This window comes from Myotis daubentonii, chromosome 14 (assembly GCF_963259705.1).
Source record: "Myotis daubentonii chromosome 14, mMyoDau2.1, whole genome shotgun sequence".
NCBI classification, from domain to species: domain Eukaryota; kingdom Metazoa; phylum Chordata; class Mammalia; order Chiroptera; family Vespertilionidae; genus Myotis; species Myotis daubentonii.
The window spans coordinates 52620157-52763490 of record NC_081853.1 but is presented as its reverse complement, the minus strand read 5'-3'; the positions used below and the strand labels follow the sequence as shown (position 1 = coordinate 52763490).

At 44.6% G+C, this 143334-nt stretch overlaps 5 protein-coding genes and 2 non-coding genes across 16 annotated transcripts; all 7 read right to left on the bottom strand.

Moving 5' to 3' along the window:
* Positions 1-32800: 32800 nt before the first annotated feature.
* Positions 32801-61694, bottom strand: MOBP (myelin associated oligodendrocyte basic protein). 3 transcript variants are annotated; one of them, XR_009448599.1, is made up of 6 exons: positions 60853-61694; positions 50730-50939; positions 50107-50421; positions 42852-43059; positions 35073-35152; positions 32801-34954 (listed from the first exon to the last, which is right to left on the bottom strand). XR_009448599.1 is itself a non-coding variant. In XM_059664460.1 (4 exons), the coding sequence occupies exons 2-3, from the start codon at positions 50933-50935 to the stop codon at positions 50142-50144; spliced, it is 486 nt and encodes a 161-aa protein (XP_059520443.1). In that variant the 5' UTR covers positions 50936-50939; positions 60853-61694; the 3' UTR covers positions 42851-43059; positions 50107-50141. The 3 variants fall into 3 exon arrangements, 1 of the variants encoding a protein (XP_059520443.1); XR_009448600.1 differs by lacking the exon at positions 50107-50421 and having other exon boundaries at positions 60853-61672; XM_059664460.1 differs by lacking the exons at positions 32801-34954; positions 35073-35152 and having other exon boundaries at positions 42851-43059.
* Positions 61695-74025: 12331 nt separating this feature from the next.
* On the bottom strand, positions 74026-80512 carry RPSA (ribosomal protein SA). 3 transcript variants are annotated; one of them, XM_059664457.1, is made up of 7 exons: positions 80356-80512; positions 79352-79517; positions 78386-78504; positions 76558-76803; positions 75402-75530; positions 75115-75280; positions 74026-74192 (listed from the first exon to the last, which is right to left on the bottom strand). In XM_059664457.1, exons 2-7 carry the CDS (start codon positions 79482-79484, stop codon positions 74098-74100), a joined length of 888 nt encoding a protein of 295 aa, XP_059520440.1. In that variant the 5' UTR covers positions 79485-79517; positions 80356-80512; the 3' UTR covers positions 74026-74097. The 3 variants fall into 3 exon arrangements, with proteins under 3 accessions (XP_059520440.1, XP_059520441.1, XP_059520442.1); XM_059664458.1 differs by having other exon boundaries at positions 74026-74189; XM_059664459.1 differs by lacking the exon at positions 75402-75530.
* On the bottom strand, positions 76346-76497 carry LOC132215992 (small nucleolar RNA SNORA62/SNORA6 family). Its single transcript, XR_009448678.1, has one exon. It is a non-coding gene; the product is annotated as a small nucleolar RNA SNORA62/SNORA6 family (small nucleolar RNA).
* On the bottom strand, positions 78569-78718 carry LOC132215991 (small nucleolar RNA SNORA62/SNORA6 family). The gene has a single exon (XR_009448677.1). It is a non-coding gene; the product is annotated as a small nucleolar RNA SNORA62/SNORA6 family (small nucleolar RNA).
* A 3954-nt stretch (positions 80513-84466) lies between the features above and the next one.
* On the bottom strand, positions 84467-96847 carry LOC132215732 (caspase-14-like). Its single transcript, XM_059664455.1, has 7 exons — positions 96396-96847; positions 95092-95144; positions 93491-93640; positions 88751-88976; positions 87900-88016; positions 85792-85901; positions 84467-84815 (listed from the first exon to the last, which is right to left on the bottom strand). The coding sequence occupies exons 1-7, from the start codon at positions 96745-96747 to the stop codon at positions 84714-84716; spliced, it is 1110 nt and encodes a 369-aa protein (XP_059520438.1). The 5' UTR covers positions 96748-96847; the 3' UTR covers positions 84467-84713.
* Positions 96848-102824: 5977 nt separating this feature from the next.
* SLC25A38 (solute carrier family 25 member 38) lies at positions 102825-117284 on the bottom strand. 6 transcript variants are annotated; one of them, XM_059664450.1, is made up of 8 exons: positions 116877-117281; positions 113641-113751; positions 109233-109354; positions 108562-108646; positions 106652-106831; positions 106252-106420; positions 105317-105483; positions 102825-103522 (listed from the first exon to the last, which is right to left on the bottom strand). In XM_059664450.1, the coding sequence occupies exons 2-8, from the start codon at positions 113656-113658 to the stop codon at positions 103400-103402; spliced, it is 864 nt and encodes a 287-aa protein (XP_059520433.1). In that variant the 5' UTR covers positions 113659-113751; positions 116877-117281; the 3' UTR covers positions 102825-103399. The 6 variants fall into 6 exon arrangements, with proteins under 6 accessions (XP_059520433.1, XP_059520437.1, XP_059520435.1 ...); XM_059664454.1 differs by lacking the exon at positions 113641-113751 and adding an exon at positions 111671-111775 and having other exon boundaries at positions 116877-117150; XM_059664452.1 differs by lacking the exons at positions 105317-105483; positions 113641-113751 and adding an exon at positions 111671-111775 and having other exon boundaries at positions 116877-117284.
* Positions 117285-118488: 1204 nt separating this feature from the next.
* CCR8 (C-C motif chemokine receptor 8) lies at positions 118489-119665 on the bottom strand. The gene has a single exon (XM_059662932.1). It carries the CDS (start codon positions 119620-119622, stop codon positions 118558-118560), a length of 1065 nt encoding a protein of 354 aa, XP_059518915.1. The 5' UTR covers positions 119623-119665; the 3' UTR covers positions 118489-118557.
* Positions 119666-143334: the final 23669 nt, after the last annotated feature.

Sequence of the window (143334 nt, the reverse complement as noted above, 5' to 3'; positions counted from 1 at the left end):
GTATAATGAGGCCTAAACGATTGCAGTCTAAAATATTTTGATGGCACCTCTTTGTCCAATCCAGAAATTTAGAACCCTCCCAAGTCCCTTTCAAACAAACACACATAGGTATTAGATGAGCTGGTAAAAAAAAAAAAAGGGGGGGGGGCGGGGAAGGAGGGTAATTAAAGGGGAATGACGGACCTGAAGGGGGGCAGAGGAAGAAAGATGGAGGATCAGTGAGGCTGATGGGAGATGAGGTCTCATGGGTCCATCCTGGGCTCAGATGATGAGAAAAGACAAAGAATTTTCAGCACCTACTGAAAACTTAGAGCTAGTGACCAGAAGACTGTATAAATGGCGTCATGTAGAATGAAGATCTCTGATGAATTAAGATTTTTTTCCCCCAGCTTTTCCATTGATGTGATGTGAGATTTAAATGAAATAATGCATGTTAAAGCACTTAGACTATGCCTGGCATATTGGAATGCACTGCAGAAAAAGTGGTTTCTAAAACTACTACTGTTAATACTACTTGAGAGTTAAGTAATACATAGCAAATGCAAATCTCCTAAGTGGTACCCAGTGGATTCTGATTTTTCTTCCTGGACCACAATTCTGAGGCTCTGAGGAGGAGTCAAGGTCAGGCCCTTTGATCTGAGCCCAGAAGGAACTCAGTGCATATGAGAAGTATGTTCTCTGGCTCTACCTGTGCAAAAATTCCCACTCTTTTGCAGCCATGACAAGTTTAAAAATTAATGGAGAGATGTGTGACAAAGTCAAAAGGATCTCTGGTGGCTTTTAATATTTCCCTTTTATTGTAGGACCATTCTAGAGAACTAGAATCATAAAAATTCAGGGAAAAAATCTAGTAATTGGTTTAACCATTTAAATATTACATAATAATGCTTCCCCTAAATCGTCAACTCCTTTTTTCAAACAATTCTTAGACAATTTAGCAATAGAATGATTTTTAAAAATACCTTCACATGCCCTGGCCTGCTTGGCTCAGTGAATAGAGAGTCAGCCTGCGGACTGAAGGGTCCCAGGTTGGATTCTGGCCAAGGGCACATACCTGGGTTGCAGGCTCCATCCCCAGTAGGGGGCGTGCAGGAGGCAGCCCATCAATGATTCTCTCTCATCATTGATGTTTCTATCTCCCTCTCCTCCCTTCCTCTCTGAAATCAATAAAGAAATATATTTTTAAAAAATACCTTCACATATCAGAATTGCATAGCATAACATCAAGTAGCATTGATATTCTTAGATGAATAGGGTGATTAATCTCTTCCTTGAAACCGATTGACTTAAAGGTGTAATACTTTTTATAATTGTCAAATCAAAATGCTATATGAGGGGAAGAAACTCTGTTTAACTTAGTCAAGTGACAGAAATTTCACCTCATGTTTTCCTTCACTTTGTTAAAAATGATTTTCTTCATTTCTTTTTTAAAATTTGAGATATAATTAACATTATATTAGTTTCAACATAATGATTCAATATATATATTATAGTGAAATGATCACAATAAGTCTAGTTAACACACCATACATAGTTACAAAACATTTCTTTCTCATAATGAGGACTTTTAAAATCTACTCTTTTAGCAACATTCAAATATACCATACAATATTATTAACTATAGTCACCATGCTGTACACTACATTCTCGTGACATTTATTTTATACCTGGAAGTCCTTTATTTTTTTATGTTATCTATAGGAATATACTTCTTCCTATTGAGAATATTCCCATCGGGAGTATAAAGACATAGTCTCTCTTTTTTTTCTTTTGGACAAATGGAGAGAAACCTTTGCACTTTGGCATTTAACAATCAAGACTGCATTCTCTCTCTCTCTCTCTCTCTCTCTCTCTCTCTCTCTCTCTCTCTCTCTCTATTGTCTAGGAAATGTTTGTCTATATTTGTCATACATCTTTTAATTTAATGGAATTTTTCTCACAATTATATCCTGGCCTTCTACAGGTCTGCTTCTCATCTGGAAAATGGGGGTAAGTCATCAACCCTGGGGAATCTCAGGTTCAGAGAAGTTATATGCACCTCACGCACTTGCTGTGAAGATTAACGATGATTTCAGAGTGAAAGTTACTACCTACATCTACGAGCAGGAGCAGCACTGTGTTGATTGAACATCAGTGTTGGGCCCTGTAGTGGGAAGTAAAAAACACACCTGTACTTTTCAACTGCACCATGCTCTCCTGCTCACTACCCACATTGTTCCAAGTGCTTCAGACCTCAGAGCCCTCACTGCCATGCAGGAAGAGAAAGGTGAGGTGTTTTTTAAGAGTTTAAAAGCATTCTTTTGAAACGGGGGAAAGAGCATTACAAGATGAATCAGGGTGCTGTGGGAAGCAGACTGCTGCAGGCAGGCTGCATCTTGGGACCTCGGTCTGTAACCTAGCTTGTGCCATTGGAAAAAATTGGGGGGCTTCCTAAGAAGTTTAGTTTATTCTGTGGCTCCTGAGACAATTCAGGACACACATTCACCCAGAAGATGGATGTCTGAATTACAAGCTTCAGACAAGCCTGTCCCTCGGTCCCTCTGTGCTTTGACCACTGGGAAGAAAAACTCATTTGTGAAACTCTCTCAAGTGTGAAGTCAAGCTGCAGGCCTTGCTCCCCCACAGCCCTCTTCCCTCCAGACTCCGACAGCGAGGCCTGCTTGGTGCAGTGAGTGAAATGAAGTCTGATGCCTCAAGTGTGAAGGAAGGATGTACAAAGCCTGGAGAGATCAGTCAGCAGCTGGGATCCTGGCCTGGTAGCCTAAGGGGAGTTTGGACAGCAGGTGGGAAGAACTTCCTATTTACTCCAGCTGTCACTCACCATCAGTGACTCAGAGATGAGAGAACAGTTAGGAGATGACAGCCCCGGCGAAGGGAGATCTGGAGAGGTTAGTAACTCAGCCCCTCCACCCTCCCCTCAAGCCAGCTTCATACAGCCTTAAACTGATCAGGGAGTCTGGCTTCCACTGTGGCATATGTTGGCTCAATTCATTCCAATAATGGTGGCATATGCTGGCCAAATTCATTCCAATTCTGCCAAATTATCTGGAAAATTTTGCCCAATGCAGGCAAAAACCGAAAGGGTAAAGACAGTAGAAGGCCATTTGTTTCTCTTAAGACATTTGCTCTTTCTCTGCCATCCCCCATCCCTGCAACAACTACACAGGAACAAAAATCTGTCTTCCTCATTTTCATCCTGATCCTGATAGTGATTCTAATTTTTATATGACTTTGCAACTCTTATTATCGCTGCATGTGCATCACTCCCTGTTGTATTTCCCCACTTACATTATCATGAGAGGTTGCAAGTAGGCAAGGATGTTATAGAGACATGCTTGGCAGTAATGACACTATTCCATTATCTAGCATTCCACAGGCTGCCTGGCCTAGAGTTGGAAATTACCAGTAGAAATTCCAGTAGACACATATTTGAACATGCACCTGGTGTAGGAATAAATACTCTGAATGCCTATCTATTAATACATCTATCCAAGATTAGGTAGAGATAGAGATAGAGATAGAGATAGAGATAGAGATAGAGATAGATAGAGATAGAGATAGAAACAGAGATAGACATTGATATTCTGGCGGGTAGAATTTTAAGATGGCCCAAGCTTCCCCACGCCCAGGTGTCCATGCCCTTTATAATCCCTAGGACTGTAAACACAACGGATTTCTCTCCACAATTAGGTTATGTTATATGGCACATTTATCTTTTAAAAGGGAAGATTTCCAGGTAAGCCCTGGGTCTAGAGCAGTGGTTCTCAACCTTCCTAATGCTGCGACCCTTTAATACAGTTCCTCATGTTGTGGTGACCCCCAACCATAAAATTATTTTCGTTGCTACTTCATAACTGTAATTTTGCTACTGTTATGAATCATAATGTAATATGTGATATGCAGGATGTATTTTCATTGTTACAAATTGAACATAATTAAAGCACAGTAATTAATCATCACAAAAACAGTATGTAATTATATATGTGTTTTCCCATGGTCTTAGGCGACCCCTGTGAAAGGGTCATTCGACCCCCAAAGGGGTCGCGACCCACAGGTTGAGAACCGTGGGTCTAGAAGTTAGCGCCTGAGAAGTCAGAAAGGTTCAAAGTATTACAGGTATTTAATCAATATTTTTATCAATCGGGGTGCAACCATGAGGAGGCTGTAACTCCCCTGGCCTGGGCTGAACGAAGCTCTTCCCCCCCTAACCCCCCCAGGCAGAACTTTTTCCTCTCTCTCTAGCTCTCTCTCAGAAGAAACTTCAGCCCTGCTTTTAACCCTTTGAGTGCCAACCAATATCCTAGGAACTATGCTAAAATTGCCAAGGCATTTTTGCTGATTTTACAGCAGTTTAGGAAAAAAATTATGAATCGCAAGTAAATGAAGTCACATATTCAAAAACTTAAGGAAACCTTTACTACATTGACATATTTAGCAGTATCATCACTAATAAAAGCAGACTTAGAACTGGAAGCCATTTCGAAGCTTTGATAGTGCTCCCGCTCCCCGGCACTCTAGGGGTTAAGTACTTCCAGCTGATTAAGTCAGGCTGACCTGGATTATCCAGGATAATCTTACTTAGACACCCAATTGCAGACTTTAAATTATATCCTCAAAATCCATCAGTAGTAACACCTAGGTTAGTGTTTGTTTGAATAACTGGGCACTGCAGCCTCTAAAAGTTGGCACATCAAAAAGCCATCACACTTTCTCAGCTCAGTTATTAGCTCCAACCTCTTGGGGTTTCATTTTTCTTTTCTTAAAGCATCTTTATCTGGTGGTGTTTAAGGGTAATGATAGCCTCAGAAATGAGTTGGGAAATATTCTCTTATTTTCATAAAGAGCCCTGTAATATTGATATTATTTCTTCCTCAAATGTTTGATAGAAGTCACCAGTAAAGCCATCTGGGTTTGGAGTCCTTTTTAAATTTTGAATTCAATTTCCTTAATAGATACAAAGCTATCCAGACTTTTAATTTCTTTTAGTGCCACTATTGGTAATTCCGTCTTTCAAGGATTATTCTTTTCATCTAAGTTGCCAAATTAATTGGCATAAAGTAACTGTGTTTCTTAACTTTTTAATATGTGTATGCTCTAGCAATAACCCCTTTTTTCCAATATTGGTAACTTGTGCTCTCCCTCCTTCTCTCAGCTACGGGTTGGTTTAAACAGAGTCTATCAATTTTATCGATCTTTTCAAATGACACATTTTTTGTTTTATTTTGTCTATTGTATGACTGTTTTCTATTTCAATGATTTCTCATTCCTTTTGCATTTTTTAAAGTTTAATTGGTCTTACTTTCTACCTATTTTTAAAGGTGAAACCCTATATCATTGATTTTGTAATACTCTTCTCTAATATAAGCATTTCAGTTATAAATTCCTATCTGAGAACTTTAGCTGATATATTGGGTTTTGTCATTACTTCAAATCTTTTGCAATTTCCTTTCAGATATTTTTCTTTGACCTGTGGATCATATAGAAGTATGCTGTTCAATTTCTAAACACCAGGGTATTTTCCAAGTATCATTTTATTGATTTTTAATTTAATTTCATTATGGTCAGATGACATGTTCTGTATTATTTCAGTCCCTTTACATTTATTGAGACTTCTCTTGGTCCCAGCGCATAGTGTGTCTTGGTGGATGGTCCCTGTGCACTTCAAGGACTGTGCATTCTTCAGCTATTGGGTGAATTTCTCTCTCAATATCAAATTGGTTAAATTATTTTATAGTATTGCAAGTCCTCTATATATTTTTATTTCTGTGTTCTAACAATAACTAGATAGGAGTCATAAAATCACCAACTCTAATTATGGATTCATCTATTTCCTTTTTTAGTTTTGTCAGTTTTTGCTTCATGTATTTTGAATTGCTGTAATAGATGCATACTGATTTAGGATTGTTATGCCTTTTTAAACTGAAAGATCCCTCGTGTTGTGAAATGTACTTTAATATTAAGACTTTCTCTTTCTTATGGCTGGTGTTTGTATATCTGTAATTACTCACAGTATACCTTGCTTTAATATTATAACTCTTCACATCTAATCTAAGAATCTTACAACAAACTGTTTTCATTTATCTCATCAGTCGCCCATTTTCTTTCTACATAAGTTATACATCCTACAATACATTAGTATCATTGTTTGTCTTTGAGATATTATAAATGAGAAAAATATTTTCTGCTTTTCCACAGAATTACCATTTCTAGAAATCTTCGTTTCTTTGTGTAATCCAATTTTTTTCTGATATTATTTCATGTTCCCCTTCAGCCTGAAGGACTTCCTTTAGTGCAGATCTGCTGGCACTAAATTCCCTCAGCTTTTATTGATATAAAAAGTCTGTATTTCATCTTTATTTTTAAAAGATACTTGTGCTAGATATGTAGTTCAAAGTTGACCATTTTATTCTTTCAGCACTTAGCCTAGCATCTAGCACAGGGCCTATTTACACAGGTATTTTATTAAATTTATTGGAGTGCCACTGGTTAATAAAATTATTCAGGTCTCAAGTGTAGAATTCTATACTTACTACATCATCTTTATATTGCATTGTGTGTTCATCACCCAAAGTCAAGAAAATGATCTTTCAAAATACTAAGGATGGGGGGCGGGGGGGTCAATGGGGGCAAAGGGAGAGCATCTGTAATACGTTCAACAATAAAGATACATTTTTAAAAATACTTAGGATGACTTTGATTTTTGTTCCGTTCAAATCATCCTTTCATCCCACAGGCATTGCAGCATCACTGTGGGCCCCTACCAGGTTAAACAGGGAGAGTTAGAATGTTTTCCTTTGGGACTCAGAGGTGTCTGTGAGGTCTCTGTGAGAACATATAATAGACTACTTTGTAAGCCTGGTCACCACATAGCTTCCTGCTGGCTAGTGCTATGGAAACTGAAGCGGGCTGCTGGGTCTTCTTTTATTGGGAATATTGTCATAGATTTGATGAGCGAGAGAGTGTGGCTCATGTTGCTTAGTAATAGGAGAGCTTCCCGTTTTCACTGTATATGATTGAGAATATGAATTAAAGTCCAGATTTGAAAATCAATGCTCCTGTTTTTAGAATCTCCCCTTTCCCACCCACTCTGAGTTAGCTGCTATTTATTTATTTGCCTTCAAGGTAAGACTAGCGAAAATATCGAACAGATTTCTCTCATTTTTCAGAATGAAAAGCCACAAAGAATAATGGCTTGTTTACAAAACAAACATCTTACTTAGACCAATACACTTATACTCTGAGCAAATTTTTACATTTGGAAAGGTTTATTCTGACTCCTATATATTCCTTTCCATAAATGTAATATATTTTCTTTATAGAATAATACGTATTTATTAAATATAACTTTAAAATTAGAAAAAATGGGGGCGGGTTCCATGGTTCTTTCCATGCAGTCATAAATGACTACTCTTGACATTTTGGTTAATTTTTTCTATATTTCCTTGCCTAACGTGAGAATTTTTAAATATAGTATTTGTATTAGTATTCTAAATATATAATATAATCGTTCAACCAGTGTGGCTCAGTGGTTGAGCGTCAACCTATGAACCAGGAGGTTATGGTTCAGTTCTCTGTCAGGGCACATGCCCAGGTTGTGGGCTCGATCCCCAGTGAGGGCGTGCAGGAGGCAGCAATCTATGGTTCTCTCTCATCCTTGATGTTTCTCTCTCTCCCTCCCTCTTCCTTCCTCTCTGAAATCAATAAACAAAAATGTATATACATATATGTTTTTGAAACTATGATGAAAGAGAATCATAGTATTTCCTGTGTTTTTGTAAATTTGGGAAGGACAGAAGAGGACACACCTTGGGTCCTGGCTTAACACCCCCACTTCCTGATAGGACCTGAGTCCAATGGGATCAGAGCGTGGAGACATGAATGGATAGTTGCTTCTGGCAAGTTTTATCTGGAAATGGTGCTCTCTGTGGCGTCCCAAAGACCACCCTGACACTTCTTTATCTCCTTTGTGTGGCTATTCTATAATTATCTGACACAGGGCAATTCCTTTCTATAAATCTTTTCCAAAAACACAGGGGCAAAATTTGAAATAACCTAGTAGTTGTGATATTAATAGAAAACTCTTTAAAGGGGGTTAATATTACCACCAAGTGTGTGCAAAGTTCCAGGCATATTCTAGGTGCTCAAGAAAGAGCAGCTATTACTATTCCTGGGCAAGATGTGAGAGTAGGGAAGTTCCAGAATTAAGCTATTTGGAAATGAAATAAGGATGAAAATCTGAAGCTTTAAAACTTCACAGAAATTCTTCCTCCTCCTTCCCTAAAGCCTTAACTGGCCTCCTTGGAATGCCCTTTGTGGCAGTGCTTTGCAGCCACCATTACATTTTAAACAGCCATATTGATTTTTCCTTCCCTTTACCAGCAGCATCCTCCAAGCTCTGCTGACAGAGCCAAGCACACGCTCTGCTTCTCTCAAGTGCTCCTCAGACCCCGTGCCCTGTGTCACCTCTTAATGCCTGGGTTTGGGGAAGCAGTAGCTCCAGGAGCTGCCAGACCTGCACTGTGTACTGTCCACGCTCTTTTGTACCTTTTTTCATGCAACAACGTATTCCAAATATTCTTTTGCCACCTCATTAAGTTTTCTCTTACAAAACCCATTTTAAATGATTGAATAGTATCTACACTAATAAAAGAGAAACATGCAAATTGATGTCACTCTGCTACGCCCACCAATCAGATGAGTTTGCAAATTAACCCAACAAAGATGGCAGTTAATTTGCATACCCAGGCGTGGAGCGAAGACTGAAGACGATGTAGAAGGAAGCCAAGCCCTGCAGAAGGGAGCGAAGCTGTGGAGAAGCAAGCGGGCCGGCGGAGGCGGGAGTGAAGCCCGCCTTGGCAGGTTTCGCTCCCTTCTCTGCTTCACCCCAGCTGCAGGAAGCCCTATTCTTGCAGGAATCTTCCTGCAACAGGCCTCTAGTTTCATTATATTCATTATACTTTCTGGACTTTATTTACCTAATCTTTTGTTATATAACTAAGTCATCTCTATGTTTTCTTTCTTTTTTAAAAAAAATTTTTTTATTAATTTCAGAGAGGAGAGAGGGAGAATAGAAACATCAATGATGAGAGAGAATCACTGATTGGCTGCCTCCTGCACACCCCACACTGGGGATCAACCACGCAACCCGGGCATGTGTCCTAACTGGTAATCACCATGAACTCCTGGTTCATAGATTGTTGCTCCACCACTGAGTCAACCAGCTGGACTCTATGTTTTCTATATGATTAACATCATAAAAGACTTCTTTGTTGCTATATTTTTGTGCATAACCACATTCTGTAAGCACCAAAGGCAAGTTTGCATATTGCTGGATTTTGCTCCAAGAAAACTGGGCTCATTTTCACTTGCACTAGCTGTGTATGGGAGATGACAAAAAGGATTCCTTCCTACTCGGAAGTGGGAACCATGTTTGCACGGTAATATGGCACTATGCTGAGCAGCATCATTAAATAGGGCAGTATCACATCCTGCCCAACACATATCCTTTACCTTAATCCTCAAGAGTGTTGAAGATTAAATAGAATGATAGATGCAGTACTCCACACAGCAGGTGCTTATTAAATAGTTCTCGTCCCTCTAAGTTTCTTGAACTCACTTGTGTTTCTCAACTTTCAGTCCCTTAGGAATGGGTCTTCCCATTTTTACTGAGTACTTTGATGTGTTTTTGTTGTTGTCGTTAATCCTCATCCGAGGATATTTTTCCATTGATTTTTTTTTTTTTTTTAGGGAGAGTGGAAGAGAGAGGGAATGACAGAGAGAAACATCCATGTGAGAGAAACACATCAATTGGTTGCCTCCTGCACCTGCCCTGACCAGGCCCGGGCCAGGAAGGAACCTGCAGCCAAGGTATGTGCCCTTGACCGAAATTGAAGCCAGGACCCTTTTGTCCACAGGCCAGCGCTCTATCCACTGAGCCAAACTGGCTAGGACTCTAAGCACTTTATTGAAAAGAACTGTCTTGTTATACCATTGCAACCTTTTCCCAGGATGAGAGTTGCTTAGATTCCCAGACTTTACAGACAAGGCCACACATGACTGAATCATGGCTTTTCTATCTCTCTGAAATGTTACATGTATCCTCCTTAGCCTTTTGGTCTTCCCTGTGGAAGCCCTCTTGCCCGCACTGGTTGTTCTCTGGAAGTTCACATGCCTCCTTAACCACCAGAGCCTCCTTTCTCTGGTCCCGTGCATAGACCTGCTCCCTTGTTCCATGCTGGCAATTCGAGAAGCAAAGCTCTACCTGGATCCCTTGTCATACTGACCATCTCCAGTCAGAGCCCAGCTGACTCATTTCCTTATAACTCAATGAAACATAAGCTACTGGTGACTCAGCCTTGTCCCTTTGTTATTAAAATAAGGAAGTCTCTTCACAGGGGCATGGCATTCATTTTCAGAAAGAAAATTCACGGAGATTAGTTGATGAACACATTTTTATTCATTATAGGGAAAGGTCACATTAAGATGAAAATAGAAAATCAGAAATTATTTTGTAGGTAATATTGAAGGGAGTAAAATAGACTAACGTGCCCTCCTTGAGTGAAGCAGAATTTTCAAGTGAGATGTAATGACTTCAGTGCTGGGTGAATTATTGACCTGAAAATGTGGCTGCCTGGTGTCATAACAAATAGCTGTTAAATGTGATTTTAATCTCTGGCACACGAAGAGGAATGATGCAGAAAAGAATATCTAATAGTTTCACATTTTTATAAAGTATTCAACGTCTGAGACTTAAATGGTTTTTGAACAAACTCTTCTCTTTTTAATTTCAGGCATTGATAATCTGTCATGAAACAGTTTAGAAGTTTAATATGTGAACACAGCCTTGTATTAAACATGGTAAGACAAGATTTTGTATCTGTTTTTTAAAAGCTCACAATTGGTTGGGCCCCAAATTCATGTATACATTTATTCATTCAATATTTCTTCGGTGTCTAGAATGCAGCAGATATGCTAGAGGTAAATTAAGATGATGAGAACACATCCTATGTCCACTGGTCTCACAGTGAAATGGCCCCCATTTCAAAGGCACATTAAAGAGATGTTGGCATGATCCACCGTCTTTTAGGCATTATTTTGTATTATCTCATTTATTTTTTAAAGGATGGTGAAGGAAGTACCGTCATTCTTTGAATGCCCAGAGATTTGCGTTGGCCTAATTAATTGTTTTAGGACATCAATATTTGCCTTTATTAGCCTTGCACAGCTCTGAACCATTCTTCTAGTTTCTAAAATTTAGACCAAAAAAGAAAAGAAAAATGGGGTCGTCAAACATGAGCTCTATTCTTAGCTCTGGAAGGTTGGAACTGAGAAAACTGAATGAAAATAGATGGGGAAGAAGCCCTGGAGTTTGCCAACTTTTCTGTTTGGCTGATATTTATTTGTACTTTAAGATTTTATCTGGACTGCTGGCGTGGCTCAGTGATTGAACGTCAACCTATGAACCAGGAGATCAAGGTTCAATTCCCAGTCAGGCTTGATCCCCAGTGCAGGAGGCTGCAGATCAATGATTCTCTCTCATCACTGATGTTATCTTTCTCCCTTTCCCATCCTCTCTGAAATCAATAAAAATGCTAGTGTATATATATGTATTTTTATTTTTTTTTAAGTGTACACACCTCCTCAAGTCCTGACCCCAAGTCAATTCCAACTGTCCCTGACCTGCACGACCGATTTGCCCACACTGGCCAGGAATGGGCAGGTAATCTGCACAGGCCCTGCAGCCCCCGGAGTTGCTTTCTCGGCAAACCCAAGCATGAAGAGCCGACGCAGCGCTCTGCAGTTAAGGAGCACTTGAGAAGCAGAGCCTGTGCTTGGCTCTTCAGCAGAGCCTGGAGGATGCTGCGGGTAAAGGGAAGGAAAATCAATGTGGCTGTTTAAAATGTAATGGTGGCTGCCAGAAGGGGCTTTCCAAGATGGACAGTGACGGCCTGGACGGATGTCATGCCCCAGCCTTTGGAGGAGCAGAAATGTTCAAGGAAGCAATTTTCTAGAGAAGATTTGCGCTTCTACATTTGTCTTTCCCTACTTCTGAGTCACCTTCCTTGGAAGCATTCCTACCACTCTCATCCTACACAGTGGCATCAACAGGAGCTCCCAGCTCTCGAGTATTTACCTTGTCTCGGGTTTATTCAACATTTTCCCTGCCTTGGGAAATATACTAAGCTCTTTATGCACAAACATAGATGCAAATATCTCCAGTTTACACTTAAGGAAACTCAAGCTCAAAGAGGTTAGGTAACTTGACCAGCTGGTGCATCTCAGTGGTTGACTGTCGACCTATGAACCAGGAGGTCATGGGTCAGTTCCCGGTCTGGGCACATGCCTGTGTTGCAGGTTCGATCCCCGGGGGGGGGGGGGGGGGGGGCATGCAGGAGGCAGCTCATCAAACCTTAATTGGGAACAGAAACGCAGCCTCTCGTCTGAGTCACAGGATGACTTGGGAGATATTTGGTGTGAGTGGTATTATTATGTCAAATTTTTAAAAGAATTGATGAGGAATCTGCAACAGACCCTTGGGAGCTCATAGCTGCCACTAATAGAAAAGCAGATAGCCTAACCCTGTGTGCTGGGCTATCATAGGGACCGTCTCTATATCGGCTGCAGATTCCCAGCTTGCTCTTGCTTCATTAGCAGAAACCCAAGCTCATGCAAGCTTGGCGCTAATTTATCTTGGTTGTTGTCATCCTGTGACTCAGACAAGAGGCTGTGTTTCTCCTTCCAATTAAGGCTTGATGAGCTCCCCGGCAAGACACCTAGGTGAAAAGATGGTGATAGAGGCGGGGGGGGGGGGGGGGGGGGGGGGGGGGTGACACCTGGTGGAGCATAACAAAGCATTTAGCAAACCCAGGCCATCCTTCCTCTGAGCTTGCCCTCTGCCTGTGGCTCTGCCTCACAGTGGCAATAAAAAAAAAAAAATGCAAATGTAAGCTTTCCAGGTCTCTGGGAGCACTCTGCATCCTCTTCAGTGCTCCCCAGCTCACAAACCCTTTATAAATGCCCGGGGCCATGACCTGGAGGTGAGACATGCTCCGAGACAACACTGTATAGGGGAACAAACATAGATTTGGGGATGAAAGCCCTTTATCAGAATGTGGGCTCTTTCGCTCACTCACTGAGTTACCTTGAACTCGTTATCTACCTTCATGGAGACTGTTTCTTCACCCACAGAAAGGCAGCAACATCAGGCCTCACCCAGACATGGCACTAGTTGACATGAGCTGTCTCAGCCTGGGCTCTCCAGGTGGCCTCACTCATCTTCACTGGCCACCTGGCACTTCTAGAATTTGCATTTGCAAGCCCCAAGCATCAAGTCACTTACTGTTTCTGTAGGGAAACTGAGACCCTCATGAGTACGGGAGCTGGATGTACCCAAGTTTCTCAAGTTCTATTTGAAAAATCCTGCCCTAGCGGTTTGGCTCAGTGGATAGAGCGTCGGCCTGCAGACTCAAGGGTCCCAGGTTCAATTCCGGTCAAGGACATGTACCTTGGTTGCAGGCATATTCCCAGTAGGGGGTGTGCAGGAGGCAGCTGATCGATATTTCTCTCTCATTGATGTTTCTAACTATCCCTCTTCCTTCCCCTCTGTAAAATATCAATAAAATATATTTTTTAAAAGAAATATCCTGAAATATCCCCATCGTCTGTGTCCTCTGTATGTCCACAAGGGCAGAAACTGGAATTGGGTAGAGGATAAAGTAATCCTGAAGGGCGGACCCCAGACCATCACCATCACTGTGAGCTTGTCAGAAATGCAGAGTCCCTGGCCCATTCTGGGCCCTCCTGAACCAGAAGCACTGGGTAGAGCCCAGCTTAGCCAGCTCCCTGGGTTACTCTAGCGCAGGGGTCCTCAAACTACGGCCCGCGGGCCACATGCAAATACAAATATTGTATTTGTTCCCGTTTTGTTTTTTTACTTCAAAATAAGATATGTGCAGTGTGCATAGGAATTTGTTCATAGTTTTTTTTAAACTGTAGTCCGGCCCTCCAACGGTCTGAGGGACAGTGAACGGGTCCCGTTTAAAAAGTTTGAGGACCCCTGCTCTAGCGCTTGCTGAAGTTTGGATACCACTGGTGTAAGCAAAGGCTGTCGACAACACAGACCCAACGTGATAGTCTGCTGTCTGGGAAGTGGAGACAGCAAGGGGACTCTGTGTGCTCAATGAGGTCATGGGCAGCCTCTCAGGAGGAGGCCCATTGGGGAGCAGACACACAACCTCCTCCTGTAAGTCCAGTCCCTTAGCCTGGTGTTCGAGCTGCCCAGGTGGTGTCTTCCTCCTCTCTGAACTTACCCTCTCCAGCTCCTCTTCTTCTCTTGTGTGCACACTCCCCGCTTGCTCGTGTCTCTACTGAGCTCTTGTGTGCTGCCATCTTTCCCCGAAATGCCATGGCTGTGACAGGCCTGCCAAAGTGTAAAGGTTCAGATCAGCGCTCCCCAAATGTGTTCCTCTTCATGTCAGTGAGCGTTACTGAAAATACGCTCTGTGGCCAAGTCCGTGTGGGAATCGTGGCTCCGTGGACTCCCTGCTGCAGGAGCCAGTAAAAATCTTAATAAATTCGTATCCATCGGAAATCCCCAAAGAAGGGGATATAAGAGAGAAAATTTTCTGAGCTGATTTAAACACAAAACTCCTTACAGAATGTGTTTTGAGGAGACTTTTCTATGGCCCATGCACAAGAAAGGCAGCCCTGGCCACGCGCATGCTCACGCACTTCCTCACAGTTATTTAGGGTTGGTTCATCGGTCCCGTCTCCCCACCGAGGGAGTGTCTGTGTCCTTCTCACCAAGGAGAGACACAAATGCTGCGATAGGCAATTTCCCCGAAGTCACTGAGGACATCGCACTGTGCTCCGGTGTTGCCCATCAGCCTTCACATTTTCCCCACTGTCATTTCCTTTGCTCTGCGTCTCTTTTTTATTCTTTCAAAAATTTTCTTTGTAGTCTTTCGTGTTGCCCATTATTTCTCTAACTGCTCCCACATCTCCTGTGAATGAGAGGAGGTGTGGAGAAGTAAAAAGGAATGAGTGAGGGGCCTCACACTCCTCAGTGTCCTCTGAACCCGTGCCTCCCGTCTTCCCAGAGGATGCTCCTGCAGTCGGACAGGGCCAGGCCCCGGCAGTCTCCGCCGCTAGAAGGACAAGCTGGTGACAAATGCAGGCGTTTGCTTCCTTTCCTGAAGGCAGCCGCAGGCAGCTCAGGAAACTGTTCCCCGTGGCCCAGAAGTAGGGACCCCAGAAACTCAGGGCCGCGGTGTTGGAGGTCTACTTGTGGTTGACTGTCTCTGGAGTCTGATCAAGCTGTCCCGGCTGGCGAACGCCTGAGAGCTGAACTGAATTTGGTGCTTCTCTGAGTGAGCATCTGCAGGAAACACGTGGCTGTCTCTTCGGTCTGTTGGCCCAGAGAGAGCCTGCTTGGTTTCTTCTGCCTCTGCCAGCAACAAAATGTACCGTCGCTACAAAACAGTCTTTGGGAAGGGAACGCATTGGACACTTGAGGCAGAAATCCTATAACGGGCAGGGCTTTCAGCCAAGACACATTGGAATCGCGTTGATAATCGTGCGAGCACCTTCTTTTCCCCGACGCAGCGTTCGCTGTACGCAGGGATCCTGCCAGCTGGGCGAGAGCCACAGTCCCTCGGCAGGCATTGTATGGAGAGGGTATTAGAAGAGGAAGAGTGGACACATCCAGGTCACTTACTAAGGTCATGCCCTTGGTTGGTGACAAAGTTGATTTTCTTTTCTAAGGCTGGTGTCCTACTTACTCTGTGGGGACATCTGCCTTCAGGCGATACCAGTGCTGGGTGGAAGCTGCATTTGGCCTGTGAAAGGACTCACCCTGAAAATGTGCTTATTTAAAGAAAACCCTGTGATAAATTCTTAAAGAGAAGTATTCTGCTGAAGTACCTCCCCTCACACATCCGACTCTGACTTTGCCACTTTCATCACTTTGGGGATCACAGAATCCCGAATGGAGGCTCTGACCGAGGGGATAGGGTGCAAACTTAGATGCCTTTCTGGTTCCTAAGAAAAGCAGCCCATGCTTGACTGGTTTATGTAGGACTATAGCAAACAAAAACCCAGCAACATCAAAACCAGGAACAAAATCAGACCCATGTCCTGTCTGCTCTTCCTTTGTCATAACTGGCCACTCAGACAAGGTCTGGTCACCACAGTTAGGCTCCGATGAAAGTTGGGATTTTCCTTGAGATTCGTTAACAAAATGTTGATCCAGGACCGTGCAGCATCTTTCGGGGGGTCCTAAGGAACATAAAAGCTGCAGTACTCCTATACTGGGTAGGCCCGTTGTTACTTCTCTGCCCACATCATTGGGGTTTGGGGGTGGGGGGAGTAATCCCTTCCTGAGTTCCTGCTGCTGGGATAGACTGGAGTTGGCCACAGTTGACTAAAGATGGTCATCTGATTCTGGTTTAAGTAGGATGGGATGGAGAGCAAATCCATGGGCTGGGCTGAGTCTAACAGGTTGCACTATCAAGAATGTGAATTAGAAAACCCAGACCCTGTGACTAGACCCTGGTCATATAGAGTCAAGCCTGGGCAGCTGACATGGTGAGCCAGAGCCACAGTCATCCAAATAGTTACTGTCGATTATGTGGAGGGCTTCAATGAAACAGAAATGAGAGAAGCCGATGGCCCAAGAGTTAGAGACTTCAGGTTCTGACTTAGCAGGCGCTGTCCCATGAGCCTGGATGAATTTATTTTCAGCCCTTGGAAGCCTGTGCAATGACCTGTTGGGGGCCTCAGAATAATCCCCCTTTTCTTACACCTCCACAAGGGGGATTCTGTTTCCTTCTGCTCTGTGTGCTCTCAACACAACAGCTCCTATCCCCACAGTGAAGGTCAGTAACTGTGGATGTGTGGTCAGGGCAGTGATGCTGTCATGAGGGCAGGAGAATGCCCAAGCAACCACTGTGCCCTGAACCAGTGTTATGTCCCACAGGTGCTGGGACACACTGCCAGGTGAGAGAGCTGTTTGTGGGAGGCAGAACTGCTGTAGAAAGGGCTCATGAAGGAAAAGCAAAATGTTCAAATGAACCAGGCTTCATGTACAGTGGGTCCACTTATGTGCAGATTTCTTTCAATATGTATATAGGAAATATTTTTTAGAGCTTTCCTTACTACCATGAAACAATCATGTTGTGACACTAGGCTACTATAATTCAATCACATTGCTGCTTGCTTCTTCATCACCAATGCATGAATCATTACACCTGTAAATAAATATGACTGTTTCCACATTACTTTTCATTTTTTATGTCTAGTGTTAGTAATACATATAGCACCTAAAATGTTTTATGTCATATAAGACAATATTGATGTAGGTACTGACAGATATATGATTCATCTTATTAACAAATGATGTGAACTTATAGTATCTGTAAGTATAGGTCAGTACTATAAATAAATTTTCTCTTCCTTATGATTTTCTTAATAGCACTGTCTTCTCTACCTTACTTTACTGTAGCACTACAGCATATGATGCATGTAACATGCAAAATACGTTAACAGCGTAGGTAACTACTGCTGACTATGTCATCAGTAAGCCTTCTAGTCAATAGGAGTTAACTTTTGGGGGAGTCAAAAGTTATATGCAGTCTTTCCACAGTACAGGGGGTCTGTGCCCCTAACCTCCACATTGTTTAGGGATCAACTGTATTTTCTTCATCCTAAAACATACCTTTTTTTCTTCATGGTTTAACATTTGTGAAATCAGGATGTATCTCACAATCACTGTACCAGATGGAACCACTGCAATTTCATAAATAAACTTGGCCCCTGCTGCTCATAATATTGTCACTTCACCTGAATTATAGGTGCTATCAGAGCTTTGAATGTTGAGCTCACTATTGAAAATAACTTTCAGAAGTATTTTACTATGATTTGGCAATTAAACAAAGAAGTCATTGTGTTTTCAGAAAGGCATGAACATGGAGGAGTGGAGTATATACTTTATATTAATGAAGCAAAATATTTGTTGTTGAAGGAATGATTGCAATCTCATATTTCTTTCAAAGCAATAACCAAGTGCTTAGAAAACCCACAGGTAGAAGAAATTGCCTACATTTGTTACTGAGATAAATTCACAAGAATGGCTTATCACCCACCAACACAACGCAACTGAAGGCAGGAGAAGCTGCCAAATCCCTCAGAACAGATGAAAGGCATTTCAAAGAACTGAGAAGCTAGTGTGCCCAATCCACGCATTGGGCAGAGACATTATTAAGACTGTGTCCCACTGTAATTGGCAATGTTTCTGTTTCTGTTTTTAGTTGCACAGAAAGTAATAGGCTTGACTTACAATTGATGGAATCTTATTAGATAAGATACCATAACAATAACCATCAAACTGTACTGAACAGAATTGCCCCCAACCAAGAAGAAAGCCATAGGTGGCTTGTATTTCAGCCACCTGTCTGTCTACAAAGGCTAACGATCGCGGAAAGCAAAGGATTTCACAAAGCTCTGCAGAACTTCAACGTCAAAGGTTTGTGACTATTTGAGTTTAATACATGAAACACACCATCTGCAGTGCAAGCTCAGTACAGAAACCAGATGCTCAGGAATTTCCACTCTGTCATGGTTGTCTTGTCAGATTTAATGAACATATGGAGTCAAGATGAAGGGAGCACTGGCTTTAAATTCTTTACCATTTATTAAGATGACTGCCATTGATTTTCCATGATTAGATGATACTCTCATGTTTTACTTTTGTTTATAATTTTTCCTTTTTTCAGATAAAGTTCATACACAATAAAATGCTCAGAGTATAAATATATACTCCCATGAGTTTTGCTACATGTTTTATTAAGAATTTTTGCATGTATGATCATGAGAGATATTGGTCTATATAGTTTTTTTATAATATTTTTTCTGTTTTGGTTCCAGAGCAGCCGTGGGCCGTTTGAAATGAATAAAACTATTGAAAAAAAAGACCGTACCCTTTTATGTAATGATGTTTACTTTGAATTTATATTAGTTCACACAAACACTCCATCCATGCTTTTGTTCCGGCCCTCCGGTCCAGTTTAAGAACCCATTGTGGCCCTCGAGTCAAAAAGTTTGCCCACCCCTGTTCCAGAGTAATGCTGCATCTCATAGAACAAGTCAGAAATTGTTCTCTCCTGTTGGGTGAGTTTTGACAATTCGTGGCTTTTAAGTAAGGGTTCATTTTCAACTAGGTTGTCAAATTTATGTGCATAAAGTTTTTCATAATATTTACTTACCATTATTTTCATGGCTTTTGGATCTTTAATAAAATCTTGTCTTTCAGTTTTCCTACAGGTTTATCAATTTTATTGATTTTTTTCAAAGAACCAGCTTTTGATTGCATTAATTTTTCTGTGTGTTTTTTTAATTGTTTACCTGTTTCCAATGTCACTGACTTGAGCTTTTATCTTTATTATTTTCCTCATTCATTTTATTTTATTTCATTCAATATTGCCTTATGAATCCTAGATTGATGCTTTCAGATTTTTCTTCTTTTATAATATAAATATTTTAATGCTGTAAATGTTCCTCTAAGCACTGCATTAGTTATTTCTCACAAATTTTGGCATGTTGTGTTTTCACTCAGTTCAAGGAACAGTCTAAATATGCCAGTTGAAAGGCAGAGATTATCAGGTTGAATAAAAAACAAGACTCAACTGTATGCTGTCTATAAGAAAATCCACTTTAAATGTAAAAATGACATTATGTTAGACATAAATAGATTAAAAGTAAAAGGGTGAAGAAAGCTACACCTTTTTTGTACTAACAAACCAAAGCTGGAGTAATTTTTATTGATTTCAGGCAAAGTAGATTTTAAAACAAGAAAGATTACCAGCAATAATCTATATCTATATCTATATCTATATCTATATCTATATCTATATCTATATCTATATCTATATAAAGCAGCTACTGGAATGCCATAACAACCAGAGACCAGAACACCAGGCCCCTCACCCAGGCTGCCCCCGCCCCACAGGGAGCGGTTAGGGGTGCCCCTAGGCAGCACGAAAGGGTGCGAGTTTGATGGGGGAAGGTCTTAAGGGTCTGCGGGTTTGGGGTGGTCGCCCGGAGTGGGTGTGGAGTGTGCGGGGGAAGGAAGAGGAAGATCCGATTGGAAGACGGCTCAGCACAGTACCTTTCTCATTGCGACCAGGACGGCACCAGCAGTGGACTGAATGGGCGGTTGTTTCATGCGTGCGCTTGGGCCCGACATGTTCATGGCAGCGGCAGTAACTCCCGAAACTTCACTGATTCCAAATAGTAAACAGCTATCAACGCCAAAGAACAGAAAAATCCCCTCCAACAAGAGGCCCTGGAGGAGGCAACGCGACTGAAGGAAACACCACTTGAGGAGCTAGAAAAGCCGCAAGTATGCGACCAGAGGACTGTGGGATTGTGGAGGACGCCAGGCGCCTAGGGGATTGTGGGATTGTGGAGGACGCCAGGCTCCTAGGGGATTGTGGGATTGTGGAGGATACCTGGGCGACAAGAGGACTCTGGGATTGTGGAGGACACCTGGGCGCCTAGAGGATTGTGGGATTGTGGAGGACGCCTGGGCGACCAGAGGACTGTGGGATTGTGGAGGACGCCTGGGCGACCAGAGGACTCTGGGATTGTGGAGGACGCCAGGCGCCCACGGCTAGAACGTGAGCCTGTTACTGTGCATGTACATAGTCAGCCCTTTAGTCCTCAGTCTCCAGTATTTGGACGTGACTTCTGGCGGGAAATTATTCCCATTGAGGTTTGCTGTTCCCTTGCAGCGAGGAAGATCAAAATTAAAGGCTTCGTTTGTTACCTTTGTTTGAAGCGGAGGAAAATGGGATAGTGGCGAATAAGAAACTTTGGAGATAGTGAAGGGCAGTTTGTTCGACTGTTAAGAGCTCAGAATTAGAATTTAATTGGGATAGAAATCCTGCTAATAGCACCTGATGCCTGAAATCTAAGCACTCTACTTTTAGGTTTTCCAGTTCAAGTTTTTGGAGACTTGCCTATTAAAACATTCCTGGTTGGAAAGTGTTTGTATAGAAGCCCATAAGTACTAAGTATTTGCTGTGTTTACCATGCTTAGCTCTCTGTAAGGAATATGGAATAATGCTAAACGCCTCATGTTCTCAAGAAGCTTGAATTTTAAAATAAAAAATAAAGGAGAAATATAAATATTAAAAATATAAAAAGGAGAAGCTTGAGTTTTAGGGGCAATCAGGCAGGCAGGCAGAGTGGTTGGGGGCGATCAGGTGAGCAGTTAGGAGCCAGCGGTCCCAGATTGTGAGAGGGTGCAGGCTGGGCTGAGGGGAGACCCCCACCCCTCCCACCCCACCCACCCCCGCCCCATGCAGGAATTTCATGTACCAGGCCTCTAGAATGAAATAAAAGAATTAATTTAAAGCCCAATTTTAGAATGTATTACAATCTCACAGGTGAAAAGAAAAACATTAGCTTAAGGAAATCTTAATGTTCAACTGAACTTTAATTTCATATATGCTTTTACTTAGATTTTCTGTGTGCATACATTTATTAAATAAAGACAGGTTGTCATCTAGAAATATTGGCCAAAGTCACGTGTCTTTCTGATTCCCACAAATAATTTGTTGCTTTGCAGAAAGATTTTGTCTTTTTAGACAGATTGGTAGGGAAACAGCAGTGTTGCTTTGAAAATGTTTTAGGCTGTAGGCATTGACTGTGCTCTCTTCTCAGTTGTTGACAGAAGCACAAGTGGAGATCCAAGTACAACTGAACAAAATCACATTCTTGGGCTATTGGGAATACTTTTCATGCTTGTCTGCAAGTAGATAAAAGAAAAATCTATACGTTTGTTTCCTACTCTTGTCCTGGTTTTTTTCCCCATGGTAGATATTAATATCGGTACAAGAGCATTTGTGTATATCTCTCCATAGATATCAAATTGCTTCATCTTTGAGTTAGAGGGTAATATTGTCTCATGAATGTATGCAATGTCAATTGACTGGTAATCCTTGACTTCAAGGTTGGATTAATGATATGTTTATTCTTTATTGCTAATATATAGTAATATTCAGAGGGCTTATGAATACTAAACATATGTTTGCAACCTAGGGCTATTACAATGCCCCAGCAACTGCTTTTAACAAATCGATCCAAATGATATTTTGTTAGGAATTTTGACGTTCTTAAAAAAGGGTCAAGAATAAAGGATTCTTAAGGATGATAACTACCGGGAGTAATGATTTGAATACGCTCACTAATCCATTTATAATGAAATAGTTATTGACTAGATCTTATGAATGATTAAAGTGCCTAAAAGAAAGTGATGCATATGGGCAGACTGTTACCTTGAAGCACCTTAAAATAGACCCGTGGTGTTGATAACATTAATATTCATGAGATTCATACAGGATTGTATCAAATACTTACTGCAAATGGCACCGCATATAAAAAGCGCCTCAGTGGTGCTGGGGGGCCTTGAATTCTGGTTTTACTACTATCACCTGGGACAGCTGCAGGCAAGGTATTAAAGCTGTGCGTGTGGGCATGCATGCCTCCGTTTCCTTGACTGTACAAGGATATCAAACGATTTCCCAAAGCGGTCTGTAGGGTCAAATGAAAGGAGATGACAGATCAAAGGGTAACATTACAAATGTGGACAGATGCTAGTTCCATTTCTTCTGCCTGCCGAGGCAACCTGGCTGTTTTGATGTCAGGGTTTTTTGTTGTTGTTGTTAATCCTCACCCAAGGATATCTTTTCTATTGATTTTTAAAGAGAGTGGAAGGGAGGAGGAAAGATAGAGAGAAAATTGATGTGAGAGAGTCACATCAATTGGTTGCCTCCGGCATGCACCCCAACCAGCATCAGGAATCAAGCCTGCAATCGAGGTACATGCCCTTGATCAAAATCAAACCTGGGACCCTACGTCCATGGGCTGATGTTCTAACCACTGAGAAAACTTGCTAGGGCTTGCTGTCAGATTTTTTAATAACCAATTGTCTTTTTACCAAACCAGGAAATACTTGATAAATATCAATATGTGGTCATGATAAACTATTAATGGTAAACTATCCTCAACATAAAGTAACTTCTCTTCTTATTTCTGGGGTTATGAGTAGACTATAAACTAATCCAAAGTGCACCATTTGAGAAAGAGGAATTGAGATGACATTGAAAAATCAAAGAATTAAAGTGATTATTTTATTTTTAAAATGTTTTAATATATTTTTATTGATTTCAGAGAGGAAAGGGGAGGGAGAGAGAGAATCATTGATTGGTTGCCTCTTGCATGCCCTCTACTAGGGATCAAGCCTGCAACCCGGGCATGTGCCCTTGACCGGAATCGAACCCAGAACCCTTCAGTCTGCAGCCTGATGCACTATCCACTGAGCCAAACCAGCTAGGGCTATTTCATTTTTCAAATGTGTGTTATTTTAAACATAAAAGAAGATAAAGATGCTGCAAAGGGAAGAAATGAACATTTGCTGATCATGTTGTGCGTGTTCTGCCACTGTCACATTTTTACCGTTAAGTAAAGTACACTTCAAAGAGAAGTAAAATCCATTTGTCTAAACTCCCTTGATTGGATCTCCTCCTTGTTTTGACCAGCTCCAAGCTCATTCTCTCTCCAACACATCACAATCTGCGAAGGAACCTACAGCAAAGGCCAAGAACACAATTGAATTCCTGCGGAAACCATCCCTTGGGCTTCGTTCTTCCTCTTCCTGGCAGAGATTTCTCATTGAAAATCTGATTTGGGGCTTTGACGGGGGCTTGGCTTTCAGTATTTCTGCTCCATGGGATGGGTGTGCTACTGATTTGGACTTGACATATTCTGTTTCTTGAGACGATTCTTGTCAGCTATTAACCTCATCTGTCTGCTTTATACTTCAGTCCCTTTCATGAGTTTTATTCATGTGAAACTTGCCTGAGAGATGGACCCATTCTCAAGGTGCTGATAAATAAACACAGAAGAAAGGCTAAGGACCTGTGAAGGGGGAGAATGCCAACAAGTGAGGCCTCTTTGGGGAGGGCTGTGTGTCCCCTTGACACCACCTGCCACCAGCACAGGCCTAGGAGTGTGTCCACCACCAGAGGTACCCCTGTGGAGGCGGGGACAGAGAGAGAAAGAGCGCAGAGAGTGGCACAGCTCTTATCATTCCCTCTCACCCTTCATCAGCTCAGATCCTCAGAGAGCCAGGCACTGGGATGGAAGAAGCTTCCAATTCACAGAGCCGTGATGTCGGCAAGGCTCCGGAGCTATAGAGAAGCCTCGAGGCTCCAGCACAGGTGTGCAGCGGCATGTTGATAAAAATATTCCATCGTGAGAATGCAGAATGTCTGCTCAGAGTGAGTTATGGTTTTGTTTTGGTTTTTTTTAAAATATATTTTATTGATTTTTTACAGAGAGGAAGGGAGAGAGATAGAGAGTTAGAAACATCGATGAGAGAGAAACATCGATCAGCTGCCTCCTGCACACCTCCCCCTGGGGATATGCCCGCAACCCAGGTACATGCCCTTGACCGGAATCGAACCTGGGACCTTTCAGTCCGCAGGCTGACACTCTATCCACTGAGCCAAACCGGTTTCGGCGGTTTTATAGAAAATCAAAAAGCAACAGCCCATAACTGGTAAAAGGACACATGTAGTTCAACAGAGGAAAAGGAAAAGGATAGGTATGTGTTCAATACAGATGTGAGGAAAAAGGAAAAGCACCCATCAATACAGATGTGAGCCTCCAGTAGATGGGAGAAGAACTGAAGAAAAGGGGAAGGTATGGAGGGAAGGGGGGAGGCAACACCAGCCTTGACCTGGATGGGTTCAGGGACAGGGACACACCCCTCTCCAAACACAGGGGGTCCCATGATCCAGCCTCCCAGAGCCTCGCCACCCTTGCCAGCCTACCACAGCTGCTGGGGTGACCCTTCTCAAGTCACCATAAAAAAAGGAAACCGGATTTGTCTGGTTGAATAGTCCTGGTGGAATTTCCTGTAAATCTCCAGTAGGCGTTCCCTCTATCAAAAGCGTCGCCAATATAGTTTGATGTAGAAGATGCATATTGGTGAGTTCCTCTGAGATGGGGCAATGGTGGCCTCTTCCCCATGGTTCGGAGGGCTTGGCCAGGCAAAGGCATAGAGGAGAGACAATAGGTCCATGGGCATCTGGGGGGCTGAGGTTACCTCTGAGTGGGGAGAAAATGATTCAGAGAAAAAGCGGGGAGAGAGGGTAACGTCCCACCCAGGACCTGTGATGAGAAGCTCCATGGTGAGCTGTGTGGGTCCTACGGCTGGAAGGGAGGCTGTTCTGCTTTCCACCCTGGACTTAATTGCGTGCCAGGCAGTGAAGTGAGTGTTTTCACCAAACAGCTTCAGGACTGTTCAGCCAAGTGTTTCCACATGCCTGAGGGAAAGAGTGAAGTTAGAAGCAGTTTCTAAACCCTTATACAATAAAATCAAACACTGGGGAGCAGACTCTGTACATGGGGGAGGGAGGAGGAACTCCCCATCTGACAGCCAAGCAGAGGGACCTGAGATGGAAGAAATGTTTGATGGGAATTTTTTAGTGAAATTCCAAAAGCTAGGGCAGGGGTTGAACACACTTCATAGAATCAGAAGAAAAGACTGAATGGCCTGGAGCCACCGGGTCCCCATTGCTGAGCTATGAGGAGCCTTTAGCCCTGGCTCTTCTTGCCTTCGTCCATGCGACTCTTCCCGTGAGGAATGTTCTCATTCTCTGTTTACCCGAATCCCTGAACCTTGGCTCAGCCCTGTTGAAACGCCTCCACCGCCATGAAGCAAATCCTTGTTCCCCCAGCTCGGGATGCCCCGGGACCTGGTCACCATCTCTTCTGGGTAACATATGACTCTGTATTTCCGCGTTATGCTATTTCTGTCCACGTCTCATCTGCCTGGCTAGCCTAAGCTGCTCGGGGCATGGAGCTGTGCTGTGTCAGCTCCGTGCCCAGCGCCTGGCACAGGGCCTTGAGCACAACGGTACTGGCTCAGCACCAGCTGAGAGTCACCTGAGCGGAGACTTCCTGCTCCCCATCAGCACTGACACCTGGTTGAGCTGGGAGGCTGTGAGCCCCCTCCAGAGCTCAGGCCACCACCGTGCCACTGGGACACCCTCCGTTCTCCTCATCCACCGTCCTGCCCATCAACAGCCCATTTCCTGGCAGCACGCTGACTGTAGCAATTCCTCCTGCTTCCTGTGATTGCTCCTAATTCTGGGTTTTCTTCCCTGATCAAGTAAATTTCATCATCTGCATTTCGACATTTCTAGCAATTTTGTTTTCCAGAAAGCAAACTAAGGACGGAGCAGGAAAGTGCTTCATGTCCCTGCTTCCCCCAGCAGCGATCAGGGAGGGGCAGCCTCTGTTATTGTTGATGATTGTTGACAAGAGTGAGGTGAGGGAGAGCCTCCCCCCTCAAGTTCCAGGCTCGCCTTCACTCTCCCCTTTCCCCGGCTCCCTAGGCTATAAGCACGAGGTGTCAGGCCTCTGGTCAGCAGAGGTCCCCTGGCCCTCAGAGCCACTCTCTGAGGGGCGAGCATTCCACGGAGCAAGGGAGCCAAACCCGTTCCACTGCGCATTGAGGTCAACTTGAGCCGAACCGGGCTGAGTGGACTTCGGAGTCCACATGCTGCTGGCTGCACCTCCCTTTGCTCCGGACCACCTTCTGGGGGAATGTGAGGCTCAGCTGACATAACAGGATGCCGATAGCTATTGGTGCTGCAATGTTAAGAAAGTTATCCCAGTCTTGAATTCAAAGAGAAATAGCCCTGGAGTCATTTCCTGGATCCTTGAAACAGGATGGTGGGAGATGGGGAGGTAGCGAGGAAGAGAAAGGAAGGGAAATACTCAGACGAGTTTCCTCTTAACACGGCTGAGTCGCACACTCATTCACCTGTGTACAGTCATTGATTCGCTCACGCAGTCTACAGTTATTGAGTGCTTGCTGCATGCCAGACACTCTCTAGGTGCCAGGGACCAATCTGAAGGTAGAAAGACTCCAGAGGATGTGATTTCTATAATTCAGGCCAGACATGATTGATGCCCTGAGGCCTGGCAGCAGGAATGAAGAGAAATAGGCAGATTCCATTGATACATGGGAAGTTGAAGTAACAGAATGACATTTTTTGGACACAAGAGGGGGATGTTGGTAAGAGAGGAGATGATGTCAAGGATGACTCTCATTTTCTGACTTGAGCAAAGGGGTAGGTGATAGTGCCAAACACAGAGGTAAGGGCCCTGAAAGAAGAGCCGTTTGGGTAGGGGACCTGGCAAGTTCAGGTTGGGTCACATTGAGTTTGAAGCCCCTCTGAGACATCAAATGAAAGACACTCATTAAATACTAAGTCTAAAAATTGGGAAAGAAAGCTGGGTTCAGCAGATAGACTTAGGGAACATCAACATTTGTGTTCCAAAGAGTTTTGATCTCACGTGAATACCCTCAGAGTTCAGAAGATGGAGCATGGCTCTCTTGAAAGTTTTCTTCTGGCCACATTCAGTTTATCCAGAGCCTCTTCTCCCTTGGTTTCCTCCTACCTTTTTTTAACTGCCCAGCTGCTCCTTCCAAGGGGACTCAGTTCCATCTTACCACAGTTCTAGGTGAGGGCTGGGAAGACCTAATCTCAATTTCTTTCCATGAGAGGTAGAGTCCAGATTCAAACAAACAAACAAACAAACAAACATTCTTGATAAGACTGATTGCCTCTCTTATCAAAAGTTGAGTATAAGAGTTTGCAACAGGATAAGAATGAGAAAGAATAAAGGCAATGAAAGACAGAAAGTCTCCCTTCTCCGAAAATGTCAATGACACTGCACGTGGAGGTCCCAGCAAACTGTGGCCTCTGCCCGTCTCCTCCCTTTTAGTCGCAAACCATTAACACACTTAAGAATGTGCTATGCAAAATTCCCCTTAGTTCCAAAGTTTGCTTAACACCTTCCTGAATATCCTCTTCCTGGCATCTTTTTTTGTGAGTCAAGGCGTGGTTGAGTTAGGGCCAAGCTAGCAAAAGGAGCTCAATACTGTATGTGCCAGCAAATCCCGGGTCAGCTGTCACCTATGGAATCCTGTGCTTCAGCAGGAAATACCAGAATGCCAACTTAGCATAACACAATTCCCACTTTGCTGCAATCTCCTGCTGCGCCCAGGACTTCCTCTTTTCCTTCCATCTAGCCAGGTTCTAGGATTTGCAGGAACAGGAAGAGTGCTAAGACCATAGAGCAGAGACTCCCAGAGGCCACATCTTGTGAACTCTTGATGGGCAACACGGAGATTTTATATGTAAAAAAAAAATATGAAAGTAAAGAAAGACCTGCCCTAGCCGGTTTGGCTCAGTGGATAGAGCGTCAGCCTGTGGACTGAAGGGTTCCAGGTTCGATTCCGGTCAAGGGCACTTACCTCTGTTGCCGCCTCTATGTCCGGCCCTAGCCCAGGCGCACATGGGAGGCAACCCATCAATGTGTCTCTCTCATCACTGATATTATAAAAAAAAGAAAGAAAGACCTGATTCACACTCTCCTTTTGACATGACACATTTTCTCGATCCTAGTCCAGAAGCAAAACTACAGAACTGCTTTCATTCAAATTAACATGTTTAATGTAATGGATGGTGCTGTTTTGCTAAACAGAAAACATTTGTGTTGGCTTAATAATAGAAAAATGTATTTAGAGGTCGTTTGGGTATTTTTAAATTTGTTGGTCTACTTTTTCTTTTCAAGCATGCTGAGTCATTGCTATCTTTTCATTTAACATGACCCTTTATTATAATGAACCAATCAATCAAACTGTGCAGTCCAATAATGAGAATGTATTGAAAATTTTTACTGCTACTACTACTAAACCATTTTGAGTTGCTAACACAGAAACGAGATCTGCATGAGGCATTACTTTAAAAAAATATTTTTATTGATTTCAGAGAGAAGAAGGGAGAGGGAGAGATAGAAGCAGCAATGATGAGAATCATCAATCAGCTGCCTCCTGCACGCCCCCTACTGGGGATTGAGCCCAAAACCCAGGCATATGCCCTGACTGGGAATTGAACCATGGCCTCCAAGTTCTTGGGTTGATGCTCAACCATTGAGCCACACAAGCCAGGCAAGAGGCATTTACTTTTCATGAGTCTGCTTCTGCCTGCTGTGACCTAGGTCTTTTTACTTCAGCTTGTCTATCATACAGGTGTTGAGTGAGGACTCAATTCTCCTACCTCTTGTCTCTCTTCAAACTACCACACAACACTTTTGTGTGTGGCTTATTCAGCCCAATATATTGTCATGCAGCTTTCATTTGCATGGGTGCATCGGTTATGTAACATTGCTCTGTGCTCATTTGCATAAGAAGCGAAAGAAATGAAATGGAAGTAGTAAGCACATTCCTGTTTCGCAATAATTTTTAGGATGTCAAATCAGAATCTCAGTTTGCAAAATGACTTACAACGCTAAAGCCTTTTCCTGTGGCAATGCTCTCAAGTGCATATTACCACTGCTGAAGAGAAACTCTGTCTTTATAGCATGAGTACAATGGTAATTGAGTCAACTGTTGTCATTTCAACACCATCACCCTAACGTCATCCAGAGAGGCTTAGCCTCACGGTAAAAGTTCAATGCTGTCACTTCAAGACAGGGATCGCTCAGTACCCACATCATTGTTAGCACAGCTCAGAAACGACACGGCAGAAGCTGATTTCAGTGTGATTTCAGTATTTCACCCACATGACTGAGGATACAGTTAAAATGATCCTTGTAAGACCATCCACTTTAGAGAACATAACACTTTTGGGAAGGTTGTCTATTGAGAAAAGAAAAATATTTAAATTCTAGAATTCTCCCAGCCACAGACACCGGTGTGGGATCCACACCAATCTCTGTCATCTTCTCATTGTTCGGAAGAGGAACCAGGCCAGGAGAGAGGGAGGCACACAGCTGCTCCAGGACGGACCTGGACTCAAACTCAGCGCCCGCCCGTTCCACCCAGCCTTGTCTCTGGATCGCCTTGGCTCTTGCACCCCATGGGGCAAGTTGGGTCTCACTAAGTTCAGAAATACAAAATGGTGATGCTAAAGGATACTTATTTTTTATTTAGTTTTTTAAATGTGTGTGTGTGTAATTTTTGTTTATTTGTGTGTTTGTTTTTTCCTCTGGGTCTCCCTTAAAACTTAGAAACTTGGGGTTCCGAGTTCACACTATCAATTCATGCAGAATAATTTTGTTTCCCAACTGCAACAAGAGCTCCCTCTAATGGCTGTTTATTTGGACAACAAATTCTTGGGGAAATGAAATACCCCTGATCTTTTAGAAGGGAGGGCTTTAGATCATTTGTAACCCATTTCGGTCTATAGGTTATAGAAATCCATGATTGATATTCCTACCTCTGAAAATGATATCAATATAAGTAAAGCAACATTTACTTGATGTAAACATTGTGTTGTACACCTGAAACTAATACAAAATAATATTGAATGTAAACTGTAATTGAAAAATAAAATGTAAAATTCTTTAAAAAAACACACAAAAACTTACTTGATGTAATGGTTAATTTTATGTCAGCTTGACTAAGTCACAAAATGCCCACATAGCCTGGCCAGTGGCTCAGTGGCTGAGCACTGATCCATGAGTCAGGACGTCACGGTTCGATTCCAGGTCAGAGCATATGCCTGGGTGCGGGCTCGATCCCCAGTGTGGGGTGTGCAGGAGGCAGCCAATCAATAATTCTGATTGTTGATGTTCCTATCGCTCTCTCTCTCCCTCTCCCATCCTCTCTGAGATCAATAAAAATGTATTTAAAAACAAACAAAAAAATCATTTAAGTGTAGGCCTCTTACAACTTGTGTTAAACCAGTGGTTCTCAACCTTCCTAATGCCGCCACCCTTTAATACAGTTCCTCATGTTGTGGTGACCCCCAACCATAAAATTATTTTCGTTGCTACTTCATAACTAATTTTGCTACTGTTATGAATCGTCATGTAAATATCTGATATGCAGGATGTATTTTCATTGTTACAAATTGAACATAATTAAAGCATAGTGATTCATCACAAAAACAGTATGTAATTATATATGTGTTTTCCGATGGTCTTAGGCGGCCCATATGAAAGGGTCGTTTGACCCCCAAAGGGGTCGCGACCCACAGGTTGGCAACCCACAGGTTGAGAACTGCTGCGTTAGACAATGTAGTCTTTTTAGTAAACACATCAGAAACCAGGGGTGTTTTCAGGCAATTCTGTTTTATCTTCTCTTTTACATCATTTTGGATTTATGATTCTGATAACACAGCCCGGTCTCAACATCTAGAATTCATCAACTAGTCCTGAGCTTGGAAATATGGAACCAACTGTCCTCCCAGGCGATTTGCTCCTCTCACCGGAGAGGAGTTTCAGAGGCCACAGGTACTCCTTCTCTGAATAAGCTTGTTCCACATTTTGACTGGAATTTGGCAGGATGGCAGCAAAACTCTCCAACAGTATAAATCACAGCGGGACAGAACAGATAAAGCCTCCTTTAAAAAAATGTCCATGGATTCTTACTGCTATTTCCAGTTCACTTCTATTTAAACAACTTCTTTTTTACTTACTCTAATAGAAAAGTGCAGTCATCCCTTTTTTTCACTTTTTGAACGACTGCTTTTTCTTTTTTAAATTAATGTTAATTTTTAAAAGCTTTAAATGATCATACCAAACCAGGGCTCTACATTTCAGTGTTGACTCCCAAACCAGAAGGCTTCCTATCTTATTTTCTTCCTTGGGCCTCAGACCAGCCATCCTGCAACTGGCTTCACGGTGTGCAAGTCCCATTGATTCTTTGGTCAGCATGGCCTTAGCACCAAAATCTGTAAAGAAAAAAGCCTTGCCTTCTTCCAAGAAAACACCAAAGAAACTATGAGCTCAGTGCACTCAGTGTGACAGCATGGCTGCTTAATAGAAGATAATAGTGAAATGTAGATTATAGACAAATACCACTTCTCAAAGTTTCCGAAAAATCTGTCACTTTTCTCCATGTGAACTCCCTGAATTGAATTTGTTTTGCTTTCCCTTCATAGTTTTTCTTCCACTGGTGCCTTTGTATATTTGGGGACAGAACTTTAAGTAGAAAACTAGTTTCACAGAGCCCATGGGTACATACAGTGGCCTGTACCAACTCAAGAGTCAACTGTGCACATCTTTTCCCAATTCTGCATTCAGAGACACCATGCTCATAGCTTGCACTCACCCACAGTAGAAGTATTTACACCATGGGAATGGGCAAATGCTGTAAATCAGGACTTTTTACCCAGAGAGGCGATTGTTAAGCATTTACAGAACTCTGGGCACACACCTGTTTTCCCAAAATTAGTCAAAATGTCAGAACATGCTATCGATTAACATCTAGAATTATCCGAGTAATATGCCAAACATTATGGTTGAGAATTCCCACTCAAGAGGCCTATATAGAATAGCTTTGGGAGCTTTATATAATTCCTGCAATTGTCACTGCATAACATTCTCCAGAACCAACCCTTAAAATACAAAAAATACATCCTGGCGGCATAGGTCAGTGGTTGAGCACTGACCTATGAACCAGGACTGATTCCTGGTCAGGGCACATGCCCGGGTTGCAGGCTTCATCCCCAGTGTGGGGCATGCAGGAGGCAGCCAATAAATGATTCTGTTTCATCACCTGATGTATGTCTCTCTCTCTCTCCTCTCTTCTTTCTCTCTGAAATATATATATATATATATATATATATATATATATATATATATATGTGTGTGTGTGTGTGTGTGTGATAAATTAAGACAGTAATTTGATTTTTAAAAAAGACAAAAAATACAATTAGATTAATAGTACATTTTAGTCATAATATCCAAGGCACATTACATTTAGTTATCTACCAGTTTCCAGGGGATTTTATTTCCACAACAGACAAACATAGAGAATTCAGTAATGTCTAGTGATTAAATTTCCATGCTGACATCCAATTCTTGACATGAATGAATACATGCTACGCTCTCTCCTCCCCAACTTTATACTCTGAATAACTGTGTGCCTTCTGGATGATATGGAGAATAGAGCCTAGCAAGCCTGAGTACGGGTCTGGCTTTGCCAAAATCTAAAACGGACTGAAGAAATACGGTTTCCTTGTTGAGTCTGAGTGGGGCTGGCCCACTAATTTCTTCTTTCTAGTAGTCTGTCACGGCACCCTGGTGTTATTGCCAGGAATGTAATGGCCTCAGATAACTCATCGTTGGAAACTGTTTGCAGTAGAGCAGCGGTTCTCAACCTTGGCTGCACATGAGAATCACCTGGGAATCTTTTTTAAATCCTGATTTCTGGGTCTCATCCTCTGGAAATTCTGTTTCTTTGTTACTAATGTTGTGGCTTCACCCCATAACAAAGAAACAGAATTTCTGGAGGACAAGGCCCAGAAATCAGGATTTTTAAAAGATTCCCAGGTGATTCTAATGTGCAGCCAAGGTTGAGAACCACTGCAATAGAGGTTCTCATTTTATTGTTCATTTAGCACCTTAATTGAGGCAGGAGAAACACTTCTACCTGAAGGCTCTGTGTAGCTGAATTCCCCTGCCTTTTTATTGCCACTTCAACAGAGTATGATGGCCTAAGCCAGGACACTCAGGCCTCGCCCTCCAGCTGCCTTGGGACAGTACTTGGCCAGATTCCTCTTTCTGAGGGGTTGGTATTCTGAGCTATATTTCATCTAAATCTACTACACTTCCTCCCTACTCTCTGCTATTTGTTCTAACCCAGCCCCACACCTTAAACAGGACTTCCTCTGGCATTGCCTCCATAGTCTTACCTGCCCCTTAAACTTGGCTGGGTCTGCCTGCGCTCACTGAAGGACATAGGGCCATGCCTTGGTAGAGCTTCAGGAATAAGCCAGTGTTTGGCTACCCTGGCTCCCAGCACAAGACTGCTCTGGATGCCCCCTTTCTCCTTTACGCCGAGTTTCGCTCCACCTAACATCCCTCCACATTCTACAACATTCTATTATCTTCTGTGTTTTTCTATGTATCACTAAAGGAAGGTTGGGAGAGAGGAAGTATTCTTTCTATTCCCCTTTTTCCCCATGTCAGAAACCTGCAGGAATCACAATACAATCCAGATCCAAAACTGACTCAGAACAGATGTGTTTGTTTTCTAAGACTTAGAACCTTGGAGAGACGCTAGGCTTATCATCAGTCCCCCACTTCTCTCTCCAAAATCATTTGCATCTGGCTAATATTGTTGGCCATTTCCATATAGCTTTTAATTTCTATTATTTCTTCAAGCCAGTAATTATTTCAAATCTTCTGCTTGCTTTCCAAGAGGACAGATATTTCTGGGGTAACCTTTTATTTTGTTGCCATTTTTTAAATTCTCTTGCATTACAGAGAAAGTGTGAGATCTTAAGGTTTCTGCTTATTTGGCAACTAGAGCATTGTGAGTCATTCAAATCTTTCATAGGGCATCATATTGCACTTACCATCTCCTATTGCTTTTTATATTTTTCATCTTGTTTTCCAAATTTATCTACTTGGTATGGGTATATCTGATTCATTTGTTTTAACTGCTGTTTAGTTATTTAAATATATGATTATTGACTTATTCATTCTCTTATTGGTGGATATTGATTAACTTCGTTCTGTGTCTCTCTCTTTTTTTCCCAATGGCAAACCATGCTTCACTGAACAGATTTAAACTTACACTAGTATCTCCTTTTTTCTATGAATGCAAGTTTTCTCTAGGATGGGTATTTAAAATTATAATTGCTTGTTCTCTACAATATCCTGCTTTACTAGTATCCACAGACTTCACCCCAAAGGTGTTGTAGAAGTTTATAAATCCTCACTGGTAACTTATGAGAATTTTCCCCACATCTTTGTCAACACTTGAAAATTTTTAGTTTTTGCCATTATGATGGTTGTACAATATATTTTTTTCATAGCCCTGAAGAAAGATATATATCTTCATATTGAAGAAACTTGGGTCCTAAGCAAAATAAATAGAAATAAGTCCATAGTGAGTAACATCATAGTGAAATTTTAGAATACCAAAACAAAAGGAAAAACAATTTTAAACAACCAAAGGGAAAATACAATTTACTTACAATGGAAGGCAGGTAGAATGGCAGATTTCTCATTGGCAATTATAGAGGTCAGAAGACAATAGAATGGTATCTTCAAAATGCTGTTTGGGGGAATAAAATCAGTCAAACTAGAATTCTATATTAGTCTCCTGGTGATTTTATCTGTACATTCTCTATTGGACCTCCCCCACCTTCTTCAGAAATAGAAACTGTCCCTTGACCAAAGGGGTGGGTAGGTGTCTGAAGCTGGGCAAATCCTAGAACCCCGTGCCTTCTGGTCACATGATTGTCAAGAGTAGGCACATAAACAAAGAGCTCTGGCCCGGCCGGTGTGGCTCAGTGGTTGAGTGTTGACTCATGAGCCAGTAGGTCATGGCTGGATTCTCCGATAGGGCACATGCCTGGGTTGCGGGCTCGATCCCCAGTTGGGGGCATGCAGGAGGCAGCCGATCAATGATTTTCTCTCATCATTGATGTTTCTTTTTCCCTTTCCCTTCCTCTCTCTGAAATTAATAAAAATATATATTTAAAAGAAAGAGCTCTGGACATTCTCAACCCTTCCATCTCCATGCTTTGAATATACATTTTCTTTGTTTTGGCCCCTTTCATCTGACAGTCCATTGAGGAAGCTTTTCAAGGAAGAAAGAAAAACTTTGGTGCTCAATGCTACCAGCTCTTCCTTAGGACCCCAGCTATTCTATTATTTTAGGACCCAAATAGTTCTCCAAAGGGAAACTTACACTAGAAAAAAATGGAAGGCATTGCATGAGGAGCTGGGTTCAAAAATCTGACTGAGGACTTTCGGAGATTTGAGACAATGCAAGTAACAGCAAATTAAATATGTAGGTGAAAGGATGTTAAGGAGATAGGTTCCGCAATGATACAACCATCCTATTGCAGGTGAACACTCCTGCAGGGCATAATGGCACCTGGGCACCAGGCCATTTGGGGAAGTGAAGAAACCAAGATTGGAGAGAACATCCTGGCTGTAGAACAGTAGCCCTATCAGGGGCCATTCTTAGTTACCTGACAGGGGGGACCTGCCTCAGTGAAAGTGGTGTTGGTTTGGCAGAATCTGTCAGCACCTGGGAAAAGATCTGGAGAAGGCAGTGTAGACTGTGAAGCCCGCAGCAATGAAAGTGTAGAAAGACTGATAGTAGCTCTGCCAGAGATCTGAAAACCAGGATGTTTTGTGAATTTAAGTTGTAGAAAGACAGATGAGTGAGGGAAAGAGATGGAAGACAGGAGCTGAAAGGAGGATGGCAGTGGGAGAGCATGCAGGACCCTGGAGTGAAGAGAAGGCTATGGTCTCCGTCTGCCCCTAGCTGTTCCTGCGCTCCCAGCACTGCCTACTGAGATCAGTGAGCAAATCACGGAAGATCTTTGGTTGTTTAAGAAGCTGTGGCTTAGAAAAATAATGGAGTTGACATTCTGAATAAATACATTATGCAGCTGAAACCACTTGATCTTTGCATCAGAGGAGAAAACCCTTAGGGAAAGAAATGGACAGGATTATTTTTAAAATAAAAAGTTAGTTGGCAGATTACCATAGTAAGGAGATGAAAAGTCAGGGAAATCAGATGGTAGCGAAATCCACATTGCCAGGAGTTGAAGACAGACATCATTAACATTACAAGCTACATAATGAGGTGTCAGCAAGACGTCAGCTGTGGGGAAAAGTTGGAAGATGATGCTTTTTATACTTGCAGCCAAAGCTCTGGTTGAAAATAAATGCCATATCTTGCAGATGACAGTAGAGTTCTTTAATGATCCCCATCAGAGAACTAAGACTGTTCAAGGGCCTGACTCAGAAAGCTTACAAGACAGAAGAGGAAGAACAGAAGCTGTTGGCTGCAGAAGAGGGTGTTCATGGAGAATTTAAGAAATGGAGGGTGAATTACAGTGAAAACAGATTATGTAAAACTCTGCTGGAAAAACAAAAAAAAAAAACCCAGGACACCAGGCTTTTTTTCTTTTTGATGCATCAAGATTTCTTCCTGTAGAAAAGAGAGACACTGCCTTCCTGAGACAGAAATTGCATAAGACAGAAATTGCAGGTAGCAAGCCCAAAGATTATTGTATTTCAGAGACTTCAGAAATAAACCCAAATCTAACAAGATCTACTAATTAACTCCCATCAATAAGAGATTCTGGAACCCAGATGGGCTCCCATGAGATATTCTGATGAGTACAGGGCACTGTACTCCCCACAGTGCCATTCACCTTTCTTTACTATGGAAGATGAATGCCTAGAAGTGAATTAGTTGTGAGTGGGCTTGTACCTGGGTACAGGGATGTATGTGGTGTCAGGAAAAATCTTACCCTCTGATCTGCATGCAAACATGAAGAATGTCTAGTGCAGTGGTTCTCAACCTGTGGGTCGTGACCCCTTTGGCGGTTGAACGACCTTTTCACAGGGGTCGCCTAAGACCATCCTACATATCAGATATTTACATTACGATTCATAACAGTAGCAACATTACAGTTATGAAGTAGCAATGAAAATAATTTTATGGTTAGGTCACAACATGAGGAACTGTATTTAAAGGGCCAGAAGGTTGAGAACCACTGGTCTAGTGGGTCCCACACCCTCCGATGACACACTACCCAACCCTCCTTGATGATGGACACAAGAGGGATATCTCCATTTCATCATTAATCAAATAGATTTGCCTGGATGTTTGCATAGGGCTGTTCATGGACCACCACCTGGGCCAAGGGACTTTTTCAATATCTGATGAAAATATCTACCTCTAGCCCTAGTTGGTTTGGCTCAGTGGATAGAGCATCAGCCTGTGGACTAAAGGGTCCCAGGTTCAATCCCGGTGGCTTCTTTAATGAAGAATGGCCGCTTTCTACAGCAAGGGCTGGTTTGGCTAACGCTGATGAAAGTAACTGCCTATCTTTATCAGGAGCACCTGTCATTAACTCAGCAGAGAAAAGACTCCCACCGCTATCAGCCACCTTCTCAAACGTGGACCCAGACACTCTTTCTCACACTTTCTTCCTGGTGGGCTTAATTCTGTCTAAAGGAGCCTTTAGAAACTTAAAGCCTTTCTCCATAAGAGACTACCTCCTTTCTGGACCCTAATTAGTTGAGATTATCTATCTTTCTCTCTCTCTCTACAAAATACTTCCAGCCTATGGGGTCTAGAGAGAAGGCCATTAGCTTCTCCAGATGCCAACTCTGGGCCCCACAGGCTTCCAGCCTTAGGTTATAAAGAAACTATTGGGAGAATTTATGTGCTTCAAAACCCAATGTGAATGTTACTTTGGTAATTAAATTTAACACCTTTTTAGAGCTTAGTTTTATTATTAAGAGATCTTTTATGAGCTAAATTATTCAAATCTGCTAGATATTTTATTTGCTATGAAGGCTACCACTTAAACTCTAGTCTCTCATTTTCTCCACTCTCCTCAAACCCATTTTATGCATTATTAATGTAGTTTATATAGTTAATGTAGCATATGCAACAGAAATGTTGAGTGTCATGTTGAGTGTAATACTTTTACATAAAATTTTTTAAAGTATAAATATAATTATCAAGAATGTTTGTTAATCTATGCTCTTTTGCTCGGCCACACTTTGGATAAACCTAGTCAGTTAATCAAAGGTCAAAACAATCAACTTTGTGTTGGCGAACTGTTTCATAAGCAGAAATAAGTAACCCAAACCTATGATGTAATTCCAAACAGTATACTCTTCAATTCACTAAATCATTCAGAAAATCACTAACATAACTATTCTATCAATATTTGCTTTCAGTCATGAAAGTGGAGATTGTCAGATTCTTTTATTCCAGTGGAACCATTTAACTATATAAAACTAGAAATCAACATAGATCCTAAAATCTGCCTTAGATGATGTGGAGGTGTGGCCAGGAGCCTGCTGACTTCACCTCCCTCTTATCTCATAAGGTGGCATCTCCAAGTATTCCAGGGCTCCACCAGCTCAGATTGGAAACTTCAAGGTCACAGCATTATGGCAGCAAGGTCAAGGTCACATTTCAATGGCCATGGGGGCCATGACCAACCTCTTCCATTTACAAATGCAAAACGCTATGTGTTATAAGATGGATGTATAGCTTATGCTCAATAAAGAAGCAGCACAATCTTTACCCAACATTCCTCTGAGTATGTACCTGTCATACAAATAAGAAGAGCAAATGTGAAAAATCTCTCCAAATCACAACTGTACACCCTACTGTCCAGTCGACAGAATCATCTTTGTCCATTAAGAACACTTCATTAGCCCTAGCTGGTTTGGCTCAGTGGATAAAGTGTCAGCCTGCGGATTGAAGGGTCCCAGGTTTGATTCCAATCAAGGGCACATGCCCGGCTCAATCCCCAGTGTGGGGCATGTAGGAAGCAGCCGATCAATGATTCTTTCTCATCATTGATGTTTCTATCTCTCTCTCCCTCTCCCTTCCTCTCTGAAATAAAAAATATCTTTAAACAAAAGAACACTTTATTATATTTCAACAGAGGTAATAAGTACCCTTTAATGGTGTTATTAATGGGCCTGACACATGTGCTATGGAGTCAGGCAAGAAGTCCTCCTAGGACCCTTCCAGGGTGAGTTTCCACATTCCTCTGATGTTAGAACAGCAGCCCAGATGACATTCAGCATACTGTCTCACAGAACAGCCCCATCTGGCTGTGAGCTGTCAGAAATTTTATAGCTTCCAAGAGTGAAGGCTTCCTCATCATTCTTTATTCCTTAAGATTAGACTCTCTCTTGCTCCAACTCTTCTGAGACCATATGGGTCTCAAGTTAGATTGGGGATTTACATCTAAATATGAAGTTGTAGGCAAGGACTTAGTGGCCAAATATCGCCTTGAATTGTAAATTAATTAACTCATTAATTAAATTCACCAGGGGAAGGTTTTTTTAAGAAGATTTGATGACCTCAGATAAAGTGGTTTCTTCTCCACCACTCTTATCTCTGACCCCAATACCAGCACCCTCATTGTGGACAGGACTCTTCACCTCCAACTTCAAGAGAAAATCAAAGCCAAAGGTGGGAAATGACCCAAGCTCCTGCCACTGACCCTGCATACCCATCAGACTCTACTCTCCTTTTCTTCTTCAATTTTTTCCTAACAAAAAGGTACCTCCAAATCCATGCCTAATCCCCTCATCTGTTCCCTGGATTCCACCTCCCACATCCTCAGTTCTTGACTCTATCAATTAATCTCCTCCCCCTTCATGCACCCTCTCTGCTGCCTTCTTCCCAGGGGCATTCCTCATGCTCAAGTGTCTCCTGAGTTCATGGAAAATTCCTGCTCTTGCCCTATCCTCTGCTTCCCTTTATGGTCAAGCTTAGTTGAGGGAGTTACATCAATCTTCATGAATTCCTGTTCCTCACCTTCCATTTGCTCCATACAGAGGGTGCCCTACAAAGTCACCAAAAATTCCTTATCACTAAAGACAACAGACATCTTTGATTCCTCAAGTCTCTAAATTTTTAAAAAATTGTTCCTATAAAAAAACAAACAAACATCCATTCAATCAACAAGTATTTATTGCTTTTACTAGTGCTGGGACTGAGGATGTAGCAGTAAATGGGTACTGGCAGTCCTGGGGTCTACATTAGGAAGGAAAGGGAGCCACACAATAAACAAGTGAAAAAATGAACAAGATAATTCCACAGGGTGATAAGCGCCGTGAAGACAGACAAACTAGAGTGATGGGCTAGACAGTAACCATGGAAACCACTCTGAGCTGAAGGCACCAGTGCAAAGATCTTAGGCCAGAGCATCACAGGCAGAATGAACAATAACAGAGCCCCGAGATGGGGACAAGCACTGAGTAGATATGACAACATCTTATTTACAAGTACAAAAGGAGAGACAGGAAGAAGGCAAGAAAGTGGTCTTCCTCAGTAGAGAAAGGGCATCTGAGTCCCAGGCAGGGTGAGCCAAGCCTGGATGAACCATAAGCCTTTACCCTTATGGTCTGGTGGCTCCACATCACCTCCAGACCTAAGAAGAAAAGTGTTGGGAGGTGGGGAGGGTGGAGGAAGTATCTACTGCCTGCATCTTTCACCCTTCAATCCCAACATATAAATCGGCCAAGCTGGGCTTCAAATAAGCTGGGGTGGCTTCTGGAGTGGACCCTGCTGGAGCCTAAAGAGAGATGGATCCACTCCAACCCTCTCCTTCCACCTTCCAACTCTGATGTAAGGAAAATGGCCAAGAGGGGCTCCTATAAGGCTAGAGTGTGGCATGCAAAGGAACCCTAAGTCAAAGACAGGCCCAGAAGGGAGTATGTTAGAGTTTGTTTTTTCTGATGATCAGCTTAAGAGGTCAGGGTCCTCAGGGGACATGGATCCAATGTGGACTTGGAGGGACTTTCCAGTATTTGTGTGTGGGAGAGAAAAATGAGAGCCCAAAGATGTTCTCCCAAAGCCAAGTTCCCTAACCTAACACACACACACACACACACACACACACACACACACACACACACACCAATCTACAAAGTGACCTGAGAGTTCTTCATTTAACCTGTGGACACACTCCCTCCCTATAGCATGTGTATGTGTGTAGGGGGTGTGGTGGAACTAGGGTAGATGGGGGCGGGGAAGAGTTAATTCCTATGGTGGTGATAGAGAGCCCATACTGACACCAAAGTCCTTCCCAAGAGTCTAGGGCTACAGGTAGTGGGAGTAAAACAGAGCAGAGATGGGCATTCAACCACAATCCTGCACCATTATGATTGGGACAAGTCTCTCCCCTCCCCCTCCCCGCCCCCAACACACCCTGCATGGCCTCTTACACAGGAAGAGAAGTCTTGGGCTGCTTAACCTCCCCTAACTCACCCCTCCACCCACTTAATTCTCCTCTCCCCAAAGCCAAGCTCTTTTTTTCTCCTGATCCCACTACAGTATCAGAGAGAAATGTGAAGGGGTCCAGCTAGGGAGAGCATGGAGGGACCAGGCCTCAATCCCGCCCAGGAACTGGGCATTATTGCTATAGCAACTCTCTGAGCACACCTTCTGGTCTCGTGAAAGTGCCCAGGGGCCATCTGCCCACTCAGGGAAGTGAGGAGGTGGGAAAACAGTATTTCCTGCTTTACAAGGAGGATCCATCTTAGCAGCCCGGTTTCTAGGACTCCCCAGAAGAGGGGATGGGAGCAGGGCATCATGGTTGAGGCCAATAACCTGCTCAAAGTGGCACAATTTGCAAAGCAATGAATTCTGGAATTGAGACCATCCAGATGGGTTGACAAGCTCAAAAGCGGTGCCTTAGAGTATTTTTTCTCACTCGGGCCGGGATCAGGAGGAGACATTCACAAATTCCTCCATGATGTTGGAGACAGGGGCTTGAGGAGTGGCAGGGGCTGCTTTCTCGGGCCTTTTTCTTAGCTTCTGACACAGTACATTGGCTCCAGGTGGATGTAGACCCCTCTGACCCTCCCTGGGAATATCTGTGCATCTCTAGATTATTTGAGAGCCTATTATCTTACTCTGAGAAGAATGTGGATCTTCCCCAGAGCAAACTGTGCTTCTGACTGTGGGCTAGTACAGGGAACTCACTACAAAGAAGAAGATCAAGGATCTAAACAGGATCAAGGATCTGCAACAGGATGCCAGGGACAGAAAGGAATAGTGGTTAGAGGTTAACACATGGGCTGGCACTTCAACCATCCTGATCCGAAGACCCTGGGGTCCTGGCACATCCGGGGGGGAGAAAGGACTGCAGGTGAAACCAATAGGGCCATGCCCTGAGTTCTGGAGCCCGTGGGGTGCTGCTGGGACCCACCGACTGGAGCATAACACAGAGATGCCCCCTCACCTCCAGGCAGGCTGCCCGTTGGCCCTCCTGCCATGGAGACCTTGGGCATCAGCAGGTGTCTGCCTCTGCATCATCTTCGGAACCGGCGAGCTTGCCCAAGGGCATGTGGGTCAGGCAGCAGTGTGTCCAGGAGCTGAGGCCATCCTTTCACTTGAAACTCCTCTTTGGTTACTTCTTCCTTGGGGTTGGCTTGCTCCTCCTTCTCAATCTGGTTTACAAAGAGAGACATAAAAATCCATGACCCTGGTAAGTGCTCAGTTCATGTGACTCTGAATTTGTAGACTACCTTTGAGGTGATTTGTCTTCTGGAAAATCGTTACAGTCCCTCTGTTTAATTTCTCAATTCTGGTAGTACCTGGCTAAAATAATATTTTTTCCTAGCCTGATCCTAGAAAGGATACTTTTTAAGGTCTTTCTATTTTTATGTGCAACAACTATTGCTTTTCTATTTAATCACTGCAGATAAATTTTAAACACAGAAAAACGCAAAGGAAATCAAAGTACCACCCCACTCCTATGGGAAAAAAAATCCCAGTCACACTGCCCAGGAATGTAAACACATGAGTGTACGCAAATATACACATAAGGCATATGCACTCACATGATAAAATTGTGACTATATTGACATGTTCCCATTTTAATGGGGACCAGACTGTGTTCAAGAAAATAAACAACACCCAGGAAAGATATGAAAATGTGGCCCCAGACAAGCACTGTTTGCAAGCTTATTCTCCATAGCATATTAACTGCAATTCATTTAGACAGCAGAGCTTTTTGTGATCACCTATGAAACGAGACTGTCAGTTTCAGATCATCATCAACGTTTTTCATTTAAAAAAGAAAAAAAACAGCAAAGATGCATATATCAGAAGTGTGCCATACTTTTACATTATGGACTGAACTTATGGGAATCACAGCTTTTCCTATGATGTTATTTTAGACCTAAAATTCATATTAACAATAGCATTTTCCAAAACCCCAAATTATATATCAAGCTAACAATGCTGGTGCCCTTCAGACAGGCTTAAGGATAAACGAAGAAACAATTGTTGAAATTTTCAGAGTGAGGTTTAGTAGCCTGGGAGGTTGGAACACATCCCTTGAAATGTGGGGAGGGAATCTTTATATTTTCCTGATTGCCTCTATGACCTCCGACAGGAAACAGCCTTTTCATATTAGAGCTCCACACAGATCCTGCCGAACAGAAAACCCTGGATGAGCACAGTAGCATAGCAGCCCACAGATCCCAGGCATCGCCACTGCAATCAGCCACTGTGGCATCTTAGAAAATATAAGCACCTAGTTACGTAATTGGCACTTTACTGGCGATGGCAGCCACATCGGTGGCACTGGGGATGGCCAAATTGTGCAGCAACAGCCCCTGAATTCGATTTCAACAAGTGGGAGCAACTGAGTTGAGGAGACTGGGCTAATAGTTAGGTTTAAATGGTACAATGTATCCATTAAGTAACAGTTCTAATACCATCCACCTACCTAGTCTATAAGATCCTACACTAAGTACTTTACAATGATAAATAGTGAGGTAGATAACACCCTCGTTTTACAGATGGGAAAAATGCGGTTTTGAGAGAATAAGTAACTTGGACCGGCAGCAGAGCTCAGATGCAAGCCTGATGCCAGTGTCCTTGCCCTCCCCACTGCGCCAGACTAGGTGTATTTATAGGTCTCGTTCAGCCAATAACATCAGCTAAGCCCCGAGTCACGCCCTGGAGACATGAGTGAAAGTCCCTGCCCCTGACTCATGTACACTCCAGCAAGGGAGCTAGACTATGTGGTGTCCGATATGTAGAAGTGGAGATACACCAACTGAGCCTAGGGAGGGGGTGGGCATCTGCTAAGCAAGAAATATGAAGGCTGTGCCAATGCTCCTAACCACTGACAATCATGATGATTCTGCAGACACAGGAGAGAGGTTCTCTACTTACATGAAATAGTTTACGCATCATCCACATTGACCAACTCAAAATAGGCCCCAAATTCTAGTAGTGCTTAGAACTTCTTTGTGTTTTAAATCCAAACCACATTCATGCCTATTCACTGGTTTAATGATAGAGCATGTCAATCAATGAACCATGAGGAAAGATTAACCATATCTTGAAATGAGAATATGAAGAAAGTACAGGTATAAACCTACAACCCAATCCAAGTACCTTATCTGGTTGGGCTCAAGGTTTTTGGACTCTAATCCCTTTTAGTGATCCAGAAAGCCAAATTGTCAAGGACCTAATCTTGTTAAAATAATTCTCTAAGAAAGAAATATTCTAAGATAAATAGCTTAGGTTTGCATATGGTTAAGCATACAGATTAAAAATTAAAAAATAAAATTGTCTCTATTCATAGACAACAATATTGTCAATGTAGAAAATCCCAGTCTATCCCCCAGAAAAGGGTAGAATAAGTGAGTTTAGCAAGATCACAGGATACACGATCAATATACAAAAAATCAATTGTTTTTATATACTACTAATGAACAATTTCAATAGCACTTTTATAAACTACTTAGGTATAAAACGAAGTATGTGCAAGATCTGTAAAAAAAGCCTAAATAAATAGAGGGATATACCATGTTAATAGATTCAACAGTGTTACTACTTCTTCCCAAATTGATTTATAAACTCAACACAATCTCATTCTAAATTCTACCAAGGTATATTGTAGAAACTGACACACTGACACTAAAATACATATGGAAAAATAGAGAAACTTGAATAGCCAAAAACAATTTCAAAAATGAAGAACAATGTTAGGTAATTCACACTAATTGATTTTAATACTTCCTTTAAGGCTACAGTAATTAAGTGTGGTGATGTTGAAAGGAAAAATATATAAATTAACAGAACAAAATACAAAGTCCAGAAATAAATTCACATGTTATGGCCAACAAATTTTCAACAAAATTGCAAAAGTAATTCAATGGAGAATCTTTTCAATAAATGGTGCTGAAACAATTGAAAATGAATATAAAAAAACTGAACCTTAATTCATGCCTCACACCATAAAATTAACTCGAAATGGATAATAATATAAATGTAAAACCTACATTTTTAAATTTCTAGAAAAAAATCTTTGTGACCTTAGATTAGGCAAAGAATTCTTACATATAATACAAAAAGCATAACTCATAAAAAATGATAATTTGGACTTTGTAAAATTTGAAACTGGTTCAACACAAAACACTATTAGGAAAATGAGAAAGCAAGCCACAGGCTGGGAAACGATATTTGCAAAACATATATTTGTATCTAGATAAATTTTATAATCTCTCAAAATACAATAATAAGAAAATAAAAACCCACTTTTTTAAATGGGCAAAAAATTGAACACACACTTCACCAATAAATGGTGGATGAAATACAAGCTCATTAAAGGATTCTCAATATCATTAGTCATTAGGAAAATGCAAAATTACACACTTATTAGAATGGATAAACTTTTAAACACTATCATACCAAGTGCTGACAAGAATGCAGAGCATTGCATGTTGCTGGTCAGAGTACAAAATGATACAGCCACTTTGGAAAACAATTTAGCATTTTCTTATACATTTAAATATACAACTGCCATATGTCCCAGTCATACCAGTTCTAGTTATTTACTCAAGAGGAAAGAAAACTTATGCTCACATGAATGTTTATAGCAGCTTTATTTGTAATCCCCCAAAACTGGAAAAACCCTAAAGCTCCTTCAACTGGCGAATGGAAAAGTACGATAGGTACGTCCATACAAAGGACTAATATTCAGCAATGCAAATGAAAGAACTATTTATTCATGCAACAATGTGGTTCAATCTCAAATGCATTATGCTAAGTGAAAGAAGCCAGATTCAAAAGGCTCCATGCTGTATGATTCCATTTATACAACATTCTGGTTGAGACAAAACTGTAGACAGAAAAAAGATGAGTGGTTTTCAGAAGCTTGGGGTTAATTGCAAAGAAGTATGAGAATTTTATAGGTGATGAAGATATTCTATATCTTGATTGTGGTGGTGGTTGTGTGCATAGAGCTATTTTCTGAAAAGGTTGTGTATCTTAATAAACCTGACATGTGGGATGTGTGTGTGTGTGCAGGCGTGTGTGTGTGTGTAGGGGTGTGTATTACACATACATGCACATGCAAGACCCTGGGGGAGACAGGAGGAAGGAAGATCACAGGTGTGGCTGACCTGATCAGAAAAGCATGCTTTGTCCTCTGAGGCTGAGGGGAAGCATTTAAAAACAGGTGTAAATCCTGATAGACGTGTGAGGGCTGGTGGGGCAGGCTGGCCTGGAGAGGGACTCAGACTCACCCATTTGTGGGGCTATAAGGCTTTTCCTAGCCATGCTCAGCAGCCACAGGCTCAGCAGTTGGGAAACTGCAGTAGTGCAGGTGAGTCATCAGTTTGATGTAAGATCAGGAATTTGTGAGATGAAGGTAACAAGATACAGGACAATAGGATTAAGGCTATTGGGGAGAGGCTGGTTAACCATGTGGTCTAGGTTAAGGACATGTGACCAGGGAGGAGCTGTCAGACTGGGGGGACACACAGCTGCCTAACCCAGGCCTCTGCATAGGAACTACCTATGATGTGCAAAGATGCTCTAGGGACCATCATGATGTGCAAAGGCCTGCTCCTGAATGGGAAGGAATTTATGATTTATGGAGAGCAGCATTCAGGAGTTCAGCACCCAAACTCACAAAAGCAATAACGCAACCTGAGAGGCAGGCAGGGCAAGAGCCTGATCTGACAACAGAAGCTCAGGTCTCTTTCCTAACTCTGCTGTTCCCTGGGAAATGACTGGTGAACTTCTGATTTTGTTTGGCTGGTAAGACCAAAGATAGATTACCAAGGCATAAACACTAGGTGAAATTAAGCATACTATATGCTTGGATGCAATTTTTCCACAAACATGTAAGAGAGAAGTTCTGTCTAAGACATGACTACAAAGCCAATGTTATTGTCTGGGGAAATAGAGGGAGGGCTCAGAAAAGGGACTGGGAGGGCCAGTTTATCCAATCCTGCACGAAAGGAAGAATGCTCCATGGTTTTCTAGGAGAAAATTCAGAGTGAACATCTTGGCATCAGGAAGGACAAAGGAAGACAAGTCGTGTCATAGAAAATGTCTGGGATGTTTGGGTCCACAGGACTGAAGAGCAGGCAAGCTACCTCCCGCTAACAGCCTGGACCTTAGCAGCTGGCCCCAACACCTGGTTCTAACAATGCACACTATCCAACCCCTTATAGTAATTGCTCAGGGAAGTAAGACCTAGCTTGTCAAGTATAGGTGTTTATATTGCACTGAAATTCATGCACTGTGGGGGGTGGGGAGGTCCCTCAGCCCGGCCTGCACCCTCTCGCAGTCCAGGAGCCCTTGGGGGATGTCCGACTGCCAGCTTAGCACTGCTGCAGAGGCAGGAGAGACTCCCGCCACCACCTCTGCACTCGCCAGCCTGGCTTCTGGCTGAGCCTGTGGGAGTGCACTGACCACTAGGGGGCAGCTCCTGCATTGAGTGTCTGCCCCCTGGTGGTCAGTGTGTGGCATAGTGACTTGTCGTGGCCATCTGAGCATCTGTACCAGGGACATGCATCATTTCTCTTGATTGCCAGAGCCTGGTTCGGTGCTGTACACAATGTCATGGAAAATCAGCTTGAAAATACATATGGAAATAAATTGGTCCTCCAGGCTTCCTGTGTGCAAGGTGCAATTTGGTACAAGACATGCTGTGAACAAATGAGTCACAGGCACACACAGCACTGCCCGGTGACTGGCCCCAGCTCAGTCGCTCACAGCCACAACGGTTTTCAGAAAACCACAGATCCCGCTCTCAGAAGTGGAGCCCTGAAGAGCTAAAAGCAGCTCAACCCAGGAAACTCTTTAATGCTTTCACTTTTAGAACCATAATGTGTCACGTTCCACATCACAGTAATGTGGATCGTTGATTTATGGGAGATGTAGGCCAGTTTCTCAGGTGAGAATCTGTGACGTGCTCCCCAGTTGACTCTTCTGCATATTAACTGTAAATACCATGTGACACGCACACAGGGTGCTGTGCTATGAGGTGCTGGGCTTCAGAGTAGACATGAGACTCTCCAATACAATGAACACCCACCATCGACTTATAAAATAGGCTCATTTCCAAATATTAAAAGGGCTAAAGGTTGGGCTGCCATGTGTGTGGGCAGGGAGTATATGGGAAATCTCTGTAGCTCCTGCCCAATTTTGCTGTCAACCTAAAATTGGTTTAAAAAATAAAGATTAAAAAAAAAAAAGTTGACCTGCCTAAGATGATGCAGATGCATCTTTTCTCTCTACATGGATCCCCCGCCTTTTACCCTCTATTCATCCCAGCCTGACCACCTCTGTGCAACCTCGGTGAAGCAGGGCCCTGCTCCAGACTCCTACAGCCCAATGACACTGACTATGACAATATCAGGGCATTTCTACCACCCTACACTGTGACCAGCTATTCTCTCGTTTGGTCCTGGTGAAACACACACACACACACACACACACACACACACACACACACACACACATGGCTGTTCATTGCCATGCCTCTTCCTACAGCGTGGTGCCCGGCACTCTGTAGGTATGGAACCAAATTTGTTAGATGACTGACTGACTGAGTGACTGAATGAATGAGATTATCCCTAGCTGTTTTGGCTCAGTGGATAGAGTATCAGCCTGCGGACTGAAGGGTACCGGGTTCTATTCCAGTCAAGGGCACATGCTTGGGATGCAGGCTTGATCCCCAGTAGGGAGCGTGCAGGAGGTAGCCAATCAGTAATTCTCTCCCATCACTGATGTTTCTCTCTCTCTCTCTCTCTCTCCCTTCCTCTCTAAATTAAATGATATCTATATACAAATGAATGAGATTAACATTAGATGAAGCGTTCTGGGAGGAAGGATAGACAAAATGGCTGAACCTCTGCTTTACACACACCCAGATATTCCTTACAGTGACCATTTCTCCTTCTCCGAGGCACAGGAATCCAGACTCTCATCTACTCAATCTGTTACTGTGGTCAGTACTCGGAACCGATAAATTGATCGCTTCCAGTTCCAGTAGACCAAGGAAACCATGGGAACTGCCATCTGAAGTATCGTGTTGATGGCATGCATAAGGAAAGCAGAAGCCACACTAGGTCTTTCAAACAGAGGGGATTTCATGCAGGGAATTGACAGAGGTTTGGAAAGGCTGAAGGAGGGCCCTTGAGATACCCAGATATTAGTAAACACAGGAAGCAGCTACTAACCTTAGGGCTGGGGGAACACAAGGGAAGAGATGGTGTTACCAGAACCTAGAAGCTTTGATGGGGGACCCCCCACGGCTGGTGCCTGGCCCTCTGATGGGGCTGCTGCGTGGCGGCTGCTTGGACTTCTGAGGGGGACGCTGCTTGGCTGGTGGTGGTCGGACCTCTGGACGGGGTCGTGGCTGACGCTCAGACCTTGGAGGGGACCGTGGCTCAGACCTCGGAGGGGACCGTGGCTTGGCTGGTGCTCTGACCACCGCGGGGGGTGCAGCTGGCTGAATCTTGGGCCTCTGGGGGGACGTTGCACGGCGCCTGGTTCTGAGAGGGCCAAAAGAAGCTGGAGGCTGGAGCCATGGCTCTCTTCTGCTGCTTAAGGGATGCTGACAGGAGCTGGAAACAGGAAGGCAGGCCCTGCTCCCCCTCCCACCTTCCAGTCTCCCTCTAGCACCTTCCAATGGCAGAACCTAACCCGGATCCGACGGTCAGGGGACTGGGGGAAGAGCCGCCTGCAGAGTCCCAGCCCCAGCATCACAGAGTAGAGTAGAAAGGTAGGGGTACGGAGGTGGGGGGTGGCTTGGAGCTGAGAGACGACAGGCCAACGCCCAGCCCAGGTGCTGACCCCTTACCTGGTCCTCTGGCAGGCACAGCAGATCCAGTCCTCTTCTTTCTTCTGGTAGAAGCAGCCACTTTTGCAGATGCTGTACTTCCGGTCCACAATCTCACGTTTGGAGTTGAGGAAGGTGAATGGCGGGCAGCAACGTATGCTGAACTGCTCAGAAAACTTCTGGTTCTTGGAGAGTCTGGGACCCTCCTTACCCGTTTTCTGACTCATCTCACTGGAAATCATCCATACAGGGGGGTCGGGGGGGGGACAGAAACAGCAGGTCAGGTGAGAGAGTGTTCTACTCAGGGAACGCACCCCTGCTACTCCCAGAGCTGTCTTATGCAACAAAAACCTGAAATAGCAAGTTCCTACCCAAGTATGGAGAACAACTAAATTAAGGGTTAATTTTTGTGTATTTTTTGTTTTCTGGAATGGACTCTTTTCCCCCATATGTTTAATGATCCATTTAAGATAGAAAAAGATATTACAAAGCCAAACATTACTGAGCACCTAGTGTATGGTGGTTGCTTTACATACGTCACCTCATTGTTATAACATATGGCATTGTCAACAAACTAAAGATGAGAGAAGCTAAGAAACATGACCAAGTTCATAAAGCCTGTGAGAGGCAGACAGAGGATTTGAACCCATGCCTCTATGACTCCAAAATCCTGTGCGCTTTGACCAGGCCCAGCACTATCTGTGCTCCCTGTGCTCAGCCCTTCTCTCCCAGCAGCAGGGGGCCAGGCGCTAGGCCCAGACTGGACTTTGGGGGACTGAGATGGGCCCAGAGAAGTGATAAGTCTGCATAGATGTGCATGAGTCCTGGGCTGAAAAAGACTGAAAGTTGGGGAAAGAGCTCAATGAAGAAGGAAAGGTAGAGAACGGCATTTGGAGACCTCGCACAGTATGCATATGCAGCAAGGACTTCCCCAGCAAGCAAGAAAGCTCACAGTGGGGAACTAGAATGTAAACTCAAGAGAGGGTCCTGAAGGGAGAATGACTGACAGGTGCTTCCCTCTGTTCCTCCACCACCTGGCCTTAGCAGGTTTTAAAATCTACACTCACTGTTGAAAATAAAATATTTTGGATGAATAGAAATAATAAAAATTCTGCCCAGCTGGTGTGGCTCAGTGGTTGAATGTCAACCTGTGAACCAGGAGGTCACGGTTCGATGCCCAGTCAGAGCACATATAGTTACAGCCCCCTTTATAGTTTATATATTTTCATCTTCTCTCATTTTTCTTGATTAATCTTGCCAGAAGTCATCTCCTTTATATTCTTTTCAGAAACAAACTCCTGGTTTTCTTGCTTATCTTGGCCCATTTTTTTTCTAGTTGATGAATTTCTGTATGCATTTATTATTTCTTTTCAGTTTTCTTTACTTTTATGCTCTTGTTCTATTTCTCTATTCTTGAATCAAATGCTTCTCATAGGCATTTATGACTGTAACTTTTCCATTAAATACAATTTTAGTTGTATACCACAGTATTAACATAAATCATTTTCACTTCATTTTAAATATGGATGAGTTCTTTGATTCATCAATTCTCTTTAAAAATCTGGTCCTGGACTCTTGAACACTGTACACCTTTACATGAGACAATTCCCTCTCAAAGTGGACAAGAGTATAGGGAACCTGAAAGTCCTCATGGCAAGGAGGAAGGGGTGGCTGGTCTAGGTCATGTCCTCTTCTGCTAGACTCTGCTACAGGGTACCTGTGTGGTCTCACCTGGCCCCTGGCATGAATGACACATTACCACTTACCACTTAACCCCACCAAAGCCACTGGTCCCTACTCAGCAGCCTCCTATTGTGATCCAGCTGTCCTCTCAGCCCCTACACCTCCACTCCAGGTAACTTCCGGTTCCCACGCATGCCATGCACTATATATGGGGAATCAAGAGCCCTTTCTTGGGGCCATTGGCCTAGACAACACCCCCTAGGCCCCCCCAAAAAAAGCTGTGTACTCACTCAGGGGATGAGGGCAGGCATCCTCCGAGGGCCTGCAATCTGCCCCCACTATTCCTGTTGAAGTGTGTCAGTTGGACCCACCACACACACTTCCAAATCTGACTGGACATTTCTACACCATACCCCCGCCCTGATCTTGAGGTTTCATTTGAAGAAAAGCGAGAACATGGCTGTCTGCCTCCTTCAGTTTCTCTTTCCCCCATGAATGTGCTCCACAGTAGACAGAATTCTTCCACAAACTCACCAGGTGGGAAAGGCTTGAGCAAAGGAGGCCATGCTCCTTCCCAGGCCTTTCCTTCCCTTTCCCCAACTCCTCCCTATACATGGCTATCACTTCTCACTGAAACCACACGGCGACCCTCTCTGCCTTCAAGTGGTTGGGAATAATTGTAAGGAAAAGATGGAAGTAACCAGAAATTGGCATTTTCATAGAACAAGATGAAATGTCTAGCATTAAAAGCACTATTACTTCAAAACATGAAGAATTAACTTCAAGTGCTTAAAATATTTATACATTTTTAATGAATTTCTATTAGATCTTGCCTCCATTTCACAATGTAATATTTATTCTCTGAAAATCAAAGCCCTTGAGAGCAATAAAAGCAGTTAACCTTTCATTTTCTGAGAGGAGACAGAAATATAGTTACAGTAATAATGCATGAATATGGGGGAAAATAGTAAATGGAATTTTACTGACTGGTAAGCATAGGGAGGCAGTTGGGATACGTGATTTAAAAAAAAAAAAAACAGACTTAATTTTGCATATTACACAGAATCAGGGGATGGTCTTTCAAGACATTGCCAGAACAGAAAGAGTGAAGCATCCGTAACTCTATATATTTTTTAAAACCAGACTAGCTTATTAAAGGTGAGAATATGGGCAAGGGAATCCTAGCATTTTTATAAAAACACAATGTAAGCAGTAAGGCTTTGACTTTATTTAATTATTAATATTCTTATACTTGATTAATTATGGAAATATTAGGTAGCTATTTGAAGAACAATTGAATATTAGGCAGTCATTTTTAAAGATGCTTATGAAGAGATTATGCTGACATAAGAAAATATTTCTGTAATATCAAGTGAAGGCAGCAGGAAGCTAGACTATTTCTTTTTTTAATATTTTTTTATTGATTTCAGAGAGGAAGGGAGAGGGAGAGGGAGAGAGAGTTGGAAACATCAATGATGAGAGAGAATCATTGATTGGCTGCCTCCTGCACACCACCTACTGGAGATTGAGCTTGCAACCCGGGCATGTGCCGTTGACCAGAATCAAACCTGGGACCCTTCAGTCCGCAGGCCAATGCTCTATCCACTGAGCTAATCCAGCTAGGGCTAGACTATTCCTTGTATGTCATCAACTCCAGGGTCTAGCTGCAGCCAGCTGAGAGTCAGAGACTGACCACATCAAGAGGGCTCCCAGCTTCCTCAGACACTTCCAGAGGGTCTAGGACAGAAGCCAGGGTGGCCTCGGCAGGAGAGACACACACTGAGACCCTGCCTTGAATAGATGAGACACTGATGCTCTGGAGACTTCGAGCAATCTTAGGCCTAATTTTCAGGCTGGCAAAGACTCTCTGAATTGTTGGTGGGAGCTATTAAGACAGTTGGGACCACATTGGACCCATTGACAGTGGAGGCCAGGTGACATATGCAAAAAATATACACAGAAAAAGACGGAAGGTAAATGCAATAGTAACACTCAGCCATTCATTCAAATACTATTGAGTGCCTACTAAGTGCCAATTGTGAATAAGACAAAGTAGGTGCCTGTACTCATGGAGCTTGGGGAACAGTGAAGGGGACTCTAACAGATCATATTATGAACAAGGTAGTCAATGTCTAATTGAAGTGTGATTAAACTCCTGGGTGCTAGGAATGAGGGGCTAGGGGAGGGTTCCTGAAGAAGAAACATTTAACTTGAGACCTAAAGGATGCATGGGAACCACCCAGGTGTAGGGGAGGAGAGAGTTGCAGACAGAAGGCCCTGAGACTTGAGGTGCTGAGGAAACCACAGAAGGGGGCGCAGCTGAATATCATGTGGGCCAGACAGCCCAGGGCCTTGATGGTGAGCTAGTGAATAGGAAGAATGGGAAGGCACTGAAAGGTCTTGACCAGAGGACCAGAGGAGGTAAATCTTCCTGTTCATGTTCCGGGAAGATCACTCGGGCTTCTGGCAATGGAGATCAGGAGGCAGAAGTGGAAGCGAGAAGACCAGTGAGGGAGGATAGGAAATTCACCTAGGGCAGTAGCAGTGACGGTGGATCTTGGAAGTAAGACTTAAGGATGGATTGGGTGTAGAGTCCATTGGAAAGGACAGGGCAAGGAAGACAGCCAGGCTTTCGGCCTGAGCAAATGCCTAATAGAGCAGTTTACTGAGATGGAGGAGATAGGGGGAGAGGAGTGAGGGTATAGTGGGACATTCATTTATTCAACAAATATTAATTGAGCATCCACTTTGCATCGAAAATATTAAAGCTGAGATGCTTATGAGGATCTAGTGCTGATGACTGGTCTGTAGTAGAAGCATTGGCCTAGGCCTCAAAATTGCTAAGGACCAGAGTATAACATGAGCAAGGAGCTAGGCTGGAAGACCAACAATGAACAGGGCTTGCAGATGGATTAATGGCAGGCAGGAAAGAAGAACAAACAGGATTTCTCCAAGGAGGCATTTTATAATGGAAATAGATGAACTACTCAAAAGAGAGACAAAAATGAGAATAGATCAAAGACCCCAATTAGAATAGTAACAGCAAATACATGTCAGGAGATACAAGCCTGACACATTTCAAAGACTTCACATATTCAATTCATTTAATCCTCACAACCTCACAATAGCCCTATTATTGCACATGAGAAAGCTGAGGACGTAGAGCTAGTAAGCGGGGGGCCCCAAGATCTCAACCAAGGCAGACTGGTCACTATTTCTAATCTTGACACTATGCGGTTTCTAACAGTAGACATGAAGAGGAGGGAAGCAACTCAAAGATGATTTAATAGAACAAAAGATACTACAAAGCTGCAAGTTAAAAGAGCTGTACCAGTAGAGAAGAAAATATATGAACACAAAAATATAAGGTGCTAATAACCAGAATGTTTACAGAAAAAAACTATATATTTTTTTTAAAAAAAAAAACAGGCAAATAATAAAAAAAAGATGAATCTATAAAAGCCAGTTATCATATACCAATAGGCTTAAGTCTGTAAGATTAAAAGAAAGAGAAATAAAAGCAAAGAAATGTCAATTCGTGCCCACTCTGACGAGCCCAAAAAAGAGGGGATGACGTTAGCAAAGAACGGGGAAAAGGCTGCCAATCAGTGTGTCGGGAGTGTGTGTGTGGGGGGGGGGGGGGTGAGGGGGGTGGTGGTTAGCAGCATTCAGCTAACAAGGACTGGGCTGGAGCTGGGTTCAGTGAACCATCCAGGCTGCAAGCCCTGGGCTGTCAGAAGGATGGGAGTGCACAGGGATGCTCTGACCAGGAGCTAGCTGTTTTTGGAATAAAAATTAGGGGTTCAAAAGTTTCCCCTCATGCCTAGGTTTCCTCCACCTACCACATCCTTCCGAAGGCTGCTCAGCCCCAACTCCTCTGCTATGAAAAACACAATCACCGCAAAGCAAGTTCATTCTACATCCACCACCTCCATCAGAACCTGTAACAGTTTCCAACACCTTGCTAACTCTCTCAGGCCAGGAGCTAATGCTTTCCTCCAAGTGCAGATTTACACAGTGAAAGACAATGGCTGCCGTGTGGATCAGTCCGCAGCAGCAAAAACACATCCAGGCTCTGGCTGGTTTGGCTCAATGGATGGAGCGTTGGCCTGCAGACTGAGGGGTCCCGGGTTTGATTCCAGCCAAGGGCACATGCCTGGGTTGCTGGCTTGATCCCCAGTGGAGGGCGTGCCCGAGGCGGCCGATCAATGATTCTCTCTCATCATTGATGCTTCTCTCTCCCCCTCTCCTTTTCTCTCTAAAATCAATAAAATATATTTTTTTTAAAAAAAACACATCTAGGGACGAAACCGGTTTGGCTCAGTGGATAGAGCGTCGGCCTGTGGACTGAGAGGTCCCAGGTTCGATTCCGGTCAAGGGCATGTACCTGGGTTGTGGGCACATCCCCAGTAGGAGATGTGCAGGAGGCAGCTGATCGATGTTTCACTCTCATCCATGTTTCTAACTCTCTATCTCTCTCCCTTCCTCTCTGTAAAAAATCAATAACATATTTATAAAAAATAAAACACATCTAGGAAGTAAACTTTGCAACTACCACATGCTGTCTCTAAGGATATCTTTATCCATTTGTCCTTGTTTATCCATTTGTATCCTTGGCAACCAAAATGTTTACAAATTAGTACAATGAATGTTGAACAGATTATTGTTTGGAAGCCAGTTCCAGGTAAGGAAACGCCATACAGGTGTTTATTCTGAATCAGGATGCTTTTCCCCAGAGAGCAGCGTCTTGTCAAAACCCAAAACTGATCTGAGGACCTGCGGGGGCTGTGAAAATAGGATCCTGACTGTCTTGGGGTGGACAACCTACTTGGGAGACAAAACAACACCCTCACTGCTTTCTTTGGCTCCGGCAACAAGGATAAATTAAAGCTGTCCAAGGACCACACTGCTCAGTCAGCTCTCTCAGAGACTTGTGCGAAAGACCGTTCTGACTGAACAAACACTGCCTACTCGGGCTTTTCTAGAAAGGGAACACATGTGACCCCAGGTGGGTATCCTTCGCACACAGCCAACATATTTGGCAAATCTTTTAGGAATAGAAACCTTGCTCATTATAGTGAAGCCAGATAAACATGTAAGAAGTAATTTTCTGAATGCAATTTTAATGACATTGTTTTTGTTACATCTAAAATTATACAATACATTGTTTTTTACCTTACGGAATGTGAATTTGCACTAGAATGGTACGTGAATAAATAATTCCAAAATTTTCTACAGATGGGGCAAATGGGTCCAGGAAATGGAACCAAAGGTATGATTTGTCTCCTTGTTTGTCATTTCCCCTACTCGAAAATTTCAGAGGCTCTCCCCAGTTACAGAGCAAAGTCCTTGCTTCTTAGTGAATATGGCCCACAGGACACCTCCTGTCCACCTTGCCCCTTTATCCCTCACAACCACCCCTCTGTTATAGGTCAGAAGCATCCTGCTTGTGTGGTGAACGTCTATTCATCCTCAACAACCCAGCTGAGGTCTCACCTCATTAAAGGATGCACCCACTGTGGGGCTGTCTCTGTGACTTTCGCATATACTTCCATTGGTGGGCATGTCCCACCGGAAGAGTGTGGCTGCATGTCTGGGATCCCAGCTTGATCTCTTTGAGAGAAGGGCTTCTGTCTGAATCCCCAGGGCTCTGCTGTGCCCTCCACCCTTACTGAATTGAGTATCTTTGCAATCCTCTGGAGTGTTATGTAGAACTCAGGTGGCTTTGGCTAGATTCTCAGCATGGTTATTTTAAGAATTAAGGTTTTAACGTAAGTGCTCTCTCCATAGACAATATTATTTTTCAATGTGTGCTTAGTTTTATAATCATTTCTTTCTTAATCTGTTTGTGATTTTAAAAATAAGAATTGTGTTTCTCCTTCTCTATGAAAATGATGGGATTTTGAATGTACTCCCATATAAGTAAACAAATCCTCTCTCGTAATTTTTCCTGGATAAAGGAGAGGCAAGCAATCGTCCAGATTTGCATTTGTTTATAGAAAAGCCTAAGTGTCAGTGTGGCCTATAATCTGGGCAGGGGGCGAAGGGAAAGAACCCGGATTACCTGCTGGGCTGGTTGATTACTTTGCCTTGGGTTCTCCAAGGGCATCAGTCTCGGGGAGATGAAGAGACCAGGCCAGAGACAAGCTAAGATATGCACTGGATTGCTGACCACCCCTTTCGTTATTTTGTATCCAAAGCCATTATCTGAGTCATCCAATGGCAGTTACATTTGTAGACTTCCTCGGTTAGGTAAAATGCCACTTATCTTTGTAGTTTATATACCTCCATCTTTATATGTATAATATCAACACTAATAAAAGAGAAAAATGGTAATTGGCGTATGAGCTACCCTTTTCATTGGCTAAGCAGGGCTATATGCAAATTAACTGCCAACTAAGATTGGCAGTTAACTGCCAACTAAGATTGGCAGTTAACTGCCAACAAGATGGCGGTTAATTTGCATATGTAGGCACAATGCAGGGAGGCGAAAGGGAAAGCAGGAAGAAGCCCCCTGCCACTGACAGTGATCGGAAACCCAGGGGGGAGCTAAGAGCTGGGGGGCAGGGCAAAGGCGGCCGCCTTTGCCCTGCCCCCGAGCCATGATCGGAGAATCAGGTGCCTTTTCCGCCCTGGCCAGTGATAGCAGGAAGTAGGGGTGGAGCCAGTGATGGGAGCTGGGCACGGTCGAAGCTGGCAGTCCCGGGAGCTAGGGGTCCCTTGCCTGGGCCTAAAGCGAAGCCCACGATCGCGGGGCCGCTGCAGCTACGGGTCCCCGCTGCCCAGGCCGGACGCCTCAGCCAGAGGCGTCCTGCAGGGGCAGGGGCGGAGCCCGCGCGATCGCGGCACCCCCCCGCTGCCACTGCAGGTCCCCGCTGCCTGGGCCGGACGCCTAGGCCAGAGGCGTCAGGCCTGGGCAAGGGGCCGATCTTGCGATTGGAGGGTGATGGGGGTCAACGCCTGAGGGCTCCCAGTATGTGAGAGGGGGCAGGCTGGGCTGAGGGACACTCCCCCCCCCCCCACACACACACCCAGTGCACGAATTTCGTGCACCGGGCCCCTAGTTTATAATATGATATGATATGATATGATATGATATGATATGATATGTTATATTATATTATATTATAAATTATCCATCTATTAAAAAAAACAGAGGAGGAGTCAAGGGGGACTCCAAGGTATATAGTGTGAGTGACCAGGTGGGCAGTGGAAGCATCCGCTGGAGGAGAAGGTTTGGGGGAAGGAGCACAATCATGAGTTCAGTTTTGGATGCAGTGGAGTTGAGGCGTTAGAGGGGCGTCTAGATGAAGATGTCAAATGGAAAGTGCGAGGAGATGTCCGGGCGGGAGATAGAATCTGAGAGTTGTTGGAGTGTAGGTGGCAATGAAGCCTTGATGGATGGACTTGTCTTGGTGGCAGAATGTTGGGTGAGAAGAGGGTATAACTGTGCCGTAGGACACCCCCACATTTACAGTCTAGGTGGAGGAGGAGTGATTGGCAAGGAATAAAGAGAAAAGTCAGAGAGGAAGGAGGGACACTGGAACATATGAGCACGGGAGCCAAAGGGAAGGAGTATTTCAAAAGAGGAAGTAGTCAACTTCGTAGAAAGATTCTGAGACACTGGTGGTGTGATATGAGGATATAAAGAGTACATTAGCCTAACGGGTTTGGCTCAGTGGATAGAGCATCGGCCTGTGGACTCAAAGGTCCCAGGTTCGATTCCGGTCAAGGGCATGTACCTTGGTTGCGGGCACATCCCCAGTAGGGAGTGTGCAGGAGGCAGCTGATGGATGTTTCTCTCTCATCGATGTTTCTAACTCTCTATCCCTCTTCCTTCTTCTCTGTAAAAAATCAATAAAATATATTTTTTAAAAAAAGAGTACATTAGATTAAGAGACAAGAAAGTAATTGGTGACTTTAGCAAGAATTGTTGCCATGGAATGTTTAAAACAGAAATTGGATTAGAGGGTTTGTGGAGGGCCAGAGTTTGAGAATGAAGGGGAAGAGAGTCGTGGAAGCTAGGAAGTGAGTGGTTTCCCAGTTTAGTAGGGTGCCTAACATAGTAATTTGAAAGAAAGGAAGGTCATGAATGAGACCCTAGGTGTTTGCGCTACTTGAATTACAGAGGAGGTAGTTTCAAGTATTGGCAAGCTCCACAGTGTGCCAATGAATAGATGAGGCAGAGTGTACAGTACATGGGTTTGACAAAGGTAGACAAATGGTGGCTTAGGTCATAGTGTCTTAATGCACAGACATAGGGTTTTCCCCCCCAAATTTCTACTCCCCAAACCTAGAATACTATGAAACACCTGGAATAGTTTTTAAAAGTGTTTAACTCTTATTAAAAATTGGATCGCTCAGTTTTTTGCTGATTCTGCATTCTACTTGAACTTTCTGAACTAGTGATCATTATTAGCAATCTAGATCAGGTCCAAGAGTGTAAGAGATTCACTGGTACCTGTATTTTCATCCGTACACATCTGGTGATTAGGTCTCTGTTATGAGCTTGTCTTGGTATCATTTGCTGCTGCTTCTTCTTTTTTTCCTAAAAGTGAAGCAGCAAAATGTGTTCTGGTTACTCAGGTTGTAGTTAATTCGAGTGCGTTGTGCACAGAGCTTCACTCTCACATTCTGCATCCGATTCCTGACTTTTAAATGCTGTTGCTCCAGAGTCAACCGCTGCTCTCTTTCCCCTATGCCCATTCCTGCCACATGTGGACTCTAACTAGGGATTAACTATATTCTTCTATTTCCTGTATCTTGATGCTCTGGCATCTGGGGCCTTGCTGTTCCTGGAGAGACTGCCCCTCTCAAGGCTAATAAATTCTTAGACACAGCAAAGGACTCCCCTCTTGAGAGTGCCTTTTATATGCAAACCAACCAATCCAGAGCCTAAGCACACCAACTACTGTTTTTGTTTTTTTATCAAACTGTCACAGATTGAGCCAAAATTCCTCTATCCTAATCATCCCAGGGCCAAGTACCAGATGACTCAGGTCAACTCTACACTCCAGAGTCCCCCACTGAACTTATTTAAACTCGCCCATCCTAAACCTGCTTACCCTGCTTACCCTGTCTGGCTCATTCATACCTGTACAAAGGTACAATAAAGTCTCTTGCTCATGCCTTCCTAGCCCCTTCAGGCTCCTGGCAGACTCTAGTGCTTCCCCATCTAGCCCTCCATGGTCTGGCATGCCCTCTCCTCTTGGGAACTGTGAGTAACAAACTATCTTTTCATTTAAAAAAAATTAATTTTTTTTGAGAGAGAGAGTTTAGAGAAACATCAGTATGAGAGTGAAACATCTATTGGCTGCCTCCTGCATACTCCCTACCACGGATGAGTGCACAACCTGGGCCCTGACCTGGAATCGAACCATAGAACCGGCAACCTTTCGGTGCACAGGAGCCACACCAGCCAGGGTAACAAACTATCTTTTCAATGGCAGTCATCTGATTTGCTGGCCTCACCAAACCTAAACAAAAACAAAATCCCAGGTACATTTTAAAATATATTGGTCCCTTAACCACAGCTAACACCAGGTTTTACCTAATGCATTGTAACAGAAGCACCAGAATCCAGAGTGACCTTCACAGCCATGCAAGACGTCACTCCTGGAGTCCATGCGATGGTACCTAATCCTCAGGTGGCAGTCTTCAGACTGGAAAGCAACTCAACTCCCAGCCACAAGACTCTCCTGGCCTTCAAGCCTTCCATGTCCTGACCCCAATTTTTTTGACTAAGTGTGAGGAGGCCCTTATTTTTCACCCCAGGATGGCTCATCACAGGAACACATAATCCTTCAAGTAGAAAACACTTTCTCCAACTCCAGGATGACTTTTACAGCTCAGATAAGGCAATTATAACAGCTAATGCTACATTTTCTCAAAAGCTGGGTTCCTCAACATTAAATAGCACCATGTGCAGAATCCCAAAGTTCTAACCTAATTTCATATTTAGAAAAAAATATTTATCTACCTAATCCAGGGAATAGTCCTGTAAAAGCCACAATACATTCACTTAACTACAAAGATCATATAACAAATTAATCAACTCCCCCTCACTCAGATTTATGATAACATCAGAGTTATTTTGGGGGGGGGGGAGGATGCTTTATATTTGTGTATCTAAAGAATCTATTTTAAGAATAATAAAACTGCCAGCCACCTCCGAACAGTTTTCCCACTTACGAGCAAACAAATGAAAGTTCCTTTTACCAGACACCCTGTCAGCGTGCTGAAGGCGGCCAGCGAGCCTGGAGCGGCTCATCAGGACAGCTCTTATTGAACTGTATCTGTTTTCAGCAGATGGTTTTGCTTAGAAAGAAATGATCACATTTATGACACTCATACTCATAGAGTAGCAGACATGAATCCAACACACACAAAGAATCTAGATTAAATACCTCACCATACACCTATCAAGTTCATGTACACATCATTGTAATTACCATTTATAAGTAAGGGACAGCACTTACACACTTTTGGTGAATATGGGGAATTATCAGAAAAAAGCCCTGGATTTTTAATTTTTTTCACTTTCTTGTAATTTTAGGTACTCATTTAAAATCCTAGTAACCACTAGGTAAACAACATCTTGAATTAAAAATTTGTACAATCGGATTTAAGTGTGAATTTGGATATGTATGATCTATAATGCAAGGATAGTCCTTCCAAACTTCATAACCTGGACCTAATCATGAGAAAACATCAGACCAAACCCCAAGTGAGGGACATTTAACAAAATAACTCCTTACCCTGGCCAGTGTAGAGCATTGGCCCATGCACCCCAGGGGTCCACCTGAGGCTCTGGGTTTGATTCCCGGTCAAAGGAAGGTACCTACGTGGGTTGTAATTTGATCCCAGCCCTGGTAGTCAGGGTACGTGTGGGAGACAACCAGTCAGTGTGTCTCTCTCATATCAATGTCTTTCTCTTTCTTACCCTCCCTTCCACTCTCTCTAAAATCCTCAGGTGAGGATTATCAAAATAATAATAATAATAATAACTCCTCAAAATAATAACTAGTCGAGGCATGAAAGAGAATGACGGTCTTGAGTACTGTTCCAAAGTAATGGAGACTACAGGACATGGCCACTAAAGGGGATGCATGATCCTGGACTGACTTCTGGGATAACTGGTGAAATCTAGTTGTCTGCAGAGTAGATAATAGTATTTTCTCCATGTTAATTTTTTTATTTTGATCACGTCTGTAATTTAATTTCAAATGGCTCAGAAAAAAATAATATGTATATGTGTATACAGAGAAAGAAAGGATAATAAAGCAAATGTAGTAACCTGTCAGCATTTGAGTAATCTGAATTTTTGTACTGCTTCTGATTTTTCTGTAAACATGAAGTAATTTTTATAATCCACTCACCAAAGCATTCTCCTGCTCTTCAGAATAAACATAAAATAGCATAGCTGCACATCTGACAATAGTCTGTTTTGTGCCTCCCAGATTTATTCATGTAGCATTAAAAATTCTTTTCCCCATGCTCTTCCTAGAACTTTAGCCAAGGTCATAACTTTATTCTCCTGACACATAATCTTTTCTTTCCTTTTTCTATCAACCACAAAACTGAAAATAAAAAGAAACACCTCTGTGATTTCTGAAATTCTGTTCAAGACAAAGCACGGATGTCTTTCCATTTAAGTTTTCTAGGAAACAACGTTCTTCCAAGATTGGGGCTGTGCTGTCCATCCCCTTCCCCCCTCCCCCCCCCCACCCCCACACACACATAAACCCGGCTGTATGAAGGAAAGCGTTGTTCCTAGATAAGGAAAACTCATTTCAAATCATGATAAGTCATAAAAGGAGAGAAAAAGAAGCAGCCAATAGTGCTGTTCAAGGAACAGGGGGCTTTAGACCGGAATGAGTTAGGGTCCAGAGCCCTTTCCCAGGCTCAGACAATTTCCAGGCATTTTCAGAACATTCCAGGAGGGCCCTCTGCCCACATCTGAATAGCCTCGGTGTCCTCTGTGCTTGCGTTCTCCCTCCTTTTATGCCCTCCCACTCCTGGCAGCTATTCCAGGTTTCCCCTGGGACACAGTGAAACGGCCCACACACAAACACGCACTCGCCACTGGAGACGAAGTACAACATGAAGAAAGATGAAAATCAGCGCAATCCCCTTACCTTCAGGTAGCAGTTGTGTGAAACAGGTTCCACGTCTGTACCAGGCGCCTGAGAGGATGAGGCTACTCAATGCATGCGGAATATATAGGGATGGATTATATATCCGGGTTTTTCATTACACAAGGTGTTTTTGATGGGTTCTCAGCCAAGATTCACTTAAAAACAAAAGCTACACAAAAACTACAAAAAGGCCACACAAAGTTTCAACAAAAGGCTAAAGAAAGAGCAAACAAAAGCCAAAGAAAGTTTAAACAAAGAGTGAAACAAAGACAACACAAAGGCCAAACAAAGACAAAACAAAGACTGAAACAAAGGGCAAAAGAAAATCTAAACAAAAGCTAAGTTACAACCACATTACACCCAAACACACACATACACACAGTCACAAACCATATCTACACGTCAGCCCCACACTCTCATATCCCAGTCTCCCACCTCTCAAATCCTACATAACACCCCATTCCAACGCCCTCACCAAGGCTCTCTCCATACTCACTTTCCCCAAATCAAACCACACACCAACTCACTCCACCAAACCACACATGCTTCTGCCGACGTGGCACCGCCACAGCCATCATCCCAGCTCCCACCGCGCTACACCTCACCGCACATGCCACAAGCCAAACCCACAAGCGACGAACAAAGTTGGAATCACACTGACAAATCCCTGCCTTTGGAATCTCTTTCCACACTCTACTCAGAGTAAACATGCACCCTCCCTAACACTCCCTACATACACAAACATGCATGTATATACACACATCCAAGACTAGCATGCATACATGCATGCCCTCACACAATTTAGCAAGAGTACCTGAGTGTAGTTACTACTGAGATTAGATCTGGATTATTCTATAATAATTGCCATTTACGTTCATATTCATGAAAACTTAAAAAAAATCTATGATAGATGATTTCTGTAAATTATGAATCTCATTTAATTAACATAACACTTCAGTCTTGGACATGGCATTTTCTTATCATTTTCCTGGAGTTTGGGGGTTACACCATTGAATCCTGTAACTGTCCCTTGGTTAAATGTCATGGATCCACCCTACCTGGTTTGGCTCAATGGATAGACCATCGACCTGGGGACTGAAGAGTCCCAGGTTCAATTCCGGTCAGGGCACATGCCTGGGTTGCAGGCTGGAACCCTAGTAGGGGCATGCAGGAGGCAGCTGATCCATGATTCTCATCATTCATGTTTAACCTCTCTCCCCCTATCCCTTCTTCTCTGAAATAAAAATAAATAAATAAATGTCAAGAATCTTACAACCAGTGCTTTTGCTAAATTTCATTCTATGTGGAGAACTACATACTAATGATTTGAAAGATGAAAGGATATTTCTGAAACTAATCCAACCAACAGTAGCTTTGCCTCTTGAATTCCCACAACTCCTTGCATGAGAGTGAGATTTACATGTCAACACTGTCATAAAGTTTCTTTCCAGGCTCTTGTCACAGTAATGCGAAAAGAATCATCCTAGGGGATCTTGAGGAGGCGATCCAAGAAGACTGAAAACATACCATGTAAATCTCATTGCACCCTAACTTCATGGCTACTTAAACGTTCTTGATCTGCGTAACGAGGTACATACATCTGCTGGTTGGTTCACTCCTGCTGTGAGGCCAGCACTTTGCCTGTACTGCATGGATGTGTGTGAGGGTTCGGGAGCAGAACAAGGTGGCTCAGAGCACAGGCTCTGGAGGACTCAGGGAGTCACTAAGCCAGTTAGGATGTCACACTGGTTGGAACTGTGCCTGGCACATAGTGCTACATCCATGTTAGCTATTGTGGTCTGGCCCTAAAGAAGCTTGTGAAACAGTTGTAAGTACACATTTCCTATTTAGAAAACAACTGGAGATGTCTAAATAGGCTTTTTTTTTTGCACTTCATTTTATTTTTCAGGCTTTTCTTTTGCATTTTATTTTATAATTGAATTTATTAGGGTGACACTGACTAATAAAACTACATAGGTTTCAGGTGTACAATTCCATAATACAGCATCTATATATTATATTGTGTTCACCAACCCAAGTAAAATCTCCTTCCATCACCATTTATCCCTCTGTACCCTCTTCTCCTCCCCCACCCCCTTTCTCTCTGGTGAATTCAGGTTATTTCAAAAGTGCAAGATAGAGTGGGTAGGTTGTAGAGATAACCTCTTCCCTAAAGGACTCCTCTGCTTCTCAAACCTTTCCAACAAACGTCCTTACTGGCAAATTTTGTGAAGTCCTGTCTTTGATCTTCTACTCCATGATATATGGAGTGATGCACAATTTATGCAACCGAAGTATGGCGTTCCCACAGAACACTCGTTATGCATCTCTCTTTACGCCTATTTAAAGTTTGGTGTTTGCCCTTCATGCGGTGGTGTTCTCAGTCCCAGAAAGACAGCGTAGGAGCCACACCTGAGCCAGGGGCAATTCTTTGAATGGCAGCTTTGTGTTCCACAGAGGGCACCACCTCCTAGAACTTCAAGTGGATTCGTGGCCAAAATTAAATGACTTGCTAACGTTACAGATAATTTCTCCACAGAAACTTTGGCTGCCACCAACAATCCCCCCATGTTATGGGCTGAATTGTGCCCCCTCCAAATTCACAGGCTGCAGACCTAACTCCCAGACCTTACTTAGAAATGGGTCTTTTCAAAGGTGATCAAGTGAAAATGAGGTTAGGGTGGGTCACTGATGTCCTATAAAAAAAAAAAAAAAAGACATTGGCCCTAGCCAGTTTGGATCAGTGGATAGAGCATCGGCCTTCGGACTGGAGGGTCTCGGGTTCGATTCCAGCCAAGGGCACATGCCTGGATTGTGGGCTTGATCCCCAGTAGGGGGTGTGCAGAAGGCAGCCAATCAGTGATTCTCTCATCATTGATGTTTCTATCTCTCTTCCTCTCCCTTCCTCTGTGAAATCAATTATATATATATATATTTATTTTTTTTTTTATTATTATTATTATTTTTTTTTTAAAGAAGACATTGGACACAGAGACACTCATGGAGGGGAGTCAATGTGAAGACACATGGAGACGATGATCATTTACAAGCCAACAAGAGTCATCTGGGACGTACCTTCTCTCCAGCCCTCCAGAGTAAACAACATGTTGACATCTTCTGCTTGGACTTCCAGCCTGGAGAACTGCTGTTTAAGCCACTCAGTGATACTAGGTGGTACTATGTAATGGCAGCCCTAGCAAACGAATACATCAGTTACTGTAACTACTATTTTAATTCATTTTCATGAGTATTTATCAAAATAATATTTGCACAAAGTTATAATGCATTAAAAGGCTAATGGGGAGAAACAACAGCCCCTTTTGCACTTCATCCCACTCCATAACCCCACTCACCAAAGGCAACACGTTCAACAAATTTTAGCTATTTTTCTCTATTCATTTCCATACTGTTAAAAATCCATACAAACAGCTACATATATGCTTATTACAGACCATTGGCTCCTAATTGAGGGCTTAATTTTCTTACACTCTCCCCCTTTCTCTCCCTCTCCCCTTACCAACTGAATGTAGTTATACCTGTCAATATTTATATTATTATCAATAAGTAAATATCTTTTCTACACAACTTTGTAATCAATGATGATGACTTCATTTCTTTGTACAAATTTGTTTTTCCTGGAGTTAATAATTGTCCTATTTTGCTTTCATTTATTTTAATTTGCTTAGTGTTTTCTCACTTTTTTTAAATATTCCAACAGACCTGTCAAATAACTATCAATTTTTCAAATATTCCAATCTATCAAATAATTGTTTACTTCTACTGCCTTCATAATCTGTTCTCTGGCTCGACTTTTGGACTGGCTGCTCTCAAAGTCTGGTGCGGGACTGAAACTTCCCTGCACTTTCTTGCCGTAAGGATCACCTATGTCATGGATCCCATGTCATTCTCATTTTTTGTCTGCTCCCTCATTTTCTGAAGTACACTCTCTAGTGCCGTCATTGGAAAGAGCACGTGTTAAGTGAATTTTGTTTTAGTTCTTGCGTACCTGAAAGCTGCTTTATTCTACCCTCCCATTTGATTGCCTTGTTGGGTATAGAATTCCAGATTGAAAATTATTCTCCCTCAAAATTGTGAATGCATCGTTTCTCCATATTTTTGGAAGAAACAGTATGTGTTGTTCACCTGCCACTTTTAACCAAAAACACAGTAATTATTTTATTGTAATATAACATATATGTACTATAGAATTCGAAATTTTAGGCATAAAATGTAGAGCTTTTAAAATATATTTAAGGGTTGTAGAAACATCACCACTATCAAATTCTCTGACATTTTCATTACTTTAAAAATAAATCCATACTCATTCACAGTGAAACATACACTATTTTATATGAGTGTAGAGAGATTCAAGCAGAAAAAGGGTTGGAGGGTATGACATCTTGTTATGGAGATTGGTGAAGGTAAGTATGAAATGAGTGGGTCATTTATAGAGGGAAGTTATCTTAGGAAAGACTCTGATGAGATAAGGGCATCTCTATTATTTCACCCTAAAGCTTCAATGTACATGAAGTCATCCACAATTAGAGCATTGTTGTTTAACAAAACCTTGTGTCACAATGTGTTGTAAAAATTGGTTTTTTATTTAAAAGATTGAAAAAACAAGCCAAAGATTTTCAGATTCATGACAAAAATGCTATTTTTTTCCTGTAGAAATATGAAAAAAATGAGTTTTATGAATAGCTGTAAGACCATTTAATTATTTCAAGGCATATAGTGAATTGGTTGATCAAAACTGAAAGAAACCTAAATGGGTCTTCATTTGTCCTTTAATCCTAACTTTCAGAGCCGATCTGTCTCCATCAAGACTTTGACCTTGATCTTACAGTTTTTTAGCTACAGTCCCCAACTTTGGTAAACAGAATACAGCACCATCTGAGCTGCCAGCAGCTCAGACAAAGCCTCTGTGTTCCCAAGCTCCAGACTCTGTCCCCTCTCCTTCTCCCTCTCCTCTTCCTCTCTCTCTCCTATCCTCCGCCCAGTCAAAATTGTGAATTGTGTTTGGCCACTAATGACCTGTGGAATGATGTATATTATATTCCTTAATTAAGGGACTGGGCTTTATCCAACTTGCTGTGTTAAAACTCACTCTTGCCCTAGCCAGTTTGGCTCTGTGGATAGAGCTTCGGCCTGTGGCCCGTAGGATCCCAGGTTCTATTCTGGTCAAGGGGACGTACTACATTTGCAGGCTCCTCCCTGGCCCGGGCTTGTTCAAGAGGCAACCAATGGATTTTGTTTCTCTCACATCGATGCTTCTGTCTTTCCCTCTCTCTAAAAATCAATGGAAAAATATCCTGGGGTAAGGATTAAAAAACACACACAAAAAAAAACACTCACTCTTAAGGTGACATGCCTCTCCTATTCAACTTTCTGAGCCCAACTCATGGATTTTACCCCTTGTATCATTACTATTAGAGAAGGACAGGGTGGGCATAGGGTAGCAAAATGTAAGGATTCTAGCAAAAATAGAGACTCAGAGCAAGAATGGATCAATGTACTGTGTTAAAGAAAACCAGAGCTGAACAGTAATTAAAGGGTTAAAAACAGATTTTATTCAGCTGTTGCAATAGACAGCGGTTCTCAACCTGTGGGTCGCGACCCCTTTGGTGGTCAAAGGACCCTTTCACAGGAGTTGCCTAAGACCATCCTGCATCAGATATTTACATTACAATTCAAAACAGTAGCAACATTACGGTTATGAAGTAGCAATGAAAATAATTTTATGGTTGGGTCACAACATGAGGAACTGTATTTAAAGGGCCAGAAGGTTGAGAACCACTGCAGGAGAAAAAGAGACTTCACTGTAACACTGGGCTCGGTTCCAAAGACAACATAGGAAAGAGGGGATTTACAGCCCAGGAGCAGGTTGAGGGAGTTGGTGAACGGAAAATTACTGAGAGGAAATATAGGGGGGGGGGGGGCGTTCTGGCCAAACCCACTTGACAGGATTCTTGCTGAGTCAGGCCCAACTGAGCAGACATCACTATGGGGGTGGAGAGGATGGGGGGGCGGGGGGTGAGGAATTCAATTAGATATCAAGGGTGGGGTATTCTTGCTAAAATGACTCAACTAGATTCTTGTTCAAATGGGATGATACAGACAGACAGACGTCCCAAGGCAGAGGCCTCCTGACTAGAGTTGGTCAAGGGGACCTTGGTCGGAGGTCAGCACATCGCAATGGGGAGCCCCGAGTCTAAGCACCGCTATCAATACAGAGACAGGAAATAAGCAGAGACCCAACATTAACAGAAAAGAGAACTGCCTTTAATTCTGTGCTCACCAACAGCCACGCATCTACCATTCTGTCTGGTGGTTTAAGAAAATGCCTTGAGAAAATCACAGATCCTAGGTAATCTGTGGCCATTTGAGTTAATAGATTTGAATTAATGATCAAACACAATCTTTTTTCAAAAATGTATTTTTTATTTATTCCAGAGAGGGAGAGGGACAGAGAAACATCGGTGATGAGAGTATCCTGACCGGCTGCCCACTGCAGGCCCCACACTGGGGATCCAGCCCGCAACCCAGGCATATGCCCTGACCAGGAATCAAACTAACCTCAGGTTGAAAGTCTATTTTAGGAATCTACTGGAGGTGATAGTGTATGGTATTTTCATGTCAATACTTGATATTGGCCAATTTGATTTTTCTCCTCAGTAAACTTCAGTGAATTGCAATGTTCAACAGAACTAGGCAGTCTATTTTTATGAAAAAATTTATATATACAAAATTAGGGAGGAAACCCGTATTTTTTTTAACCTAGTTGCAGTAACTATCAATGGAGAGCAGCAGTTAAGTACCAACCCTCTGTCACAGTAATTGCAAACCCTGTTGGGTCCTGTGACATGAGACCCATCAAGAGATGAAACCCCTATGGAGGGGTAGTCCTTAGTCTGTCGCCGAGAAGGTACGCCACCCCTCCCGGAGGCCAGGTGGTGTAAGGATGGATCTAGTAAAGAACCCTGCTACATGCACAACTGAGACTGTCCATTTGGATACTGACGAACTATATAGTTCGATTCAGATGCTGAGCAAAGTAGCCCCTTGGCCAGCTGGTCTTTACAGGGTTAACTATGTAATGGCCTTGATGGCACACCGTGAGGGGACAGGAATGTGAGCTTCACCTAGGGCAGACCCATGATTGTTGTACTCTGTTCAAGGAGCTGGCAAATGGGCAGGGTTCACCTAAAAGACCATCCTGTGTAAGGGGTGGTGTGGGAACCCTATTAAGAATAGGCCTTGCCGAAACCGGTTTGGCTCAGTGGATAGAGCGTCAGCCTGCAGACTGAGAGGTCCCGGGTTCGATTCCGGTCAAGGGCATGTACCTGGGTTGCGGGCACATCCCCGGTGGGGGATGTGCAAGAGGCAGCTGATCGATGTTTCTCTCTCATCGATGTTTCTGACTCTCTCCATCTCTCTCCCTTCCTCTCTGTGAAAAATCAATAAAATATATTTAAAAAAAAAAAAAAAAAAGAATAGCCAATCTGCCATATGCATGTGTGCAGGCAAGGATGTATGTTTAGGTAGTACCAGCATCACAAATCAGCATGAGGCCTCTTTTGAGGGTGTAAATTGCCACTGACCAGCCAGGTGGCTGGGCTGCTTTTGTGGGACTACTTTGAAGAACTACTTTGTCTGATGGCTCCTGTAGTAGCAATGGCTACTTGGTCTACAAGTCTCGTGTCTACGACTTCTCATGAAGGCTGTGAAGAGGATGATCCTCAGGGCAAGTTTAACCCAGTCAGGTAAGGAGTCTGTAAACAAATTCCCAATCTAGGACCTGGCTTCTGGTATGGGGTACAGTAACCTTGCCAGACATCTCATCCTTAAAATTATATTATATATGGAAGACAAAAGGCTGTTTGATGTTGTGCCAATGCCAGAAGTTCCCCAAGAGGAATGCAGCAAGGTTTCCAGCTTAGAGATATTGGGCACTAAGACACAGGACTGGAGGGGATCCGAGGCAGTAAGGGAATAGATTGGGAGTCCCTGGAGCAGCTGTTCTCAACCTGTGGGTTGCAACCCCTTTCACAGGGGTCGCCTAAGACCACTGGAAAACATAGAATTACATATTGTTTACAGTAGCAAAATTACAGTTATGAAGTAGCAACGAAAATAATTTTATGGCTGGGGGGTCACAACATGAGGAACTGTATTAAAGGGTCGCGGCATTAGGAAGGTGGAGAACCACTGCCCTGGAGGGTTCAGCAATTGCAGGCAGGAGTCAATTTATAACAAAAAATGTACACTCTAGAGCAGGGGTGGGCACACTTTTTGACTCGAGGGCCACAATGGGTTCTTAAACTGGACCAGAGGGCCGGAACAAAAGCATGGATAGAGTGTTTGTGTGAACTAATATAAATTCAAAGTAAACATCATTACATAAAAGGGTACAGTCTTTCTTTTTTTTTAGTTTTATTCATTTCAAACGGGCCGGATCCGGCCTGCAGGCCGTAGTTTGCCCATGGCTGCTCTAGATGAAACCGACCATGTTTTCCTATTCCTTGTTCTCTGAACAGTCTCCTTAACCACAAAACATATTGACAAATTAGCTTTCCATCCCTCACTTGGCCCTTACACCCAGCGTCCCTTCTCCCCATCTACCCCTGCTTTCCAGCCACCCTGATTCCAGAAAGTACCACACGTGTGCTGACCACCTGTCATGGGTTTGAGCTCCAAACACACTGGAGCTTTGAAGGACATGGCAGATTTGTCCAACTTGTTCCTAAACACAGCCCGTGGCAGACTTCCTATGAAGTTAATGCTGCTTGACCTGAGGGGTCCCCTTTGTCTCTGCTCCACTGCAAGGGGCCCTGCAAAGTCACATGGACATTTTGTCCATTTCCAAGGGTACAAAAAAATCTATGTAAATCATTGCAGCTACTCCAAATCTGGAACCACTTAACTGCTCTATTCTCATTCAAGTCAATAGTTTTCACTTGGCTGAGTGGCACTGTGACCTCAGCAGAGAGCCATATTCTGAATAGAACTGAAATGTACAGAGCACCATGCAATATTCTGTGGAATTTCTGCACATCGTGTACAACCCTCTCCCAGAATCTATAGATAAGCTGACTAGATGACAGAAAATAGATGCCTCTCAAAGCTGGAGAGGCTGTGACCTCCAGTGGTTCTACAATTGAAGACCATATCCCACCTTTGCCCAAAGTGGGTCTTTAATGCCACGTTACTCATACATTGCCCACACAACTGTCAAATAGTGGGGCTCTCAATGAAAACCAATTAAAATCTGGATTCTATAGAATTGACCAATACAGATGTTAAGCACATCAGAACCTTGGAAGAATAATCCTAGGGTTAGCACTTATGTGCAGCTATTCACATCTACTTCCAGAACATATGACGATCCTTATACAAAAAAGCTCAGGGAAATTCCCAAGTGAAAAGCAATACACTTGTCAAGGCACCTAAAGTAACTCCAGGCATCTTGATCTGGAATAAAAAACTGAAACAATGGACACGACTTTTAGAAACTGTTTATTTTCCATCAACCTTATTTCCGTTCTGTTAAGAATTTGTGGAAGAACAGCTTAGGACCACTCAGTGGTTGTTCCTACCCATTCAGTAGCCTGAGCAGTGGGAGCTGCAGACCAGTCTTCAGTGGCAGGCTGAGCACTCCAGTCTTCTGTTAAGAAAATACCAAAAAAGAAAAGCCATCAGCTCTGTTCCCATAGTATTTTTTGTCACCTCCCTGGCACCAGCAATCTGCCTCGCATTCTGTCAGACACACATTTCAAAATCACATCTGTTCAAATGCACCTGAATTCAATCTCTCAGGTTAACACAGCTATGAATACCGGGACAAACTTTTTAATATGGCCTTGGAGATCATTCAAGTTAGATTAAAAACAGACGTTCCAAACCACCAGCTTGATGCACTTCTATCATGATACAGTAAACCATTGATTTTGCAGACCTTGATTTAACAGACTTCGGATTTAATGAACAAAATTTCCAGTCCGTATGTCATGAGAAAATTAACACCCTATTAATTTTTGAAAAGGCTTTTAAACCAAGTTTTGCTCATAATTAGCAGCTTATTTTTGTTATTAATCCATACTGTTATTTTTAACTAATTTTAGTGAATAGGCCATGTTGAAAAAAACACTAGTGATTTCGCTGACATAAATATTATGTATCTACAACTATAGTCTACATATTTAAACTCAAGAGTCACCGCTTGTAAACAATGTTCAGCCAATGATTAGAATGACTAGCATAATATCACACATCACATGAGGTAATTGGTTGTTGTTAAATGGCATGTCTTTCCTTGGATGTTGTGACATGCGCTAAGCCATACCTCAGCTATGTGCATGTTTACTCGAAGTAACTAGACCTATTTAAATTTACAAATTTAAAATTATAGTAATATATATAGAAAACTTTACTGTGAAGTTAAAACTTTTCATACTTAATTTTAATTACACAAACGTGTCTACATAAAGTAAAAACAGGTAACCTAGCTTGTTAATTTTTTAATGGACTTTGGGTTTAACACCCCTCACCCAAATTAGTCCATTACATGGAGGCTTTGCTGTACGTACCAGTAGGAAACTGCTGAATGGGTACAGAGGGCACCTGCACGCCTTCAGACCAGTCTGTAACCTCAGGCTGAGCAGCAGTGAACTCGGGAGCAGGAGCAGTCCATTCGCCCTGAAATTCCTCCTTGGTCACAGCCTTTTCAGCAGCAGCCTGTTCTTCCTTTTCAATCTGGTTTAAAAAAAAAAAGTGTTTTTTTTTCATAAGGACTGACAACTTCTACTTGCAGAAAGTATAAACCAAGGTGTCCAATTTGCTTATGTGACCACAAGCCTTTGTGGAGGAAGCTTACCTCTTCAGGATCTCTGTAGAAGTAAAGATCAGGCATGACTTCCCACGGGTGTTCACGGGAGATAGTGCCACGCATGCGGAGTACTTCCCGGGCCAGCATCCACCACATCAGACCCACTGAGTGAGCCCCCTGCAAGAATGCCAGGGTATTAGAAAGTGACACTTGGGCCTGGCCGATGCGGTTCCATGGTTGACCATCTCCCTGAACCCAGAGGTCCTGATTTGATTCCCAGTCAGGGCACATGCCCGGGTTTTGTAGGCTTAATCCCCAGTATGGGGCATGCAGGAGGCAGCCGATCAATGATTCTCTCTCTCATCATTGATGTTTCTAGCTCCCTCTCCCTTCCTCTCTGAAATCAACAGAAGTGACACTCGGTCAACCCCAAACAGCATGTACCTCCCATTCCACCTAACCCAAACCCACATCATCTAGGTTCTTGGTACCAAGAGAACAGACATGGCTCAGTATTAAGTGTTTATAACAAGAAATTAAGATTGTTCAATTTATCAGTGGTTCTCCACCTTGATTGGTTGAAATTTTATAAAAGTACTGCTGTCAAGCTTCTATCCTAGGCAACAAAATTAAATACCCCAAAATCAGTGCCAGGACACTGGTTATTTAATTAAAAACCTCTAGCACGTTAAGCACCATGTCAGTTACGGTGAGTGACACTATACTTTCCGTCCCAAAGACAAAACAGGCTGGGCGCTTAACGTGTTAAGAGACTCAGGGTTTTGAGACCAGTGACAAACCGGACCAACTTGAACCACATGCAGCCCACCTTTTACGGATCTTATAACAGAATTCATCAAGCTGGTCTGAAAACAGAAAGGCCAAGTAATGCCTGAGAGGCCCAAGAAAAGCAAGAAATTTGGAGAAAGCAGAAGAAAACAAACTTTTTCAAATGTTTTCATATCCTTAAAGCTCTCATACATTCAACTCACACTTGTAGCAAGAATTACTATCAAACTCCACTCATTGGGCCAGAGACCCTTGTGGTGTTTGCCAAGTCTTGCCTCTCATGTAGCACACTACCTACACTTGCGAGTCAATGGGCCACCGGGGGCCGCAACTCCAAGCTCTAACAATGTGCAGAAATGCCCAACCCTCTGGAGCACTCATCCTCAAGATCTAGTTTAGATGGAAAAGCAGTTACCTTGTTGTTGCAAGGGATGGCGATGTCCACATAGCGCAGCGGAGAGTCGGTGTTACACAGAGCGATGGTGGGCAGGTTAACGTAAGACGCCTCTGTGAGAGGCTGGTGGTCAGCCCTGGGGTCAGTAACCACCAGAAGTCTTGGCTCCCGGAAGGCTGCCTGGATCTGGTTGGTGAAGGTTCCAGGAGTGAAGCGGCCGGCAATGGGAGTGGCTCCAGTGGCAGCAGCAAACTTCAGCACAGCTCGCTTCAGAATTAACAGTAAGAGTTAGCAGTGCTCCGTGACAGAGGAACCTCAGAGTAAACGTGTGACGGGTTCTGTTATCACGGGAAGCAGCCTCTTTAGCCAGAGCCCCAAATATCCCTTTCTCAAAAATATGGAAGCATCAAATTCCAGCCATTCTGGCCTCCATGTTACGTGACAAATACTTACAAAACTAGAGTGAAAAACCCCACAACCCACACTTCATATCCCCACCCCCTCAGGTGCCTGCGGCTCACTGGCTCCCTTGCTTCTGGAGGATAAAGCCACACTGCTTGATTTCTACCCACGTGGGCCACTTTGTGAGTGACTTGGGCTAATTACTCATATGCCTCCAGGTTCCTCCTCTACATATAGGAAAGCCTAAGCAACCCTTACAACTGACTGTCCAGTCGCTATGGTGGGCACTGACCACCAGGGGGCAGACACTCAATGCAGGAGCTGCCCCCTGGTGGTCAGTGCATTCCACTGGTCACCCCCACCCCTGCCAGCCTCTGGCCCCAATTGGGGCTTGGCCAGGCCTAGGGACCCCACCCGTGCGCAAGTGCCCGACTTTGCGCACATAGTAGGGCCTCTAGTAGGGTTATAAAATTAAACGAACCAATACAACAGTGCCTGAAAACCAGTAAGCACTTCTAGCTCCGGTCATCACACAGCTATCCTACAAAAAGCAGAAACAGCCAGCTTTACCTTCCCTCACCTTTTCTTCTATAGAGCTTATTACTTCCTGTTTGCCTTCCAAAAGGCACATTTGGCTGTTTTCCAGCTATATCCCAAGCACCTAGCAACACTTCCTAGATCAGTATAAATGCTTAGTAAATTTCCACTGAAGGAAGCTAAGAGTGGTCACTAAGTTCATTCCACAGCAGACTTTCTTCTGCCAGGCACTGAACTGGAGGGATCCAGTCACAAGCCAGCCTCTGGGGAACAACCAACTCCACTACTCCCACCCCCACAAAACACACTGGAAGCTAATGGGAACTAGTTTTATTATCAAGCTAAACAATGAAACATGAAAGGATTCTCCCATTTTAAAAGCTCCGTTCAAATCACAGCCAAGCATTTTTTTCAAAATTAGAAATGGGGTGAATAGTAAAGCTTTTTTATTTAAGTTGGAAAAGATCCTTACTCTTGCTTCTTATGAAGACTTGGATGAGAGGACTAGCACCATACTTACACAACTTTTCTCTTATTTTAGGAGCAAGGGTGGGAAAGGGAAAAGCAGGGCGTTCTCCCAGGAGGTAAGAGTTGAAAACCTTTGCAGCTGACAACAAAATTTCTTTTAACCCAGTACTTCATTTAAATATAAAAAATTTGACTACCATTAAATCCGATGAGCCATTTTATCAGGGTCATTTCTCGATGTTTAGTGGCACAAGAAAATACATGACATGAAAAATGAAGCTCAACACACTGTCAGGTGGCAAGTGTCATATACACTGAAAATGTTGAATATTGGCTGCTCAACATTTCTGGAGTGAAATCATGTGTTATTTTTATACTCTTCCATACATCCCCAAATGTTTATTTTTTAAATAATTAGAACCAACCATATTGTTCCACAAACCTGGCCAGTGTTCCTGGACGATATGACACTGACGTCAGCTGGGTTTTCGATGGCAACAATGGCCCGAGCTGCCAGCAGAAGCTTCTCCCAGGTTCTCTTCAGATTGATGATGTAGATGCCTAGTGGCAGCAGAGGTGTTAGCACTTGACCTGGCTTTGCAAATGGACATTCTTCTAAACAGTTGAATGTGGCAGAGAGCACTATCAACTCCAGTCATAGAGGCAAGCTCTACTGGTGTCAGCGAAAGTCCTGCCATTAATATAGCACACTTCCGACACTCAGAAGTTCATCGGCCAAAACTGGCCTCCACCCCGAGCTTTAATAGTGTGCAACTTTCCATCCGCAGGTCATCACCTTCTCTTTCTCTGCAGTAATGCCTACGAGTTGTTGCCCACTGTCTGGCCTCTCACTCCTCTTTCATCTGCTTTGACACCAAATTCAATCTAAAACTCCATCAGAGCTGAAATCCCTCCTTGGCTCCATCTCCAAACTGAGTAACTGCTTTACCCACAGTAATGCCTCCTACACTGTCACAACGTATCTTCCCTCTTCTAATACCTCCCAAGCCGAACTGCTAATCCCCTCTTCTCTTGCTTGACTTTCCTCCAAATTTAGTTGAACTAACCTCTATCAGCACCTGTGAAATTAAGGTACTATGGGAGGGGAACTCAGCTTATGAGCTTCGGCATCTCATCTCACACCTTCATGACCCAACTCAAGTCCCACCACCCTTTTCCACTGGAGCCCAGAAACCTTTCCTTCCAGCCACAGCGAGAACAGTTAGTTTTAAAGCCTGTTCTCAATCTAGAGATCTAGTTTTATTACTTAGTAGAGAGCCCTCCAAGGCAGACGCAGAAATTACTTCACCCAGCACTTCTCCACAGAACAGCGGGAGTCAAAATTTGCCCTGAAAGGTGGAATGGCAGAAAAAAAAGAAAAAAAAAAGCCACTAAAGCAATGACTGACCATCACTTTTCCTTTTGTAGATGTACTGTTCCATTTGGAAGTCAAGGTTGGTGCCACCTAAGTGGGTTCCTGCTGCAAGGAACTTGAGGACATCCTCCTCCTTCATTTGCAGGACATCAAGGGCTCCGGACATTGTGAAAAGTTTCCCTTTAAGTTACGTGGGAACCTGGAAAACAAAAGTTGACCATCTAGTCCTTTTCATTCCAGGGGGGTAGGGGAAGCAGGTGCGTTTAATTACTCCTCAAAGCAGCCTCATCTTTCAATGGAACCTAGCCCACCTTCTAGGTTGACCGTGCAGTCCAGTGGGAGGAGACACAACGGTACAGACTTCGCACACACGTAACCGCATCAAATCGTACTGAGGGGAGAGTGGTGTGGGGATGGGCAAACAGCCGGGTAATAAACTAAATGAAACCAACACTTCTCCAGGTACCTGGGAGTTAAGCTCAAGGTACAGATGTGCAGAGATGTGCGAAGAGCAGCCACATTCGAGAACATAAGCGGAGCCAAGGCAGTGGAGAGACGAACAGGTTGGCATTCAGGTACCTCGTAGGTGGGCGCGTTGGAATTCACCTCTCCCGCCAGGAGCAATTAATTCCTTTTCCCCCAAACCCATTAGCACCAAACGGAAGACCCGACGCGCCCCAGCAGCAGGTGTAAGGTGGAGCCTAGGCCTCTGGTTTCACAGCCAAAGCCTGGGGGTCCCAGGCGACCGCAGCGCGGTGCATCACCCACTCTACCCCTTTCTGAACCCGCGCCCACCAGCAGCTCGGACCGCACCCCAGCCCCGAGCCTGGGCTCCAGCGCCACCTCCGATGGCACTGTGGGAGCCCGCGGGCCTAGTAGGCCACGTGCGGGCCGCCGGGCGGATGCGGGGCGCGCCGGGCCCCGCCAGACCCGCTCCATCTGCAGGTCTCACCCCCGGTCCTCGCGCCCCTCGTCTGTGCAGGACGGTGGTTCAGGTGGCCCTGGGGGGAACGCAGGGAACCCCACAGGGGACTCACCGAGAACAACGCCGTATGGAGCCCTCCCTGGGTAGCGCGGAAAGGCCGAGCTGGCGGAAGTGACGTACTAATATACCCCGCCGCCAGCCAATGACAACCAAAGCCGGGCGGAAAGGGGGCGGATCCAGGCCTTCTCCTTCCGGGAGGCGGGCTGACGGCGCGGCGCGGGCTCTCGGAGCGGCGGATAGGGGCGCCCTGGTGCTAGCGGGGCGGAGCGTGACTTGGGACACCCCACCCTCCACCCCCCGCCAGCGGCGCCCCGAAGGCCGCGGCTCTAGGCGATGCTGCCGTAATCGGGGCCTGGGCGCGAGCCGGAAGCCAGGCCGCCTGCCCCGACTCGCGCCTTTTGTGCTGACCTGGGAAGGCGGGCGGGTCCCTCCCCGAAGCTGCGGTGTCCCTGCGTGGGAAGGAGTGTGCAACCCACAAGTCTGCGTGTTTGATGAACAAAAGCTGCAGAAACTATTGTCACTTTTCTGGAGGACATTTTAGAAGTACCTAATTCAGATTCTGAAAGTTCACTTATGGGAAAATTTCCTGAAAAAAATAAAAAGGACAAGACTACACAGATGCATGAGAACTTTATTTGGGGCGGGGGAGGGACGGGGGAATGTATACAAAATTGCAAAATCCATCAATCGATTCGTTACTAAAAATTTACTATGTTAATTATGTATACAGTAGGTTTCAACCCTGACTGCACTTAGAATCACTTGCAAGCTTTTAAACATGCCCAACCCAAACCAAGAAAATCTGATTTGAAAAAATAGCTCCTAAAAAATAAAACGAAAAAAATTGTTCCTGAGATCATTTTAATGTACAGCCAAGGTGAGAACTACAGATGTACAAGCACAGAAAGTAGGTGGGATTTTCCCCTCATTTTTCAGTATTTTTAAAAATTTTCTGAGGGACATAGGTTTGTAAATTCAAACAAAACCCCACTACTTTTAAACAAAGCTGGCATAGAAAAGGAATAAACGTAGAGGCTTGGCTTTCAGCATCCTTAGAAACTAAGTATCTGGAGACGTTTTGGCTCTCACAAAAGGGAAGACCTGGAGTAGCTTTATGGAAACAATGGCTTGGTGGTTAAGGACTCTTGGAGAGCCTTCCGGATACTCCCAAACCATCTCATCAGCTCCCTCCTCTGCCCACCAGGGTCTGAAGAATACCTTCCACCATTGTAACTACCAGGACGTTGTACTGTGTTTCTTCACAGACACTAATATTTCCCCCACAAAATTAACTTTGCCCTTGGCCACTGATCTGCACGGTGAAAACTCTTGACGAGGAAAAGCCCTAAGATGAAAAATGCACTGTGGTGATAGGCAGTCCCCGTGAGGAGCCCTAGACTAAGAGGCACTTGTCAAATGGCTGTGGCTCCATTGCACAGGCTCCAGGTCCTCTGCACAAGCACTTCCATCATTTTTTAAAAATATGTATTATTGATTTTTTAGAGAGAGGAAGGGAGAGGGATAGAGAGTTAGAAACATCGATGAGAGAGAAACATCGATCAGCTGCCTCCTGCACACCCGCTACTGGGGACGTGCCCACAACCCAGGTACATGCCCTTGACTGGAATAGAACCTGGGACCCTTGAGTCTGCAGGCCAACACTCTATCCACTGAGCCAAACCGGTTAGGGCTCCATCATTTTTTTATTCATGCCCACTTGTGATGAACAAAGATCTCAGAGCCTTCCTTTTCCAAACTTTGGTTTCTGGGCCTTGTATTTAAAAACTAAATGAATTTCCCCCCCAAATATGAAACTGTGCTAGGGACCGTAGTATTATGGACTACGCTTCACATGGCATTGGGTGGCGAAGAGATTTGAAGCTGGGAGAATATGGGGCATCTAATTGGCCCCAGGCATCAAGTTCATCTTGGGTATCTTCCCACCACCCTTTCTAACCAGACTTCCTTATCGCTCCTCTTCACCTGTCTGCCTGATACCTAGTTGTCCGATAGTCCTCTCCGTGCACTTTAGCTGTAGTGGCGTGAGCAATGTCCCAAAATCCCTTTTCCCTCCTCTGTTCCAAAGCTCTCATGCCCTCAATTACATGGTATGGTCCCTTCTGTCCACCGCAAGCTTTCATCTGTATAACTTTTCTCCATCACTTTGCACTCTGCGTCTTAGGTTAAATTCATGCTTTGGAACCCCAGCTGTACCACCTTCTAACTGTGACTCTGAACAGGTCACTTTACCTCTCCCAGGAAATGAGAGCTGGTGATAATTCAGGTGCTGCCATCCTCCTGGAAGCGTCCCCCTGGAAATCCTACAGACACAAGTGAATGCAGAGGCTCACCTGGTGTTATTTATGAACCAAGCAGACATTTTTAATGTTTTATACAAAAATCAAAGTTACAAAATTAAGTCACATGTATGTAAGCTTAAGAAATCACACTAACCAAAAAGGACACAATTATCCCTGAAATGGAAATGGGCCTGGAAATCCTGGGTTGCTCCCGTCAATCTTCACAGCATCCTCACCAAACCACCTGCCTTCTCCTGCAGGCCCAACAGTCGGATGCAAATGCCATCTCGAACCTCTGGGTTTAGGAACAGTCACCTCTGCAGGACGTTCACGAGCAAGTTCCCTGAGAAGTCAAAGTTCCCTGAGGTCCAGTGGGAGGAGTTCTGAGTCAGCTGGGCCACATCTCCTTTTCTACAGATGGGGAAACCGAGGTCCCAACACAGTCCACGTCACATGGGAAGTTAGAACATCATTACAATGAAAGCCCACGCTCAATCCACAGCTTGTTACTGTGAAGACACTGGTCTGCATTCAGATTTTGCTTTTAGTGGGTTGGGACCCAAGAGGCACCCTGGAGAATGTGTTCTGGAGGAAGCACAGTCAGAACTGAGGGCGTTTCAGGCTAAAGGAGAGTGAACTATGACAAAGTATCTGAGAGTGTTCAGTCAGCATTCATTAAATCACAAGTCCCATTTGGTGAGGGGGTCACTGAGGGAACAGCAGATCATCTGGAATAGCCAAGACCAGGACAAACAGAGCACTCCGGTAGTGTCGGTAGGGCCTGGCAGAGGGCTTGGGATATTCTCCGAAGAAAATCTGGAGCATATTCTGTAGGCAGTGAGGAGTGTAAGGATTAACAATCGGGGGCATTTAGGGGAGACTTAGGGGAAACAGCTTAACTTCCAACTGATTAAAGTGGCCATGGAGCCTGGCTCAATGGGTGAGCATCAACCTATGAACCAGAAGGTCAGGTTCAATTCCAGGTCAGGGCACATGGCCGGGTTGCGGGCTCAACCCCCAGTGGGGGACGTGCAGGAGGCAGCCGATCAATGATTCTCTCTCATCATTGATGTTTCTATTTCTCTCTCCTCTCCCTTCCTCTCTGAAATCAATATATATATATATATATTAAAAGTGGCCATGGGACACATAGGTGGGGATGACTAGCATGTGGCTAGATAGGCATAGAGGTAATAAGGTGAGGTCTGAGGAATGGATAAAATAATGAAAAGACAGGCATCAGTCACTTGCTAAACATTTCTCACAGGGCTTCTCTCTGTCTTAAGGCACAGATGGAAGCTGGAATACAGTTATGAATAAGACCCATAGCCTCTGCCTCTTGGAGCTTATAACTGAATGGAGAGAGAGACTAAGAGCCACGACACAGTCATGTAAGTACAGTAGTGTTCAATGCTACAGCAGGAAAGCAGAGGGTCTCTGAATACTGGAAAAGAGCTGACCTAGCGTGAGGGGCTGCGGAGAGCATCCCTCCGCAAGGATGCTTGAACTAAACTTGGAAGGACAGAAGGGACTTGCCTATGGTGTGGAACAGAGTGTTCCAGGCAGAAACCAGCAGTTCAAAGGTACGGCGGCAGCGAGGAGGAAGCTGGAGAATGGGTGGGGGTGAAAACATGAAGGCATCAGGGACACAAAGGACAAGTAGAGATACCCAAGGTCAGACTTGAGGATGGCTTAGGAGTCCAAAAGGAGAGCAGCCTGGCTGCAGACAACAATATGGGGAAACAGGGGGACCAGGGGAAGACCACATAAAGGCAGTTCCTGAATACTAAGCCAAGAAGATGAGGCTCAACACCGGCATCAAACTGACAGCGAAGGGGTTGGGGGTGGTCAGCAAGAGAAGTACATAACAGTTCAGGAAGTAAGAAATTCAGTAAAAAAAAAAAAAAAAAAAAGTCTAATTATTTACAAACTCCAAATACGCAGAGTTAAATCTTAGAAAAACAGCATACGTATACAAAACAAATGAGAGAAATACAACCAGTGACAAAAATAAGACAAAATGATACTCATTTGTCCTATGCTACAAAGCCTCACAGTTCTTTACAAAGTCTATGATAAAAAAGTCCTTATTTCTGAAACCGTCCCGACGTCAAAAGTACACGAATCTAGTTAGAGTTGATTCCATGACGAGCGACACTTTTATTGGTTCCTCGCGTAGAAAAAATTCCGTGTGCACCACCTTGTTATTCACCTGGAAGAGAAGAGCACAAACTGTCCGCGAGCCTGCAAAGCCCGGAGCAGGAAACCCCACGGGAGGAGGCGGCAGAATGCTGACCCCTGGGAGCGCAACGCAAACATCACTAAAGGGCGATGTCCCAACACGTGCTCGGTCCTGTGAGGCGGAGAGAGCATCGGACCGAGGAGCCCACAGACCTGGGCTCTCTCTCCAACTTGCCCCTGGGCCACATCAGGCCCGGCAGGAAGCCTTTCTGAGCCTTGGCACTCATGGTGAGATGAAAGCGTGTGAGTGCGTTATGTCCAACGTATCCAACAGCTGTACAATTCCAGGGGTGGCTGTCAGCACATCTGTCACCTGCAAAGGCCACCTCCTCCTCAGCTCTGGACTTTTTTCACCAGTGTCTAGTCAGCAAGAGCTTACACAGGAACCATAGTTTGGAGAATGGCCAATTACAGTGATTTATCATCAGGTTTTGAATAGTCATTTTCTTCTCTTCTTTTTCCTTTCATTGACTTTAGTTAATTTATTTTGTTAATCCTCACCCCAGGATATTTTTTCCATTGATTTTTTAAGAGAGAATGAAAAAGAGAGAGGGAGGAGGAGGAGGAGAGAGAGAGAAAGAGAGAGAGAGAAAAACACTGATGTGAGACACATTGATGGGTTGCCTCCTGCCCGTGCCCTGACCTGGAACAGGGATCAAACCTGCAACCCTTTGGTGTACATGCTGACACCAAAGAGCTGACCTAACCTGAGGGGCTGCGGAAAGCACCCCTGTGCAAGTGAGCAACGCCGGCCAGGGGAAGTTTCTTCTTAACCTGGCATTTTTATGTGAAAAGAGAGTTAATTAGAAAAGGTTGCAAATGAGCACAGTAACAGCCAACACTAACACTGATTACATGGCCAAGGTCAATCTTGTCATTATAACCTTGTCATCAAGTGCATCAGCTTTGGAGTGAATGAAGCACAAAGACCCTTGGAATTTACTTACTTTGGTGAAAAAGTCAACGATGTGCCACTTATTTCCATGCTGTTGATAGATTTTAGTCATTGCTTCGATCATCACAGAGCCAGTGTGGGGGTGTCGTAAAGCAACATGATCTACAAATTGAAACACAAACATTTTGTTCATTTTCCTCCTCCACTTGCGCTAACTGTTCTTGTGCCCATAGTTGAAGCCTCGGAAATGGCTTTGAACTGAGAGCACAGAAACATTCTTGCATTAGCAGAAGTGTGCCTGGGACCATAACAGTTGGTCCATGTGACGAACAGCACAAAAACCTCTCAATAAGGCATTCTTTTAGTAAAGGTTTTCAAATATACACAAAGGTGGAAAGCAAAGTTTCACAATCCCCCATATAATCATCCCTCAGATTCAATGGTTTTCATCATTTTGACATTTGCTTCATTTTATCTCTCTTCCATTTTTAAAAAATATATTTTTATTGATTTTAGTGAGGATGGGAGAGAGAGAGAGATAGAATCATCAATGATGAGAGAATCATTGATGGGCTGTCTCTTGCAAACTACCTACTGGGGATTGAGCCCAAAACCCAGGCATGTGCCCTGACCGGGAATCGAACCCTGACCTCCTGGTTCATAGGCTGATGCTCAACCACTGAGCCACACTGGTTGGGCTGGAGCTCATTTCTTTTTAACGCCAAATAGTATTCAAAGTATGATATACCATGATTTGCTTATCCATTAACCTGTTGATGGTCATTTGGGTTATTTAGAGTTTTTGACTATTTCAAATAACTATTTGTACACTATGAACCTGTGTGTACAAATGACTATGAGGACCTATGCTTTCATCTCTCTTGAGTAAATAACCAAGAAGTGGAATCTTACATCTAACTTTAGCTTTAGTGGGGACATTTTTCATGTTTCACCACTCAGTATATTTCATTTTACATTACTGCCCTTACATCCTTAGCTTCCATTTCTTCACTAACATTTTATCTTGAACTGTGTGTGTGTGTGTGTGTATATATATATATATATATATATATATATATATATATATATATATATATTTACATACTACCTTAATCCTTTTTGAAGGTTAAGATAAAAACAGCTAAATAAATGTCCTTGACCATTTACTTCTATCTTCTCTACATTTCCCTGTCAGGTCCACCCTTCAGCACATAAGATTTTTAAAAACTTTTAAATTATTAGTAACAGTATTAGTAATAATAATGATGTTATTAGCAAAATACATTAGTAATAATATTAGCTAATTTTTCGGTATTTATTGTGCCAATTACGATAAGCACAGCACCTACATTACATAATTTAATTTACATAACATCCTAATGACATAAGTAAATTTTATCACTCATTTTACATGAAGAAACTCACCCTAGTCCTAGCTGGTTTGGCTCAGTGTATAGAGCATTGGCCTGTGGACTGAAGGGTCCTGGGTTCGATTCCAGTCAAGGGCACATGACTGGGTTGCAGGCTCCGTCCCCAGTGGGGGGGCATGCAGGAGGCAACTGATCAATGATTCTCTCTCATCATTGATGTTTCTATCTCTTTATCCCTTTCCTTTTCTCTCTGAAATCAATAAAAATATATTAAAAAATATATATACTCACCCTAGCCAGCTTGGCTCAGTGGATAGAGCATCAGCCTGGGGACTGAAGGGTTCTGGGTTCGATTCCGATCAAGGGCACATACCTTGGTTGCAGGTTCCTTCCTGGCCCTGGCCAGGGCTCGGGCAGGAGGCAACCAATCGATGTGCTTCTCTCACACTGATATTTCTCTGTCTTTCCCTCTCTCTTCCACTCTCTCTATAATCAATGGAAAAATATCCTCAGATAAGGATTAAAAAAAACAAACACAAGAAGCTGACATAAAAAATATTGCAGGGTCTAAAAGATAGCAGTGACAGAGTTAGCTTTTGGGCCAACATCGTTTTCACATGACAGCCAATGACCTTATTTACTTTGTGGTACTTTACTCAGAGGTTGATGTCTTCCTGGAAGAAATGAACGGTAAGATGCCAACCTACCATTTCTGAAAATAGGAACCATTTTTGAAGGGAGATGGAGGAGGTAACGGACATCTCACAATCATCGAGCTTTGCTGTCTTACCTGCCTGGGTAGGATAGATGATGAAATAATCACTGAACGTGGGCAGCCTCTTCTTCTCTGATATGTCATCCAAGTCCATGGGTTCGTCATCTGTTTCAACACCACTATCTCTTCTCTCTGTTTTTTGAGGAATGAAGAGACAAACTACACTGATACATCACTGACACCAGCGACCCTTAATAAACATCTCCGTGCCCGGCCAGCGTGGCTCAGTCGTTGAGCATCGACCCATGCACCAAAAGGTCGCTGGTTTGATTCCTGGTCAGGGCACATGCCAGGGTTGCCGGCTCAATCCCCAGTAGGGAGCATGCAGGAGACAGCCCATCCCAGTAGGTAGTATGCAGGAGGCGGCCCACTGATGTTTCTCTCTCATCAATGTTTCTATTTCTCTCTCCCGTCTCCCTCTAAAAATCAATAAAAACATATTTAAAAAAATTTTTTTAATAAAATAAATGTCACCATGACTTGTCCTCATAAGAAGAGAGAAATAAGCTAAGTCGGATGTTAGTCCCACAAACCACCTGGAATCACCTGGAAGGTGGGACATCCCTTGGAAACTGTACACACCTCTTCCAGAACTTGAGGCTCCCAGACCTACCTCATGAAGTCAGTGACTTGGACTGTTCCTCAGCCCAAGTTAGCTATTCTATCCCAGGTAAGTTTTCCATCCATCCCTTCCTCCCAGCTCAGTCGCTAGTATAACTACACGACTGAAGTTACAACAGCTAAGGATCCTCTAATTTAAAATATATTATTTACTCATATATGTTTTTAAACCTATTCTTCTTTACTCTGTCATCAGTATGAGAATTCCCTACAAACAAGATGATTACAAAGACGTTTCCACTTACCTCCTCTGCAGGCCTGGATTATAAAGATCTTTGGTTTCTCCTTAAGTGCTGGACAATTTTTATTATTAAACATTTCAAAAATCTCTTCCAGGCTGACTCTTTCATCATCTCTTATTTTAAGAGAGCCTTTTTCTCCATGGGACATAAGAGTGACAAGGCAGCAGCTAATTTCATCTTTAATTTCATTTAATCCATCACGAAATGATGTTAGTTTTTCAAGTAACTCCTGTGAAATAGAATAATATATTAAAACTAGAGGCCCAGTGCATGAAATTTGGGCATGGGTAGGGTCCCTAGCAGCTGCCGGCTGCTGGCCGGGGCCTTTCTTAGTTCCGCACCACCCCGATGGTCAGCGCACGTCATAGCGAGTGATCAAACTCCCAGTCGGTCAAACTCCTGAGGGGACACTTTGCATATTAGGCTTTTATATATATAGATAAGAACTGAAGGTGGGAGGAATTCAGAAACACAAGGAAGTGATCCAACGAGATGATAAATATGAAAATACCTACGTCTCTAACAGAGTTAGTATAGGTAAATATTCATTTCTTGACTTGTCATTCCCTTTTGGTTGCTCTCAGAATTCATTTGATTTCTTCTTGTGCTACTGGTTCTAGTTTGATAAAATTAGGACATTTCTGATTATCTACCGCAAAATACAACAGAATTATAGCTCTTCAAAGGGCTGGTGTTTTTAGTTCTTAGTATTAACTTATTTTAATATATAAAAAGTATTTTATAAAATTAGTAATCTTAATAAGGTAGAAATGGAAGGGAATGGAAGAGTCCAGCCATTAATATACACCTGTCAGAGTCTATCAGCAGATGTTATCAAAGTCCACCCACAGGGGGCAGCCATCTCTACTCCCATGCATGTCCTAATAAAGACCCTACCCATCTCAATGAAGTAAAGTAAAAATTAAATGAAGTAGGAGGCAGCTGATTGATGTTTCTCTCTCATTGATGTTTCTAACTCTCTATCCCTCTCCCTTCCTCTCTGTAAAAAAATCAATAAAATATATTAAAAATAAATAAATAAATATATTTTTTTAAAAATTAAATGAAGTTCAAATATTGGAGACAAAGAGCCAAAACTCATTATATACAGATAACATGACTATCTAGAAATATAAAATAAATCAACTAAAAAACTATTAGAATTAGAGATCATCAAGTTGACCAGATATAAGATGCACTTACAGAGTCTATATTCCCCCAATTACCCAGCAATAATCATTTAAGCCACATAATGGAAAAGGGGATCCCAACCATGGTCACCACAAAACTAAAATACCCAGAGAAAAGAAAAACCCAGCAAGGAATACGCATTACTAAGTGAAGAAAACCAAAAATATATATATATTTGGTGAAGAGGCAGCATAAACAAACCATGACATGCTGATGCTTCTGGCTGAGATGACTCAATACTTTTAATTTGCTAATTCACTCCAAATGAATCTTAATTCGTGTCATGCCACTCAAAATTCCAAAGGATTTCTGTAGAAGTTAACCAGGTGATTCTCAAGGCCATAGAGAACAGGTCATTCTCAAGAATACTAAGAATGTTCAGAAGGAAAAAAGAATGAGTGGGGAGTAGGTCTTATCAGACCTCAAAATGTACTATAAAATCGTGGTGAAGAAAATAGTGATATACTGGTATAACCATAAACAACTATGTGAATGGAATATTTTAGAATCCAGAAACTAATTCAAGTGCTCTCTATAGGAATTAGTTCATGACAAAGGTGTATGTGAGAGAAGAATGTGTATCATTCAATAAATATACAGAGGACTGACTATCCATTTGGAAATAAAATTAGAATGACCTCCTACACCACACTGTTACAAAACTAAAATTACAGGGAGAAGGTAAAACTTAATTTTAAGAAAGTCACAGAAAAATAATTTTAACTTTTTTAAATTGGGAAGGCAGTGGGTTTAATCAAGACACAAGAAAAAAAGAGCCTACAAACAGAAAAAACTGACCAGTTTACTCACAAAATGTAGAAGACTTCACTATAACTTAAGACAACAAAAAGTCAAAATTTGTCAAAAGGCAAGTAACAGGGTAGGAGAAAAATGTCTGCACTATATTTTGTAAATGAATAGTGTCCAGGAAAATAACTGCAGGATAAGAAAAAGAAAATCCAGCCGAAACCGGTTTGGCTCAGTGGATAGAGCGTCGGGCCTGCGGACTGAAAGGTCCCGGGTTCGATTCCGGTCAAGGGCATGTACCTGAGTTGCGGGCACATCCCCAGTGGGGGATGTGCAGGAGGCAGCTGATCGATGTTTCTCTCTCATCGATGTTTCTAACTCTCTCTATCTCTCTCCCTTCCTCTCTGTAAAAAATCAATAAAAATATAAAAAATATATATATAAAGAGGTAAGAGTTTAAAAAAAAAAAAAAAAGAAAGAAAGAAAAAGAAAATCCAGCCCTAGCCAGTTTGGCTCCATGGAGAGAGCATCATCGACCTGTGGACGGAAGGATCCCAGGATCAATTCCGGCCAAGGGCACATGCCTGGGTTGTAGGCTCGATCCCCAGTAGGGGGAGTGCAGGAGGCAGCTGATCAGTGATTCCCTCTCATCATTGATGTTTCTATCTCTATATCCTTCCTCCCTTCCTCTCTGAAAACAATAAAAATAAAAAAAAATAAAAAAAGTCGGTGGGGAAAAAGATACAGATATTTCACAGAAGGAAAAATAATGGCCGAAAGATGTTCGACCGAACTAATGACCTAGAAAATGAAACTTAAAACAGTGAAATTCTTTTGCCAGTAAGATTACGAAATATTTACAAATGAATGTTGACAGGATATAGAGAAAGGGGCTACATCCAGATCTTTAAGAGAATAAACCAAAAGAACATTAGCAATATCTGCCATCCGAATGGAAGGGACTTGATGAAAAATCACGTAGCTCGGAAGAGACTCTGTACAATCCTTGGGATACATGAAGGAGCCTGTTTTTAGCTTCGGAATAAGAAAATCAAAACTGATATGAGCACTTAACTATAAGTCAGCTACTATTCTGAGAACTTTTACATATAGAAGCTTATTTCATCCTCACAAGCACCCTACAAGAGAATTTACTATCATCACCCCCATTGTAAAGATAAGAAAGTAGTCAATGAACCCTAGCTGGTTTGGCTCAGTGGATAGAGTGTCGGCCAGTGAACTGAAGAGTCCTGGGGTTTGAGTCCGGTCAAGGGCACATACCTCGGTTGCAGGCTTGATCCTGGGCCCCCACCAGGGCCTATTCTCGAGGCCCATTCAGAAGGAAACCAAGTGATGTGTCTCTCTCACATTGATGTTTCTCTCTCTATCTCTCCCCCTCCCTTCTACTCTCTCTAAAAATCAATGGAAAAATATCCATTAGTAGTCAAATAATTTAAGGCAAGGTTTCTAAAGCAATTGTATTATTGACATTTGGGGCCAGAACATTCTTTGCTGCAGGCGGCTGTCTTGGGCATTGCAGGATGCTTAGCAGCATTCCCTGGCTTCTACCCACTGGACACCACTTGCTGCTTTCCATATCCTTTGCGCATTTTTCTTTTGGGTTGTTGAAGTTTTTTCCTTTTTGATTTGTAGGCACTTTTTATTTATTAAGGAACTAGTCCCCCCCTCCCCATTTTTGTTATCAGTTGTGACAACCAAAAATGTCTCCACACATTGCCAAATGTCCTCTGGGGGACAAAGTCACCTTCAGCTGAGAACCAGATATAACGTAACACACCAGTAAGAGACAGGATTCCAACTCTGGCATCCGCACTGCATTCGCAGCCCCTCTGCTATGCTGCTCCCTGATGCTCACTAGCAGTGACTCCTGGGATCTTGAAGGGTTTTCCTATGTCCTTGTCCCACAATAATGGCAGCTCTAGGCCACTAGTGAGCTAGGGTCAGAGATCAACATGGAGTTCCCATCCGCCCCACTGCTCATCAATCTTATTTTTTCTGTGTCATCTACTTAAGTCACAATGCAGTTCTGCCCAGGATCTCAGTGGCCCACCTCTCACATGGTTCCAGGTAAGTCCCACAAGGACTTTTCAAAGCCCAGGGGCTCCAGTGTTGCTGAAATCCCTGACCTGGCCTTCTGCTGACCTCTCAAAGCCATTTCCTTGGTCTTCCCTTCCCCCAGATGTCCTGAACCTTGCCCACTCTGGACTCACAGCTCATCCTTGGGCCTCCTTGTCCGTGCTGCCTAGGACATCTTCCTGAGTTCCCTTTCCCTCTTCAACGGCACAGCCCCAGCTAAGACTGAAACCCAAGAGGACCTGGTGGACTGGAAGGGGTTTGGGGTGTCACACATCCGTTTATAAAAGTACCAACAACAAAAAATACATAATAAAAAATAAAAATAAATAAATAAAAATAAAAGTACCAACAATGTCATCAGGATATACAGGTCACTGCTCAGCAGGTCCTGGTTCTTGCCAAGGTACTAAGCCCCCAATTTTTTTAAAAATATATTTTTTTATTGATTTTAGAGAGGAAGGGAGAGGGAAAGATAGAAACATCCATGATGAGAGAGAATCATTGATTGGCTGCCTCTTGCATGGCTCCACTAGGGATTGAGCCCGAAACCCAGGCTTGTGCCCTGACTGGGAATCGAACGGTGACCTCCTGGTTCATAGGCCCAAGCTCAAGCACTGAGCCACACCAGTCGGGCCCAACGATTTATCTAAAAAAAGGAAGGAAGGTTATAAAATCCCAGCTACAATTTTTCATTTTTGTTTTTGTTACCTTTTTGTCAGGGTCGATGCATGACGTATATTCAAACTGGCACTGGCCAAGCCATTCCTTCATTAGAACAACATCCCGGTCAGACCCTGGCCTGTTCTTCTTCACACACATGAGGAAAGCGTTCCGCCTGCCTCTCAGGTCGTAACAGTCCTGTTTTCCAGCAAAGCCAAGAAACAATATTTAGATCAACCCACACTCGGAAAGCCAAATACAACTCGGATGGCTGACCCTGAACAATGTGGGTTGGAAATGCGCTGGCCAATGGAAAACTCCCTGTGTAAGTGGACCCCGCGCAGTTCCAACCTGTGTTGTTCATCAAACGGTACATGAAACGATGAGTTTCTTCTGGGATTAATGGTGAGATTTCCCAGTTCAGATCAGGGGCACAATAGTGATGGCCTCTCTTACCAGCTCTGGGGGTGGGGGTGGGGGGGGAGACATGACTTGATTTATAATTCGTTCAAATACCTTTCTCAGACCTGGACTAGTAGACCAATCTCAGAAAATTCCTATATGCAACCATAGCTACAAGTTTCAGGAAGTAGGACAGAGGAAAGTGGTAAATGACAACACGGGTTTGCAGTCATTAAAATCCAGAATGTGGGACATTTTATAGGAGATTCTGGTTTCTTCAACATATATGCAACTAGAAAAAGGTTAAAGAAGACGTTTTTTGTGTTTTGTTTTGTTTTTAAATCCTCACCCGAGGATATTTTTCCATTGATTTTTAGAGATAGAGTGGAAGAGAGGGAAAGGCAGAAATATCTATGTGAGAGAAACACATCGATTGGTTGCCTCCTGCACTCTGCACGTGCCCCATCTAGGGCCCGAGTGGGGAGGAGCCTACAACCGATGTACTAAGTGCCCTTTACCAGAATCGAACCCGGGACCCTTTATCTGGGTTCAGCGCTCTGCCCACTTAGCTAAACCGGCCAGGGTAGGGAGAAGTCTTAAGAGACAAACCAGTCAAATGAAGTTGGGTAGACCAGAGTTCTGATTCCAACAAACCAATTGTCCAATAGGAACCAGTCAAGGATATCTGAATGCTGACTGCATCTTTGCCGAGCTTAAGGGATTTGTTTTAGGTAGAAGTAGGGAATTACGGTTCTGTTTTGGAGAAAAGCTTTCTCAGAAATACATACTAAAATAAAGTATATGCAGATGAAAGTGATAAGCTATCTGGATTTGCTTTAAAATAATGGAGAGGCGGGACCAGATAAAACAGGACTGGCCATTATGTTGCTAATTGCTGAAGCAGGGTAAGTATGCTGGCCTGAGGTTTGGAGGAGCCATTTTTCCAGTCTCTCTACTTTATCATACGTTTAAAATATCCATAGTAAAACTTAAACAACAATTTAAAATACACCTAAAGCCAGCAAACAGTGTTTTATCTCCAGTGGTCAGTTTCTTTGACTTGTAAAATACAGATAGTAACAGTGGTTTGAACTGGCTTGCACTGTTATAACAGAAAGCAGTGAGATCTGACCACTGGAGATAAGTGAGTCATCTTTAACCCAATAGGAGCAGCACCTAAAATGTTCCAGTGGTGGCCAAATACTAGCTTTAATAACCGGTGTGGGAGTGAGAGTGATGATATTTACCAAGTCACCGTCCACACAGTCATAGCTTCTCTTTAGAGCTTTCCTTGGGATCACTGGATGAATTTTCATGGAAAGAGAACAGAAAAAGAGCATTATTATTTTTTTCTTCTTCTTTTGAATCAAGCTCCTCCCAAGCATCTCAATTGCCTCTTACGTTTTTGGGTCCAGCAGGCTTCAATCTCATTTTAGAACAGGTTCCTTGGCTTAGGAATGCCCCCTTCCCCCAACTCATGAGGCTAGAACCCCAAAACAGAACTCCTTTAGGCCCTAGTGAGGTTCGGGGACAGAAAGACCCCAGCCAGAGGTTAAAAGGACAAGAACTAATTGATATTAGGCACGTGCACTTCCTGAGGAAGAGACCAAGACGTCCAGAAAGAGAAGATGAAGTAAAGGAAATGGTAATTAAACCGTGATACATAAACAACTAACGGAGGGACCATGTAAGCGCTGTGCAGGTGCAGCAAACGAAGGGGGAATCAAAGGTCAACGGGACCAGAATCCCGCCACAGGCCTTGTTTGTTGGCAATTACAGGTCTCATCCGTTGCCAACTTGCAAAAATCAGCAACGGCTCCGTGCCTCAAACTCAACCAGATCATCAGCAGGCTGAAGGCACGGGCCAGGGACAGTACATTTCAGTGTCCACCTCAAAGCCTCCCATATACGCATTGCCTTGTCTCTGCCTCTCACTGTTCACTCATATATTACACACACATACACGTATTACACTGGGGGTGGAGGGACTAACTGTTTTCCTGCTGCGTGTCTTGATCCTATACCACATCTTCCCAGATTTATGGCCACGAGCTAACGGTGTGCAAGGAGGCGAAGACCTCCCTCCCCCAAACACCCACGGGAGATATGGCAGCGAGGATTCCAACACGGGCTGCTCCTTGCTCACTTAAAAACCTCCCACATCACAAACCCTTGGAGGTGCGGTACTTGTTAAAAATGCATCTCGGGCCTGCTGAGCCCCTCTGACCTCTGAGCCCGCCTCAAAACGCACGAGTAGATCCTGATGGCTATTCTTCAACTGGACACAGGGTTTCCTAGCCTGGAAATGGTGTCTACCCGGCCCACGCACCCCCGGATCCTACCCCCACCCCTCCCCCACCCCACTTCCCCGCCGCAGGTTCAATTAGTCCCTCGATGCTCACACCCTCCTGGTTCAGACACCCCCACCCACCCTCCTTCCTGCCTCTGATCTGGGCGCGGAGAGGCCCCTGGGGACCCGCTGGGAATCCCCGGGCGGGCCGGCAGGGCGGGAGCCCGCGCCCCGCGAGGACCACCTCGGCCCCAGGCTCACCCTGGCCGTCGGCGGGGTCGCTCTGCCAGCGCGGCAGCAGGTCGGTGCGGGGCAGCTGCCGCAGGACCTTGATGAGGACGCGCGGCGCGGCACACGGGTGGTAGTGCTTGGCGAGGAGCTGGGCCAGCCCCCGGGTGCTGCCGCCCTCCAGCTCCAGCTTCAGCGCGGTCACGCGCGGCTCCTCGTCCACCTTCTGCAGGATGGCGCGGAACTTGCGCAGCTCCTGCGGGGACAGCCACTCCAGGGTCTCCTGCACGCGGCTCTGCATCTCCTTACAGGTCTGCGTGGTCTCCCCGTTGGTCTGGGGGCCCTCGGGCCCCGAAAGACCGCCGCCTTCGAGGCTCCCCTCCATCTTCGCCCAACCGATCTGAAGCCCCCGGAGGCCCGGCCAATCCGAGGAGCTCTGCGCCCCGCGCGCCGCACACGCCTCCCGTCTCTCCTCTTTGTTTTGAAAAAAAAAAAAAAAAACAAACCAAAAAAAACACGGGGCGGTTCCGCTTGAATTGCTGCTGCCGGGCCTATGGCCGCTCCCGCTTTCCCTCCAGCCCCGCCCCTGCCCGGAGCCACGCCCCTCACCCCAGCTCCCCTCTTCCTCTAACGCGCTCCCGCCTCGTCCCCCCAACGAGCTCTGACTTTTAACCCTTAGAGCTCAGGTTGCGGGAGCTGAAGGAGGAATCGGGCCTGCAGGGCGCCTCCGTGGTCCTCTGCCTTGGGCTGCTGCGCGTTAGGGTCAATCACCCCAAAACGCAGCAGCCCAAGCTCTTCGCGCCCAGGCCACCACCTAGGCTGCAGATATTAGAATCTCTGGGGGGGGGGGGGGGGGGAGGCAGACGCGGGCATCAGTAGGTTTGAAAGCTCTCCAGATGACTCCAGTGGTTATCCAAGTTTGAGAACCACGGACCTTACACTCCAGGCTGTTTATCAGCTCCCTAGCCAGCGGTTCCCAAGGAGCCAGCACCTGGAAGCTGAAACACTTAGAGGCTGCTGCATTGAACCAACTTTTGGGGGAGACAGCCTGGGGACAAAAAGCTGAGATTTGAGAATTTGGTATCAGCAAGAAGTTAGAAGTGCACACTGCTCAGCCTGTGGGATGAAACAAGACTGACCATTATGTTGCTAATTGTTGAAGCAGGATGAGTATGCGGGGCTGAGGTTTGGAGAATCCGTTTTTCCAGTCTCTCTACTTTAGTATATGTTTAAAATATCCATCATAAAACTTAAACAACAATTTTAAAAAACCTTGGTGAGCAGATCTCAGTTTCACAATCCCCAGAGTCTTTATTGCTAGGTTCCCTGGCTTGATTAGGCCCGTAGGGGGGGGACAGTGACTCTAATCACGGTTTGCCCCCACAAATGACTCACCCTTTTGAGCAGCTGGTGAAAGGATCTCAGGACCTTATTTGAATCCTGATTCAAATAAACCCTATTGTAAACATTTGTGAGGCAGGTAGAGTGCTGAAGGAGGAACGCAGGAGGCCCAGAGTGGTAAAGAACTATAAATTCATTGTTACATCTATGAGCAGAAGGGCTGAGACCAAAGTGGCGTCAGCGGGGCAGAGTAGAGGGAGTGGAATATTTATGCCTCTTTGTCAAGGTCAGTCCGAGTAAGGGGTGGGACCAAGTGCAGGTGCGGGCCGGGTGTAGGTGTCCATTGGAAACTGGGTGAGGTGGGTTACTGGAAACTGAAGTCGGTTATTCAGGAAACCAATCGTGAGAATAACAGGAAAATCGCCGGGAGGAGCAAGAGCCCCAGGCAGGGGCTTATAAGAAAGTGCGCCGCAGAGACCAGGGTAATGGGAATATAGGCTGGGTATTGGAGGATATACCAAAAAATACTGACTTTTTCCAAGTGGGATAATAACATTGCAGTCATGTAAAAAAAAAAACAAACACCAAACTGTCTGGTTTTTTGAGATGCACATTGAAGTGTGGAAAGGTGAAAGGTGTGATGTCTGGGATCTGCTTTTAAATGCTTCACAAAGGAAAAAAGTGGGGGCAAGAGTGGAGAGCCACACAACAGTGGCAAATCCTGGTACCTGTTCCATCTGGGTGATGTGAATGAAAGGCTATGCACGCACCATTTGCTCCACTCCTGTGATTGATTGGAATACTTCCCAATATATATGCGGAAACTGAGTATAATGGCAGCTTGAAAGCTTGGCATCTGTCCTCTTTTAGCTCTGCCTTACCAGGTTTCTCTCTCTCTCTCTCTCTCTCTCTCTCTCTCTCTCTCTCTCTCTCTCCTCCCATGAAGCCCTGCCTCTAAGTAATTTATCTGAGGCAGCCAAGAAATGAATCCATTTAAAAGAAAAGGGGGGAGGGGGACAGTGAGCCATGTTTACAGAGTCACTTCCTTTCTGAAATTTAATATCCTTGGGAGACTGCAGAACAGGAAAAAACAAACTCTTGGGGCCTGGGATATGCAAACCCCAGGGTCACTTGCCTCTGGAATCAAGGTTCACAAAGGCAAGTTTCAGTTTTACCCCAGGTTTAGAGACAATTAGACTATTTCTCCAATCTTTTGATTATTTGACCCCAAAAGAACAAATGAAGAGCATGGAATGGGGTCTCTGGTGGCTGAAATTCACCAGCCGAGTGTAAGGTCGGCAAATCTGCGCTGGGATGAAGCCCAGGCCGCCAGGCCTCACCTCTGCCCCTCCCCTCCCAGGGGCCTCACTGACTTTAGGCTCCAGAGGCCCAACAGGAGAATCAAAGGATACCGAAGAGGCCCTGAGAAAGGACCTAAATGCCAGGGCTGAGTCCTTAGGAGACAGCCGCTCCTCCGTGTTTGTGTTAACCTGTCTCATTCCTGTCCCAACACACCATTTCCAGTCCTAAGTGCTCCCCTGCTTTCCCCAGCACAAGGCCTCACCTGACACCAAGCACTAGGGACTCAGGTGCCACTCTGAGGTTCGTATCCTACTCTGTTCTCTCCTATACTCCTTCCCATGTGATTAAAAAAATAAAAATAGCCCCATCCGGTTTGGCTCAGTGGATAGAAAGTCGGCCTATGGACTGAAGGGTCCTGGGTTCGATTCTGGTCAAGGGCACATGCCCGGGTTGCAGGCTCAATCCCCAGTGGTGGGTGTGCAGGAGGCAGCTGATTGATGATTCTCATCATTAATGTTTCTATCTCTCTCTCCCCCTCTCCCTTCCTCTCTGAAATCAATAAAGATATTTTAAAAATAATAAAATAAAAATAGGGCATTTTAACCTAAAGTATAAACTTATAAATCATTGAGCTTAATGTTTGGGTTGATTTGTTTCCCCCCCAAAGATGTTGGAGTCCTAAGCCCCAGTTATGCAAGTGTATTTGGAAATAGGGCCTTTGCAGATGTCATTGAAAGGGCGAGGACTACGCCCTCCATCTTACCCTGGGTCCTCCATTTTTGGGCAGAGCCATGTGCTCGGCAAGGCTTCTTCCCAGAAGCCCAAGCCTCTGCTAGCCACACCCAGGATTTCTCTGGACTAACCAATGATAATCAAGGGAAGTGCACGCCATCAATATGACCACATCCTGTGTAATAAGACACCGACTTGCGCCTGGCCAGTCGGTGGGGCCCACAGTCCCCTTTCCTGCCCTTACTCCACCCCCCTATAAAACTCCTCGTTCCATCGGGCTAGGCCTCTCTCTGCCACCTGCTTCTGTGTCAGTAAGGAGGGTGGGGGAGCCAGACCTAGGTTTGAAATAAAGGACTCTTTGCTTTTGCATCGGACTCGCTGGCTCCCTGGTGGGCTCTTGGGAATCTTGAAATCTGGGCATAACATTATCAAATTAAGATGGGGTCATTCTGGAGTACATGGGCCTTACTCCAGTGATTGGCGTCTTTAAGAGAAGATGGAGCCCTAGCCGGTTTGGCTCAGTGGATAGAGTGTTGGCCTGTGGACCAAAGGGTGACAGGTTCAATTCCAGCCAAGGGCACATATCTTGGTTGCAGGCTCCTCCCCGGCCCAGGCCCTGGTTGGGGTTGGTGCAGGAGGCAATCAATCAATGCATTTCTCTCCCATCAATATTTCTGAATTTCCTTCTCTCTTCCACTCTCTCTAATCAATGGAAAAATATCTTCAGGTGAGGATTAAAAAAAAAAGAGAGAGAAGATGGGAATTTGGATACTTAGAGACACACAGGCAGAGATTGGAGTGGTGAGTGCCAAGAATTGCCAGTAGCCACCAGATGCTGGGGGAGAAAAGGAACTAGAGCCTTCAGAGTATGGCCTTGCTGACACCTTGATTTCATGCTGTAGGATCCAGGACTGAGAATAAATTTGCTGTTTAGAAGCCACCGTTTGTGCAAATTTATTGTGGCAGCCCTAGGAAACTAATACAAACTGCTCATTTAACCCTCACCACCACCCTAGGGTTAGGAAATGTTACTACCTCCATTTTCTACACAATTTTAAGTGTGTCTAGTAAGTGGAGAGCCAGGCTTTCAACCTGGGTCACAGGTCATGTTCTTAACCAGGAGACCAAACTTCCCCTTTCTGGTGCTTAAAGTAACAGCCCTTCCCTAAGCTTGAAAGTTGATAGAAAAAGTTGGATGGCTATAATAAATAACAGACAATAAATATCACGTGTTGAGGAAAATGTGGGGAAATTGGAAACCTCATACACTGTTGCTGGTGATGTAAAATGGTGCAACCACTTTGGAGAACAATCTGGTAGTTTCTCCATTGGTTATAGTTAACATGTGATCCAGCAAATTACACTCCTAGACCTAGAGGGGTGGGCAAAAGTAGGTCTACAGTTGTGAGTACAGGAAAGTTTATTCTTATATTATTACTAGAGGCCCGGGGCACAAACATTTGTGCACTTGGGGGGGGGGGGGTCCCCTCAGCCCGGCCTGTGCCCTCTCGCAGTCTGGGACTCCTCGGGGATGTCCATTTGCTGGCTTAGGCCCGCTCCCCAGGGGATTGGGCCTAAGCTGGCAGTCAGACATCCCTCTGGCACCCCAGGAGCCCTCAGGGGATGTCCACTTGCCAGCGGGGAGCAGGCCTAAACTGCAGTTGGACATCCTCAGCACTGCTGAGGAGGCAGGAGAGGCTCCCGCCACCACCGCTGTGCTGGCAGCCGTCAGCCTGGCTTGTGGCTGAGCAGAGCTCCCCCTGTGGGAGTGCACTGACCACCAGGGGGCAGCTCCTGCATTGAGTGTCTGCCCCCGTGGTGGTCAGTGTGTGTCATAGTGACCAGTCATTCTCAGTTCTGCTGATAGGGTCAATTTGCATATTACCCTTTTATTATACAGGATTGATTACTAGAGGCCCGATGCACAAAGATTTGTGTAAGAATAGGCCTTCCTTCCCCTGGCTGCTGGCACTGCCTTCGCTCTGGCCCAGAGCCACCTTTCTGCCTTCCCACGCTGCCCAGAAGCCCGGAGTGGCTGTGTGCGTGCATGCTTCCCTACAGGCCCACCATCTTGGTCAGTTTAATTTGCATACTCACTTATGATTGGCTGTGGGCATCATGAAGGGACGGTCAATTTACATATTTATCTATTATCAGTATAGATTATATTACTAGTAGCCCTGGGAATGAATCCATGTGCCAGTAGCTCGCTGCCACCCTCCAGGAGCTCCCCCAGCCAGTCCCCCCTCACAGCTTGCTGCCCTGCCCCCTCCTGTAGCTCTCCACCACCTGCTTTTAGCTCGCTGCCCCACCCTCCTGCTGATCCATGATCCAGTCATTACGTGGTCGGTTGTTATGCTTCACAGCGTAACGACCATTTGCATATTACATCTTTATTATACAGGATTTGCATTATGCAAATCTATTTTTGGCCATCCCTGTATATGCAAGGGAAACGAAAATATACATCCATACTAACATGTGTACATGAATGTTCATAGTGGCATCATTCATAAGAACGCCAAAGTGGAAACAAAATATTAGTTCACTGATGGATAAATAACATAGGGTCTAGGCATACAATACAATAGTATTCTGACATTAAAAAAGGATAAAGTGTTGGATATGCCACATCATAGATGAACCTTAAACACATTATGCAAAGTGAAAGAAGCCAGACACACAAGAGCCTACATATTGTATGGCTCCATTGACATGAGATATAGAGAAAAGGCAAATTTAAGACAAAAAGCAGACCAGTGGCTGCCTGGTGTTGGGGTCCGGAACGAGGGTTAACTTCAAGAGATCTTAGGGAGGGATAAATGCGTTCTAAAATTGACAGATGGTGATGAATGCAATAAAGTTACTAAAAATCACTGAATTGTGTATTTGTAATGGGCAAACTGATGACAAGTAACATAACGCTGTTTACAATTTAGGTCCTAAAATTTAGGACCTATCTAGGTCTTAAAACAGAGTGATGACACTACTTAGGTTTTCCAAGCAGTTTTCAATGATAAAGTGCTTCAATTTCTTTATCTGGACTTCAGCTGCAGAAAATGCCAGAACTCAGAGTTGAAACAGAGCTGGGACAAAATAAAAAACCTTTATTTGGACACTGAGAGGCTAGGAAGCCACTGTCCCCCCTTCTGCAGAACCTCTGCCAGGTTAATGAGCTAATTAAGTCATCATGACACCTTTTCTTTCTCATCCCAACATCACCTCCGGCCTGGTGACAGGGACTCCTCTTTCTGCAGAACCAGCGCCCTGCTGGAGTTCCTCAGTCACGGCAGGTGGCCACAGCTTCTCTGGCTTTGCAATTCCTTGCAAAAAACAGACCCAAAGAGGCACCGTGGTATAGGTGGGTGGCTGAAGCGGAGACCCCGACAGAGCTCTCTCCCTGGAAATGCTTCCAGGTTTGCAGGGTGTGCAAGCCCTTCTGCAAACTCCCCCGTGTGCTGTCTGTCTCAGTGGCTCCTCTTCCGGGAGATTCTAAAAGCTCGAGTCTGGCCCACCTATTCGCTACGTGAACTGGGTAACAAGGTGACACATCTGCCTGGCTTTCCCCACAGGACTTCACCTCAGTCCAGGTTAGAGATGAAGCAGCTCTCGGCAGAAACCAGGCAGGGCAACAGATCCCATCTTTTCCCAGTGCTGCTGGGTCAGGACTTCAGGCCCATCTTGGCCATCATCTCTTCATAGACTGTCCATGCCATGGCTGCCATCAGAGTCCTGCGGAGGGCCCGGGGGACGCCGCCTTGGAAGAAGCCACGCAGCCCATAGTCCTAGGGGGGAAATGAGTGTCAAAACTCTGGTAAGTAGCAATATAATTATACACCCGCCACAAGAGTGAGGTCTCTCTGTACCCCATTTTTGAGTCTGAAGACTTTTATAAATAATGTCCAAACTATGACTAGTGAGCTCAAGAAGACACTGAACTTTAAAATAATTTTTTTTTCACCCTGAAAAGAGGCTATATTTCCAGAGGATGGTCAGCCACACTGCAGTAGGGGCAGAATTTGGAGGTCCCATCCACTTGGACTCCAAAAACCCAGGCTTCAACATTTGCTGTAGAAATAGTCTCACTTTGTGCTAAGTCCCAGGGAGGCCATTCTTACCAATGAGAGGGCCAAGAAATGGATTTGGCAACCTTTTGTAGGACAAGCACTTTGGCGTCGTTAAATTCATGACATGTCTAATATTGTCCCTTACTCCAAAGGGGCTTCTGTACATTTTAGTATTGTATTTCTTTCATTGGGCAAGGGTTTGAGTTCTCTAAGCTGAAAATTTCCTACTGAAATTAATATCCATGCAATTACCATAAAGTAACATTGTAATAATTTTTTTTTCTTTCTTACTTGCTAAACTTTCTTTCCAGGTTTACTCCCTCCCCCAGGGGATTAATTCCTTAGCTGTGCAGGTGTAGAGCTTGTGCAGTGCACAGAAGCACTAGGTCCCAGTGGCAGCGGAAATCCAGACCAAGGTCTGCTCGCCCAGCCCTGGGCCCTGGCTCCGGGCAAAAGGAACAGGTGCCTTTTTGGCAATTTCTCTGGGAGCTTTTTAGGGAGGGGGGAGGGCAAGGGGGGTAACTCACTGTATATTCTTGATGGCTCTATATAAGAATTAAAGACAAAACACCTCTTTTTCATCCCCCATAATCTAAATTGGTTTGTTCATTCCTATTGTTATCATTCCTGCCATTTTCTCATATACTGAAGAATATATTTCAGGTAGGGGCTGGGGGAGGGAGGAAGCAGAGAAAATGGGAGATATCTGTAATACTATCAACAATAAGTATATATATATATATATATGAATATATTTCAGACTATGTGACTTTAGGTATAGAGAAGAAGGAAGCAGGCAACCTAAGCAGTGTGAAGATAAGATCAGATTCAGAAATACCTGCTTTTATCTAGGGTGGAACCTGATGCATATGCTCAGGTTTCCTCTGCTGCATAGAGAAACTGAGAAGTACAGAAAAATCTAAAGATACAGGTGATAAATTTACCGCAAACAAGAGTATCTGGTGGGTGATAACAGTACATGTTTCCCAAGGGCCAACTCAGTGGCTTTAGATAGTTCTTCAAAGCATTTATGTCTACTGTGCTTGTTGTCTTCAGTAACACCATTTGTATAAGAGCAAATGTGAGAAACAAAATGTGCTTGTGGTTTTTTTGACTATATTTCCTCCTGGGTCCTTGACAAGCCCCCCCGGATCGCCTGATTCAATAGGTCTGGGGTAGAACCCTACCTACAATCTACATGCTTAACAAATATCACAGGTTGTCCAAATGTAGGGCCCCTGGAAAAACAAACAAACAAACAAACAAACAAACCACTGACCACAGGTTTTCAGCAGTGGCTCTCAATCTGGGCAACACATTGGAACCACTGGGGAACTTAAAATTCTGATACCTGGGTTTCACCCCCCAGAAATTCTGCTGTAATCAGCCCAGGTTGTGGGGATTTTTAAAAGCTCCCCAGGTGATTCTACTGGGTAAAGGATAAGGGCTACTGCTACTCTAGAGAGAGTGCCTTAAACACAATAAGAACAAATATTGATTGTACAGCCTTACTTTGAAGATGATTGTCACTGCCTGGCCAATCCACCGAAATTTCACTGGGGAGAGCTGCATATGAGTTTTGATAACATCTGCAGGCTGAGTCACCAGTGAGGCCAGAACACCAGCAAATATCCCACAGCTGAAATTTACAACGGGAATAAGGGCTGCATCCAACTGGTCTGAAATAGGACAGAGGGAACATTCAGTTGTAAATAAATCTCATTCATCAGATAAGTATCAATGCCAAGTTGCTCACTAATTTTTCCCCATAGCCAGAAGGGCCTGGATTCAAACAAAGTTAAAAATTAAAAAATTTAAAGGTATAACGAATAAGTGTTGATGGAGTGAAAATTCACCTTTTTACAATCATCACAATTGATTCAACAAGAACCAATGACTAGTGCTCAAACATAGGGATGAAGGGAACGGGAAGTTTTATATGGATTTACGTAGTTTCAAAGTATCGCCCCACAGAGATACAAATTACAAAATAATAATAATAATAATAATAATAATAGTTTTCAATGGAGATGCTACCTTATCCACATGACAAAAAGTTAACATTACCCACAATGTGTCAGACTAATGTCATGAGCTTCCCGATATTAAGGTACTTGGGACACAATATCACTTACGCGGTCCTCTTGCAATCTTAGAATCAGGCAAATTTAGGAAGTATTCTTAAGGGCCTATGGAGAAGTGCTCTGTTCTGCCCCATCCCCCACCAAGAATTACAGTACATCCCTTTCCAAAGGCTGCATGTGAAAGAGCAGAGACCACGTCTGTGCTGCCCACTGCACCCCAGCGCCTGGCCCTGGCTCAGTTCTTAAAACTCTGCTGAGGATCTGGAGCTGCTAAGAGCAATGAACAGTTTCACAGTCGCAGAGAAAGTGGTGAGAATGCGTTTTGGGAGATCTTTTCCCCACCACACCTTCCTTTACCCGTACCATGGGGCACGATGGCTTTGGTCTGGTTGTAAAACATTAGGTAGATTCCAGAAAAGGGGGCATCACGAAGGAGTGTCGCCGTCAGGCCACTGAAGAGGCCCCGGTGGCCCTCGCTGCGGTAGATGCTCCGCAGGGCTGCGTAGACGCTCTCGTAGCCGTACCTCCCACTCTGCAAAGGAAGCACAGAACAGGGGCTCGCACAGTGGCCCTGGGTGCGAGCACTGAAGCAAGCCAACTGCAGGGTGGGTGGCCTTACCAGGGCACTGGGGCCTTGGCTCACACATGTCTTGGCCTGAATACTCAAATGGGTTCTTTGGGAGGTGACATCAGTGGCCACTGGACTCAAGGAGTTTCAGGCCTCTGTTTACCCATCCCGAGGGCCTAAAGCAGTCAAACTCACCTCGTAACGCGTCTTGATCACAGTGATAGGCGACATGCAGACCCCTGCGACCGAGCGAGAGCCCACCCCCAGCATGACGGACTCCATGGCAGTGGGGGGATGGCCTCGCAGGAAGTATTGCTTCAGAGAGTAGAGAGTCCCGAAGTAGATTCCAACACCAGGGACACACCTCACAATGGACTGCAGGAAGGGGGGTGGGAGTGGTAAGAGTTGGAGGAGGAAGGAAATCAAAGACGGGCGCTATCAGATACTGTCTTAGCTGGGTTTCCCCAGAGGACCCAGGATTTGCATGCAAGCAGCTGGTTTAAGCCTTAAACTTTAAGGTGTGGAGGGAACACCAACAGGAGAGAGGGAAGACGGTCAACAGAGGGAGTGTTATCTAATCAGTTACTCCCACGGGCAACGGAATCCCTTTGGGGAACTCTGGGCATAGGTGGAGGACATGCCTCAGAGTTACCCTCCACCCGAGGAGGGGAGTGAGGTAGAAGCTGCACTAGCTTGTTAGAGTACAGGCGCACTAGACCTTGTTAGTGTACAGGTGCGCTAGACCTTGTTAGAGTACAGGCACACTAGACCTTGTTAGAGTACAGGCGCACTAGACCTTGTTAAGAGTACAGGTGCACTAGACCTTGTTACAGTACAGGCGCACTAGACCTTGTTAGTGTACAGGTGCACTAGACCTTGTTAGTGTATAGGCGCACTAAACCTTGTTACAGTACAGGCGCACTAGACCTTGTTAGTGTACAGGCGCACTAGACCTTGTTAGTGTACAGGCGCACTAGACCTTGTTAGTGTATAGGGGCACTAAACCTTGTTACAGTACAGGTGCACTAGACCTTGTTAGTATATAGGCGCACTAAACCTTGTTACAGTACAGGTGCACTAGACCTTGTTAGTGTATAGGGGCACTAAACCTTGTTACAGTACAGGTGCACTAGACCTTGTTACAGTACAGGCACACTAGAGCTTGTTAGTGTACAGGCGCACTAGACCTTGTTAGTGTACAGGTGCACTAGAGCTTGTTAGTGTACAGGTGCACTAGAGCTTGTTACAGTACAGGCGCACTAGAGCTTGTTAGTGTATGGGGGCACTAAACCTTGTTACAGTACAGGCGCACTAGACCTTGTTAGTGTATAGGGGCACTAAACCTTGTTACAGTACAGGTGCACTAGACCTTGTTAGTGTATAGGGGCACTAAACCTTGTTACAGTACAGGCGCACTAGACCTTGTTAGTGTATAGGGGCACTAAACCTTGTTACAGTACAGGTGCACTAGACCTTGTTACAGTACAGGCGCACTAGACCTTGTTAGTGTATAGGCGCACTAGACCTTGTTAGTGTACAGGTGCACTAGAGCTTGTTAGTGTACAGGTGCACTAGAGCTTGTTACAGTACAGGTGCACTAGACCTTGTTAGTGTATAGGGGCACTAAACCTTGTTACAGTACAGGTGCACTAGACCTTGTTACAGTACAGGCGCACTAGACCTTGTTACAGTACAGGCGCACTAGACCTTGTTAGTGTATAGGCACACTAGACCTTGTTAGTGTACAGGTGCACTAGAGCTTGTTACAGTACAGGCGCACTAGAGCTTGTTAGTGTATAGGGGCACTAAACCTTGTTACAGTACAGGTGCGCTAGACCTTGTTAGTGTACAGGCGCGCTAGACCTTGTTAGAGTACAGGCGCGCTAGACCCTGTTAGAGTACAGGCGCACTAGATCTTGTTACAGTACAGGTGCATGTCTCCCAGCCCTCACACAGAAAGGGAGCAACAGCGAGACAGGCAGGAAGACCACGCAGGTCCTCCCACCACTCCCACCTCTCACGTTTGCTTAAAGGAGGATACATGGGGTAGATGAGAAATGGTTATGAAGGAGAGGGTGCAAGAGAAGGTTCAAAAGGCAGCTTACAGGGGACATCCCTTTCCACAGGCCCAGAAGACTCTCGGTGCGGACCACCTGCAGGAGCAGAGTGAGCATCCCAACGCGCCTTGATCTGGGGGCAGACAACAGGGAGGGAAAGTCACAGACCACATCCGCATGGGGAACTCCCTGCTCCAAGACTCCTCTGCGTGGACCCTTCAGGGCACTTAGAATCTACAGTGCGTCTTGGAATCTCGGAGTTCTTAAGTGTCATGATTTGACACTTACATGTTTATCTGCCCAGTCATCCTACAAACAATGGAATAAACTGATTTATCCTTCCAGTTCATGCATATTTAGTACACTGCCCACGGTGCTGAGCCCAAGGCGGGGAAGCAAGAAAGACACTCCATACTGGCAGCACAGGGACACGACGGGCTAGCACAATAACAGGCAAATGTCACCCAGGCAGATCCAGGAAGCTGCTCAGGGCAGGACCCCATTCAATCAACATTAAATTACATCAATTACACTAATTAATGTAAAAAAATATTCACAGAGAAGAATATACACAAAACCCATGAAGGTAGGGCCTGGCCTGCTTCCAACAGCCAGCAGCCAACAGAACGGAGGTGGACTTCACACGGTACAGGTGCTCCTGGGCCAGAGAGAGGTTCTGAGACCAGCTCCTCAGGGAAACGGGGGGCAGCAGGCCTTACCCATGGGCCGAGGGCTGGAGCGTCTGCAGGCGGGTTTTGAGGAGATCCAGGGGCTGGAAAAGGAGGGTAGAGCAGGTGCCACTGATGGAGCCGCACAGGAAAGCCTTGATCACCGGGTGCAACTGCAGGGCAAGAGAACGCTGTCAGCGGGGCTGCCGCAGGCGGCCTCACCCGGGGAAGGATCTCCTAGAAACCACCTGGTGGCGCCCTCTACTGGCTTCATGCTCGGGAGAAGGGAAAAGCACAGTCAGTAGTGAACGGGGCTGCAAGGTTGTTGAGAGCATAGTACACGGCAGGGGCGCTCTCTGGTCTCCATATTGATACCTTGGCTCCTACTGGGCCACATGTCTATTTCATCTGTGTCCCCACAATAAAAATGACTGCCTATCTCCTTATCTTCACAAAAGCAAAACCGACTGAACACAGTGTTTGGACTCTGAACGGCTGGTTTCCAGGCTACCCAGCCGCAGGGCCTGCAGATGCTTATAGGAACAAGACAAAGGAAATGAAACCTTAAGCTCGGCCACAGTAAGACCATAGGCGCCACTTCCTGTGAAACCTATGGGTTTCCTTCATTTAAAACTTTCCCCTTTCCTGACACCACCCATTTCTCTGAGACCTACGCAGCTGGCTGAGGGTGCAATAGCCCAGTAGCCTGTGCTGGTTTTGCTGGCTCTCCTCTAAGCCAGGACTGTCACACACAGATGAATCCAGAGGCACCACCCGGAAGGGCAGCAACCCATCAAAAACGAAATGTCCTCCCCCAGGCAAGCTGCAGAGCCCTCACAGCATGCCCCAGGATCCAGCCTCGGTCACACGGGGCTGTGAAAAGTCACTTGCACAAATCCAATCAGCCCCCCACCGCCACCCCGCCCCGTTTCCCCAGCTGCTGGTGTTAAGATGAGTAGGACGAGCAGGCCTTCCAGCGCTTTGACAAAACCTCAGCTGCGCAGCCTTCTGGCCACACGTCTGCGATTCATATTGTTGGAGCGATCACTGCATCCCTGGGGTGGCAGCTTGCTGTAAGTGTTGTGTGGCTGAACCAAGAAAGAAGACATTTGCAGATTTCTACAGAAATTACGATCCCGTGGAAGATTTGGAGGAGATGAGGAAGACTGACATCTTTCAGAGTGCAAAGTGCCTGTGGAATGTCAAGAATCTCTCTGGGTTGTGTTCCACGGAAGTTTGTCACTGACCTGAGTCCCTGAACTATGGAACATGAATATCTGAGCTAAGGAATAGCTCTTGATAGACAAACAATTAAAAAATACTGTGAAAAATAAAAATCCAGTCAAGAAAGAAAGCCTTCTCCAAAGAATTACTTGGCAAGCTCCATTCAAAACGGTCTTCTCCCACTCGTTATTTTTTTTAGTATATTTTTATTGATTTCAGAGGGGAAGGGAGAGGGAGAGAATAGAAACATCAATGATGGGAATCACTGATCGACTGTCTCCTGCACGCCCCCTACTGGGGAACGAGCCTGCAACCTGGGCATGTGTCTTTGACTGGAACCGAACCTGGGACCCCTCAGTCTTCAGGCCTACGCTCTATCCACTGAGCCAAAACAGCTAGGGCCCCCTTGCTATTTTTAAATAAATGGCATACATGGTCCTACAACACTATTAAGATGAATATAAAGTTGCCTTTATGCACATCATGTAACCAAAATGATTATGATCTGTGATATTTGCTTTCCAGAGAAGAGAAATCATTCCACATTCCACCAAACGACCAAGTCGCAAAGTTATAAGTGGAATTACTTAAAAGATTGTTGGGGAAAGGATTAGATAAGTTCAGACAGTAAGTAGTGGAGTTTATAACCACGTTCAGGCAGCTTGTAAAAGTATCAAAGGATGGTAGAATTGGCAAGACAACCCGGCCAGTGGCTCAGTGGTTGATTCCCAGTCAGGGCACAGGCCTGGGTTGTGGGCTTGATCTCCAGTGTGGGGTGTGCAGGAGGCAGCCGATGAATGGTTCTCTCTCATCACTGATGTTTCTCTCTCTCCCCCCTTTCCTCTCTGAAATCAATACAAAAATATTTTTTAAAAAAGAATTGGTAAGACAACAGTGAAACGGAGCAACTACAGGTCTGTGTCACAAAGCCCCTCCCCCAAGGAGCGGGGCCTGCTCCTTCTGCTAACACATATTCATCCCCCAAGTGTTGTGTTTTTCAGCCTTGTCCGAGACGTCACCAATGAGCGTTCTTCCCTGCACTTGGCCTCTCCGACCCAGAGGCATCCTCTCCGTTGCCTGGAAACAAGCTCACAAGCCCCCCCAGCTTCCCAGCTCCACGGCCAGCCCTCTCCTCTCCCTCTGCACCCCTCAGGCCCCCACCATCACCTGCCATCCAGCCGAGGCTTCTCCACTAAGCTGCCCTGTGAGCTTGCCAAGGACCCACTGCACCCGGGACCCCATTCCCATCTTTATCCGTTTCTTACGTGGCTTCTCTGGTGCATCTGAGATGGCTGATGGCCTCCCCTCTCAGTTTGGGATTCTCTCTCTTCTTCCAGCTGCCCTGCTGTGTCTCCTTTTCCTCGGCCTGCCTGCAGATGTTGCTGTTCCTCTTATCTCCTCCAGCTGCAGCCTCTTAGGGCAACCTCACCCTGCTCACGCCCACGCCCACGCCCACACCCACACCTCCAGCCCAGGAGCCTCGGTCCAGACACCGATATTCCCACGCCCCCTCCACCTCCCATTGGCACACAGGCATCTCAAACTCAACATTCCAACATGGAAACTCAGCCAACAGTTCTCCACACCCTTGCCTCCTCTCCGATCCACAACGACTTATCCCATGGGAAATTTATAAGACTCCTCAGTCTATCTACTGCTTCATGACCAAGCCCTGCTGATGACCCCTCACCCAGAGTCTGCCCCCACCGATCCATCCTGGTGGCCTCCTGGGCATTCTCCAGCCCTAACTGTGCCAACCCACCCTCCACCGTGCTCCCAGAGCAGCACTGGGCAAGGCACCTACACCCACCACCTCAAAAATCTCACAACACTTAAGAGCTAGGTGTTTACCCATTCGGCAAGTGAAACTAGAGCTCACACAGGTTACAAATGTGTCCTAAGACCCAGCGTTTGAAGCTATGGGCGGGACTCAAAGTTCAGGCTCTTTTCACCACACTCCCAGCCTGAAGTGGCACTTGGCTCCACTGTTGACCACTGCTGGCTTCATCTTGGGATGCTCTCCCCTGGCTTCAGGGATTGCCTCCCACTTCTCTGGCCTCGTTTTTGGGTGGAAACACTCTTCTTTCCCTGACAACAGTCCACTCCCATGGCTCCATCTCCAGCCCTCTGTCCACACTTGCAATTCCTTCCAGAGCTTCAGACCCACATATCCATGTACTCAGCTGTGCCACAGGCACACTCATCTCCAAACCTGAACTCATCTCCCTCCCTCACCCCCAACCTGCTCCTTCTCCTGGCTGCCCTATCCCAGTGAATGCCGTGCCATTTACCGACCCACTGCCCTAGCCAGAAACTTGGGCAGCTCCCCTAACTCGGTCCCTCTGCACCTGCTCATCCTACCTCCTAACACAGTGGTTCTCAACCTTCTGGCCCTTTAAATACAGTTCCTCATGTGACCCAACCATAAAATTATTTTCGTTGCTACTTCACAACTGCAATGTTGCTACTGTTATGAATCGTAATGTAAATATCTGATATGCAGGATGGTCTTAGGTGATCCCTGTGAAAGGGTCGTTCGACTGCCAAAGGGGTCGTAACCCACAGGTTGAGAACTGCTGTGGACCTAACAGCTCTCAAATTCACCTGCTGTCATCCCAGCTCAGGGCCCCAGCATCCTCAGTGACAGCCACCACCTCTTCCCTCACCTCATCTCTTTGATCCCTCTAGCCTGCAGCCACAGTCATCTTTTAAAACTGCAAATCTGACCACACTGCTTCCAGGCGCAAACATCTTCAGGGAGAGACTTGAATTAAAATTTAAAAACAATACTGTTTGTTTCTATTCCTCTCAGGATAAAGTCCAAACTGCTGGTTTGCAGAACTTTCCACGAATCAACAGGCCCCATCTTATCTTTGTTGCCTGTGCTCTCAGCCTCCTGCCTCTTACACTCTGCAGTTACAATGGACTCTCTGCCTTCTTCTCACCTGTGAGAACTCTGCCCACGCTCTTCCCATGTTTAATTAATCTGGGCCTCTGCTTAGACCTAACCCCCATCCGTGCTTCCACCACACCTGAGCCCATCTCCCTATGACTGAGGGTCCAGGACAGGTCCTGGTTGTACAGCTCATGGGTACCTCTAGCATGGAGCCTGGTACAGTGTAGGTGCTCAACTGTCAAAAATGAATGAATCAGCCCTGGCTGGTGTGGCTCAGACGGTTGGAGTGTCATTGGTACATGAAAGATCTTGGGTTCAATTCCCTGTCAGGGCACATGCCCAGGTTTTGGGTTCCATCCCTGGTTGAGGTGCACGCAGGAGGCAACCGATCGATGTTTCACTCTCACATCAATGTTTCTCTCTCTTCCTCTCACAGGTTACAAATGTGTCCTATAAAACCAATAAAAAAGCAGGTGAGGATTAAAAAAAGAACCTTCTCCATTACATAAACTATCTTTTTCACATCCTTTTTTCATAGCACAGTGCTGAGGCATATTATTGGCTCAATAAATATTTGAAAAATATATAAATAGAGCCGATAACTATTTGATTTTTTCCTAAATAGCCAAAATTATTCAAGGCAAATAAAATGAGTAATCCAGTTTCTTTGTTTTGTAGGGCAAAAAGAACCAAACAATACTACACAGGTACACAAATAGTAGCACTTAAATAGTCAGCAAACTAGTTTCCCAAGCAATTTTTACACCCCTTAAAAAAAAAAAAAAAAAAATCCTAGCCCAACCGGCATGGCTCAGTGCTTGAGCGTCAACCTATGAACCAGGTGGTCATGGTTCTATTCCTGGTCAGGGAACAAGCCCGGGTTGTGGCTAGATCCCCAGAAGGGGGCGTGCAGGAGGCAGCAGATGGATGATTCTCTCTCATCCGTGATGTCTCTCTCTCCCTCTCCCTTCCTCTCTGAAATCAATTTAAAAAAAATGTTAAAAGTAAACAAGGGGAGAGAACCAAGATGGCGGCATAGGTTAACGCCGGAGTTTGCTGCTTTGAACAACTACTTCAAAAGTGAAACCAAAAAACGGAAGGGACATCACCCAGAACCACAGGAACGCTGGCTGAGTGGAAGTCCTACAACTAGGAGGAAAGAGAAACGCACACGGACACTCAGAGGAGGCGCAGTGCTGAAGTCAAATTCTGAGGTGCGGAGTGCGAGGAGCGGGCTGGCGACGGAGGACGCGGTTGGGGTTTTCAATCGGGAGGGAGTCGCAGACTCTGAGCTCCAGATCCGGGCGAGTCTTTAGGGACCCAGACTCAAACGGGAGAAGCGGGACTGTCTGGCCTCGGTCAGAGCGAGTGCAGCTTTCTCTCCCAGCTTTGCAGCGGGTGCTGGGACTCAGAGAGGCAGAGCCCCTGGGGACAGGACTGAGAGCCGCCATAACTGCTCTCTCCGGCCCACCCTGTTGATCCTGTGCGACCCACCCCGCCCAAGCCCTGCACAGAGCCATTTGCTGGATAGCCTCAGGCAAAGGCTAGATACGCACCTCCCTAGAGGACAGAAGTTCTCTCACTGCTGACACAGCTGATTCTCATAGCCACTTGGCCTGGAGGTCAAACCCTTCCTGGAATTAGCTACAACAATCAAGATTTAACTATAAGACTGCAAACAAAGACCACTAGGGGGTGCACCAAGGAAGCATAACAAAATGCGGAGACAAAGAAACAGGACAAAATTGTCAATGGAAGATATAGAGTTCAGAACCACACTTTTAAGGTCTCTCAAGAACTGTTTAGAAGCTGCCGACAAACTTAATGAGATCTACACGAAAACTAATAAGACCCTCGATCTTATATTGGGGAACCAACTAGAAATTAAGCATACATGGACTGAAATAACGAATATTATACAGACTCCCGACAGCAGACCAGAGGAGCGCAAGAATCAAGTCAATGATTTGAAATGCGAGGAAGCAAAAAACATCTAGCCGGAAAAGCAAAATGAAAAAAGAATCCAAAAATGCGAGGATAGTGTAAGGAGCCTCTGGGACAGCTTCAAGCGTACCAACATCAGAATTATAGGGGTACCAGAAGATGAGAGAGAGCAAGATATTGAAAACCTATTTGAAGAAATAATGACAGAAAACTTCCCCCACCTGGTGAAAGAAATGGACTTACAGGTCCAAGAAGCGCGGAGAACCCCAAACAAAAGGAATCCAAAGAGGACCACACCAAGACACATCATAATTAAAATGCCAAGAGCAAAAGATAAAGAGAGAATCTTAAAAACAGCAAGAGAAAGAAACTCAGTTACCTACAAGGGAATACCCATACGACTGTCAGCTGATTTCTCAACAGAAACTTTGCAGGCCAGAAGGGAGTGGCAAGAAATATTCAAAGTGATGAATACCAAGAACCTACAACCAAGATTACTTTATCCAGCAAAGCTATCATTCAGAATTGAAGGTCAGATAAAGAGCTTCACAGATAAGGAAAAGCTAAAGGAGTTCATCACCACCAAACCAGGATTATATGAAATGCTGAAAGGTATCCTTTAAGAAGAGGAAGAGGAAGAAAAAGGTAAAGATACAAATTATGAACAACAAATATGCATCTATCAACAAGTGAATCTAAGAATCAAGTGAATAAATAATCTGATGAACAGAATGAACTGTTGATTATAATAGAATCAGGGACATAGAAAGGGAATGGACTGGCTATTCTTGGGGGGGAAAGGGGTGTGGGAGATGTGGGAAGAGACTGGACAAAAATCGTGCACCTATGGATGAGGACAGTGGGTGGGGAGTGAGGGCGGAGGGTGGGGCGGGAACTGGGAGGAGGGGAGTTATGGGGGGGGAAAAAGAGGAACAAATGTAATAATCTGAACAATAAAGATTTAATTAAAAAATAAATAAATAAATAAATAAATAAATAAATAAAAGGAAACAAGGAAATCCTAAATCCAATTCAATTGTAAATCCGATAAATTTCCAGGCCAGAGCTTGACGTAGCAGCCCCGCCTCCGTCACCACCAATGGGGACTCGGTGGCCCAACCGCGGCAGCCAATCCGGACGCCCGGGGGCGTGGCCTCGCGGCGCCGGCCGACCGCACCCCTGCCCTGCCCGCTGGGGGCTGGAGACCCGAAGATGCCCCTCCCGCCGCCCGCAGCGATGCCAACGTCTCCGCCTTGGCCTTGAGATGGTACAAATAACTGCCCACTGTCCTCCCCCTCCGTCACTCCAGGCACCCAACTCTAAGCGGCGACCCGTAGCGCTCGCACCTCGTTTGGGGCCTCACGTGCACATTCCCCGCCCCCCCAACCTGTCCCGCCCCCCGGGCCCCAGCAATTCCGCCCGTCTCTACCCAGATACCATTCCCTGCACCGGCGCGACCTTTGGTCGTGTGTCCCAAGCTGCAATCCCCTCCTCCCTCCTCCCTCCTCGCCAAGCCCCCCAATCTGCACGCACCCGGGGCGCGGGAAAGGGTCCACAAGGGCCGCTGAGCCTTGGCAGCCTCCCTGAGCCGGCAGCCCCGGACCCTCTGCCTTCCCTTCCCCCCAGTTTACCATAAGCGTTTCCATCCTGTCTCCCACATCCTGAGGTTGCAGCAGCGCCGGGCGTGACTTCTGAATCATGGAGGAGGTCTGCGAGTGCACGGGACTCGGGGGGCCGTGGGCGGCAGCTCCGGCCCGGCCCTGGCGACTCTGGAGGAGATGACGCGTTTCTAGGCGGGGGCTCGCTACCGTCTGCACCTGTCGGCGTCGGGACCTGCGGGGTCCCGGGCTGCGCGCGTGGCTCCGGGCTGGCGTACGAGCCTGCGCCCGGGAACCACGAGCAGCTTTTCACTCGCTGGGCAGACACCGCGGCTCTGCCCTCCGGCACATCCTGCCCAGACTTCAGGGCTGGAGAGGGTTCGGCTCAATGGATCAGGGGTGAAGAAGGCTGGAGGAACTAGAAAGAGCCCGGGGATTTAACTTCCGGGGTCGGAGGCTGGCCTGGAGCAGGCGAGGACGCGCTCCTTACTGCCACCTGGTGAAGACATCGGAACTGCAGGACCCGCCGTTTCCCTGCCCCCACCCCGGAGCATGGTTGGTACTTCCGGAGGAATTTTGTTTTGGGGGCTGTTCCAGGCTCCGGGGATATAGCAGTGAATAAAACAGATGACGTTAATGCCCTCATGGGGCTTACTTCCTAGTAAGTAATAACAGGTAACATTCACTGTTGTACCTGTTGCTGTTCTAAGTGTTTCTTTGTGTGTGTGTGTGTTTTTAATTTTTTACAGAAAGGAAGGGAGACGGATAGAGAGTTAGAAACATCGATCAGCTGCCTCCTGCACACCCTCTACTAGGGATGTGTCCGCAACCAAGGTACATGCCCTTGACTGGAATGAAACCTGGGACCTTTCAGTCCGCAGGCTGACGCTCTATCCACTGAACCAAACCGGCCAGGGCGGTGTTTCTCTGTTTTATCTCTTCTGATACTTTCATACTTGGGTTATCTCATATATAGTTCAAATTCAGATTTTACCAACTGTACCCAAACGGTCCTTCACAGCACTTCCCCCCGGATTTAGAATCCAATTTAGGATTATATACTTGTTAGCGGTCATGTCTCTTTAGTCTCCTTCAATCTGGAATCGTTCTTCAGTCTTCCCTTGACATGTTCTTAACATATGACACATATAACCAAACGCATACAGAACTAAGCTCCAGTTCTTCTACTGCAGGTGACTCTTGTCACTGTCAGCTACTGAATGGCAGGTAGGTGGCATCAGAACACAGCTTCATAACCCTGTATGATCCTCTCACATAAATCAAAGGTATGTATTTTACATGTAAGGAAACTAACTGAAGCATTTAAAGCAAGTTGCCTAAAATTCCACAGCTAAAAAAAAAAGTAACAAAATAAAATTCGCCCTGATTAATTTTACCCTCCTTTGGATCCCTGCTATACAAGCCCAGTCATTTTACCCCAGAAACTTCAGTCTCTCAAAACAAAATACTTTTATTTTGTATGCAAAAGCATTGAAATCAGAATTATAACAGCACTTGAAAGTGTTTTTGAGAAAGGGTTTCCTATATACAACTTCACTACATTCCTACTAATACAAGTTTAATGTGAAATATATCTTGTGTCTATAACCAAATTTCTAAGACTAAAAAGATACTCAGACCCCAGTATAAACCATTTTTGTCCTTTGGAAGAGGAGTGGCTGGGAAAGCAGAGACCCACTTTGAGGCACTGTCCTCACAAAATGTAGTCTATGCTGGAGGAACGGGTGGAGTGCTGGTAGGAGGAGGATGGTTTCTCCCCCATATCCTTGATGATTGGCCTCCCCAAGAAGAGGAAGATGTGGTTGCAACTTTTCTGAAATATTTCTGAGAGGTGTTTCTTGAACTTCTCACCCACGAAAGCATAAATAACAGGGTTCACGCAGCAGTGAGTGAAGGAAATGATTTCTGTGACATGGGTGGCATAAATCAGCCGCTGGCTCATGGCACATCCGTCCAAGACGTGCAGGTCATGCAGGGAAGTGAGGAAGAGGACCACATTGAATGGGACCCAGAAGACTAAAGATGCGATCACCACGATGAGTACCAACTGGATGGCCTTGGTCTTGATCTGGTTCTGGCAACTCTTGAGCTGGTGCAGGATGCTAATGTAGCAAAACATCAGGATGGTGAATGGGATCAGCAGGCCTAAGATATTTATTTCAAAGTGGGTGAAGAGCTTCCACTTTAAAGTCTGGTGATGGTAAGACGAATAACACTGGAGGACGCCATCTTCAGAGGCCACTTGGTAAAATACGAGCAGTGGGCTGGTGGCCATGACGGCGACCAGCCAGACTCCCAGGCTCAGGGCTGTGCCCATTCTGGCTGTCCTCACGTTCATGGCATACACAGCGTGGACAATTGCCAGGTACCTGTCCACGCTCATGAGGGTGATAAAGAACATGCTGCTGAAGAAGCCAATGTAATAAAAGCCAGAGACTACCTTGCACATAACAGTCCCAAACACCCACTGGTTGAGCTGATAGTGAGTCTGAAAGGGGAAGGAGGAGACAAAAAGTAGGTCAGACAGGGCCAGGTTCAAGAGGTAGATGTCTGTGATGCTCTTCAGCTTCTTGCAGACGACAAGGACCAGGATGACCACGCTGTTTCCCAGAAGACCGAACATGAACAGGAGGCAGTAAAGGATGGCGAGAAGCAACTTGCTTTCTCTCTGGATAACTTCCCCATCACAGGGGCTTGAGGAGATATCAGGGTAGTAGTAGTCACTTGTTGTCATGTTGGGTTCGAGTGTATAATCCATCAAGGCAGGAGGACCCGGTCACAGAGGTACCTAAGAGATATTCAACTTTAAAAATATTTTAATTCAAAAGTACAGACTAATGTGCCCCTCCCCCCCCGCAACTCCCAACTCATATATTGAAGTCTTAAAGCCCTGTTTCAGACTAAACGTTCTTGCTTCTCTCTCAAGAATTCAAAATGAATCATAGCTCAGTTTCACACAGACCTGATTTAGATGATATCTAGATGAAGCTTTTGATGCTGGAATGGGTTAAGATTGTGGAGGATGTTGAAATGGAGTGGATGTATTTTGCATGTGAGAAGGACATGGATTTTGTGAGACTAGAGGGCAGAATGTTATGGACTGATGTGTGTCCACCCCAAAAGTCAGATATTGAAGCCCTAACCCCCGATGTGATGTTATTCGGAGATAAGGCTTTAGAAAGGTAATGAAGGTTAAAAGAGGTCCTACGAGTGGTGCCCTGATCTGATTAAACTGATGTCCTCATAAGAAAAGGATGAGATACCAAAGACCCCCCTCTCTCTGCAAATTCTTTGTAGCAATTTTTGTGTGTGATATATCTCCTTGGGCAAGGGAAACAAAAGAAAAAAAAACCCACGAACAAATGGGACTATATCAAACTAAAAAGTTTTTGCACAGCAAAGGAAATGATCAACAACATGAAAAAACAACCCACTGAATGGGATAACATATTTGCCAATGATGCATTGATAAGGGGTTAATATCAAAAATTTATAAAAAACTCAACACCAAAAAAACAAACAATTCAATTAAAAAATGGGCAAAGGACCTGAGCAGACACTTCTCCAAAGAGGACGTACAGATTGCCAATAGACATATGAAAAGATGCTCAATGTCACTAATCACCAGAGAAATGCAAATTAAAAGTACAATGAGATATTGCCTCACACCTGTCAGAGTGGCTGATTAAAGAATCCACAAATGCTGGCCAGGCTGTGGAGAAAAGGGAACCCTCATACACTGTTGGTGGGAATGCAGGCTGATACAGCCACTGTAGAAAACAGTGTGGAGGTTCTTTAAAAAATTAAAAATAGCCGAAGCCGGTTTGGCTCAGTGGATAGAGCGTCAGCCTGCGGACTGAAAGGTCCCGGGTTCGATTCCGGTCAAGGGCATGTGCCTGGGTTGCGGGCATATCCCCAGTGGGAGATGTGCAGGGGGCAGCTGATCGATGTTTCTCTCTCACCGATGTTTCCGACTCTCTGTCTCTCTCCCTTCCTCTCTGTAAAAACTCAATAAAATATATTTTTAAAAAAATTAAAAATGAAACTGCCTTGATCCAGTGATTCACCTTCTGGGAATATATCCAAAGAAAGCTGACACACTAATTGGAAGAATATGTGACCCCTCCTATGTTCATTGCAGTACTAGTTACAACAGCCAAGTTTTGGAAGCAGCCCAAGTGCCCATCAGACTAAAAAGCTGTGGTACATCTAAACAATGGAATACTACTCAGCTGTAAAAAAGGAAATTTTACCTTTTGCAACAGCCTGGATGAACCTGGTATTATGCTATGTGAAATAAGCCAGTCAGAGAAAGACAAATACCATATCATTTCACTTATATGTGAAATCTAATGAACAAAATGAATAAACAAAATAGAAACAGACTCATAGATATGGAGAACAGACTGACAGCTGTCAGAGGGGAGAGGGCTGGAGGGGGAAGTGAAATAGGTAAAGGAATTAAGAAAAAAAAAGGCTCATAGACACAGACCACAGTATGGTGATTACTAGGGGAAGCGGGGGGGCGGGGGGCTGGGGCGGGGAGGAGTGTAGGGATAGATGGAAGAGGGTAAAGGGGATTCATAATGAAAAAAGGGAATGCCCTAGCTGGCTAGGCTCAGTGGATAAAGCGTCAGCCTGCAGACTGAAGGGTCCCAGATTCGATTCTGGTTAAGGGCACATGCCTGGGTTGTGGGCTCAATCCCCGATCAATGATTCTCTCTTGTCATTGATGTTTCTATCTCTCTCTCCTTCTCCCTTCCTCTCTGAAATCAATAAAGAAATATATATTTAAAAAAAATAAAGAAAAAAGGAGACTAGACTTTAAATGCAAAGTGCACAATGCAACGTGCAGACAATGTACTATAGATGGTACACTTGATACCTATACAGTGGAACTTTGGTTCTCGAACTTAATTCATTCCAGAAGGCTGTTAGAGAAGCAATGTGTTCAAAAACTAAATCATTTTTTCCTCATTAGAAATAATGAAAATTGAATTAATTTGTTCCAGACCTCCAAATGATTGTTTTCACCTTTCTTGTATAAAGTACATGTTTAATGTACTGTTTAATCTATAAGCAAACACAATTCTTTTCTTAATTTATCAAACCATCCCCTACAAGCCTTAAACAAATCACTTTCAGCACTCATTCCAAGGGTAGTCTTTCAGGAGGTCAAATGCAGCATCTTCACTTTTTCACATACCATTGCCTCTGAAATGCTGACTTCCTTTCATTTATCCAAATCAATAACTTTTCTACCTGTTCAATTGCCTGTTCAAGTGTTTCATGAACACTTTCACACCTGTAGCGAAATCAGCACTCTTGATAGCCTCTTTATAAAATTGTGCTAATCGTCTATTTCAATAGCAACCACAGGGGGGAAAAATTCACAGCACAATTTCCTGAGATGTTAACAAGGTGAGATTTAAGGTAACCTGACTCATATTGTATTTTCTCCTTTGTGGCCTGAGAGATTTTTTTTTTTTTTTTTATCATGCTGCTGTATCAGCCTGAAAAGGTTGTCAGGTTGAGAACTGAAATTTATTCCAATAACCAAGATATATGTTCTCCATGAATAACTTGGTCAAGAACCCAATTGTTGGGAGAAACTAAGATGGCGGCATAGATAAACACCGGGAAATTGTCGCCTCACACAACAATTGAAGAATGCCGCAAGGGTCAGAGCAAACATCGTCCAGAACAACAGGAAGGCTGGCGGAGTGTAATTTCTACAACTAGAAGAAAAGAGGGGCATGCTGAGAGCCAGCGGAGCTGCGGAGGTGAAGTGCAGAGGTACGGCGGCGGCTCGAGCGCGCGGAAAGGGGGTGGCGCCTGAGGACGCGGCTGTCTTTTTGAATCACAAGCTCCCGACTGCTCTGAACTCCGGTTCCAGCGGGTCTCTGGGGACCCAGGGCTCATACGGGGAGAGGATGGTCTGTCAGGCAGCAGCGGGCGAACTTGAGGGCGGCTTTCCCTCAGAGGTGCTTGCAGCCGTTACCGGGACACTGAGATGCGCGATTCCGGGTGCGGAGAATCACCATAGCTGCTTTCACCGCCCTTTGACTCCCTGAGACCCCGCCCCACCCAGGCTGCGGCAGAGGCTTTTGCATGTGAATGTACCTAACTACAGCCCAGCCAGGCAGACCCGGAACTTCCAAGAGAAGGCCCAAGGCCCTGCAGCGGCTTGCATTGCTTCACAGCTGAGCCTCTTCGTGGCTCCTGCTGTGTGGCCTCAGGCAGGGGCTGAATTAGCACCTCCTTAGATCCAGGAGCCACTGTACCCAGTGGTCAGAGGGGGACCATTCTCCCACTTCAGACACAGCTGATTCCCACAGCCAATTGGCCTGGAGGTCAATTCCTCCCAGTGATCCTACAACAACCAAGGCACCAAGAGTGCACCAAGAGTGTCTACCCCAGGTAACTGGGGAGGCTGAGCCACTGGGCCCTACAGGACACCTGGCGTGCAGGGCCACTCTATCAACACAGGGAAGCAGCCAAAATGCGGAGACAAAGAAAAAGGTCACAAATGGCAGAAACGGAGGAAAGCAAACGACTGGATATAGAGTTCAAGGCCACGTTTATAAGGTTTTTCAAGAATTTTATGGAAACCGCCGATAAATTTAATGAATCCCTCAAGGAGTATAGTGAGACCATGGAGGACATGAAAAAGGACCAACTAGAAATTAAGCATACACTGACTGAAATAAAGAATAATTTACAGAGATCCAACAGCAGACAAGAGGATCCCAAGAATCAAGTCAAAGATTTGAAATACAAAGAAACAAAAAGTACCCAACTGAAAAAGAAAAAAGAAAAGAGATTCCAAAAATATGAAGATAGTGTAAGGAACCTCTGGGACAACTTCAAGCGTACCAACATCAGAATTATAGGGGTACCAGAAGGAGAGAGAGGGCAAGATATTGAAAACCTTTTTGAAGAAATAATGACAGAAAACTTCCCCTACCTGGTGAAAGAAATGGACTTACAAGTCCAGGAAGCGCAGAGAACCCCAAACAAAAGGAATCCAAAGAGGACCACACCAAGACACATCATAATTAAAATGCCAAGAGCAAAAGATAAAGAGAGAATCTTAAAAGCAGCAAGAGAAAGACAGTCAGTTACCTACAAGGGAGTACCCATTCGACTGTCAGCTGATTTCTCAACAGAAACCATGCAGGCCAGAAGAGAGTGGCAAGAAATATTCAAAGAGATGAATAGCAAGAACCTGCAACCAAGATTACTTTATCCAGCAAAGCTATCATTCAGAATGGAAGGTCAGATAAAGAGCTTCACGGATAAGAAAAAGCTAAAGGAGTTCATCACCACCAAACCAGCATTATATGAAATGCTGAAAGGTATTCTTTAAGAAGAGGAAGAAGAAAAAGGAACTCTTACCATTTGCCACAGCATGGATGGAGCTGGAGAGCGGATAAATACCACAGGATCTCACTCATTTGTGGAATATAATGAACAACATAAACTGATGAACAAGGACTGATCCAGAGACGGAGAGGCATTGATTGGACTGTTGGGCCTTGGAGGGAAGGTAGGGGAGGGTAGGGGCAAGGGGGAAAGATCAACCAAAGGACTTATATGCAAGCATATAGGCCTAACCAATGGACACGGACAACGGGGGGGTGAGGGGATGAGCGGGGGGGGGGGGGGGGGTAGAGGGTACACATATGTAATATCTTAATCAATAAAAAATATTTAAAAAAAAAAGAACCCAATTGTTTGAGATGGGAGATGTTCGAGAACTGGTTTGATTGTATAATTTTATTGACCAATGCAACTCCAATAAATTCATTAGAAAAAAATAATTTTTTCTCAAATTGATATATTCATTCAAAGTAATTTCAATCTACACTTACTATTTTTCAAGGCATTTGATTGCTGAACACTCAGAAATCCCTATTCACTATGCCACCTTTCTCTAATTTGAAATTCCAAGCAAGATAGCCATTTTTAAAGATACTAATTTTGCCCTAGCCGGTTTGGCTCAGTGGATTATGCGTTGGCCTGCGGACTAAGGGGTCCCAGATTCGATTCCAGTCAGGGGCATGTACCTTGGTTGCAGGCACATCCCCAGTAGGGAGTATGCAGGAGGCAGCTGATCAATGTTTCTCTCCTATCAATGTTTCTAACTATCCCTCTCCTTTCCTCTCTGTAAAAAATCAATAAAATATATTAAAAATAAAAAACTTTAAAGATATTAATTTTATTTAAGTATTTACCCCAAATATATTTTACAAACACAGTTCCCTCAGCCAGAGCTATAGGCAGCCACTAAGACATGCAGGATTTGTGTAAGCTGGGACATACAAAGATTTAAAAAAATTACCACTTATAGCAAACCTTTGAAATATTAGCCTCCCCTTAGCCTCCTTCCCAAGAACATAAACATGTCCCTATCTGTTTATATCCTTGTTCTCTGAGGAGGATTAACACATACCTTAATTCCAGCCTTTGTTTCAGCTGCTAGTTTCTTCTTTTCAGAGTCTGCATGCATGTGTGATAACACTGCTGTGGTAAGAGGTTGAACCTACGTATAGACATCCTGTGTGGGTTTTTTTTAAATTTTAAAAAAAATTAGCCCTAACTGGTTTGGCTCAGTGGATAGAGCATCGGCCTGTGGACTGAAAGGTCCTAGGTTCGATTCCGGTGAAGGGCATGTACCTTGGTTGCGGGCACATCCCCAGTAGGGGGTGTGCAGGAGGCAGCTGGTCAATGTTTCTCTCTCATTGATGTTTCTAACTCTCTAGCCCTCTCCCTTCTTCTCTGTAAAAAAAATCAATAAAATATATTTTAAATAAATAAATAAAATAAAATTTTTAAAAATAATTCTTTATTGTTCAAAATATTTCAGATGCCTCCTTTTTCTCCCCATTGACCCCCTCCAACCCCCCACCCCTGCCCAAGGCCTTCACCACTCTATTGTCTGTGTACATGGGTTATGTATACTGTATATGTATATGCATACAAGTTCTTTGGTTCATTACGTCCCACCCACCTTCCCCCCTAGATTCCACACTCTGTTCCATGATTCCATGTCTCTGGATCCACTCTGTTCATCAGTTTATTTTGTTAATTAGATTCCACATATGAATGAGATCATGTGATACTTGTCTTTCTCTGACTGGCTTATTTCACGTAGCATGATACTCTCCAAGTCCCTCCATGCTGTCTCAAAGGGTAAGAGATTCTTCTTTTTTACTGCTGCATAGTATTCCATGGTATAAATGTACCACAGCTTTAAAATATATATATATTTCTTTATTGATTTCAGAGAGGAAGGGAGAGGGAGAGAGAGAAACACAAATGATGAGAGAGAATCATTGATCGGCTACCTCCTGCACACCTCCTACTGGGGATTGAGCCCGCAACCCAGGCATGTGCCCTTGGCCAGAATCGAACCTGGGACCCTTCAGTCCGCAGGCTGACGCTCTACCCACTGAGCCAAGCTGGCTAGGGCTGTACCACAGCTTTTTTATCCACTCATCTACTGATGGGCACTTGGGCTGTTTCCAGATCTTAGCTATTATAAATTGCGCTTCAACGAACACAGGGGTGCATACATTCTTTTTGATTGGTGTTTAGGGTTTCTTAGGATATATTCCTGGAGGTGGGATCACTAGTTCAAGTATCAGTTCCATATTTAATTTTGGGGGGAAATTCCATACTGTTTTCCATAATGGCAGGATTGTACTAGGGTTCCCTTTTCTCCGCATCATCACCAGGACCTGTCATTTGATTTGCTGATAGCCATTCTGACAGGTGTGAGGTGATACCTCATTGTTATTTTTATTTGCATCTCTCAGATGATTAGTGACTTTGAGCATTTTTTTCATGTCTCTTGGCCTTCTGTATGTCCACTTTGAAGAGTGTCTATTTAGGTCCTTTGCACATTGTTTAATTGGATTGTTTATCTTCTTTTGTTAAATTGTATGAATTCCTTATATATTTTGGACATTAACCCTTTATTAGATGTATCATTGCCAAATATGTTCTCCCATACAGTGGGCTCCCTTTTCATTTTGTTGATGATTTCTTTTGCTGTGCAGAGCTTTTTATTTTGATGCAGTCCCACTTGTTTATTTTCTCCTTAGTTTCCTTGGCCCTAGGAGATGTATCTATCTGTCAATATATTGCTACAATAGATGTCTGAGATTTTGGTTTCTTCTAGGATTTTTATCATTTCCCAACTTACATTTAAGTCTTTCATTCATTTTGAGTTTATTCTTATGTATAGTGTAAGTTGGTGGTCTAGTTTCATTTTTTTGCATGTATCTGTCCAATTTTCCCAACACCATTTATTGAAGAGATTGTCTTGACTCCATTGTATGCTCTTGCTTCCTTTGTCAAATATTAATTGAGTGTAATGGCTTGGGTCTATTTCTGGGGTCTCTGTTTTTTTCCACTAATCTATATGTTTGTTCTTGTGCCAGTACCAGGCTGTTTTGATTATGGTGGCTTTGAAGTATAACTTGATATCTGGTATTGTGATTCCTCAAAGTTTGTTGTTCTTTCTCAAGATTGCTGCAGCTATTCAGGTTTTTTTTTTTGGTTCCATATAAATTTTTGGAGTATTTTTTCTAGATCTGGGAAATATGCTGTTGGTATTTTAATAGTTATTACATTGAGTCTGTAGATTATCTTGGGTAGTATGGACATTTTAATGATGTTGATTCTACCAATCCATGATCACGGTATATTCTCCCACTTGTTTATATCTTCTCTTTTTTCAATGTCCTATAGTTTTTTTGAGTACAAGTCTCTTACCTCCTTGGTTAAGTTTATTCCTAAGTATTTTAATATTTTTGTTGCAATGGTAAATGAGATTGTTTAGTATCTCTTTATGAGAATTCATTATTGGTGTATAACGAAGCCACTGATTTTGAGGTGTTGATTTTGTATCCTGCTACATTGTAAAATTCATTAAATCTAGTAGTTTTTTGGTGGAACCTTGAGGGTTTTCTATGTACAATATCATGTCACCTGTGAATAATGAGAGTTTTACTTCTTCCTTTCCAATATTGATGCCTTTTATTTCCTCTTCTTGTATGATTGTTGTGGCTAGGACTTATAGTACTATGTTGAATAAGAGTGGTGAAAGTGGACATCCCTGTTTTGTTCCTCTTCTTAGGGGAAATGTTTTTAGTTTTTTCCCACTGAGTATGATGTTCACTGTAGGTTTGTCATATATGGCTTTTATTATGTTGATATATGCTCCCTCTATTCCCATTTTGCTGAGAGTTTTTATCAAAAATGGGTGTTGCATTTTGTCAAACGCTTTTTCTGCTTCTATTGGTATGATCATGTGATTTTTGTCTTTCGATTTGTTTAGTGATGTGTCATGTTTATTAATTTGCAAATATTGTACCAACCTTGCATCCCTGGAATAAATCCCACTTGGTCATGATGTATGATCTTTTTAATATATTGCTGGATCCAATTTGCTAATATTTTGTTGAGGATTTTAGCATCTATGGTTCATCAGGGATATTGACCTGTAATACTCTTTGTAGTGTCTTTATCTAGTTTTGGCATTAGGATAATGCTGGCCTCATGAAAAGAGCTTGGAAGTGTTCCTTCCTCTTGGATTTTTTGGATAGTTTGAAGAGTATAGGCACTAGTTCTTTTATTGAATGTTTGGTACAACTCACCTGTTAATCCATCCATCCGGGACTTTTGTAAGCTAGTAGTTTATTCTTATCTATTTCATTAGCTCTAATTGGTCTGTTCAGTTTTGTTTCTTCTTGATTCAATTGTGAAAGGCTGTATGTTTCTAGGAATTGATCCATTTTTTCCAGATTGTCCAATTTGTTGGCATATAGTTGTTTGTAATATTTCCTTTGTATGTGTGTGTGTGTGTGTGTGTGTTAATCTTCACCCAAGGATCTTTTTTTCCATTGACTTTTTGAAAGAGTGAAAGGGAGAGGGAGAGACAAAGAGAGAGAAACATCTCGGGACCCTTCAGTCTGTAAGCTAGGGCTATAATATTTTGTATTTCTGAGGTGTCAGTTATTACTTTTCTCCTTCACTTCTTATTTTATTTATTTGGGTCTTCTCTCTTTGTTTCTTGGTGACTTTGGTTAAAAGTTTATTGATCTTGTTTATCTTTTCAAAGAACAAACCCTTGGTTTCATTGATCTTTTGCATTGCTTTTTAGATCTACTTCATTAATTTCCACTCGGATCTTTATTATTTCCTTCCTTCTACTCACGTTAAGATTTGTTTGTTGTTGTGTTTCTAGTTCCTTTAGGTAAAAGGTTAGATTGAGACTTCATCCTTCCTAAGGAAAGCCTCTATTGCTGAATTTTTCTCTGAGGACTATTTTTTCAGTGTCCCATAAAATTTGTGTTGTTGTGTTTTTATTTTCTCTCAAGGTAACTTTTGATTTCTTCCTTGACCTCACTGTTAACCCATTCATTGTTTAATAACATGTTTTGTAGCATCCATGTGTAATTTTCCTATATTTTTGTAATTGATTTCTAGTTTCATATTGTTGTGGTCAAAGAAGATTCTTGACATTTCAATTTTCTTGAATTTATTAAGACTTGTTTTGTGACCTAACATGTGGTCTATTTTTATTTTCTGTGTAAGTGTAGGCAAGAACATTGCCTGCATAGAGTCAAAGGTATGACCACAATATTGTTTTGAAGGTTTGAACATGGAGAACTATGTGTGGTTGGTAGTATTTGTGTTTTTAGCTGCATTTTCAGGAAACTCGTGCCACATTGTGTGCGAGGATTGATTAGATCTCTGTCCTTTGATGGTCATTTATTCCCAGAATTTATCTTCTACTAGTGTGTGTGTGTGTGTGTGTGTGTGTGTGTGTGTGTTTCAAGGCTACAAACAGTTAATGAGGACTAGCATATTCCCACACTGTTCTAGTCATTAGAAGGGTTGAAAGTATATGGTTCCTCCCTTAAGGAGTTTAGCAATCAAAGGCACTTTCATCACAGAAGTCCCAGGAGGTAGTGCATCTCTTAAAGCAAAAAATCATTATGAAAACTATGTAGAAACCCGGAATAATCTTAAGATTAAAAAAAAAAGCAGACTAATAGCCCTAACTGGTTTGGCTCAGTGGATAGAGCATCAGCCTGCAGAGTGAAGGGTCCTGGGTTCGATTCTGGTCAGGGGCATTAAACAACAACAACAACAACAACAACAAAGGTGGCATGAATGCTTATGCTTATCTGTAATGAGACATGGGTACATGTGATCACATACCAGAATGAAATAGGCACAAATTAAAAGTCATAGATTAGATTATTCCTCATTATTTTTCAAGTTTTCTTTAATGATGACATGTCTTTTCTTTTTAAATATATTTTTATTGATTTCAGAGAGGAAGGGAGAAGGAGAGGGAGAGAGAGAAATAGAAATATCAATGATGAGAGAGATTCATTGATAGGCTGCCTCCTGCATGCCCCTTACTGGGGAATGAGTCTGAAATCCCGACATGTAGCCTGACCAGGAATTGAACCAAGACCTTCTGGTTCATAAGCAGACGCCCAACCACTGAGTCACATCAGCTAGGGCAAGGCCACAGTTTATAAAAGACTACCAGCCACACTGGCATTTCACCTACAATAAATCCAATCCTCAGAACAACCATGTAGGTATTTTAGATAACTTTTCTAAGATTTGCACACTCTTATGGGGAGGAACAGGTACAGTCCAGATTATAACATCCACTTGGACATCAATGCCCCTTCTCTTACCTCTTATCAATCCTCATCAGAAATGGAGTGAGCTATCTAAAACTACCCAAAGTCATCAGAACAGTCAGAGTTAACTTCTTTCTCATCTGGTCTGCCAAAACCCTGGTTACTCAATGGAGATCTTGTTTAAAAATGGAATGTATTATTATTGTGGGATGGGGTATTTTGAGATTTGTCCAATAAACTGGGAGTGGGGCCCTGTGTATCTCCATTGCTTGATGCCTGAAGAGATGGCCACACCTAGTAGATATGGCAGCTGAGCAATCAGAAATGTCACCAGTGCCAGGAAAACTCACCACACAGATAACACTCAGTGGAGAGACCACTGGAGAAGAAACAGAAGAGGGTAAAGCAAGGATGCTTTGTGGTTGCTGATAGACTTCTGTGAGTGCCCACCAACCTCTAGAGCTACTGTGGGAAATGAATCTCTGCAGAGGCAGGAAGCCTTGCAAGAGAGCAAGGAAATACATACAAACACCCACTCTGTCCAAATCCAGAGTAGGGCTTTTCTGTTAGTTTCCATTTTCTTTAAAGTCAGTTAACCCCTGGCAGCCCTATAGCGAGTTTTGAACACAGCCCAGTAAAGGACTGGGGCAGGTGCACCAAGGGGCAGAGAAGCATGGAACAGGTGAGCTCAAGGCCACTTTGAGGCTGAACTCAGGACAGAGACACTCCACAGCCATCTGAGCCAGCCTCCAAGAGGCAGTGTCTTGGTCTGGAGATTGGGGCAGTAGAGGAGAAAGTATAGGTACAACTTACATTTGATGAAGGATGTGAGCTTGAGACCCAGATGACATACAGTTATGATTTTGTAAAAAATGAGGAATCCTATGAAGAGATTATTTTAGGGGACTGGTATGGGTTTAGTGCTATGCCAAGACAACAAATTTCTAGAGGCAATAAAATCTCATCTCAGCATCTGCTTTCTTGGACCACTTCTGGCATTGACTGCTGCAAGAGGGTGCCCCAGGAAGCAGACTCCAAAATGAAGATTAGAGTTAAGGGAGTTTATTAAGGGACTAGGGGCCCGGTGCACGAAATTCGTGCACTGGGTGTGTGTGTGGGGGAGTGCCCCTCAGCCCATCCTGCCCCCTCTTACATACTGGGAGCCCTTAGGCGTTGACCCCCATCACCCTCCAATCGCAGGATTGGCCCCTTGCCCAGGCCTGACGCCTCTGTCCTAGGCGTCCGGCCCGGGCAGCTGGGACCTGCAGTGGCAGCGGGGGGTGCTGTGATCGCGCGGGCTCCGCCCCTGCCCCTGCAGGACGCCTCTGGCTGAGGCGTCTGGCCCAGGCAGTGGGGACCCGCAGCTGCAGCAGCCCCACTATCGTGGGCTTCGCTTTAGGCCCAGGCAAGGGACCCCTAGCTCCTGGGACTGCCAGCTTCGACCGTGCCCAGCTCCGACCGTGCCCGTGCCCAGCTCCCATCGCTGGCTCCACCCCTACTTCCTAATATCAATGGCCAGGGCGGAAAAGGCACCTGATTCTCCGATCATGGCTGGGGGGCAGGGCAAAGGCGGCCCCAGGGCCGCCTTTGCCCTGCCCCCCAGCTCTTAGCTCCCCCCTGGGTTTCCGATCACTGTCAGTGGCAGGGGGCTTCTTCCTGCTTTCCCAATCATAGTTGGCAGTTAACTGCCAATCATAGTTGGCAGTTAATTTGCATATAGCCCTGATTAGCCAATGAAAAGGGTATCATCGTACGCCAATTACCATTTTTCTCTTTTATTAGTGTAGATGCCTTTGGGAGCAGCATCTGAGGGAGGGAGAGGTGGGAGACAAGAATTGGGGAGATGGAGAACTTGCTCTCAATTTTTCTGTATTCCACTGTGAAATTCATTTTTTAAAAAGCTTATTTTTTTATATATAGGGTAGACTGCTGGAAACCAAAATCAACAGTAATTAATATAAATGTGAGGAGTCTGGCAGAAGGCTAGCCGGTACTCCTTTTGATATTCACAGGGTGAATATTTACATTTTATTACTTGCTGCTGACTCAATGGCCTAAAGCAAACTCCCCCAAAACCTGACAATCTTACTGTTTATTAAACATTACCATTGATATGTCTGTTTGCATTCCTAAAAGGCAATTGTGTATTCTAGTAAATAAAAGCAGCTGGGAGTGGAGACTCAAGAGAACTTGACTGCTATGGTCAAGTTTTCCTCTGGTTCCCCTGGTATCAAAATTAATATTTCATCTTGTGTGTCATTTGTGCGTCAGCTCTTCCTCCAAGCCTTTGAACCCAGAAAGCCATGCTGGCCGTGGGCTTTCACAGTAGACATTTTCTTTTTTTAGAGAGAGTGGAAGGGATGGGGAGAGACAGAGAGAGAGAAAAACACTGATGTGAGATTGGTTGCCTCCCACATGGGCCCTGTCCAGGGCCAGGGATCGAGCCTACAACCAAGGTATGTGCCCTTGACGGGAATTGTACCCAAGACCCTTCAGTCCAAGGATTGAGGCTCTATCCACTAAACCAAACCAGATAGGGCTCCTCTATTAAATTTTTAAAGCCCCTGCCCATGCCTGCAGGTTGGCAAAACCAGCTTTTGATGACGCAAATGCAGAACTGGATATGCTGAGTGAAGAAAGCTGTAAGGACTCTACATTTATGCAGTTGTTACCTGATAATCCTCCCTTCCCCCAACTGGTGGGCGGAGTATGACGTAACCTGCAGCCTGGAAATACCTGAGTGACTAACCATGTACCTTATATGGACTATACATTAAACCACCAATCAACACCTGCCAAATTCCCTAAGCCCTTGTCCTATATGGACCATACATTAAGCCACCAATCAGCATACGCTAAGTACACTAAGCCCCCATTCCTCCCCTCAAAAGATGTGTTCACCTCTGCACGGGTTGCTGTCCTCCCATTGCCAGACAGCCCAGCAGGTCTCTTTCCCCTAATAAAGCCTGAAATCCTGGTTTTCGGCTCCCGACTGGTCTCTTAATTCCGACACTACAGACTTCAGTCATGCAGAGTGAAGAGCAGCATAAAGAAGCGCTGTGTGCAGGATGTGGAAGATGATCAATGAAATAAAGGCCAACAAGAGAAACCTCTGTACTTCTGATCACGCCACTGCTTTCCATCGCCCCTCCCTTGGAAATTCCCCCATGTCACTGAGAACCACCAAATCTGACTTTTTCATTTGGTCTCAGGATTTAGGTTCCTGCCCTATTGGTTTTTTTAAACACAGTTTCCAAAAGTTTGTAAAGACCAGAATGAATTTCTGTGGATTTTACTCGTCCCAACTTTTAAGTTCTTTAAGACACTAACAGGACCATAGCCCTGGTCCCATAGCTCGGTTGGTTGGAGTGTCCTCCCAATACACCACGGTTGTGGGTTCAATTATCAGCCAGGGCACACACCCAGGTTGCGGGTTTTAGGTACTCATAACTGGAGGTGACCAGTCAATGTCTGTCTCTCTTTCCCCTCCCCTCTCTCTCTCTCAAAAATCAATTAAAGTAAAAAAAAAAAAAAGGACACTAACAGGACTGCATGGCGGCTTTTTCAGCATCACTGCATTGTCTCCTGCCAGATGTCGCCATAAGAAACGGAAATGACTTCCAGGCCAAGCAAGCATCTAGGGGAGAGGTTAATCACACTATAGAGGCATATGTGTTATCATTCCCCCCCTTTTTAATTGTTTAAATTGAATGTTATACCAATGTTCACAATTAACTGGTGTTCGCCTGAGGCGGTTAAAGGTTGTTTGGGGGAGTTGGTTGTCATCGTTTTGCTGTAAAAAGTGTTTCTAACTCTGCCGAAACGTTGCTGAAAAGCATGGTGCCGGTAACAGTTGAACAATCCGTGGCCGCGCCTCCTTGCCTACTGTTCCTCTCCCCCGGAGCAGGCTCGCACTGAAGGTGGTAGGAAAAGCCTGCATGCCCGCTCAGCTCTTTGTTTCTTCTCCTTGCCTCTCTGCCCCCACTCCTCTCACTCACGTTGGCAACCTCTTTTGTTCAGCATGTGTAGCTTGGAGCTAATTTGTACCACTGGATAGCGGACTGGAGCCAGAGATACCGCATCTGCACTGCTCTTACTGAAACACAACATGGAATTGACATTAAGCTCTAAATAGAACAAACCTAAATTAAAAATGCCCCCAAAGAAGTACTTGAAATGACGGTTGACCGCACTAAAACTACACTGTGATACCGCCACACGCGCATATGAATAGCTACGGGTTTTAAATGTTGGTAGGATATGGAGAAACTGGATCATTTACATACGTTGCTGGTAGGAATGTAAACTGATAACAGCTACTCGGAAATATGTGGCAGTTTCTTAAAAAAACTGAACATGAAACTACCATACAACGCAGCAACTGCTCTTGGGGTGTTGATTCCAGAGAAATGAAAACGTAAGTAAACACAAAAATTTGAAACGAATGTTAATAGCAGCGTTAATTATAATAGCGCCAACTGCCAACAACCCGACTGCCAGTAACGCGAGTGGAGGCTAAACTACAGTACAAACCCCGCACAGACTATCGCTACCCCCGCCCCGCCCCCCAGGCTGCGTTTTCCGGGTGGTGCTGACCCAGAGGGCAAAGATGTCTCCCCAGGGCGGGTCATCCTGTCTCTTAGGGGGAGTGAGGAGAGCGGACTGTGCAGACCCCACTGGGCCTGGCAGACCTTTTCCAAACTGAGTGCCAACTCACAGCCCGGGGCCCCGCACAGCCCGGAGTCCCTCACAGCCCGGAGTCCCTCACAGCCCGGAGTCCCTCACAGCCCGGGGCCCCTCACAGCCCGGAGTCCCTCACAGCCCGGGGCCCCTCACAGCCCGGAGTCCCTCACAGCCCGGGCCCCTCACGGCCCAGGCCCCTCACGGCCCGGGACCCCTCACGGCCCGGGGCCTCTCACAGCCCGGAGTCCCTCACAGCCCGGAGTCCCTCACAGCCCGGAGTCCCTCACAGCCCAGGCCCCTCACAGCCCGGGCCCCGCACAGCCCGGGCCCCTCACAGCCCGGGGCCCCGCACAGCCCGGGCCCCTCACAGCCCGGAGTCCCTCACAGCCCGGAGTCCCTCACAGCCCGGAGTCCCTCACAGCCCAGGCCCCTCACAGCCCGGGCCCCTCACAGCCCGGGCCCCTCACAGCCCGGAGTCCCTCACAGCCCGGACCCCTCACAGCCCGGGCCCCTCACAGCCCGGGCCCCTCACAGCCCGGGCCCCTCACAGCCCGGGCCCCTCACGGCCCGGGACCCCTCACGGCCCGGGGCCTCTCACAGCCCGGGCCCCGCACAGCCCGGAGTCCCTCACAGCCCGGGCCCCTCACAGCCCGGGGCCCCTCACAGCCCGGGCCCCTCACAGCCCAGGCCCCTCACGGCCCGGAGTCCCTCACGGCCCGGGACCCCTCACAGCCCGGGCCCCGCACAGCCCGGGACCCTCTCAGCCCGGGACCCTCACAGCCCCGAGTCCCTCACAGCCCGGGGCCTCTCACAGCCCGGACCCCTCACAGCCCGGACCCCTCACAGCCCGGACCCCTCTCAGCGCGGGCCCCGCACAGCCCGGAGTCCCTCACAGCCCGGGGCCTCTCACAGCCCGGGGCCTCTCACAGCCCAGGCCCCTCACGGCCCGGGACCCCTCACGGCCCGGGACCCCTCACAGCCCGGGCCCCTCTCAGCCCGGGCCCCGCACAGCCCGGGACCCCTCACAGCCCGGGCCCCTCTCAGCCCGGGCCCCGCACAGCCCGGGACCCTCTCAGCCCGGGCCCCGCACAGCCCGGGCCCCTCACGGCCCAGACCCCTCACGGCCCGGAGTCCCTCACAGCCCGGGGCCCTCACAGCCCAGACCCCTCACAGCCCGGGGCCTCTCACAGCCCGGGCCCCGCACAGCCCGGAGTCCCTCACAGCCCAGGCCCCTCACAGCCCGGGGCCCCTCACAGCCCGGAGTCCCTCACAGCCCGGAGTCCCTCACAGCCCGGGGCCCCTCACAGCCCGGGCCCCTCACAGCCCAGGCCCCTCACGGCCCGGAGTCCCTCACAGCCCGGGGCCCTCACAGCCCGGGGCCCTCACAGCCCAGACCCCTCACGGCCCGGAGTCCCTCACAGCCCGGGGCCTCTCACGGCCCGGAGTCCCTCACGGCCCGGGCCCCGCACAGCTCGGGCCCCGCACAGCCCAGGGCCCCACACAGCCCAGGCTCCTAAAAGCTGAGGCCCCTTATAACCGAGGTAGCCTTACAGCCAAAACGTCTCCAGTCGACACATGACATCTCCCAGTCGGTCTCTCAGCAGACACGTGACTTCTCACAGCCCACACGCGATGTCTCCCAGCCGACACGTGACGTCTCACAGCCGACTCGCGACTTCTCACAGCCCACACGTGACGTCTCACAGCTGACACGCGACTTCTCACAGCCCACACGTGATGTCTCCCAGCCGAGGCTTGTGGCAGCGGAAGCTCCTGCCCGCTGAGGCCCTCACAGCTAAGAGTCGGCTGGCGCCCTGAGGCTCCTGACAGAAGGGCCATGCCTGTGCCCAGACCTACCTGCCCATCGCCTTTGCCCCCTGGGTTCCCTCCACTGCGCTCCCGCGGGGCTTCCTGCGTGCGGAACCGGTGCGGACACCGGACCTGGACCGGAGTGGGTGAACCTCCCCGCCTGGCGAAGGTAGGCCGGCGGCCTGCGGAGCCGAGCGGAGCGCCTCGCAGGTGGGCGGGGAGGAGCGGCCGCCATGCTGCCTGGGCCGGGCAGAGGGCCAGGCGCCCGGCCGGTGGGGCTCCTGCTCTGGGGGAGGCGTCCTCCCCGGGGAGTCTGGCGCCAGGACTGCAGGGCGGCCCCCCGCTCGCAGGTGGCGGCATGGCGGGTATGCGCTGGCGTTTCGCTTTTCCGCACTCGGTTTTTCATTTGGGCGAAGGGAGGGCTGTCCGGTTTCCTTGCGTTTGTCATTGTGGCGACTCGGGTGGAGGGGACGAAGGAACGGGGCCGCCCTGGGGGAAGCGTGGCGTGGCCAACGCTGCGTGTGTGGTCCTGGCGTGGCCTGTGGTGGCCTTACTCTCCATGACTTTCCCCCCAAATTGGCTTGCTGGTTTGCATGAATTTCTTACATGACCTAGGAATGAACCCTGTTGGAAATACTTTCGAGCGATGTCATCTCTATGGGGCACATTTTGCCCAGACCAGTGTGTTCTGTGTGTCTGGGGTTCGCCAAAGCGCCCTTGTGTCTGTTGGATTCTGACTTTGCGTTCTTATTCAGGAAGGTGACAGTCACTAGGGTATGAGCGGTTTTCTGTAAAACAGCTTTGTTTCATTGGAGCCTTTTATTCCGCTGAAATTCATTTCTTTGCCTATGGTTGTGGGATAAAAATGTCTTTAAAAATGTATTTCAGTCCTAGCTGGTTTGGCTCAGTGGATAGAGCGTCGGCCTGCGGACCAAAGGGTCCGGCGTTTGATTCCCATCAAGGGCATGTTGCACGCTCCTCCCCCAGGAGGCAACCAGTTGATGGGTTTCTCTCACAGTGATGTCTCCGTCTTTTCCTTAAAAAAAAAAAAAAAAGGGAAAAAATATCAGGTGAGGATTAACAACAGCAACAAAATAATAGTAAAAAAATAAAAAATTTATTTCACATGGATAACCAGTTTGGCCAGCATAATTTATTAAATGGTCCAGTTGTTCAAAGCAAGCAAACAAACCACGCAATACCAAATGGCAGTTAAAAGGAGCAAACTATTGCTACACATCACAAGTGGGATGAATTTCTGAAGAATTGGGCTAAGTGGAAAGAAAAAAAGATAAAGCCAAGCCCAAATGTTTACATACTGTATGATTCCGTATATATAACATTCTAGGGCAGGGGTGGGCAACCCCTGGCACGCGTGCCAAACATGGCACGCCAGCAACTTTTTCTGGCACGTGAAACCCTCTCTTGTAATCTTCCATTTACAATTTTTTTCTTAATATCGACTTTTTTATTTTTCAGATAAATTCAGTGTAGGTGCATCTTAGATAAATAAATAATTTTACATAACAAGTTCTCTTAAAGACCATAGACATGGATTGATGAGAGAGGGGAAGAGCAATTTCTATGCCTCTGCCTTAACTCTCTCTGCCTTCCTAGATCCGACCAGTGTTTTGGTTTCATCCACATACGCTTGTGAATCTTTGTTCTCAGTGATGAATTTTGTTAAGTCTCGTAATAGGAGTAGCCTGACAGATGAAAGTAGTAGCTCGTGCATATCTCTGAAGGTCACGAAATAGAAACCTGATGTAGAATCTCTGTCATCAGTGATGCAGCAGCAAAAGTCCCACTGATAATATCAAACGGAGTCATAAAGTCTTCTGTCGGACTATCAGTGTACATGTATACATTAAAAAATAAATGTATTGTTCATCATCATATACTGTGTTTTTGTCGCTCGGATGAATTTTATTATTCAAGGTTCTTCACATACGTATACCTTAAGAGATAATCAAGTAGGCGTAACATGTCCTCAAAAAATTAGGGTTGGCACGCAGAAGAATTTTGATTCAGAGATTTTGCTGGTTTTGGCACGCACTCACAAAAAGGTTGCCCACCCCTTTTCTAGGGTATGAGTCTAAAAAACAACATTACAGGCCATTATGGTGATAGAATTGTTCTGTATCCTGACGGTATCAGTGTCAATACCCGGGTTGTAAACATGTTCTATAGTTTTGCAAGACACTTATTGGGGAACACTAGGTAAAGGGTACATCTGGTCTCTTTGTATTATTACCTAAAATCCATGTAAATCTATGATTACCTCAAAATAAAAAGGTTAATTTAAGCAAACAAACACCAATATTAATTTGTTTCCCATACACCAAAACAACCATTTGTATTATTTAAAATGTTTCCACTTATTTGAGTATTACTGCTAGGAAATCTTTTCATACAGGTAGCATTTTGTTCTATTTCTTCTGACAGAACCTTTGCCCATTTTTCTATTCAGTTGCCTTTTTCTTATTGACATAGAAGAACTCTTTATATCATGGACATTATTGCATTGTATATGCTGTCTATATGGCCCTAAGATGAAAGCTGATTTTCAAATTCTATTCATCAAATTTCAAAAATCTCAGCAAGTGAATTTTGTTTCATCAATGTAGGCCCAGATATGTGAGGTCTGCACTAACATAAGCCCCAGTGGGGTGCACAGACCACCTTAACTTTGCTTGATCACTGCACGTGAATCCTAGAGAAGGCAAGTAACTGACTCAGATCTGAACTACAGTCTATCTAATACCAACCCCATGAAATATTATTTTTAATGTATTATATTACTTTTAATACCACTTACGCTAACTGCATATACAGGTGTTTGCATAGGATCAACATTGTTCTTTTTTTTAAAAATATATTTCATTGATTTTTTACAGAGAGGAAGGGAGAGAGATACAGAGTTAGAAACATCGATGAGAGAGAAACATCGATCAGCTGCCTCCTGCACATCCCCAGTGGGGAGTGTGCAGGAGGCAGCCGATCGATGTTTCTAACTCTCTATCCCTCTTCCTTCCTCTCTGTAAAAAAATCAATAAAATGTATTTAAAAAAAAAAATCTTGGTTTGCTGTGATGGGGACAAGGGACTCCACCTTGAGCCTGTTGTTTCTTTTTGAACAGAACTCTTATTCTAACCAACTGTTTTATAACTAAGTCTTATCTCAACACTCTTACCAAAACACTATGCCCACTACTTGGTGTGGACTGGGCATTTTCTCCAGCCCTGATAACTGCCAGGAGGTGGGAAATTCAAAGAAGGGATAATTACAAAGCCCTTCACATGAGCAAGAGAGATACAGAAATTTCTAACGTCAGCAGGTTTGTTGAAAACCTCAAAATAATTTTATTTCCAGATAACGTCAGAGCAGAAACAAAAATAGCTATCTGACTTATGAAACACATAAAGGTTAATTCATGCACTTTTCCTTGGGGGAGGAGAGGTGGTATATAGGGGATTTTAAACTTATAATTAATTTTTATCCCAGTAATATATGCAAAAAACTGAACAGTGGTAAACATTTATAATAAAATATAGCTCTTTCTTGTCCCCAAAGACCAGACTTGGACTGGATGACGACAGTCCCTCTGAGACTGCCCTTGGTGAGGTGGAAGGCACGAAGTGTGGGAGCCGACCAGGCCTGGATTCTAGTCCCACTTGGGTACTTACCACATGGATGACCTTTGGCAAATGGCTTTCCCTCCCCAAATGGTGTTATGCTCCATAATGAATGTGTGGCTGTGGGCCCTCTGGGACTGTGATGGGGAATGATGATAAAGTGACTGCGTGCCTAGCTCAGGGAGGGTGCTGAGCAAATAGCCACTTCTCCTCTAATTGTGCAGGCAGTCGGACAACAAATCCTTGCTGGGAATTGGTGGTGGTGGCATTGGCGGTGGGTGGACACAGTTCCCTCCCTCATGATGTTTCAGTGTAGTGGGAAGGCAGGCAAGAAGGTGGTGATGAAGTGTGATCGCCTCTATGAAGAGGAAATAATGAAACCATACTCAGTTGTGAGCACCTCTGGCATGTGACTGAAACCTGTGCAAGTGGGTCAGTCTCCCTGAGGGCCGTGGTTTCAATATGATAATGTCTAGAGCTGCCTTGTCCAATACAGTCACCCTGGTCACATGTGGCTATATTTGAAGTATGGCTAGTCTCAGTAGCAATGTGATGTAAGTGCAAAATACTTACCAGATTTTAAAACCATTAGTATGAAAAAGGAAATGTAAAATCTCAATAAATTTTGTGTTAATTCAATGTTGAGATGATAATTTGGAAGCATTGGGCTTAATAAAATTGGGAAGCTCTTTATAAGGTCCAAAAATGACTACTCAGTTCCAAAGCCTAGTTGAGGGTCTGAATTAAATGTTCCATTTAAGTTTTTTTAAAAAAATACGTTTTTATTGATTTTAGAGGGAGGAAGGGAGAGGGATAGATAGAAACATCAATGAGAGAGAAATATCTATCGATGGGCCGTCTCCTGCATGCCCCTTACTGGGGATCAAGCCTGCTACCCCAGGCATGTGCCCTGACTGGGAACCAAACCAGTGAAGCTCACAAGCCAATAGGCTGAAGATCAAATGAGCCCCTGACTATGGCATGTCTGGCACAGGGCCAGGACTTGCTGCCTGCCTGTCTCAGCACAAGTCTGGACCAGCAGTTCCTGTGACAACCACACAGGGGCGCCCCAAAGCTTCCATTGAGGAAACGGTTCCTCTAACCAACAACCCCAGTCATTCCAGTTTGCTTTGCCTGCTGCTCAACCAGAGCCTGGAGGAAAACCCTTTGGGAAGGAGTGATGGCTGCCCACCCTGAGCCTACCCAGAAGGCATCTGCTCTAGGTTTGGGAACCTGGAGAGAAACAGTGGACACTTCAGATAGGTAAATTTCTGACCTGGGGTGGTCTATCCGCCCAACTGCTGATTGGCCTCAAGTTATTCTTTTGATTTCCATGGGCTTCCATTTCCTCACTAAAAGGAAGCTGGTGGGGGTGCCTATAAGCCATGGTCTGAGCTGCACATGCATGTCAAGACTTACCTATCCATTTCTCTCATCCCCCAGCTCCTGACAGCCATCATTCTACTCCCTGTTTCTCTGAGTTTCATATTTTTAGATTCCACATATAAGTGAGATCATACAGTGTTTGTCTTTCACACATTTCCCATATGAATCACACAGATGGATTTCACTTACATTAAAAACACACACTTGCTTGTCTGGCGTGGCTCAGTGGTTGAGGTTCGACCTATGAACCAAGAGGTCATGATTATTTCCCAGTCAGGACACATGCCTGGGTTGCAGGCTCAATCCCCAGTGGGGGGCATGCAGGAGGCAGTGATCAATGATTCTCTCTCATCAGTGATGTTTCTATCTCTCCCTCTCCCTTCCTCTCTGAAATCAATAAAAGTATATTTTTAAAAAATCGCACATACTAATGAGCCCACACAGGTGAGCTTTAGAATATGACAAATGTTGCCTAACTCACAGGCTAAATGCTTCATGTGAAAAGATGTCTCTATTCAGGAATTATGGCCATGTTGCTCAATATATAACTTCAACAAACATGGGCTTCTGTGGAACCCAGACATACACTTAAACTACAGGATATATTCTGGCTTCAAGGAAATACACCCTTTCAGCCTCCTTTGCAAGCAGGTTCACATGGACTGGATGACGACAGTCCGTGTTTTGCAATGTCAGTTGACTTGACATTGTTGATTTACAAAATCTGAATCATTAATCTAAACACTTTTGAAAAGGGAATTTTAAGCAAATGTTCCATTTAAGCTTTTCAAAATATGGGAAGATATGCCTCCTTGTGCCCATTTCAGATTTGAGAATATTCCCAATTTATCTGAAGTGAAAGTTCCAACGGCACCGAAATAACCTGAGGTCTGTTTACCACGTGGAATGTTGGAAACTTTGAAGTAAGCCTGTCATCAGCATGTGGCTCTATCAAAGCTGAAATGTTCCAGCTGGTTCCATCATCAGCATTGCTCCCCAGATGCTAAGCACCCCCTTCTTGCTAGTTTTTCACTGGAGGACCAATCACTTTATCAGCTATGTCTGCAGGACAGTGAACAGTCAGATGTCTTCAGCCTCATACAAAGCCAGATCATTGCCTTCGGACATGGTAGAAATGTGGCTGTGATTCCCTCAGCACCAATTCTTTGAGTAGCTGGTTCAAGCAGAAAGAAATATTGGCATTCTGTTTTAGAATTGAGTAGATTGTAAGCTAGTGCTGAATTGTTCTTTTTGTTTGTTGATATAAAAAAAGAAGCCTGT

Coding starts and splice junctions, on each gene's coding strand:
- MOBP (XM_059664460.1), bottom strand. CDS start 50,935: ATGAGTCAGAAAACGGGTAAGGAGGGTCCCAGACTCTCCAAGAACCAG. Junction 50,422..50,729: donor TGTGCCTGCCAGAGGACCAG/GTAAGGGGTCAG, acceptor TGGCCCTCTCAG/AACCAGGCGCCGTGCAACGT.
- RPSA (XM_059664457.1), bottom strand. CDS start 79,484: ATGTCCGGAGCCCTTGATGTCCTGCAAATGAAGGAGGAGGATGTCCTC. Junction 78,505..79,351: donor CTACAAAAGGAAAAGTGATG/GTCAGTCATTGC, acceptor TGCTGCCACTAG/GCATCTACATCATCAATCTG. Junction 74,193..75,114: donor CATTCAGCAGTTTCCTACTG/GTACGTACAGCA, acceptor TTTTCTTAACAG/AAGACTGGAGTGCTCAGCCT.
- LOC132215732 (XM_059664455.1), bottom strand. CDS start 96,747: ATGGAGGGGAGCCTCGAAGGCGGCGGTCTTTCGGGGCCCGAGGGCCCC. Junction 88,977..93,490: donor GCATCGACCCTGACAAAAAG/GTAACAAAAACA, acceptor TCTATTTCACAG/GAGTTACTTGAAAAACTAAC. Junction 88,017..88,750: donor AATCCAGGCCTGCAGAGGAG/GTAAGTGGAAAC, acceptor CTCAAAAAACAG/AGAGAAGAGATAGTGGTGTT.
- SLC25A38 (XM_059664454.1), bottom strand. CDS start 116,945: ATGATTCAGAAGTCACGCCCGGCGCTGCTGCAACCTCAGGATGTGGGA. Junction 106,832..108,561: donor TGTGGAAAGGGATGTCCCCT/GTAAGCTGCCTT, acceptor CCCTTCCTGCAG/TCCATTGTGAGGTGTGTCCC. Junction 105,484..106,251: donor CAAAGCCATCGTGCCCCATG/GTACGGGTAAAG, acceptor GTCCTATTTCAG/ACCAGTTGGATGCAGCCCTT.
- CCR8 (XM_059662932.1), bottom strand. CDS start 119,622: ATGGATTATACACTCGAACCCAACATGACAACAAGTGACTACTACTAC.